Source organism: Canis aureus, chromosome 37, assembly GCF_053574225.1.
Source record: "Canis aureus isolate CA01 chromosome 37, VMU_Caureus_v.1.0, whole genome shotgun sequence".
NCBI lineage: Eukaryota > Metazoa > Chordata > Mammalia > Carnivora > Canidae > Canis > Canis aureus.
Genome location: NC_135647.1, coordinates 23,224,933 through 23,366,272, shown reverse-complemented (window position 1 = coordinate 23,366,272; position 141,340 = coordinate 23,224,933). Strand labels below are relative to the sequence as shown.

The 141,340-nt window shown below is 44.0% G+C and overlaps 4 protein-coding genes across 10 annotated transcripts; 2 read left to right on the top strand and 2 right to left on the bottom strand.

The window, feature by feature from the left end:
• Positions 1 to 53,710: 53,710 nt before the first annotated feature.
• On the top strand, positions 53,711 to 94,061 carry RIPK1 (receptor interacting serine/threonine kinase 1). Of its 4 annotated transcripts, none has more exons than XM_077886229.1 (11): positions 53,711 to 53,814; positions 63,884 to 64,103; positions 64,791 to 64,947; positions 68,607 to 68,744; positions 70,261 to 70,489; positions 72,548 to 72,697; positions 83,034 to 83,110; positions 86,508 to 86,604; positions 87,480 to 88,046; positions 89,241 to 89,384; positions 91,976 to 94,061. In XM_077886229.1, exons 2-11 carry the CDS (start codon positions 63,952 to 63,954, stop codon positions 92,260 to 92,262), a joined length of 1,998 nt encoding a protein of 665 aa, XP_077742355.1. In that variant the 5' UTR covers positions 53,711 to 53,814; positions 63,884 to 63,951; the 3' UTR covers positions 92,263 to 94,061. The 4 variants fall into 4 exon arrangements, with proteins under 4 accessions (XP_077742355.1, XP_077742357.1, XP_077742356.1 ...); XM_077886231.1 differs by having other exon boundaries at positions 53,723 to 53,802; XM_077886230.1 differs by lacking the exon at positions 53,711 to 53,814 and adding an exon at positions 53,947 to 54,101.
• On the bottom strand, positions 90,921 to 97,427 carry LOC144306722 (large ribosomal subunit protein eL39). Of its 2 annotated transcripts, XM_077886238.1 has the most exons (3): positions 97,254 to 97,397; positions 93,066 to 93,162; positions 90,921 to 91,385 (listed from the first exon to the last, which is right to left on the bottom strand). In XM_077886238.1, exon 3 carries the CDS (start codon positions 91,284 to 91,286, stop codon positions 91,131 to 91,133), a length of 156 nt encoding a protein of 51 aa, XP_077742364.1. In that variant the 5' UTR covers positions 91,287 to 91,385; positions 93,066 to 93,162; positions 97,254 to 97,397; the 3' UTR covers positions 90,921 to 91,130. The 2 variants fall into 2 exon arrangements, with proteins under 2 accessions (XP_077742364.1, XP_077742363.1); XM_077886237.1 differs by lacking the exon at positions 93,066 to 93,162 and having other exon boundaries at positions 97,254 to 97,427.
• Positions 97,428 to 97,970: 543 nt separating this feature from the next.
• BPHL (biphenyl hydrolase like) lies at positions 97,971 to 135,029 on the top strand. Of its 3 annotated transcripts, none has more exons than XM_077886235.1 (7): positions 97,971 to 98,180; positions 103,269 to 103,372; positions 106,182 to 106,348; positions 108,612 to 108,765; positions 119,797 to 119,928; positions 123,035 to 123,158; positions 134,584 to 135,029. In XM_077886235.1, exons 1-7 carry the CDS (start codon positions 98,056 to 98,058, stop codon positions 134,669 to 134,671), a joined length of 894 nt encoding a protein of 297 aa, XP_077742361.1. In that variant the 5' UTR covers positions 97,971 to 98,055; the 3' UTR covers positions 134,672 to 135,029. The 3 variants fall into 3 exon arrangements, with proteins under 3 accessions (XP_077742361.1, XP_077742362.1, XP_077742360.1); XM_077886236.1 differs by lacking the exon at positions 97,971 to 98,180 and adding an exon at positions 98,320 to 99,814; XM_077886234.1 differs by lacking the exon at positions 97,971 to 98,180 and adding an exon at positions 102,812 to 102,846.
• A 12-nt stretch (positions 135,030 to 135,041) lies between these two features.
• LOC144306718 (tubulin beta-2A chain) lies at positions 135,042 to 140,095 on the bottom strand. Its single transcript, XM_077886232.1, has 4 exons — positions 139,937 to 140,095; positions 137,429 to 137,537; positions 136,971 to 137,081; positions 135,042 to 136,296 (listed from the first exon to the last, which is right to left on the bottom strand). Exons 1-4 carry the CDS (start codon positions 139,991 to 139,993, stop codon positions 135,236 to 135,238), a joined length of 1,338 nt encoding a protein of 445 aa, XP_077742358.1. The 5' UTR covers positions 139,994 to 140,095; the 3' UTR covers positions 135,042 to 135,235.
• Between the last annotated feature and the right edge of the window lie 1,245 nt (positions 140,096 to 141,340).

Below are 141,340 nucleotides of genomic sequence, written 5' to 3'. Positions count from 1 at the left end.
CTCCCTCAGAGCCACCATCCCTGGATGCTCAGCCTTCAGGGTGTTCCTTCCTAACTCTTTTTTCAACACTGTTTTCTTCTAGTTTTTTGTTTGTTTTGGTTTGGGTTGGGGTTTTTTTTGGAGCCCTCCTCAAACTCCTCTTCACAGCAATCTTCAGATTCTCTTTCTAGGGCATCTTCATCTTCAGATTCCTTTTCAGGGTCACCTTTGGACTATTTTGAAAGCCATTCCCTTCAGGGTCTTTTTTTGAGGCTCCTTTGAGACTGTTCTCATCAGACTTTTGGACCTGCCTTCTTCAGACTCTTTTGGGACCATGTCTTTAGCATCTTTTTCAGAAGCATCTTCAAAATCTCCCCCATTTCCTCATTCTTCAAATATCTTTCCACGTGTAGATTCTTCGCATGTCATGTTAGTTGTAGCTTCTTGAGCTTTCATCCTGGATGTGCTCGGGTGCTCAGGAAATGCCTTACCCGAGAAAGGCTCGACTTTTGGAGCCAAGATGGAAGTTGAACACTGACCACGTCCATTGGCCTTGGGACACTGAAGAAAGATTTCCCTTCTCAGCCATTCCTTCTTTCTTCCTGGGGTCTCCTCATCCTGGCCATCTTAGTCCCAGGCCATGTTGAGACAGGGATTCGATGGCCACCACGCCACCTTCCATCGAAGGTTTGAGTGCACAGATAGCTTCCTCAAGACATCTGGGTGTCTGTCAAAGAGAAGGCGCTTCCTGATTTGCCCAAGCTTTGAACATTCTCCTCCAAGGTTTTCTCTGACCTTGATTAGCACCAGTGGGCCATCCTCAAAATCCATAGGATGAAACACTTCAGTGATGACGACTCCCCCACAAGGACAGTCCAGCTGCATTTATTACAGGGCCAACTCCTGCCTGTGCTGCTTGTGCCTCTTGCTTTCTGATGCCTCCTTAGCTACCTCAGTATGTGATTTCTAGCTTCTAATTTCATCTTCATCCAAAAGCATTATTGCACAATCCAGATTCCCTCTTCAAACAACTGCAGAGCCCATCTGCTGTAACATTTTGTAACATCTTTGTAAAACTTGACCACAAAGTCTGTCTGAGGATCTCATAATCGTGCCAAGATAGGCAGAAGTGGTATAAATGCCTCCACTGTGATGTCTGTAGGCAAACCCGTTGCGTTTGTGTTTGCAGTTCTGTCTTCAACATGAAGCCTCTTTTTTCTCCTCTTTTCAAGATCAGTGGGTTTGAGGGTACTTTCCACAGAGGTTTCTTAGCGTTGCTCGCATCTCTTGTATGTTTGCCATGGAGCCAGATGTGCCATCGTTGAGAGGCCATAATTAGCCTGATACGCTGTGATAAAGTCTCGAGATCTTAGGCCAAACCGCTGTGTCTCCAGGGTGTCAGCCAGCTGCTACCCGAAAGGTAGGATTTCTCCACCAGGATCCTTGGTGCCTCTGTATGGTTCTCCATTCACAATTGCTTATTTGCACATTCCTCATCCGGGTACACTTGACCGTGAACAACACAGGCTTGAACTGCATAGGTCCACTGATACATGAATTTTTTTCCCATAAATACATTGGAAAACGTTTTGGAGATTTACAATTTGCAAAAACTTAACGGGTGAACTGAGTAGCCTAGAAATACTTTAAATTTTAAGAAAAATGTATTATTGTAAGAATACAGTAAATGCATATAGAAAATATGTGTTAATGGACTTTATATGTTATCAGTAAGGCTTCTGGTCAACAGTAGCCATTAATAGTTCAACTTTGCCGGGGTCAGGAGTTGCACACAGACTTTCAGCCACCTGTGGGGGTCATTGGCACCCCTGGCCCTGCATTATTTAGTTGTCCTGGCCTGAGTTTTCTGCCTTGCTGGTTGCAGGCTCTTAGGCAAGCAAGGAGGGCTGGGCTCACTCCCACCTCACCTCAGTGCTGCCAAAGTCCAAGGCCTGGAATCTTTTTTGTATTTTCACTGTGCTTGTCTTTCTATTGTGGCACTATTTCCCCATCAGACTCTGCCTCCAGAATCTCAAAGTTGCTGATCCTTGGACAATTCTACTCGACTGTCCCAGGCATTGATTCAGCACATCATCAACTGAGTTCATGCCCCTTCCCACACCCCCCGTCACCACTGCTTAAGTGACAGGAACATTCCTCTGATGTCGGGCCCCAAGTCTGGGCCTCACCTGGACTACCCACAATCAAGCATCCTGTCTTGCTGATTCCACCTTCTACTTAATGTTTCATTCACCCATTATTTCCATCAGTGATTCCATCATGCTAATCCAGGATACCATGCCTGGATTATTGCAAAACCACCTACGTAGTTTTCACATTTGTCCCTTACAACCCATTTTCTACAAGATGCTTCAAGCGCACTTTAAGTGTGCAGATGTGCATGCACACACACATACGCACAGCTCCTGCCACTCCTGAGGCCTTTTGATCCTTAATGGGCTTGTCCTGGCTTTTGGGAAACAGCTAGAATCCTTGAGCTGGTCTGTGAGGTATGGCATGTGACCCTGTCCCCCATACAGGCTTTCTGGCTACTCTGTGTCTATGTCCCAGCCATACCTGACTTCTCCACCTACCAAGGATCCATCTCTGTCCTAGTACATGGGCCGCTCCCTCCAGCAGGAATGTTCACCCCATCTCGTTACCCATGCCACCTCCCATGTCACTTAAGGAAGCCCCCCACAGTCCCTTGGATGGAGCTGGATGTCCGACCCTATGCCTAGTACTTCTGCAAAAAATACCTCTGTGTGGGGCACCTGGGTGGCTCAGTCAGTTAAGTGTCTGACTCTTGATTTTGGCTCAGGTTGTGATCTCAGAGTGGTGGGATTGAGTCCCATGTTGGCTTTGAGCTGAACGTGGAGCCTGCTTGAGATTCTCTCCCTCTCCCTCTGCCCCCACCCCCAATGTGCATGCAGTCTTTCTATCTCTCTCTCTCAAAAAAATATCTGTGATATTTTGCTTACTTGAGAAACAGGAGGACATTTTCATACACACTTCAAATACTGGATCCATCTGATTGTCTCTGTCACTAGACTACTGGCCCCGTGAGAGCCAGAATGGGACTAGTCTTATGTAAGCTGTGTCAGTGTGGGGCGCCCCCATCCCGAGAGGTGTTCCCTGAGTACTTGTTGGAAAAGTGAGGTCTCCTGCCTGCGTGCACCCGGCCCAGGCCCAGGGCCCCAGGCTGGATCGCAGGCCACAGTCTGGCTCTCAGCAAGACCAGCTGTCCCGTGGTGACTGCATCCCTGCACACACCAGGGGGAGAGAAAGCATGGTCACGTGCCTGGACCTCATTGCTTACCTCCTGGCTTCTCTGAAACAGGCCCCTGGCTCTTGATGGGGGTTGTAGTTTGGTAATGGCAGGCAGCCCCAGGAGAATTTCCCTGGAGAGCTGTCTTCTGTGTCTTCACTGATGCCACTGGGATGCATTCAGGCAGCATGAACTTTGGCTCCTCCTCCCTCACGTCCAGTGGCTGCCGCTGCCACAAGTATGACGGGTGGACAGGGAGCAGCACCAGCCTTTAGAGCCATATTCTGCCTCTGGGTGTGGTTGCTGGACCCCCGAATCCCTTAAGGTGGGAAGCAGATGGGCACTGCAAGGTGTGTGAAGTCACCGACTCTAAATGTCAGAGGGGTGGATTCTCTAACCAGCCAGGGGATGCTGAGTACGCTGCTGACTTTTAACATCTCATTGCTGAAATATTAAAAACATGGCATCCACAGAGCAGCAGGAATTGCTGATAAAAGAAAAAAAAAATGCCAGGAAATGAGCACAATCACATCAATGGCAAGGCAACATTTTTCTTCGGAGCGCGGGGGCCCTATTTTGGATTCAGGAAGTTAGTCCTCTTTAGTCATGAGAGTTGGGTCCCACACCTAGTTTGGGTGGAGGAGACAAACTTGTGTCAGGATATTGGGAGTAGTTCTGGCAGCTGGAGAGTGTGGGAGAGGAAACTAGGCACAGGTCCCAAGAGGAGGATGTGAGCCCCGGGACGGGGATGGAGGAGAGAGAGCTCGAGCAGCTCGGAGGTGGGGAAGACAGCGTGGGGCAGCGCGGCCAGTCCCAGGCAGCCCCCAGCCATCCCCATACCATGTGTGCTCCTGTTGGCTATGCCCCTAAAGGAAAATTCTACTGCAGGCAGGACCGGAGGGCTTGAGATGCTAGGATTGCAACAGGCCGAGAGCACTCTGCCCCTAACCCTATAGGCTCTGCGCTGCCCAGAGTGCCCTGCAGCAAATATCAGGAGCTACAAACACAACCAGAGCTCTGACCAGGAATTTACTGTGAAAGGAAATATATTTGAGAGTGAACTTAATTTTCTCAATTAAATGTTTGCCTTTTTTTTTTTTTAAGCAGTGTTAGTTCTGACAAGGAGTAATGGGCTAACATGTATTGGATGCTTCATATACACCGGGGGCTGATATACATTCTTTATGTGTATTATAAGCTCCTTTAATCCTCATAATGTCCCTATGAGCAACTACCATTGCTGTCTCCACCTCACATATGAGGAAACTGAGGCAAAATTAGATTAAGATACTTGCCCAAAGGTCACAGCTATAGAGAAGCAGAAGTAGGATTTGAACCCAGACCATCTGGTTCCTCTCCGGAAGCAACCTAACCGCCCACGATCAGGGTAATGACGAAGGACACCACGGTCATCCATGGGGCTATTAGGATGGCAGGGGTCTCGAACAGTCACCTTTGCCTTTCCCACCTCTGTTTCTGTTTCTTCTGGCAACACCCTGATTTTCCTCTGGGAATCATGCCCTTTCACCAAGCCACGTGGCCTTGATGGGGATGACATCTCCTCAGTACCTGAGGTGGCACCTGATGGACCTGATCAGTGTTCTGAGCCCCAGACAAGACAAGCCAGGCATTGAGATTACACTCGGGAATTCACTGATTCTACTGGGAAAGAGGACACTTGTCTTGCTTGGACTTGGAGCTGTGACCATGTAAATGGGCCAAGGGCCATGACATAGAGAGCATTGGCCTGCAGGTGAAGCTGACACTTAGGGAGGCTCATCGTCACTGTATAAAGAGCCAGCTTCCCAACGACATCCTGTGAACACCTGGAGCCATCCTCATCCGAAGCTGAAGTTTCTTTCTTCAGTTCTTCAGTCATGCAAGGTAATACATCGCCCCTTTTGCGTACATGGTGTTATCACCACTGCAGTTAGAGCAATCCTAAAGAATCCAACAAGTATCTCCATGAAAACATGAGCTACTCCAGGGAAAACAAAACAGATTCATTTTGGATTCTGGTTACGAGGACACAGGAACATACATAGAGGTATATAAGATTAGAATAAAATATATGCTGATGAACAAGGGAGAAGATGGAGACTCTGCCCTTGTGGGGATCTACAGGAGGCAGCAGATGGCAGTACAGTGCCCTGAGGTCAGTCTCAGTTCTGCGCCTAATTGACTTGACCAAGCTGATCAACTTGGGCCTCAGTTTCCCCATCTTTGAAAAAAAGGGGACTCTGGCTTCCTTAGTTAACCCCGCCTAATGTGAAAGATTCCTGTAGACCCTCGGTCCAGTCATATTGTGATCTTTTTTCCTGAGGTCCCAGAGAATGTCTGAAATACCTCCTGGGATCCCCAGTGGTCTTGGGGCTGATCCAGACTCAGACCAGTTTGTCTGATTTCTGTTCTTTCTCAGTGTTTCTTTCCATAAGCGGGATGGATGCTTTGAAATGTGAATCCATTTGGTCATTTGTTTCATTAAAATGTGTTAAGGACAAAGTTTATCAGGAATCTGGTCCTGTGTCTCTTGAATTCCTGTATCACTGATGGAAGGGCTGTATTTTGTCTGACCCCTCCCAGCAGGAGCTGGCAGTGTGGAGGATTTTAGGGCGATGTCATAAAATTTACAGACGGGTAAACTGAGACTCACAGAGTTGAAGTAACTTGACTGGGTTCCCCCACTACAAGGGCAGAGCTGAGGCTCAAACCAAAGCAGCACTTCTCCGACTTTGGGCTCAGAACCACTCAGGTTAGGGAACTGTGCCCAGGGGGTCGGGGTAGGGGAAGCAGCACTGAACAGATGCCATTTTTAAGAAATGACCCTACAGGCGAGTTCATAGAAAAAGAAAAGTCTGAGCTGAGGCCCCCTGCTCAGTAAGGACCTAACATATTTTTGGGTCAAGGATTCTTTTGGCAAGTATCTGGTTGAGGCTGAAAACGTATCTGGTTGAGGCTGAAAACCCCACTGAGACTTTCGTTTCCTGCTCTGTGTTTGGTAAGATTTCTGAAGGGCCTTCCTGCAGCAGAACTTCTAGAGGCCAGAAAAATCACACCAAACACACTCTGAAATGCATTCCTGAGATCATCGGAGACCAAGGGACGCGTTCAAGTGTATGGCCAGCCCTCTCCGTCCCTCCCCTCCCCCACCAGCCTTGCTCCACCGCAACCAAACCCCAACGAGTGGCTGCCAGCAGAATGACAAGCAAATGCCAAGGCTTAGGCTGCCCCAGGGTCAAATGCTGAGAGCAATACTCTAGCGAGAAGGAGCAAGAGACAGAAGTGGGTCCGTGCAACGTGGGCACTTGGGCTGAGACCTTGCATAAACGGGGCCACTTGTGAGAAGGTGAGTAGAAGATGACATCAGCCCTCGCCGGGAGGCAGGAAGCTAACCCATCTCCCTCTCAGCTCTCCTGTCTTATAGGATTTGGGAGTGGGATTTGGTCTACCCACATTTACTGAGTAGGGGAAATCTGTGTCAATAAAGTGGCCCCAAGTGATGACAACCCTCGGTTCAGGAAGAATTAAACAGCAATTTGGAGAAAAACCATCATGTCATGCTGTCAGGGTTCTCCTCGATTACACTCCGTCCAATAGGAGCCTCCTAAACCTGCCGAACCTAGGAGGAAATAAGCCATCACGGCTGAGAACAAGCAGGAACACCGAGCAAGAGAGTTTATCCCCCGTGAGGTTCAAATATCAGCATTAGGAGATGCATAACGCAGAGTAACAAAGTACAAAGTCTTTAAAGAAGCAGAAATGGAAGCAAACAATATAGAAGAGACATTCAGAAGTGACCAGATAGATTTGTAAAATCAGCGAAGAGGTTAAACGGTAGATTTAGACATAGATGAAGAATGAGTGAACTGAATCAGGGAGCCGAAAGATAGCTGTGGACAAATAAGGAACGAAATGGAAAGGATAAAAGATAGATTCATGAGACACAAAGAACAGAGTAAAAAGCTATATTTTTTTGTTTGTTTTGTTTTTAATTTTTATTTATTCATGATAGGCACACAGTGAGAGAGAGAGGCAGAGACACAGGCAGAGGGAGAAGCAGGCTCCATGCACCGGGAGCCCGACGTGGGATTCGATCCCAGATCTCCAGGATCGCGCCCTGGGCCAAAGGCAGGCTCCAAACCGCTGCGCCACCCAGGGATCCCAAAAGCTATATTTTTAATTGGGTTTCTTGAATGAGAAAATGGGGAAGTATCATAGGTTCAAAATATACAGTATCTGGGAATGTCCCAGAGTTGATGAAAGACATTAGCACCACGGACCTCGTAAGTGCCACATGTCTCAAGCAGGGTAAGTAAAAGAAAAGCTGGACACGGAATAGCATCGTGAAACTGCCCGGCACAAAAGAAAAATGGAAACAACAGATCATCTACAGAGGGACAACGCACCTAACATCTCATTTCCCAACAGCAGCAACGTAAACCAGAAAACAGGGCCTCAGTATCATCAACACATGGCAAACAAAGGTAACTACACATCGAAACCTCTATTTCGATTACTAGAGTAAAATAAAGACATTTCACCAAACCAAAAAAAATACAGTTTGCGTGAACAGACATTCCTTAATGTCTGAGAGTCGCATGGCTCATGAAGGGCAACGACTCCAGACGGAAGGAAGAAGGCTTGGAACACAACAGGAAACGAGGAGCAAGGAAAACAGTAAACTGGGGTGAAGCTAGACAAACAATGACCGTGGTGGATAATAACCATCCAGCCTGACTCACAAGGTTGAGAAGCAGATAGAGCTAAAATGCTTGATGAAAATGACCTATAAAGTAGAGAGTGTAATATAAATTAGAGGAACCAACTTTAGAAAATGTGCTGCGTAAAACCGAGCATTTACACATTTTACTACTCATCAAAAAATAATTAATTATGGCTACCCTCATCAAGGCGCAGACACTTCCTAATCATAAGTTGAGTAGGAGGGGGATCCCCGGGGGGCTCAGCAGTTTGGCACCTGCCTTTGGGGTTTGGCACCCGCCTTCAGCCCAGGGCATGATCCTGGAGACCCAGGATCGAGTCCCACGTTGGGCTCCCTGCATGGAGCCTGGTTCTCCCTCTGCCTGTGTCCCTGCCTCTCTCTGTCTCTCTGTCTCTCATGAATAAATAAATAAAATCTTAAAAAAATAAAAATAAAAAGTAAGTAGGAAAATAACGGTCACAGAATATCACTTAAACCAAGTATAAAAACATGTCACATGGAGGAATTATAATGGAATGTTCAGAATAGTAGCACGAGGGGAAGGGGCGGGCACACAGGTCTTTAAAGGTGTGTTTGTTAAATTAGATGGTAGGTGCTTGCATATTCAATTTACTGTCCTTTGTATTTGTTTATATTTATATGACGTTCCTCTTGCATGCGGTAGCTCCGGCTCACACTCTGGCGTGTGGCTCTAGTTGCGATCCGTCCCGCACAGAGGGCATCTGCTGTTTTCGCCTTCCAGAAGGATGAGGAGCCTCCCGGGCCCTTCCGAAACGCTGGCGTCCGCGGCAGGGCGGCGAGGAGAGGACACGGGCTCCGGCACGGCCCGGGCCTGGTCTCGGCCGCAGCACACCCGGGCATCGGATGGCAGGTGGGCTGTGGCCGAGGCCGCCCGACATGACGCGCCTGGAGAAGAACAGCTCACTGGGTTCTGACGATCAGGCTGGTACTCATCAGGGTTCAGCACACCGCACCAAGTCTCTGTCTTCCCAAGAACAGGGGAAAAAACCCCTCACCCGGAATAACCAAACTATATGATAGTTTATTGAAGTCTGCTTGCTTCATCCTGAGAAGACATGGTTTATTCCACTGTATTTTCTAATTGTAAAATCCAGTGAAAGTGGACTTTGCCAATTACCACTTCAAACAGTGTCTTAACGAATGAATGCATGCATGTGGAATCAAAAAGAGACGGGAATGTTCTAGCCCTGTCTGCTCAGAATGATCTCCGATTTGCTCGGGAGTGAGAAGACCTAGGGGAGGCATATTTCCCCCCAAGATCTCTCCGTAGCCCCAGATTCTTCAAGGATGAGTTAAAACAGATGGAGGGGGCAGCCCGGTGGTGCAGCGGTTTGGCGCCGCCTGCAGCCCGGGGTATGATCCCGGAGACCCGGGATCGAGTCCCACATCGGGCTCCCTGCATGGAGCCTGCTTCTCCCTCTGCCTGGGTCTCTGCCTCTCTCTCTCTCTCTCTGAATGAATAAATGAATAAATCTTAAAATAAAGCAGATGGAGGCTATAAGAAGAGGCTATAAGATCTCCGGTCAGAGATCTAATTGTGGAGCAAGAGAAGATTCAAGAAGCCAATCTGGTGATATTTCAAGTTTATTTTTCCTCTTATTTAATATGTTTAATGTCTCCTAAGATATCACATAAACCGGATCCCTTCAGACTGCAGTGAGTGCTAAGTACCACACATCGACTTAGTAAAGAGTGTCAGGACGTGGTGCCCACACATCTGACTGCTACACCCAGAGCCACGAGGATCACAGACTTTAAATCCCGAGACTCCAGGCTAAATAGGGCGAGAGGGCCCTTTGTGCCCTGTGGTGGCTCAAGGACGTTCTCTGCGTCCCACCCCTGCTCCTTCCATGGGCCAGGCTGTCGGCCAGCTTGGACCTGGCATTGCCGGGCCAAGACTATCAAGGTCACCTGGGTTCACAACAAGTGATCCACCTGACGAGTCCGGCGGCCTGAAGGAAAGTCCTCCGATGATTGTCACAGCTCTTTCTGTTTGTTTTTTATTTAACATGGTTCACACATGGATCGGTGGCCTGAGTGAGTCAGCACTTTCCCAAAGTATCGATTCTAATCACACGGCCTGGCGAGATTCGGAGCGGTGAAGCCGCTGACCCTGTACCGCAGGGTCCTCCTTGTGCACCTGCGCCTGCAGAGAGCGGACGGGCCCCCAGAGGCCCTGGGTCTACACGGAGGCAGAGCGGAGCTCCTGGACCTGACAGTTGGATGCTCTCAAGCACTCGGGTCACGCCTAAGCGGCGGAGACAGCAGGCTGTGCATTTGCTTCCCTCTAGTGGCAGGTCCCGGCGTGAGCCCCGGACGCTGTCCTCTAACCCTGGACGGATGGGTACCTTCCCCCTTCCCTCCTGGTGAAGGTTCCCGGACACCTAGCCCGGAAGGTAAGCTCATTTTGTCATTGGACACTGACCATAACAGTGGCCGATGTTTATAGGATGCTGAGTCTGTGCTGTGCGCCGTGTTACAGACCTTACAGAAGAGTGTCATCCAGTCCTTGGTAGGTACCATGAGTAGGGTCCCTGTAGACAGAGGGAAAGGAGGCGGCCCAGTCACACCCCAGGTCCACTGCCAGAGCACAGGCTCTTCCCGCACTGCAAGGGGAGCCTGAGATCCGTGCAGCCCCTCTCACGTGGTCCCCGCCTGCAAGCAGAGTATCTTGCGTGGCCCACTCCCAGTATCGACCCGTAGGCGGTCAGTGTGAACGCCTAGGTGGAGGCATCTGTGGGCACACAGAAAAGTCTCAGGCAAGTAGATCAATCCAGGAGAGGAGCGTAGCCTTTGCACGGGTCGGAACCATAGCGCTTCAGAACTCAGATCCCGTGCAGGACGGCCAGCAGCTTATTATTCCAGGAATGGAAAAGGGAAGGACCCATTGTGCGCTCTGTCCTGGGCTCTCCCTTGACAGGACCCTTGATCTGGGCAGACGACAGCCCTCACGGAGCCAGTGCCCGGCACGGCGACCAACAGTCTTCCTTGGATGTCACAGAAAGAGGTTTCGCTGGGGGACCTCATCAGTGGGCACGTCGGCCACGGCTCCCCTGGGATCGGAGGAGGGAGACAGCCCGGTTGATGTTGAACCTCTCTGATCTGCTTGTTGAAAGAGGCCGGCTCGAAGGCTGCTGAGTAGTCACCAGCTCCCCTAGATGGAGTAGAGATGAGCTGTGCGGACAGGGTTCCCGGCAAGCCCCAGCGTTCGTTTCTGGCTGACTGGGCTGCAGTTTGGCCAAGTGCGCCTCCTTTGGGGTTGCCATTGCCAGGGCCCCTCGTGCTGGTTCAGCGCGCAGCTGTCCCCAGGGGCTGGTTGGACAGGATGCTTGTGAGAGCTTGTCTTTCGAGCCGCCAGAATGCTGTGGATCTGGCTTCCTTCAGGTTTGTGCTCAGGAATACTTGGGTTAGACGTTCTGTAAAACGAGAATCCCTACGGGTTTTTTTTTTTTTTCCATCTTTTCAAGTTAAACCTCCAATCTACTAAATAAGTTTATTTTATATCCGATAAATGCTTATCAAGCAATTATGTGCAATGCTGGTCCCTTAAATACCTACAGATGGGGAGCACACGGGCCACGTTCTAAATGAATTGCTCACCTGGACGGGGTACACACAGGTGCGCGGGTAACCACCACGTGTGGCGGGGAATGTCCGTTTGCCTCCGTCCCCCAAGGATACAGACCTGCACTTGCCCTCCAGGGTTGTTATGGACACCTCGTGTGGGATGTCACTCTGCCCTTTGATGAGTGCTTGCTTTGCCCCAGGATGAACTAGCCCTCGGTCCATTGACCGCGGAAGGAGCAGCGAAGATGCCCCCCGAGCAGGGCCAGGGAGCCAAGCGCTGCACCCTGGGGTCCCCGCAGAGGCCCTGGCTTTCTCCCTGCAGCTGTGGCTCAGGGCCCCGCCGTGCCCACCTCCGCCTCCCCCACCCCCCAGGCACAGCGCCAGCCCTGGGGGGTCCCTGAGAGCACCTGGGCCCTGGAGCTGCAGGTGTGGGAGACGGTGGGCTGGCTTGCCCTGTTTAGTCTCGGCCTGGGGCTGCTGCCGGTGCCTCCAGGGAGGCCCCCCGAGCGCAGTCGCTGGCTCTTCTCCGACGGGGCCCAAGCAGAGCCTGTTTTCTGCTGTTTGCCAAATGGATCCACGTTCGCAGAGGTGGCAACACAGGCGCTGGACCCCAAGGACGCCCCGGTCGCAGGTATGTGAGCCAGGTGCTTGCATCCTAGAGGGCGGGCATGCGGGATGCTCATACAGAACCTGGGGTGCTCGTACGGGACACCAGGCCCTAGCCCTGCACCTGCTTAGGAAGGAGGTGCGCTGATGCTTCTGAGGCCTGGAGGCCTGGAGTTCGGGGCTGCTCTGCACGGGCAGCGGCTTCCCTCTTGCCCGGTGCCCACCCCCCAACTGCGAATCAGACCTGAGGCGGCTGGCTCACTGGAAAACCTGTGTATCCGGTGCCTTTTGGCCTTTGACTGAAGGGCGTTGGTTTAGCTAACTGGCCCCTAACCATGCTGGAAAGGCGTTGGGGCGTTGGTTGCTTGGAGGCCGTGGCAGGGGACAGCTTCTAGCCAGTTCTTTTCTTTTTCTTTTTCTTTTTTTTTAATTTTTATTTATTTATGATAGTCACACAGAGAGAGAGAGAGAGAGAGAGAGAGGCAGAGACACAGGCAGAGGGAGAAGCAGGCTCCGTGCACCGGGAGCCCGACGTGGGATTCAATCCTGGGTCTCCAGGATCGCGCCCTGGGCCAAAGGCAGGCGCCAAACCGCTGCACCACCCAGGGATCCCTAGCCAGTTCTTTTCTATTCTTGCTTTCTTTTTTATATTTTATTTATTTATTCATTCACTTATTTGAGAGCGAGCGAGCGAGCGAGCGAGGGGAGGGCGGAGGAGGGGGAGAGCGGGAATCCCAAGCAGCCTCCCCCGCTGAGCTCAGAGCCTGCCGCGGGCCCAGTCTCACACCCCGAGATCAGGGCCTGAGCTGAAGCCAAGAGGCCGGGGCCTGGCCCGCTGAGCCCCCCAGGAGCCCCCTCGCAGCTGTTTTCTGACCGACTCTGGGACCGTGTGCGGCCTTTCCCTGGAGCTGAAGGCGCCCAGATGAGCGTGGCCTGCTGCTGCACCAGACGATGGAAGGCAGGGTAGCGGGAGTGCGGGCCCAGAGGCAGGGGACGGAGAGCCTGCCCACTGTGCACTGCCCACCGCCCGGTACTTCGGGCAGTGACATGCCCCCCACTCTGCCCACCGAAGAGGGCTCCGATGGGACTACGGTCAAATAAACCTTCCAGAACAGTTGGCTGAATCGACTTCCGCTTACTGCCTCTCGGCCCCAGTGCCACCTCTAGTATTTGCTGCGTGATGAGCAGAATTCCCTAAGCATTTTCTCCCCCAGAGCAAGTATGATACTAAGCTTGGTTGGTGGAGGCTCGGGGGGGACAGGCCAGGACAGAGGAAGAGGCCCTGGGCCGCGTCCATGGTGCGGCGTCAGGACGCCCAGTGGAGCCTGTGCAGCTGCAGGCGGGACACACTGCCCGCTTGGCCGTGGGCAGGACACCCTGAGCGCAGTCCCTGCAGGCAAAGCACAGCCCCCTTTTGCAGATGCTGCCGCTTGCCTGCACCCCCGGGGAAGTCTCCTGCCCTCTCGGCACCTCCACTTCAGCTCCTGTGGGAACAAAGCAGTGAATTTCTTTGCCACACTTTCTCCAACAGGTCTGAACCCAACCAGTGTCCGCCTTTCTGTGGTTCTTACTGTCTCTCAGCCCAAAGGAAGCTTACAGGGTTGTCTTATATCTTATGTCATAGTTCACAATTATCATAGTTCACAATTCTTTACATTAAATTCCTAATGTGTGCTCTCTATCTCCTAATTTGACCCAGGAGCTACAATTCATAATATGCATAAAGCTTTCACAATAAGTAAGTAACCCAAATGGTAAATAGCTTTCATGAATTATGTATGTTTAATATTTTACAAAATCAAATCTTTCTAAGTCTTCAAAGGCTACTCTTAAAATACCTGGATTCAGGGCGCCTGGGTGGCTCAGTGGTTGAGCATCTGCCTTCAGCTCAGGTCATGATCCCAGAGTCCAGGGATCAAGTTCTGCATTGGGCTCCCCAAAGGGAGCCTGCTTCTCCCTCTGCCTGTGTCTCTGCCTCTCTCTGTGTCTCTCATGAATAAACAAATGAAATCTTAAAAAAAAAAAAAAAAAAAGAAGACAGCTAGAATCAAATCCCTGTGATACAATCTGTGCTTTCATGAAACACACGCTCCACTTATGATTATTTTTAACCATAGAGCTATATCTTCTTTTTCTTTTTTTGAAATCATACCAAGTATATTTTTCCAACCACAATGGTACAAAACTAAAAGAACAAAATAAAGCCGGAAAATCCACAATGTAAATATTTAACATGTAAATAATTAAACAACACAGTACTGCACAAATATTAGGCCAAATAAGAAATCAAACAGCAAATCAAAATATGTGTCAGAACAAGAGGAAAGAAAATACAATATTCTAAAACCTCTGGGATACAGCAAAAGCAGATGTTATAGTGAAATCTATGCTATAAATGCTTTAAGAAGTGTATTAAGAAAAAAAGTTTCAATAAACAACTTAAGATGACACCACAAGGAACTAGAAAAAGAAGAAACTTAACTGAAATTTAGTAGAGGAAGAAAATATCAAAGAAAAATAAATAAATAAAAGAGACCAGAATAAATAATGACCTAACATTGGAAGTGATGACTAGTTTCTCCTAAAACAGAAACAAAATTGGCAATGCTTTAACTACACTAAGAAAAAAAAAAAAAAAGAAGATTCAAAAACCAAAAGGAGAAATGGAAAACAATACAACAGATACCACTAAAATACATTGTGTGATAACAGATTACTAGAGACAATTATATACTAATGATTCAGATCACTTAGGGAAAAAACCCAGATAAATCCTAAAAACACACAAATTGCCAAGATTAAATCATGGATCCTGAATCCAGGAAACGGGAAATCTTCTTAGACCAATAACAAGAATGAAAGTTAAATTAGGAATCAAAAATCACCCAGCACAGAAAAGCCTAAGACTGCATGATTTCATTGGTGAATTCTATCACACTGAAAAAAATAATTACTGACAATCTTTATCAAAATCTTACAAATTAGAGTAGAGGGAACACATTCAAAGTCATTCCATGAGTCCAGTACTACCCTGATACCAAAGCAACATAAAAACAATACAAAATCAAAGATGTCTGATTTGTCTAAGTATTGCTATCCTGACTTACTTTTGACATCCATTTGCATAATAAATGTTTCTCCACCCCCTCATTTTCAATCTGAAATGAGTCTTTTATCATATGGTTTCATTCATATGTGAAAAATAAGAAATAGTGAAAGGGACCATAAGGGAAGGAAGGGAACTGAGTGGGAAAAATTAGAGAGGAAGACAAACCATGAGAGACTCCTAACTCTGGGAAACTAACAAAGGGTTGCAGAAGGGGAGGTGGGGGAAAAAAAAAGGAAGGGGAAGGTTGGGGGCGGGGGGTAACTGGGTGGCAGGCATTAAGGAGGTTGTTATAAGCACCAGCTGGGTGTTATACTATATACTGGCAAACTGAATTTAAATTTAAAAAAAATGAAATGAGTCTTTTGTAGGCTATATTCTATTACTAATTTTTTTCTTTCAGGCAGTAATGGGACAAATTATAAAGAAAATATTCATTACATTCAATACTTTAACTTCATTCTTGAGAATTTGTCCTAAGAAATTATTTTTAAAATCACTAAGTTATAGATTTTTTTTAAATGAAAAGGATAATAAATATGGGTTGTGATGGGGGAGCAGGGCCAGCTGAGGACAAAGCACAACCCCAGGGCAGCACATTGACAAGTCCTTGAAACAGGCAGAGGGACCTTCCTCTACGGACTCAACTGCCTCAAGGTTCATACTTTGCTGAGGACAACAGGCAATCTGAGCCCGACCCCCAGGAACCTGTAAGTCTACATATTATAGAAATTCCTTTAGAAAGTTCCTTTATCTCTACCCCCCAAGATACATGCTGGCGATCATCCCCCAAGCATATGGCCCATGGATACACATCTGAAGGGTCTCATGACTCAGGTTTTATTAGACGGTAATAAGCGACCTTTCCCAACAGTAGCAGCCCCCTCGGGGTCCTGGAAACCTTGCTTCCAAAATTCCTTAGAGAGGACGCTATCCTCACACCCCTCCCTACTCACAGGTATACAGTCAGCTCCCCCTCACAGGCCCGGGGCAGCCACTCTTCCTGCCCACGGGTCTGGTCCCCACACTTTAATAAAACCACCATTTTGCACCAAAGACGTCTCAAGAATCCTTTCTTGGTCATTGGCTCTGGACCTCACCTTTATTCCAAAACTTCATCAGGCTGGATTAAGCAAATTATGTCATATTTGATGTAACATTACATACTTAACAGAAAAACCATGTGTTCTTAGGCACAACCTATACAACCTGGTCATGGAGAGTGTTGCACACAAGAAATCAGTAAACTAGGACTACATAATTGTCAAGAGCTGGGCAGGTTTTAGGATTTTACCCTACTTACAAGCTAACAAGTTAGTCTATTACATCCTGTTTCATGGCTGCTGACAGAAGACATGAGACTTTAGGGCCAGAGACAAAGAGCTTCATTCTTTACTCACACCAAAAGCAGCAGGTAGAGCTTATCATATCCTCTTGTGCTGGTTGCGCAGGCCACCCAAGTCCTGTGAAGGCAATGCAAAGGCCCTCCACGGGTGCCTCCACAACCACAGGGCTGCGATTCAGCAGAGGAACATTAAGCTTCGGGGTTCACTGCTTTTACAGAAAGCAGAAACAAGCTTGCTCTTCCCTGGGGAGAGATGTTAGCTCATCCACTGATGAGCTAACAGCACAGCCCAGGCAGAGAGCACGCAAGCGTTCTCAGCGTACTTGGCAGGAATCTGCAGGGAGCTCAGCACCCTCGATGGATTGCCGTTCCCAACAACAAAGTACAAGCTAAGCATAAGACTTGAAGACCGAAACAAGAGATGAAAAAAAATGATTTTGTTGGTGTCGTAATATTTTCTTTCGGATTGTTCTGCGCTCTTGTCATCTACATATCTACATGTATTCACGTGCAAGCGCTGGGCAGAGAACCCAGTCCAATGGCAGTTTTCAGAAAACTGAGGAAGAGAATTGTCCCCTCCTCCTGCTGTTACCATCTCTGTTTCTTTCCCTTGTCAGAATTTCTCCCTGGCCTTCCCACAAATCATGGGAATGCATAGGGTGATCTTAGGCCCAGCAGCATCACTCATTGGTGAATAATGATCATTCATGTCCTCTTTTTCAATTCTTGTACATTTTTGCCTTTTTTTTTTTTGTACTTAGGGACACCTCTGTATGATAGATGGGCATCCTTATCTTGTTACTAATCTTAATGTGAAAGCTTTTAAGGACTCACTTTTAGTATGATGAATAGTTGTTGAATGTATCAAATATTTGTATTTATATATTGAGATAATCCTGTTTTTAATTTTTATCTGTTGATATAGTAAATTTTAGTGATCGTTTTCCTAATTTTAAACTAGCCTTGCATTCCTGGGAAACTTACTTTGGCCATTATGTATTATCTTTCTTATCTTTTGATGAATTCTGTTCGCTAGTAGTTGGTTTTAAAGTTTTACATTTGGGACGCCTGGGTGGCTTAGCAGTTTGGCGCCTGCCTTTGGCCCGGGGCGTGATCCTGGGGTCCCAGAGTTGGGTCCCACATCGGGTTCCCTTGCATGGAGTCTGCTTTTGCCTCTGCCTATGTCTCTCTCTCTCTCTCTCTGTGGTTCTCATGAATAGAATAAATAAAGTCCTAAAAAAAAAAAAAGACTTTAAAGTTTTACATTTATGTTAATGAATTAGATTAGCCTATGATTTTCTTTCTCCTTCTGTCCGTGTCAGAATTTAATATGAGCTTAATTTCAAAAAAGTGATTTGGGGAGTGAAGCCCCTTCTCTACACTATGCATTAACTTGATTAAGAATGAAATAATTTGTTCCTTGAGTGAAATCATTTACTTGGTAAAACTCTCCAGTAAAACAATATGAACGATATGAAGTCTTGTTTGGTTTTGTGGTTTTGTGGATTAGATAAAATAAGTCCAATCCACCCCATCTCTGCTCCAGTGAGCAATCACAGATAGTCTAGAAACCAATGAAAAAGCAAAAAAATCTCAGCAAATAAATGGAAGATATAAAAAAGAAACAAATGGTATTTTTAAACTGAAAAATACAAGAACCAAAATACTATCTTAGTAGCACAATGGAAAGACAAGAAGAGAAGTCAGTGGCTTTAAGGATAAATCAATAGAAAGTATCCAATCCGAATAACAGAGAAAAAAATGATTTAAAAAGATAAATATAGCCTCAGGAATACAATCTGAGGCACAATAACAAAAGGTTGGTATAATTGGAGTCCAAGAAGAAGAGAATGAGTGTACTGCTAAAAAAATATTTGAAGAAAAAATGACTAAAAACTTCCTCAATTTAGTAAAAGATATAATGCAACTAATTCAAACCCAAACAACATGAACTGCTGTTCATGCCCACATATATCATAATGACACTATTGAAAACTAAAAACAAAACAAAACAAAAATCTTGAAAGAAGCCAAAGGAAAAAAACGTATTAGCTATAGGGGAACAACACTTCAAATGGCTGCAGATTTCTCATCAGAATTCATTTATCTCAGTAATAGATTGAACTACACTCAACAACAGCAGAATACACATTCTTTTCAAGTATACATGGAACATTAACTAAAATAGACCATATCCTGAGTCATAACATGTTTGCAATAATTGAAATCATGCCAAATATATTCTCTGAAGATCATGGAATTAAACCAGATACCCGGGGATCCCTGGGTGGCGCAGCGGTTTAGCGCCTGCCTTTGGCCCAGGGCGCGATCCTGGAGACCTGGGATCGAATCCCACGTCGGGCTCCCGGTGCATGGAGCCTGCTTCTCCCTCTGCCTGTGTCTCTGCCTCTCTCTCTCTCTCTCTCTCTCTCTCTGTGTGTGTGACTATCATAAATAAATAAAAATTAAAAAAAAAATAAACCAGATACCCATAGAAGAAAGATAAAAAGTCACACACTTTTTATCTTGCAAATTATGCAACACATATAAATGATCCACGGGCCAAAGAGGATGTATTGAGAGAAATTAGAAACTATCTTGAACTGAGTGAAAATGAAAATCCAACATACAAAAATGTGTGAGATTCAGCTAAAGCAGTACTTAGAGGGAAATTTTTGCATTCAATTCTTATATTAAACATAAAGAAAAGTCTTGAATCAATAATCTAAACTTCCATCTTAAGAAATAAAAAACAGAAGAGCAAAATATACCCAACAGAGCAGAAGGAAGGAAGTAATAAAGATAGGAGTAGAAATCTATGAAACTGAACTCAGAAAACAATGAAAAAAATCACAACTCAAAGCTGGTCCTTTGAAATGTCAACAAAATTGATAAATCCTAGACGGAGGAAGCAGAAAAGAAGACAAATTATTGATGTAATTATCAAAGGTGATATCATTACAAACCTGTGGATATCAAAAACTAAGAAGCCAATGACATACTGTAAGCATAGCTCTATACACATAAACCTTAGACGAAATGGACCAATTCTTTGAAAATACAAACTACTAAATTTTGCCCAACCTGAATTAGACAACTTGAATAAAACTGAATTTATAATTAAAAGCCTTCTGTAAAAGAAATCTCTAGGCCCATGTGGTTTTACCAGTAAGTTCTACCAAATATTTTTATAATAAAAAATATCAGTTCTACACAATCTCTCCCAGAAAATAGAAGAGGGAGTGCTACCCAACTTATTTTATGAAGCTAGTATTATCACGATAGCAAAAACAAAGACAGTATAAAAAGAAAATCTTAGACCACTATATCTATAGACTACTGTACCACTATATGTTTTTAATATAAATGCAAAAATCCTCAACAAATATTTAGCAACTCATAGAATAAAAAAGACAAGAAACAAGTGTTGCAAGGATGTGGAGAAAAAGGAACCTTCATGCACTGTTGGCAGAAATGTAAATTAGTGCAATCACTGTGGAAAACAGTATGGAGGTTCCTCAAAAGCTTAAAAATAGAAATACCATACAATTTCCTGTAATTCTGCTACTAGGTGTTTAGCCAAAGAAAACAAAAACACTTTGGGCATCTGGCTCAGTCAGTTGAGTGTCTGACTTGATTCCAGCTTAGATCATGGACCTCAGGGTTGTGAAATCGAGTCCTGTGTCAGGCTCTTCACTGAGTGTGGAGTCCACTCAAAATTCTCTCTCTTCCTCTTCCTCTGCAACTCCCCTATTCATGTTGTCTCTGCTCTCTCTCTCTCCCTCTCTCTCCTCTCTCTCTCTCTCAAAAACAAAAGAAAAATGAAAACAAAAATTTGAAGAGGTATGTGCACTCCTATGTGTATTGCAGCATTATTTATGATAGCCAAGATATGGAAGCAATGTAAGTGTCCACCCATAGATAAATGGATAAAGAGTATGTTTTATATATATATTATATATATATATTATATATAATTATATATAATGGAATTTATTCACTTATTATTTATATATATAATGGAATATTACTCAGCCATAAAAAAAGAATGAGATCTTTCCATTTGTGACAACATGGATGGCCTAGAGAGTACTGTACTAAGTGAAATGTCAGACAGAGAAGGACAAATACCGTATGATTTCACTTATATGTGGAATCTAAAAAATGAAACAAATTTTTAAAAAGGCAAAAATAGATTTATAAATACAGGGAACAAACTGATGGTTACCAAAGGGGAGGAGTTGGGATGGGTATGGGCAAAATGGATGAAGGGGAGTGGGAGGTACAGGCTTCCATTTATAGAATGGAAAAGTCATGAGGATGCGAGGTACAGCATAGAGAATGCAGTCAATGGTATTGTAATAGCACTGTACGGTAACAGACGTAACAGACGGGAACTACACTTGTGGTGAGCATATAGCATAACAGTTGTGGAATCACTATGTTGCACACATGAAACTAATGTAACATTGTGTATCAGCTATACTTCAATTTTAAAAAGATAGCAAAAAAGTATTAGGAACTCAGAGCCAGTAAAGTATAAATAACATGACAAAATGGGGTTTATCCTAGGCATGAAATCTGGTTTAATATTTGAAAATCAATGTAATCCATAATACATTAATGAAGAAAAACACGTGATCATATTAACTGATGCAGAATATTTGAAAAAAAGAATATTTGACAAAATTTAATGTCTATTCACAAAAAATTAAACCGTAAACCTTTCAGCAAGCTTATGAAAGAAATGGTTTCAATCTGATAAAGAGCATCTAGAAACCTATAGCTAGAAATAGACTTTTGCCATAAAAGCAGGAATAAGGCAAGGATATCGACTCTTACCACTTCTATTCAATACCAGAAGACCCTGTCAGTGCAATTTATACACATTATAAAGGAAGAAATAAAACTGTTTCTATTTACAGGTTATATGATTGGCTACATAGAAAATTTCAAGGAGTCTACCAAAAACATCCTCTAGGACTAATAAGAGTCTGATAAAGTCACAGGATAAACAAGCAAAGATAAATTATATTTTTATATACTACAAATGTACAATTGTAAACCAAAATTAAAATAAAATTTATGATAGATACAAAAATGGAGTAATCTCACAAACCATGCATACAGTCTCTGTTGCAAACTACAAATGGCTGGTAAAAAAATTAAAATAGTTCTAAATAAATAGAGAAATACACAATATTCATGAGTTAGAAGAATCAATTTTGTAAGGATGTTGATTCTTCCCAAATTTGTACATACACCTAATACAATTCCAATCAAAATCTCAGAAAAAATTTTGTAGATATAGACAAGTTAATTCTAAAATTTCTAGGGAAAGGCAAAGAAGCTAGAATAGTTAAAGCAATTTTGAACAAGCAACAGTTGGACCCATACTATTTCAATTTTAAGACATATTCTAAAGTTACAGTAATAAACAGTGTCGTATAGAGAGGAGTACATACAAGGTCAGTGAAAGGAGAGAGAGAGGAACAGACTCGCACAAGTACCCCTGCGTGATTGTTTTAGCTTTTAAGAATTCATAGACTTTATTTTTTAAAACAGGTTAGATTTCCAGGAAAGCTGAACAGACAGTACAGAGTTTCCATATATTCCATGGACACAATTCCTCTTATTATTATCTTACATTATTATGGTACATTTGTTACAATCAATGAACCAAAACTGGTACGTTATTATTAACTAAAGTTCATAGTTCATTCAGATTATCTTGTGTGGTTTTTTTGTTTGTTTGTTTTTACCTAGTATTCTCTTTTCTATTCCAGGATCCCATCTACAATATCATGTTGCATTTTGTTGTCATGTCTTCTGAGACTCCTCTTATCTGTGATAATTTCTTAGATTCTTATTTTTAATGACCTTGGCAGTTTTGAAAACACTGATACATTGTAGGACGTTCCTCCAATGGGATGTGCATGGTTTTTAAAATCATGATTAGGGGCGTATGGATTAGGGGCGTCAGGTGAGCATCAGACTTCTGGTCTTGGCTCAGGTCATGATCTCAGGGTCATGAGTTCGAGCCCCATGCCAGGCTCCATGCTGCTGGGCATGGAACCTGTTTAAGATTCTCTCTCTCCCCCTTTTCCCCATCTTCCCCCCACTTTCTCTCTCACCCTTTCTCTCAAATAAATAAATAAATAAATAAAATCTTTAAAATGGCGATTAGATTGGAATTATGGGTTTGGAGTAGAAGATCACAGAGGGAAAGTGCCATTTTCATCACATCATATCAAGGACACATAGTATAAATATGACTGTTGATGTTGACCTTGATCAACTGGATTAAGTAGTTGGATTCTATTTCCCCTCTTTTTATGCCGTATTATTTGGAAAGAAGTCACTTCGTGGAGCTCACACTCGGTGGGAGTTATGCCTCCCACTCCATCTACATAATTTATTTGGAAATTTCTGCATAAGACACTTGTCTCTTCTTATTTATTTATTTATTTAGTCACTTATTTGTATCAATGTGGACTGATGGATATTATTTTACACTCTTGGTTATCATCCAATTATGTTATAATCCAATGTATTACTTTTCTCCCTCAAAGTATTCTAGCTCTGGCCATTGGGAATTCTTTTAGAAGCCAAGGTCTAGGGGTGCCTGGGTGGCCCAGTTGGTAAAGTGTCTGCCTTCAGCTCAGGTCATGATCCCAGGGTCCTGGGAGCCTGCTTCTCTTTCTCTCTCTGCCCACCACTCTGCCAACTTGTGCTCTCTCCCTGTCAAATAAATACATAAAATCTTTTGAACAAACAAACCAAGGTCTAGGCATTAGGTATGTTCACTGCTACTGCATAGTGTGATTTCTTTTAGACAGTCAACAGAAGAGCAAAGAAATATATGTGTGGGGACGTCTGGGTGGCTCAGCGGTTGGGCGGCTGCCTTTGGCTCAGGTCGTGATCCTGGAGACCCGGGATCGAGTCCCACATCGGGCTCCCTGCATGGAGCCTGCTTCTCCCTCTGCCTGTGTCTCTGCCTCTCTCTCTCTCTCTCTCTGTCTCTCATGAATAAGTAAATCTTAAAAAAAGGAAATATATGTGTGTATACCCACCACTATATATACATTTACCTATGAATATTTCTCTATGTAGCCATCCATATGCATATCATGTTCTTACTGTCTTCAGTTCTATCCCTGGATTATTCTGGTCTCCTCTTCTTCCACGAAGATTATTCTAATCTCCTCTTCTTCATTATCTATATATTCCCATTTCAATGCCAAGAGACCTGGCTGCCACCACCCACCATCTATTTACTCAATTATTCAATTCTAGTATACATATAGAGCAGTGTCATAATTATTCATTTCTACACCATGAGAATTGACTTTGTTGACTAAAGTATTTGGGGGAAATTCCTTTTGTCTTTAGTCTTCCAGACTTCACTCCTTTCCAAAGTAACTTAGGTCAGCATCTTTTGCTACCCCCTTCAATGAGGTTGTTCCATACGGTTGTAATACAGTTAGGTTTAATTGCCACAGTCTACGTATTTCCGGGGATCTCTAGACCTCCTAAGTTATTATTTTTAAGTTTGCATACATTTAGTTTCATTCTTTGTTGGTAAAGTTTTATAGTCTTTGATAAGTGTATGATGTTATGGATCTACTTTTACAGTACCATAGAGAATGGTTGCACAGTATCAAAATTTCTTTTTTTAAAAATTTAAATTCAATTAGCCAACATATAGTACATCATTAGTTTCAGATAATGTTCAGTAATTTATCAGTTTATCACCCAGTACTCATCACATCACATGCCCTCCCTAATGCCCATCACCCAATTACCCCACCCCACACCACCTCCCTTCCAGCAACCCAACCTGCAGTTTGTTTCCTATAGTTAAGAGTCTTTTATGGTTTTTCTCCCCCTCTGATGACTTCCCGTTCAGTTTTTCCTCCCTTCTCCTATGATCCTCTGCGCTGTTTCCTGTATTCCACATATGAGTGAAACTATATAATCATTGTCTTTCTCTAATTGACTTATTTCACTCAACATAATACCCTCCAGTTCCATCCATGTTGAAGCAAACGGTGGGTATTCATCCTTTCTGATGGCTAATATCCCATTGTATATATGGTCCACATCTCCTTTATCCATTCATCTGTCAAAGGACATCAAGGCTCCTTCCACAGTTTGGCTATCGTGGACATTGCTGCTGTGAACATTGGGGTTCAGGTGCCCTTTTGGATCACTACATTTGTATCTTTGGGGTACATACCCAGTAGAGCAATTGCAGGATCATAAAGCAGCTCTATTTTTAACTTCTTGAGGAACCTCCACACTGTTTTCCAGAGTGGCTGTATCAGCTTGCATTCCCACCAACAATGTAAGAGGGTTTCCCCTTTCCCACATCCTCACCAATATTTGTTGTTTCCTGTCTTCTAATTTTAGCCAGTCTGACTGGTGTGGGGGATCTCATCATGGTTTTGATTTGTATTTCCCTGTAAATCCCTGATCTGTATTTTTTCATGTGTCTGTTGGCCGTGTGTAGATCTTCTTTGGAGAAATGTCTCTTCTTGTCTTCTGCCCATTTCTGATTCCTGAGGCTAGAACAAGTTCAACCGGTAGTACTATGTTGAACAACAGTGTGAGAGTGGGCATCCCTGTTCTGTTCCTGACCTTAGGGGAAAGCTCTCAGTTTTTCCCCACTGACAATGATATTTGCCGTGGGCTTTTCAAAGATGGCTTTTATGATATTGAGATATGTTCCCTCTATCCCTACACTGTGGAGAGTGTAAATCAAGAAAGGATGCTGTATTTTGTCAAATGCTTTTTCTGCATCAATTGAAAGGATCATATGGTTCTTGTCCTTTATTTTATTAATGTGATGTATCATATTGATTGACCTTCAAATGCTGAACCATCCTTGCAGCCCAGGAATAAATCCCACTTGGTTGTGGTGAATAATCCTTTTAATGTACTGATGGATCCTATTGACTAGTATCTTGGTGAAAATTTTGGCATCCATGTTCATCAGGGATATTGGGTAATTCTCCTTTTGGAGGGAGTCTTTGTCAGATTTTGGGATCAAGGTAATGCTGGCCTTATAGAATAAATTTGGAAGTTTTCCTTCCAGTTCTATTTTTTGAAACCACTTCAGAAGCATAGGTATTAGTTCCTCTTTAAAATTTTGGTAGAATTCCCCTGGGAAGCCATCCAGCCCTGGACTCTGCTTCAATTTCCTTACTGCTAATGAGTCTGTTCAGGCTTTGCATTTCTTCCTGTTTCAGTTTTGGTAGTTTATAAGTTTCCAGGAATGCATCCATTTCTTCTAGATTGCCTAATTTGTTGGCATATGGTTGCTCAAAATATGTTCTTAAAATTGTTTGTATTTCCTTCATGTTGGTTGTGATCACTCCTCCTTCATTCATGATTTTTTAATTTGAGTCCTTTCTCTTTTCTTTTTGATAAGTCTGGCTAGGGGTTTATCAATCTTATTCATTGTTTCAAAGAATCAGCTTCTAGTTTCATTGACCTGTTCTCCTGTTTCTATTTCATTGATTTCTGCTCTCATCTTTATTAGTTCTCGGCTTTACTTGCTGTTCTATCTCCAACTCCTTTAGGTGTAAGTTTAGCTTATGTGTTTGAGACTTTTCTAATTTTTTTTGAGAAAGGCTTTATTGCTATGTACTTCCCTCCTTAGGACTGCCTTTGGTGTATCCTAAAGATTTTGAACAGCTGTGTTTTCATTTTCATTTGTTTCCATGATTTTTTAAAATTCTTCTTTGATTTCCTGGTTGACCCACTCATTCTTTAGTAGGATGCTCTTTAACCTCCAAGTGTTTGAGTTCCTTCCAAATTTCCTCTTGTGGTTGAGTTGAAGTTTCAAAGCATTGTGGTCTGAATATATGCAGGGAATAATCCCAATCTTTTGGTACTGATTGAGACCTGATATGTGACCCAGTATGTGGTCTATTTTGAAGAACATTCCATGTGCACACGAGAAGAGTGTGTGTTCTGTTGCTTTAGGATGGAATGCTTTGTATATATCTGTAAAGTTCACCTGGTCCAGTGAGTCATCCAAAGCCCTTATTTCCTTGTTGATCTTCTGCTTAAATGATGTATCCATTGCTACGAGTGGGGTGCTGAAGCCCCTACTATTATTGTATTATTATCAATGTGTTTCTTTAGTTTGGTTATCAACTGATTTATATAATTGGCTGCTCCCTGATATAGTGTCCCTCTTCATCCCTAACTACAGTCTTTGGTTTAAAATCTAATTTATCCCATAACGATCATTGCTACCCCAGCTTTCTTTTGATGTCCATTAGCAAAATAAATCATTCTCCACCCCCTCACTTTCAATCTGGAGTTGTCTCTAGGTCTTAAATGAGTCTCTTGTAAACAGCACATGGATGAGTCTTGCTTTTTTATCCAATATGATACCCTGTGTCTTTTGACTGGAGAATTTAGCCCATTCACGTTCAGAATAACTATTGAAAGATATGAATTTAGTGCCACTGTACCTGTATGGTTCCTGTCTCTGCAGATTGTCTCTGTTTCTTTCTGGTCTATGTTACATTTGGGCTCCCTCTTTGCTTACAGGGTCCCCCTTAATATTTCCTGCAGGGCTGGCTTGGTGGTCACATATTCTTTCAGTTTCTGCCTATCCTGGAAGCTCTTTCTCTCTCCTTCTATTCTGAATGACAGCCTCGTTGGGAAAAGTATCCTTGGCTGCATGTTCTTCTCATTTAGGACCCTGAATATATCGTGCCAGCCCTTTCTGGCCTGTAGGTCTGTGGAGAGGTCTGCTGTTAATCTGATATTTCTCCCTATCTGTTAGGAATCTCTTGTCTCAAGCTACTTTCAGGATTTTCTCTTTATCTCTGAAATTTGCAAGCTTCACTATTATTGTTGGGGTGTTGAACTATTTTTGTTGATTTGGGGAGGGGTCCTCTCTCCCTCTTGGATATGAATGCCTGTTTCCTTCCCCAGATTAAGGAAGTTCTCAGTTATGATTTGCTCAAATCAAACCTCTGGCACTCTCTCTCTCTCTCTCTCTCTCTCTGCACCCTTACGAATTCCAATAATTCAGATTTCTTTTCAAGCCATCACTTATCTCTTGGGGCCAATCCTCATGGGCTATTAGCTGTTTTTTCTCTCTTTTCCTCAGCTTCCTTCCTTTGCATCAAGTTGTCTTCTGTGTCACTTATTCTCTCTCCTGCCTCATTTACCCTAGCTGTTAAAGCATACAGTTTAGACTGCATCTCAGAGTATTTTTAATTTCAGCCTGATTAGATCTCCTTTCTGCACTAAGAAATTCTTTAGCCTTTTATGCTTCTTTGAAGCTGAACTAGTGACTTTATAATAGTTATCCTGAATTCCATCTCTAACATTTTACTTAAATGAGTTTTGCAGTCCTGTGTGCTCTGTAAACTTGGTGTTTGCCTTTGTTTCAGCTGGTCTTCTAGGGGAGGGCCTGCTGCGTTGATTCTCAGGTGTCTTTGCCTGGGTAGAGTAGCACCACCCCTTGCCAGGGGGCTGGGCTCAGTGTGAGCTGCTTCTGGTTGCTCTACGTGGCTTTTGCTCCCTGGAGGCTTTCTGCACCTCCTTAGAGAATAAAAATAAAAATTGCTGTACCCCGATCTCCAGCCCTAGAGCTGAAAGATCATGGTCCTTTCTCTTCAATAAACCCTCAGGGATAAGCAGCCTTCACTTTTGTGTGTGCGCCAAACTCTGCAGACTCTTGCAGAGAGCCAAGAGCCCCCTCCTGGGCTTGGTAACCCTAACCAGTTTCCCCACTCCAAAGCTTGGGAACTCTGCTGGCTCAGGAACCCCCATGTTTCTGTGACCCTGGGGATCCTAGATCACACTGTCCCACATAGGACTCTGCCCCACTTCACCACTGAGCACCTCTCAGGCAGGGACATCTCTCACCAGAGCAGGTTCTGATTTCTGCTCCAAGGCTATATCACTTTCCAGTAGTGGGTTTACAGAGGCTCCACCCCCCCGCCATTTATCCTCTGATATATGTCCCCTCAGATTCACTTCTCCACACCTCCTGCCTTGCAAAAAGTGGTCGCTTTTCTATTTGTAGAATTCCAGCAATTCCTTTCTTACATCTCAGGTTGAATTAATAGGTGTTCAGCATCATTTGATAGTTGTTATCTAGCTAAATTCAGGGGACCAGATAAAACGAGGTCCCCTACTCTTCCACCATCTTTACTTCCTTCCACCACCAAAATCTCTTGCGCTTCACCTCTATTCATTGCTCCTCTTCTACACGCAAACTTCTGGCAACAACTAATTTTTTTTTCTACCACTAATCTTTTTACTGTATCCATAGTTTTGTTTCTTCCAAAATGTCACATAATTGAAATCAAACAATATGTAGCCTTTTTAGACTGGCTTCTTTCATTCAGCAATGTGCATTTAAGTGCCTCATGTCTTTCTGTGGCTTGATAGCTCATTTCTTCTTACTACTGAATAATATTCTATCTCATGAGTATACATATTGAAGAACATCTTGGCTACTTCCAGTTTTTGGTAATTACAAATAGAGCTGCTATAAACATTCACATGCAGGTTGGATATAAGTTTTCAATTCATTTGAGTAAATAAGTTGGAGGATGATGGATGAATCATAGGTAAGACTGTGGTTAGCTTCTTAAGAACCTGCCAAAGATTTCAGTCCTTTACCATTGAGTAAAATTCTAGTGTGAGCTTTTCATAAATGTAGTTTATCATGTTAAGGAAGTTTCTTTCTATTTCTAACTTCTGAGTGCTTTTATCATGAGTTTATGCTGGACCTTGTCAAATACCTTTTTTACATCTATTGATATGATTACATGTTGATTATCCCCACCTTTCATTCTATTAATGTGTTATGTTCTATTCATTGGTCTTTTTATATTGAACTGCTCTTGCATTTCTGGGAAAAATACCACTTGGTCATGATATATAATACTTTTAATATCCTGTTTTGATTAGCTTTACAAATATTCATTGATGATTTCTACATCAATATGCACAATGATATTGTGATCTAGATCACAACTTTTCTTGTGATTTCTTTGTTTGGTTTGGTATTGAGGTAATGCCGGTCTCATAGGATGAGTTTGAAAGTGTTTCCTCTTCCTCTATTTTCTGAAAGAATTTTTTTTAAAGATTTATTTATTTATGATAGACAGAGAGAGAGAGAGAGAGAGAGAGAGAGGCAGAGACACAGGCAGAGGGAGAAGCAGGCTCCATGCCAGGAGCCCGACGTGGGACTCGATCCCGGGACTCCAGGATCACACCCTGGGCCAAAGGCAGGTGCCAAACTGCTGAGCCACCCAGGGATCCCCTAGTTTCTGAAAGCATTTAAGAAAAGTTGGTGGGTTTTTTAAAATCCTTTTTCAGTTTTTTTATTTTCAGTTTTTTTTTTCTTTTTTAAGTTTTTGTTTAACTTCTGATTAGTTAGCACACACTGTAATACTAGTTTGAGGAGTAGAATTCAGTGATTCATCACTTACATACAATACCCAGTGCTCATTACAAGTGTCCTCCTTAATACTCATCATCCATTTAACCCATCCTCCCCCCAACAACTCTGTTTGTTTTCTACATTTAAGAGTCTGTTTTTTTTTTTGCCCCTCCCCACCATTTTCACTTGTTTTATTTCTAAAATTCCACTTGAGTGAAATCATATGGCATTTATCTTTCTGTGACTGACTTATTTCATTTAGCATAATACACTCCAGCTCCATTTGTGTTGTTACAAATGGCAAGATTTCACTCTTTTTTTGTGCCTGAGTAATATTCAAATATATATATATATGGATATATATATATCCATATATATCCATATATCCATCAGTTGATGGGCATTTGGGGTCTTTCCATAATTTGGCTATTGTTGATAATGCTCTATAAACATCGGGGTGTATGTGTCCCTTCAAATCAGTCCTTCGAATAGTGATGCAATTGCCAGCTCATAGGGTAGTACTATTTTTAACTTTTTGAGGAACCTCCATACTGTTTTCCACAGTGGCTGCACCAATTGCATTCTCACCAACGGTGCAAGAGGGTTCCTCTTTTTCCACATCCTTGCCAATACCTGTTATTTCCTGTGTTGTTAATTTTAGCCCTTGACGGGTATAAGATGATAAATCATTGTAGTTTTTATTTGTATTCCCCTGATGATAAGTGATGTTGAGCATCTTTTCATGTGTCTCTCAGCCATCTGTATATCTTCTTCAGAAAAATACCTATTCATGTCTTCCCATTTTTTAACTGGATTATTTCGTTGAGTTTTTTTAAAAAGATTTTATTTACTTATTCATAGAGACAGAGAGAGAGGCAGAGACACAGGCAGAGGGAGAAGCAGGCATCATACAGAGAGCCTGACATGGGACTCGATCCAGGGTCTCCAGGATCACACCCTGGGCTGCAGGCAGCGCTAAACCACTGCACCACCGGGGCTGCCCCTATTTCGTTGAGTTTTGTAAGTTCTTTATATACTTTGGATACTAACACTTACCAGATATGTCATTTACGAATATCTTCTCCTATTCTGTAGGTTGCCTTTTAGTTTCATTGATTGTTTCCTTCACTGTGCAGAAGCTTTTTATCTGAAGAAGCCCTAATAGTTTATTTTTGCTTTTGTTTCCCTTACCTCAGGAAACATATTTAGTAAGAAGTTTCTATGGCCAATATCAAAGAGATTATTGCTTGTGTTCTTTCCTAGGATTTTGATAGTTTCTTGTCTCACATTTAGGTCTTTCATCCACTTTGAATTTATTTGTGAGTATGGTGTAAGAAAGTGGTCCAATTTCATTCTTTGGAATGTTGTCCAGTTTCCCCAACACCATCTAGAAGAGATGGTCTTTTTCCACTGGATATTATTATCTTTTTCTGCTTTGTTGAAGATTAGTTGGCTATATAGTTGTGGGTCCATTTCTGAGTTCTCTATTCTGTTCCATTAATCTATGTGTCTGTTTTTGTGCTAGTACCACACTGTCTTGATGACCACAGCTTTGTAATATAGGCTTCGAGTCTAGAATTACGATGCCTCCAGGTTTTCTTTTCTTTTTCAAGATTGCTTTGGCTATTTGAGGTCTTTTGTGGTTCTATACAAATTTTAATATTGCTTGTTTTAGCTCTATAAAAATGGTGGTATTTTGATAGAGGTTGAATTAAATGTGTAGATTGCTTTGGGTAGCATAGGCATTTTAACAATGTTTGTTAAAAAAAACAAAAACAAAAACAAAAAAACAATGTTTGTTCTTCCAATCTGTGAGCATGGAATGGTTTTCCATTTCTTTGTGTCATCAGTTTTCATTTCTTTCTTTAGTGTTTTATAGTTTTCAAAATACAGATATTTTACCTTTTTGGTTACATTTATTCCTAGATATCTTACAGTTTTTGGTGCAATTATAAATGGTATTGGTATTGATTCCTTGCTTTCTCCTTCTGCTTCTTTATTATTGGTGTATAGAAACGCAACAGATTTTTGTAAACTGATGTTGTATTCTGCGACTTTACTGAATTTTTGTATCAGTTCTAGCAATTTTTTTGGTAGAGTCTTCTGTGTTTTCTAATACAAAGTATGATGCCATCTTCTTTTTGTTTGTTTGTTTGTTTGTTTTTTGATGCCATCTTCAAATAGTGAAAGTTTGACTTCCTCCTTGCTGATTTGTTTTTTTTGTTTTTTTTTTAAAGTTAATTTATTTAAAAAAAAAAAAAGTTAATTTATTTTTTATTGGTATTCAATTTACTAACATACAGAATAACCCCCAGTGCCCGTCACCCATTCACTCCCACCCCCCACCCTCCTCCCCTTCTACCACCCCTAGTTCGTTTCCCAGAGTTAGCAGTCTTTACGTTCTGTCTCCCTTTCTGATATTTCCCACACATTTCTTCCCCCTTCCCTTATATTCCCTTTCACTATTATTTATATTCCCCAAATGAATGAGAACATATAATGTTTGTCCTTCTCCTACTGGCTTACTTCACTCAGCATAATACCCTCCAGTTCCATCCACGTTGAAGCAAATGGTGGGTATTTGTCATTTCTAATAGCTGAGTAATATTCCATTGTATACATAAACCACAGCTTCTTTATCCATTCATCTTTCGTTGGACACCAAGGCTCCTTCCACAGTTTGGCTATCGTGGCCATTGCTGCTATAAACATCGGGGTGCAGGTGTCCCGGCGTTTCATTGCATTTGTATCTTTGGGGTAAATCCCCAACAGTGCAATTGCTGGGTCGTAGGGCAGGTATATTTTTAACTGTTTGAGGAACCTCCACACAGTTTTCCAGAGTGGCTGCACCAGTTCACATTCCCACCAACAGTGTATGAGGGTTCCCTTTTCTCCGCATCCTCTCCAACATTTGTTGTTTCCTGCCTTGTTAATTTTCCCCATTCTCACTGGTGTGAGGTGGTATCTCATTGTGGTTTTGATTTGTATTTCCCGGATGGCAAGTGATGCAGAGCATTTTCTCATGTGCATGTTGGCCATGTCTATGTCTTCCTCTGTGAGATTTCTGTTCATGTCTTTTGCCCATTTCATGATTGGATTGTTTGTTTCTTTGGTGTTGAGTTTAATAAGTTCTTTATAGATCTTGGAAACTAGCCCTTTATCTGATATGTCATTTGCAAATATCTTCTCCCATTCTGTAGGTTGTCTTTGAGTTTTGTTGACTGTATCCTTTGCTGTGCAAAAGCTTCTTATCTTGATGAAGTCCCAATAGTTCATTTTTGCTTTTGTTTCTTTTGCCTTCGTGGATGTATCTTGCAAGAAGTTACCATGGCCGAGTTCAAAAAGGGTGTTGCCTGTGTTCTTCTCTAGGATTTTGATGGAATCTTGTCTCACATTTAGATCTTTCATCCATTTTGAGTTTATCTTTGTGTATGGTGAAAGAGAGTGGTCTAGTTTCATTCTTCTGCATGTGGATGTCCAATTTTCCCAGCACCATTTATTGAAGAGACTGTCTTTCTTCCAATGGATAGTCTTTCCTCCTTTATCGAATATTAGTTGCCCATAAAGTTCAGGGTCCACTTCTGGATTCTCTATTCTGTTCCACTGATCTATGTGTCTGTTTTTGTGCCAGTACCACACTGTCTTGATGACCACAGCTTTGTAGTACAACGTGAAATCTGGCATTGTGATGCCCCCAGATATGGTTTTCTTTTTTAAAATTCCCCTGGCTATTCGGGGTCTTTTCTGATTCCACACAAATCTTAAAATAATTTGTTCTAACTCTCTGAAGAAAGTCCATGGTATTTTGATAGGGATTGCATTAAACGTGTATATTGCCCTGGGTAACATTGACATTTTCACAATATTAATTCTGCCAATCCATGAGCATGGAATATTTTTCCATCTCTTTGTGTCTTCCTCAATTTCTTTCAGAAGTGTTCTATAGTTTTGAGGGTATAGATCCTTTACATCTTTGGTTAGGTTTATTCCTAGGTATCTTATGCTTTTGGGTGCAATTGTAAATGGGATTGACTCCTTAATTTCTCTTTCTTCAGTCTCGTTGTTAGTGTATAGAAATGCCACTGACTTCTGGGCATTGATTTTGTATCCTGCCACGCTACCGAATTGCTGTATGAGTTCTAGCAATCTTGGGGTGGAGACTTTTGGGTTTTCTATGTAGAGTATCATGTCATCGGCGAAGAGGGAGAGTTTGACTTCTTTTTTGCCAATTTGAATGCCTTTAATGTCTTTTTGTTGTCTGATTGCTGAGGCTAGGACTTCCAGTACTATGTTGAACAGCAGTGGTGAGAGTGGACATCCCTGTCTTGTTCCTGATCTTAGGGGAAAGGTCCCAGTGCTTCCCCATTGAGAATGATATTTGCTGTGGGCTTTTCATAGATGGCTTTTAAGATGTCGAGGAATGTTCCCTCTATCCCTACACTCTGAAGAGTTTTGATCAGGAATGGATGCTGTATTTTGTCAAATGCTTTCTCTGCATCCAATGAGAGGATCATATGGTTCTTGGTTTTTCTCTTGCTGATATGATGAATCACATTGATTGTTTTACGGGTGTTGAACCAGCCTTGTGTCCCAGGGATAAATCCCACTTGGTCATGGTGAATAATTTTTTTAATGTACTGTTGGATCCTATTGGCCAGTATCTTGTTGAGAATTTTTGCATCCATGTTCATCAGGGATATTGGTCTGTAATTCTCCTTTTTGGTGGGGTCTTTGTCTGGTTTTGGAATTAAGGTGATGCTGGCCTCATAGAATGAATTTGGAAGGACTCCATCTCTTTCTATCTTTCCAAACAGCTTTAGGAGAATAGGTATGGTTTCTTCTTTAAACGTTTGATAAAATTCCCCTGGGAAGCCATCTGGCCCTGGACTCTTGTGTCTTGGGAGGTTTTTGATGACTGCTTCAATTTCCTCCCTGGTTATTGGCCTGTTCAGGTTTTCTATTTCTTCCTGTTCCAGTTTTGGTAGTTTGTGGTTTTCCAGGAATGTGTCCATTTCTTCTAGATTGCCTAATTTATTGGCGTATAGCTGTTCATAATATGTTTTTAAAATCGTTTGTATTTCCTTGGTGTTGGTAGTGATCTCTCCTTTCTCATTCATGATTTTATTAATTTGAGTCTTCTCTCTCTTCTTTTTAATAAGGCTGGCTAATGGTTTATCTATCTTATTAATTCTTTCAAAGAACCAACTCCTGGTTTTGTTGATCTGTTCCACAGTTCTTCTGGTCTCGATTTCGTTGAGTTCTGCTCGAATCTTTATTAACTCCCTTCTTCTCTTGGGTGTAGGATCTATTTGCTGTTTTTTCTCTAGCTCCTTTATGTGTAAGGTTAGCTTTTGTATTTGAGTTCTTTCCAGTTTTTGAATGGATGCTTGTATTGCCATGTATTTCCCCCTTAGGACTGCTTTTGCTGCATCCCAAAGATTTTGAACGGTTGTATCTTCATTCTCATTAGTTTCCATGAATCTTTTTAATTCTTCCTTAATTTCCTGGTTGACCCTTTTATCTTTTAGCAGGATGGTCCTTAACCTCCACGTGTTTGAGGTCCTTCCAAACTTCTTGTTGTGATTTAGTTCTAATTTCAAGGCATTATGGTCTGAGAATATGCAGGGGACAATCCCAATCTTTTGGTATCGGTTCAGACCCGATTTGTGACCCAATATGTGGTCTATTCTGGAGAAAGTTCCATGTGCGCTTGAGAAGAATGTGTATTCAGTTGAGTTTGGATGTAAAGTTCTGTAGATATCTGTGAAATCCATCTGGTCCAGTGTATCATTTAAAGCTCTCGTTTCTTTGGAGATGTTGTGCTTAGAAGACCTATCAAGTATAGAAAGAGCTAGATTGAAGTCACCAAGTATAAGTGTATTATTATCTAAGTATTTCTTCACTTTGGTTAATAATTGATTGATATATTTGGCAGCTCCCACATTCGGGGCATATATATTGAGGATTGTTAAGTCCTCTTGTTGAATAGATCCTTTAAGTATGATATAGTGTCCCTCTTCATCTCTCACTACAGTCTTTGGGGTAAATTTTAGTTTATCTGATATAAGGATGGCTACCCCTGCTTTCTTTTGAGGACCATTCGAATGGTAAATGGTTCTCCAACCTTTTATTTTCAGGCTGTAGGTGTCCTTCTGTCTAAAATGAGTCTCTTGTAGACAGCAAATAGATGGGTCCTGCTTTTTTATACAGTCTGAAACCCTGCGCCTTTTGATGGGGTCATTAAGCCCGTTCACATTCAGAGTTACTATTGAGAGATATGAGTTTAGTGTCATCATGATATCTATTCAGTCCTTGTTTTTGTGGACTCTTCCACTGAACTTCTTCTTAAAGGGGAATTTTAAGAGTCCCCCTTAAAATTTCTTGCAGAGCTGGTTTGGAGGTCACATATTCTTTTAGTTGCTGCCTGTCTTGGAAGCTCTTTATCTCTCCTTCCATTTTGAATGAGAGCCTTGCTGGATAAAGTATTCTTGGTTGCATGTTCTTCTCGTTTAGGACCCTGAATATATCCTGCCAGCCCTTTCTGGCCTGCCAGGTCTCTGTGGAGAGGTCTGCTGTTACCCTAATACTCCTCCCCATAAAAGTCAGGGATTTCTTGTCTCTTGCTGCTTTAAGGATCTTCTCTTTATCTTTGGAATTTGTAAGCTTCACTATTAAATGTCGAGGTGTTGAACGGTTCTTATTGATTTTAGGGGGGGATCTCTCTATTTCCTGGATCTGAATGCCTGTTTCCCTTCCCAGATTAGGAAAGTTTTCAGCTAGAATTTGTTCAAATACATATTCTGGCCCTCTGTCCCTTTCGGCGCCCTCGGGAACCCCAATTAAATGTAGGTTTTTCTTTCTCAGGCTGTCGTTTATTTCCCTTAATCTATCCTCATGGTCTTTTAATTGTTTGTCTCTTTTTTCCTCAGTTTCCCTCTTTGCTATCAACTTGTCTTCTATGTCATTCACTCGTTCTTCCACCTCGTTAACCCTCGTCGTTAGGACTTCTAGTTTGGATTGCATCTCATTCAATTGATTTTTAATTTCTGCCTGATTAGCTCTAAATTCTGCAGTCATGAAGTCTCTTGAGTCCTTTATACTTTTTTCTAGAGCCATCAGTAGCTGTATAATAGTGCTTCTGAATTGGCTTTCTGACATTGAATTGTAGTCCAGATTTTGTAACTCTGTGGGAGAGAGGACTGTTTCTGATTCTTTCTTTTGAGGTGAGGTTTTCCTTCTAGTCATTTTGCTCAGTGCAGAGTGGCCAAAAGCAAGTTGTATTGGGAAAAAGAGAAAAAGAGAGGAGAGAAAGAAGGAAAGAAAAGAGAAAGAGAAAAAAAAGGGAAGAAAAAAAAAGAAGAAAAAGAGAAAGAAAAAGAAAGGAGAAAAAAAAAGGGGGTGGGGGAAGGAAACAAATCAAAAAGCAAAACAAAACAAAAAAAAAGAACCACCGGGGAGTATCTTCTGATTCTGTGTACTTTAAGTCCCTTGGCTTCTCCTGGAAGTTGTCCGTCTAGCTGGTGTTCTGGGGGAGGGGTCTGTTGTGCTGATTTTCAGGTGTTAGCAGTTGGGGGAGCTGCTGTGCCCCTGCCTGGTGCAGGGCTCGGTGGGGGTTGTTTACCCCGTGAGGCCGCAGGAGGAACAGCCCCAGTGGCGGGGCAGCTCTGGAAACCTGGATTCAGCTCCGGCAGGAACTCCGTCTGCAGGGCCTGGAGGCTCCGGGGCGGGGCCGCTGATCTGCTCAGCTGGGGCAGGAGCGTCCTCGCTGTCCTGGGCCCTCCCGGCCTCTGCCTGTCCCGGGGGAGGCGGGATCCTGGGCTGTGTCCCGGCGCCCTGTGCTCCGGAGCCTGCGCTGTTGGATTCGCGCTCCCCGGCCGGGCAGCCCCCTCCGCGGAGCCGCCGCCCGAGCCCCCACGAGCTGCTCCTGGAACCGCGCAGGCCCCTCCGCACGGAGCCTCTTCCTCTGCCCGAGCCCCTCCGAGCTGCTCCCGGGGCCGCGCAGCCCCCTCCGCGGAGCCGCCGCCCGAACCCCTCCGAGCTGCTCCGGGTCCCGCCGTGCGCGCTGCAGCCCTTAGGGAGCTCGGCGCACTCTCCTGGGCGCGCAGGTGTCTGTTACTGTCCCGGGAGCCCGAGGGCATCCCCGCCCTCCTGGGTCCTGCTCCAACTCCCCGCGAGCCCCTTTCCGCCCGGGAAGGTCGGTGCAGCTCCTGCGTCTCCGGGACGGGGCTCTCCTGTCCTGGGGACACTCGCCCCGGCCTCAGCCCGGCTCCTCGCGGGGCCCCTCCCCCTTGGAGGCCTTTGTTTCTTTACTTCTTTTTCCCCGTCTTCCTACCTTGGTCGAAGCGCGAACTCTTCTCACTGTTGCATTCCAGCTGGTCTCTCTTTAAATCTCAGGCCGAATTCATAGATTTTCAGGATGATTGGAAGGTTTTCTAGGTAATTTGGTGGAGACAGGTGATTTGGAGACCCTACTCCTCCGCCATCTTGCTCCTCCCCCCCTCCTTGCTGATTTGGATGCTTTTTATTTCTTTTTGTTTTCTGATTGCTGAGGTTAGGACTTCTAGTACTATGTTAAATAACAATACTGAGTGGATATCCCAGTTGTGTTCTGGTGTAGAGGAAAAGTTCTCAATTTTTCCCCATTGAGGATGATATTAGCTGTGGGATCTTTTGTATATGGCCTTTATTATATTCAGTATATTCCCTCCATCCCTATTTTGTTGAGGGTTTTTATCACAAATGGATATTGCACTTTGTCAAGTGCTTTTTCTGCTCTAGAGGAGAAGATCTCTAGAGGATCATGTGATCTCTGGTTATGACCCTTTCTTGTTCTTTCCTTTGGGATGAATTTCTCCATATTGGCTTTTTGTCTCGGTCTCTAACTTCTTCTCTGTGTTAGGATAGCGTGTTATGTTTCCTGCTCCTGAGAGGGTTGGCTTTATGAGGAAGAAGTCATACAGTATCCAGGATCTGGTACTTCAAAGAGTGTCCCTGATGTGTGCTGCACACGCTGTGCTGCTGTGTTTTGACTGCTCTGTCCTTCAAGCCAGTATTCTACAGAGGCTCTCCTTGCTTGCAATGGACAGTGTTTGGCCCTTGGGCAGAGTGTGGTGAGTTCTAACTAGGTGTGCTCTGGTCTGCTTGTTAAATGAGACCTGATGCTACTTCCACTAGAACTGACGCCTGGCAGAGTTCTGTGGTAGATAGATGTGGTGCGTGCAGGGGTTTCTGCCTGCCTTCTGGGGAAGAGGCCCACTGTCCCAGGCCTTAGGCACACTTTCCCAAGAAAAGCAGTACCAACATAGTGTAGGGACGTGGGACTTGTTGTAAGCAGGTCAGGCAGCTAGTGTTGGCTCTGTGCTGTTTACTGACATTGGTTTATGCTGAGAGGTGGGGAAGGGAAATGGTGCCAGCCAGGTCCTTTGTCCCCAGAGAGGGAGTTCTGTGCTTGCTGCTCACAGGGAAGCATTCCCAGAAGAGCGAATAGTTTCCCCTTGTACTTCCCAGACATTTTTCAGATCACTGTTTTCATGCTGTCTGTCTTTGGGTTGCTTGTCTGCCTAGAGCAGTGCAGTGCACTTTGGGCTCTATCCCAGCCAAGTCTGCTGACTTTTAAAACTCCAAAATTTAGGGACGTGCTGTGGCAGGGGCCTGCACTTGTCTTTAGGGGAGGGTCAACTATGCTGGGACTGATGCAGGTTTGACCTGGAAGGACAGTTATGCCAGAGGACAGGGCTATGGGATTTGGAGCAAAACAGGCTAAACAGCCAGCGTCCTGCTTAGTTGCACTCAGCAGGTGTCTCTGCACCTATGCTGAGGGGTTGGGAAGGGAAATAAGACCTGCCAACCGTTTCATCTCTGAAGAGATGCCACCTCTCTGCAAATGCCATCTCTCACAGATGTGCTCCAAGAAGAGCAAACAGTCTCTTCCCTTGTGCCTTAGGTATTTCTCAGATGGTACTGTCTGCCCTGGGGTTGCTGTGTGTCTCCTCTCCAGGAGTAGGGCAGCATCCTCAGACAAGCCTGCTGACCTCTAAAACTCCAGTCTTTGAGCCCTTCTGGTTGCAAAAACTCGTGAAAATTAGCCCTCTCATTTACCCAGCCAATGGTTTTGGGCAAGTGTTCTCCTTGTATGTATCCCTCATTGCTCCACTCTCCCTTGCCTTTCTTCACAACTGGTGTTTCCTCCCAACTGCAGCACCCATGATTTGTTTTTCCCCCAAACCACATCTTATTTCCATACTTCCTTCTTTCCTCGATGTGGCCTCTTCTCTCCTAGTTGTGCAATTTTTTCTGTCAGTCCTCAGGTTGATTTCTTGAGTATTTAGAATGATTTGATAGTTATCGTGTTGTGTTTGAGGGATGAAGCAAGCCTAGCATCCTTCTACTACACTGCCATCTTAGCTCCCCCTTATTAATCTTTTTTTTTCTTTTTAGTGCTATTGCATTTATTTCTGCTCTGCTCTATTATTTTGTTCCTTGTACTAACCTTGTTTTTTTTTTTCCTAATTCCTTTAGATATAAGGTAAGACTGTTAGAAATTTTTCTTGTTTCTTAAGGGAAGCCTGTATTGCTATAAATTTCCTCCTTGGAACTGCTTTTGCTTTGTCCCAAAAACTTTGGACCATTGTGCTTTCATTTATGTTTGTCTCTGTTTATTTTTTTGTTTCCACTTTGATTTCTTTTTTTTTTCACTTTGATTTCCTTATTGACCCTTTGGTAGCATGTTCTTTAGCCTCCACATGTTTGTGTGCATTTTTTCCAGGGCTTTTGTTTTGTTTTGTTTTGTTTTTGTGTGTGTGTGATTGATTTCTAGGTTCATACCATTGTGGAAAGAAGAAAGACATGATATGATCTCAATCTACTCAAGTTCATCAAAACTTCTTTTGTGGCCTAATAAGTGATCTATCCTGAAGAATGTTTTATGTGCAGTTGACAAGAATGTGTATTCTGATTTTGGATGGAATGTTCTGTATATATCTGTGAAGTCCATCTGGTATAATGTATCATTCAAAGACACTGTTTTGGGTTGATGGTTACATAAGGTTCAATGTGTAACATCCTAAGTATATAGCACTTTACGTTAAGTTGATGGTTACTTAAGTTTGAATGCAATCTTAAAGACCTTTTATTATCCCCACCTTCAAATTTTATGTATATGTTGTCATATTTTACATCTTTTTATTCATAATCTTCTTACTTCTAATTATGACCTTTTTTCTCACATTAGGAGGTTACTTTAATATTTCTTTATAAGGCCGGTTCAGTGGTGATGAACTCTAACTTTTTTTTTTTAATTTTGATCTGGGAAACTCATTATTTTCCCTTCAATTCTGAATGATAACCCTGCCAGGTAGAACATTACTGGGTGTAGAGTTTTTTTCTTTCAGCATGTTGAGTGTATCTTTCCTCTTCCTTCTGGCCTGCTAAATTTCTGCTGAAAAATCAACTTATAGCTTTATGGTGTTTCCCTTGTATGTAACTATTTGCTTCTCTCTCTTGCTGCTTTTTAAATTCGTCTTCATGTTTAATCTTTCACATTTTAATTATTATGTGTCATAGGGTAGACCTCCTTGGGTTCATCTTGTTTAGAACTCTCTGTGATTCCTGGATCTGAATGTCTGTTTCTTTCCTCAGGTTAGGGAAATTTTTAGTTATTATTTCTCCAAATAAGTTTTCTGACCCTTTCTATTTTATCTTTCTGGGAACTCTATAATGTCAATGTTTGTTCACTTCATGTTGTTCAGGACACCCTTAATCTATCTTCATTTTTAAAGAATTCTACCTTCTATTTTCTTCCTGCTTTTCAGTTTGGGTCCTTCCATTACCATGTCTTCCAGATTGCTGATTCATTCTTCTCCATCTGCTACTCTACTATTGATTCTCTATAGTGTGTTTTTCATTTCAGTTACTGAATTCTTCAACTCTAATTGGTTCTTTTAAAATATTTTCTCTCTGCTAAAATTCTCACTGAATTCTTTCATTCTTCTTTCCAGTCTGAACCTCTTTATGATCATATCTTTAAACTCTTTATCAGACATAGTTCTTATCTCTATTTCATTTAGTTCTTTTACTGAAGTTGTGTCTTGTTCATCCATTTGGAGCATATTCCTCTGTCTCATTTTGCTTGATTTTTTGTTTTTGTTTCTATGAATTAGGTGGAACAGTTATTTCTCATAAACTTCAAGGAATGATCTTGTGTAGAGTTATCCCTAGTGTTGGCTGTGCCTGATTAATTTGCTGGTTGGCTGGATCTGTGGCTAGCATGGGCTAGGGGACCTGGGCTACTTTGTGTTGGAGCTACCTGCTGGGTTGGCCAGAGCTGAAGTGGTGTAGGCCAGGGTGTTTCCAAAGCTCCCCATGCAGAGATTTCAGCTGGCAGGACAGCTGAAGCTGAAGTGAGTGCAAGTGAGGAAGTCTCAAGTCTCTCCATGCAGAGAGGGTGCCTCAAGAGAGCAGCCAAAGTGGGCAAGGTCAGGGTGGTCTTTGGGTTTCTTGCATGTGGACACCCTGTTAGGACAGCTAAAGCTGAAGTAGGCATGGGCTAGGGCAGTCTCTAGGCTCTCTGTACAGAGAATGCCCTGGAAGGACAGCTGAAGCTAAAGTGAGTGCAAGCTGGGGTTCCTGGAGTACTTTGCAAGCAGCACACTGGTCGCATGACTGGAGCTAAGGCAGGACATGGGGCAGGTGGTGCCAGTATCCTTCGCCCATGGGGCAAAGAGTCTTCTTCTTGATTCTGTGCTCACTTAGAAGGTATGAATCTTTGACAGTTCTTATAAGATTGTGTCTAATAATTTCTGTTTTTAAAATGCTGTGTGTGTGTGTGTGTGTGTGTGTGTGTGTACAAAAACCTAGAGCTTTTTACTCTGTCATTTTCCTGTATCATTCCAAACGGAATTCTTGTGCTTGTTTCTTTATAGGTAAGGCTTGCTCTTTCTTTCTCTTCTATTTTCTTTCTTTTCCTTTCTTTCTTCTTTTCTTTTCTTTCTTTTCTTTCTTTTCTTTCTTTTCTTTCTTTTCTTTCTTTTCTTTCTTTTCTTTCTTTTCTTTCTTTTCTTTCTTTTCTTTCTTTCTTTCTTTCTTTCTTTCTTTCTTTCTTTCTTTCTTTCTTTCTTTCTCTTAACATGGACTCCCTTCAAGATTTTCTTTTTGATTTTGGTTTTCCACATGTGAATATAATATATGTACATATATAATTTTTGGTGTTTACTCTGCTTGGAATTATCTAAGCTTCCTGGATATGTGCTTTGGTGTATGCAACTAATTTTGGAGATTTTTCTGTCATTATTATTGCAAATATTTCTTTGATTTTATTCTCTCTTTTCTTTCTGGAGTTCCAATTACATGTTTATTACAACTTTTATAGTTTTTCCGCAGTTCTTTTGTTTTGATTTTATCCTTTTTTCCCCCTCTTTGCATTTCAGTTTGGAAAGTTTCTATTGATATATCTTCAAGCTCACTTTCCTTGGTCATTTTCATTCTACTGATGAGCCCATCAAAGGCATTCTTCATTAGTTAGTGTTTTGACTTCTAACATGTCTCTTTGATTTTTTCATAAAGTTTCCATCTCTCTACTTAATAATATCTGTTCTTGCAAGGTATCTATTTTACCCATTAGATCCTATGGTACATTAAGCATAGTTATTTTAAATTCTCTGAGAATTCCAAAGCATTTTCATATCTGAGTCTGGTTTTGATGTTTGCTTTATCTATCTGAACTGTTTTCATTCTTGACATGTAGCATGCCTTATAAATTTTTGTTGACAGAAGACATATGGACAAGATGTAAATTATGTACAGTATTAAATTATGTTACTATGTCATTAGTAAGAGGTTTTATGTTAATTCTATGAATTGGGCCGTGTTTAATGTTTGCTATACCTGTAGGTTTCAGAGGCTTCAGTTTCCTCTAGTTTCCCTTTCTCTCTTCTCCTCCATTGTTTTTGGATTTCCCTAAGTACTCTATCTCAAATAGAGTTGTTATCTTGCAGGGGTCTCCATTGTAACCCACGTATTATCCTGGAACCCCTTTGATGTGGTGGTAATGTGTAAAAGAGAGGAAGCATCCTATAATTTTATGATTAAATCTCAGGTTTTTTAGTTTTCAGTGGCTTGATTTTCTTTCTCCCATGTAAATAGGATTCTGGTAAAATTTTTTCCTTTGGAGAGCAGTTCTTGGATATGTGAACTCCTTGAGAGTATTTAAAAAATGGTTTCTTTCCTCCTCCTGTTACCAAAAACAGGAGGAAATTCTTGTTTCTTTTTGGTTCTTTACCTGAGAAACTAATGGATTTCCTGGTGGTAAAACTGATGAAAGTATCCCATAAGACTGAGTCTTCGGTAGTTTTTCCACTCTCAAACTAATGCACATTTATCCCCTGGCAATTCACCAAAATCACCATTTAATGATTCTACCAGTTTATCTTTCCAATAGTTTCTGCTCCACATATGCTGATATTGTGATTCTTTGTATTTTTTGCTTGTTTCCACAGATTTCAGTGTAGAGGTTTGTGTTTTCGCCTCAATTCTCTGTTGGGTCTGAAGTTGTTCTTGATTTTCAGGTTGTTCACATTTTTTTCTTACTGCAATGATGGGAGTAGTGACTTCTACACTGTTTACATGTGGAACTGAAACTGGATAAACCAAGTGAATTTTTATTAATGTGCAAAAGCAATTCAGAGGAATCTTTACAACAAATTGTGTTGAACAGTTAGGCATTCAGAGAGAGACAAAGAGATTTGATCTAAATTAAACATCATGCCCTATATAAATATTAACTCAAATAAATCATACCTCTAAATGTAAAACATAACGCTATAAAACTCCTAGATAGAAAATATAGAAAAAGATCTTCATAATCTGGGCTGAGATAAAGAGTTCATAGACTTGATGTTAAAAGCACAATTCATAAAATTTTTAAAGAACAATTTAAGGAGAATTAATAGCTTAACAATATCAATTCTCTGAATTGAGAAACAGGAAACATTCCTTTACTTTGGTATTTTTTCATGTCTCTTGGCAATGTTTTGTAGTTCTTTTTGTAGAGGTCCTACATATTTTTCACTGCATTAATTCCTACTTTTAATGCTATTATAATTTAATTATATTGCTTTTCTAACTTCATCTTCTAATTACTTCTTGCTAGATAACAGAAATATAGCTTATTTTCATATTTATCTTGAATCCACTGACCTTACTAAACTCACTTAATTTTAATAATTTGTTTTGATCTTTTAGAATACTCCACACACATAATTATTTCATCCTAAAATAATGGCATTTTTATTTCTTCCATTCCAGTATTTATATGTCTTAATTCTCTTTTATTTCTGTAATTCACTGACCAGAACTTCCAGCACAATTTTTAAAAGAAGTGATAGTGGACTTCCTTGTGTTGTTCCTGATCTCAAGGAAAAGTGTTTAATACATCATTACTAAGTATGGTGTTATCTGTAGTTTTTTTTTTGTAGATATCTTTATCTGATTAAAGAAGTTCTCTTCTATTCCTAGTTATAAAGGCTTTTATCATGAACAAGTCTTTAATTTTTATTGGTACTTCCTCTGTATCTTTTGAGATTGTATGATATTTTATTCTTCTGTAATGTGGTAAATTACTCTGATTTTTGAATGTTAAAATAACATTGCATTTATGAAATAAAACTGACTTGTTCATAATGTATTAGTCTATTAATATGTCTCTAAATTCAATATGATAATATCCAAATTAGGATTGTTTGCATTGTCCTTGTCAGGTTTAGCTACCATGTTTAGTATTATTAAAAAATTTTGAGAAATTTCCTTTTCTATTCCCTAGAAAAGTTGTGTAGAATTTCCATTATTTCATCTTCAATGATTAGGAAAACTTAGGAGTGAAGTCATTTGGGTGTGGTGCTCTCTTCAATTTTTAAAGATGCATTCAATTTATTTGACAGATATAGAACTATTCTAATGTTCTATTTCTTCTTTGATTAGTTTTGACAAGTTATATTTTTCAAGAAATGTGTCTATTTCATCTACACTGTCAAATTAATGGCATAAGGTAGTCAACAGGAACTCTTTTCTTTTTAATGTTTTAAAATTCTGTATTGATGTCATATTTTTCATTTCTACTATCAGTGAACTAACTCTCTCTCTCTCTCTTTCTCTCTCTCTCTTTCTCACCTGGGTCAATCTTGCTCAGGGGTTAATTTTAGTCTTTACAAAGGATCAACTTTTTCTTGATTTCTTCTTTTGTATGTTTTTTATTTCAATGATTTATTCTCTTAAATGTATTAGAACATTACCATGTTTTCTTTGAGTTTAATTTGCTGTTCTGTTTTTCAGATTTTTGAGATGAAAACTCGATAATTGATTTTCGACCTTTCTTATTTTATAATGCATGCATTTAGAAGCCAAAATACCTCCTCTAAGTACTGGTTTGGCTGCATCACACACACACACACACACACACACACACACAGTGCATATTTTTATTATTCTTTAGTTCAAAACATGCTCTAATTGTTATTTTATTATTTTCTTGGTGCATTAGTTATTTGGAGTTCTGATGCTTAATTTCTGAGTATTTGGGGACTTTATAGTTATCTTGCTGTTATTGATATCTAGTATAATTTTAGTGTAGCCAAAGAACATATTCTATATGACTTCAATCCTTAGAAACTTGTTGAGACTTGCTTTGTTGTGCAGGATATTTTCTGCTTTGGTAAAAGTTTCATGTGCGCTTAAAAGAATGGATATTCTGCAGTTGTCAAATTTAGTTTTCTATATATGTCATTGAGTCTGTTTTGGTTATTCAAATATTTCTATATCTTTTCTGATTCATTTTGTTTGCTTTTTCTATTCATTACTGACAGACATTTTTAAAAATTATTCAACTATCATTGTAGGTCTATTATTTTGGTTCTCATTATCTTTTTGTGTTATTAGGCACATACAAATTTAGAATTGTGATATATTCTTGTGGAATTTACCATTTTATTGTTATGCAACATCTCTTCCTTTAGGTTCTATTCTGCATGGTATTAGAATAGTTATGCCAACTTTTTTCTTTTTTTTAATTTATTTTATTTTATTTTTTTTGCCAACTTTTTTCTAGTTGGTGTTTACACTATATATTTTTTCTTATTATTTTACTTTCAGATTTTTGGCCCATACACATTAAACAATGTGTAGTTGGATTTTGTATTTTTCTTCACATGACACTGTCTTTTAATTGGAGTGTTTAAACTGTGTACACGAAATACAGTTATTGACATAATGGAATTTAAGCCTACCACATTGTTTTTTTTGTCCCATCTGTCTTTATTCCTTTATTTGTCCTTCTTTAGGACTCCTAAAATTTTTATATTATTATATTTCCACTATATTATCTTTTAACTTATGCAGTCTTACATTACTCTTACTGGAATTAAACTATTTAGTTGGGGGTATGTCTTCCAGAAATTAGTATTTTTACCACTTCACAATGTTAAAACCTGAAAACAGTTCACTTCTATTTTCTCAATTCTAACCCTTTTCTACTAGTTATCACATATTTTATTTCCACATATTTAGTTTAAAGCCCACAAGTCATCATTGTTTTAAAAATTCAATATTTATATTTATCCACATGTATTTATCCTTTCCAAAGTGCTTTTTATCCTTCCTGTCATTCTGTGCTCTCTCTGAGATCATTTTCCCTCAGCCTATAGAAATCCCTTCAAAACTTCTTGTAATACAGCTCTCTGGCAATAAATTCTCTAAGCTCTAGTTGTCTGAAATATGTATTTTCTTTCATTTTTGAATGGTATTTTAGCTAGCTACAGAATTTTAGGTTGAAATATGAATATTTTTCCCTACCAGCACATTAAAAGAAGACAATTCACTGGCTTCAATTTCTGCTGAAAAATCAGCCATATGTATTCCTGTTACTCTCTTAAATGTAATATGTCTTTTCTGTCTGGCTGTTTTTAAGATTTTCTTTTTGCTTTTATTTTCAGTGGATTTTTCTATGTCTAGGTGTGGTTTTCTTTGTATTTATCCCGTATGGGTTTATAAAGTTCTTTGAATGTGTTGTTTAATGCTTGACAATTAAATTTGGAAAATTTCTGGTCAATAATTTTTCATGTATTTGTCCTATCCTATTCTCTCTCTCTGGTATTTCAGTAGCATAACTATTTGACATTTTCATCATGTTCCATATATCTCTTGTGCTTTTCCCCCCTCTTTCCATCTATTTTCCCTTCTGTTCTTCACTCTGTATATTTTTTACCGCCTTTTCTTCCACATCCCTAATCCTTTGTTCATATGTGATATTGATCCCATACACTTGATTTCTTAACTTCAAGTATAATATTTTTCAGGTTCTATAATCTCCATTTGGCTTTCTTTTAAACAGCTTTCAGATTTTTGGTGAGACTCATCTTTTCAACAGTGTTGTTTAAAATCTTCATCATAATTATTTTTAAAAATATTGAGAGAGAGAGAGAGAGAGAGAGAGAGAGAATGAACAAGCAGGGGGAGTGGCAGACAAAGGGAGAAGGAGAAGCTGGCTTCCTGATAAGCAGGGAGCCTGATGCAGAACTTGATCCCAGGATCCTGGGATCATGACCAGTTGAAGGCAGATGCTTGAGCTACCCAGACACCTCGTGATAATTATTTTACGTTCCCATCTCATTATTCAGTATCTGAACCACCAGTGATGCCATTTCGTTTTCCTCATGTTGTTTGAAATTTCTATCATTTTTAAGCATGTTTCCTACCTTTTCATTGGATGCCAGATATTATGAAAAAGTGTAGAAGTACAGAAGAGTGTTGTCTACCTTCAAAAAGTGTTGTTTCCTTTGGCAAGCACATAGTTCACCAGCAAGTTATCATGGTCCTGTTTAGGTGGGCTGAAGCTGAGCTTATTAGAGCTGGGTTACTTCAGTTTCGGCCTCATTCTTGAATCATGTTCTTACTTCAAGGGAATTGCTATAGACTGAATTATATGTTCCCCACCCCAAATTCATACATTGAAGGCTTAACTCCCAATCTGATGATATTGAGAGATGGAGACTTTGGGAGGTAATTAGGTTTAGATGAGGTCATGATGATGGATGTTGGGATGTATGTCTTTGTAAGAGACAGCATAGAGCTTGCTTTCTCTCAAGTACACAAAGAAGAGGTCATGCAGACACACAGCAAGGTGGTGGTCACTAATAAGGCAGGAAGGGAGATCTTTACTGGAAACTGACCATCCTGATCTCAGACTTCCAGTCTCCAGAACAGTGAGAAAATAAATATGCATTGTTTTAGCTACCAACTCTATGGTATTTACCTACTCAGTGTATAGCATTCTGAGCAGGCTAAGGCAAGCATGGTCCTGACTCCTAGGGCCTGTCCCTTCTATGAGATATTAATGGAAAGCCTAGGGTGTTTTCTGAGACCCATTCATCTTGGCAGGACTGAACTCTAACCTCTATCTCTCTAGCACTATGAAGCTGCTGAAAATACTGCTCAGCTTTTAGCCTCTGGTCTGCTCTTGCTTGCTGGGTTTCTTGGAGTCTGTCCCTACATATGCATGGTTTAGTCATCAGCCAATCACTGAAGTGTAACATCAATGGAGAATTTGGGGGTCACTTCTTTATAGTTCCCTCCTGAGATTTTGCTCTTCAAGTTTCAAACTCTGACACCCTCAGTGAGACTGCTACTTTCTGCTTAGGTTCTATTATCCTTTGCACAGAATTAGATATAGCCCCAGAGAAAAAGCAAGGAAACTAGCTCCAATGCCTTAAATCATTTTATATATTTTGTCCATTTTTCATTATTGTTTTCAATGGAAGGATTCATTCTGAATTCTATGGAGTCCTATAGAGACCAGAATAAGAAGTTCTTACTCATATTTTAAGATTCAACCTAAAGGGAACTTCCTTTGTGGAGTTTTTCCTGATTCTTTTGCTCTAGAAAATATCATCTCACATGGAACTTTTCCTGGTTTCCATAGAACCTGGTACATATCTCTATCATTGCTCTTACTAGATAACATTTCTATTAACATTTTATGCAACAATTGCCTCTCTAAGGGACTTTCCTATTAATTTCATTGCTTTCTGAAAAATTCCTTTGAAGACTTATCTACATTCACAGTGTCTCAGTTTTCTCCCTATCTCCTCCAAGTTTTCCTTGAATGGACTCCAAACTTGCTTTTGCTCCCACCATACCACTAAATTTACATTATTGTGGTCATTGACAATTTCCATGTTATCAAATCCAATGGTGAATTCTCAGGCCACATCTTACTTATTTGTAGCAACTGTCCCACCTGATCACTGTCTTATGGACGCCACCCTCCTGCCCACCCCTCCCGACCCCCCGCTAGGTTTTCTCCTACTTTCCTAGTGGCTCCACTTCATCTCAACCTCTAAACCTTGTGGAGCCTCATGGCTCATTCCTCAGACCTCTCCTCTTTTCTATCAACATTCCCTCCCATGAAGATCTCACCTCTTAGTTTTAGATACCATCCATGTGTTGATAACATTCTAATTTCTATTTCCTACCTGGACTTCTTCTCTGAGCTCCATACTCATATATCCATCTGCCTAATTGACATCTGCACCTGGGCATTTAATAGACGACTCAAATCTTAACATGCTCAAATAGAGCTCCTGATATTTCCACCAACCTGCTGTTGTCATTAGTTTTTCTCTTCTCAGCAACTCTGTCCTTCCAATTACACTCAGGACAGAAAACTTCTGGTTTCATTTCTCACATGCTGTTTCTGACTTCCAAGCTAATGGTCACTTCCACCTTCATATTTTGTCTAGAATCTGACAACTCCTCAATATCTCCATTGCTATCACTCTCATTCAAGCCATCCTTATCCTGTCAACATTACTGTAATAACCTCCAAACTTGTCTTTCTGCTTTGTTCTTATTCCTTTTATTTTTTTAAGGATTCTATGTATTTATTTGAGAGGGAGCAAGTGAGCAAGTTGGAGGGGCATGGGATAGAGGGAGGAGAGAATCTCAAGCCGACTCTGTGTGCTGAGCATGGAGCCTTCCCCTGGGCTTAATCTCACAACTCTGAGATCATGACCTGAGCTGAAATGAAGAGTCGGACTGAGTGGCTCAGTCAGTTAAGCCTCTGACTCTTGATTTTCGGCCCAGGTGCTGATCTTGGGGTTGTGAGAGCAAGCCCTACCTTGGGTGCCAGGTTCAGTGGGGAGTCTGCTTGAGATTCTCTATCTCCCTCTCCCCTTATCCTTCTCCCCTTGCACACTCTTGCTTTAAAACAGATTTTAAAATCTAAAAAAAAAAAAAAAGTCAGATGCTTAACCAATTGAGCCATCCAGGTTCCCCTGTTCTTATTCCTTTTAGTAGATTTTCAACTCAGCATCCAAAATGATTCCATTATAATTTAGAGCATGCTTTTCTTCTGCACAGAGCCCTTCAATGACTCTGTAAAAGGCAAACTTCTTTAAATCACCTACAGAGCCTCATATAGTCTCTCCTGCTCCCTAACATCTCTGAACTCATCCTCTATTACTACTTTTTATCTTGTTCCTTCTCAGGCATCTCCTTGCCATGCTCGCATCTCCGAGACTTTGTCCTTGCTTTTTCCCCAAAATATCCTCATGGCTTCCTCCCTTCCTTACTTAAATATTACCTTTGCACCTAGCCATTCAATACCATGACCCATTCCCTATTCATACATGCACATCTCCTATCCAACTTTGGTGCTCTTTTTTCTCTTTGCACTTACCACTAACATACTAGTTTCCTCATTCATTCATCTTCCCCACTGGCATGTAAGCTCCAAAAGGGTATTTTTGATTTATTCACAACTGAGCCTTTAGTGTTTGCAAACGGTACTCTGCAAATATTTAACATGAATTTAACACTGAATGAATGCCTTTTTGTAGCACTTGTATCTACCATCAATTATTCTTATATCTAGTATCTGCTTAGCATTTATCAGTCAGAAATGTTTTTTGAGTGAATAGGTTTCCAAATGAAGAGTTTCCAAAACTGAGTGGAAAGAGCAGAATGCTCCTATTTTACCTCCCCTGGTACCCACAAACATGCAGCCTATCCTGCCATCAGTGTCCTGTACCAGCAAGGCAATATTTGTTAATAACCAGTCACCTCACTGACACACTATCATGCAAAGTCCATAGTTCACATCTGGTTTCACTTTCTTTGTTGTACATTTGTGGTTTTGGCAATGTTTGATGTATTCACCATCATAGCACTATACAGAATAGTTTTGTTGCCCTAAAAGCCTGTGCTCCACCTCCCTGTAAACCTGACCCGATTTTTTTTTCTGCCTCCATACCTTTGCCTTCTCCAGAATGTTATATAGTTGAAATCATGTATTATGTAGCTTTTTTTCAGTTTAGCTTTCACTTAGACATTTAAGGTTCCTCCATGCTTTTTCATGGGCTGATAGCTTTTTTCTTTTTTAAAGTGCTGAATAATATTCCATTGTATGGATGGACCAGTGTTTTTGCACATTCACTTACTGAAGAACATCTTGGTTGCCTCCAAGTTTTGGCAATTAGGAACAAATGTGCTATAAACACTCATAAGTCAGATTCTTGTGTAGATATAAGCTTTCAACTTACTTGAGCAAATACCAGGAATGTGGTTTCTGGACCATACGATAATGGTACGATTATTTGCAGCTTCTGAAACCCAACTCTCTTCTGAAGTGGATGTACCAATCTAATCTGCATTCACAACAACGAATGAGAATTCCTGTTCCTCCACATCCTCACCAACACTCATCATCGGTGTTTTAGATTTTAGCCATTCTAATAGGTATTTAGTGGTATCTCATTGCTGTTTCAAACTTGCAACGCCCTAATGACCTATAATGCTGAGCACAGTCTCGTATATTTGCCATCTATATGGTGAGGTGCCTGTTCAGATCTTTTGCCCATTTTGTAATTTGTTCCTTTCCTTATTGGTGAATTTTCAGTATACTGGGGATAACACAGTCCTTTATCAGATGTCATTTGCAAATACTTTCTTCCAGCTTGTGGCTTCTTATTCTCTTGAGGCATACGCTTGACCCTTGAATACAGGGGTTAGGGGCACTAACCCCTCCCCCACAGTTGAAAATCCCCATAGAACTTGTGACTCCCCCAAAACCTCAATAGCCAGCTGTTGACTGACAGTCGCTTCAAGGCATATTCTACATGTCGTGTGCATTCTAACAATAAACTAGAGGAACTGTAAATGTTCAAAAATATGCGGAAGGTACATGGACAGGAGTCTACTGTAGGTGTTGGAAAGAATCCAGGTGTCAGGGGCCCCGCGCCGCTCAAGGCCCGCGGCCAAGCTGTGCGTGGCTGGCTGTCGGGTGGACAGGGCGGCGTTCCCCCGCCGGGCTGGAGCCTCGCAGGTCGCCGCGCTCACGGGCTGCAGGGCACAGACCACACTTGTCCCTCCGCGGGGCGGATCGCCTCGGCCCCGCTTCACAGGTTCGGGGCAGCCGCCGGGCCGGCCGGGCTGGGGCCTCCGCAGGGCTTACCCCGGCCGGGCCGCCTCCCCGGGCGTCGCGGTCTCCGTCACCGGTGCCCTCCGCGGCGCAGCCGAGCCTCGGCGTCCCGGGGGCCAGCTCCGGGCCGCGGCGGGGCGCGGCGGGCGCTCCCCTCCTCCCGGTTCCGGAGGCCGCGGAGGCGGGGCGAGCAGTCCACGCCCTCCCGCCGGCCCCGCGCCCCGCGCACTCGCTCACAGCCGGAGGCGCGGACGCCGGACCAGGCCTCCCGGAGCGCGCTGCCGGCGGCCCCATCCGCAGGTGCAGGTGCAGGTGCGCCCGCCGCCCGCCGCAGGGAGGGAGCCCGGGCCGCGCCGCAGGGCGTGCACCGCCCACGGGGGCCCCGGAGCCGGGCGCGGGGCGCGGAGGGCACGAGGGCGCGGCTCCGACTCCCCGAGCGACCCCGCCGCCAGGCTCGGACGGACGCCCGGAGAGGCCGTGGCGGCCTCGGAGGCGCCCCCGACGCTCCCGCCGCCGCCTCGCTCCGCCCTGACCGGGCCTCGGGGACTCGGCCGCAGAATCGAAAGTAAACGCGCCGAGGCCACGGTTGCCACATCCAGGTTCGCCGGCGACCGACTTCCGGGGGGGCGGGGCCTTCCGCGGGGGCGGGGCTCCGGCGGGGGCGGGGCCGGCGCGCGCCGGAAGTCGGGCGGTGACGGGGCTCCCGGTGGGCGGGGCTCCGGCGGGCGGCCCGGAAGGAGGCGGGGGCGGGGCCCGCCCGGGATGGTGGCGCGGGTCTCGGCGAGGGGGCTCGGCGCGGGCCCGCCCTCGGGCTAGGCGGGCGCGGCGGGACTCCCGGCGGCTCCCCCTCGCCGTCCCCCCAGGGCCGCGGAGGCGAGCGGGCCACCCGGAGGGGCGGCGGGGCGGGGCGGGCGGACCGAGACCCCGCGCGCTGCCGGTGCGCGCTGCGGGGGCGCCGCCCCTCGGGCCTCGTCGCCGGGGTGGGCGCTTCCCTCGCTGACGCCCGGGGATCGAGGCGCAGGGAAGCCCCGCACCGACGGGGGCCTCGTACCTGACCTGCAGTTTGTGAAGGCCGGGTAGGTGCCAGGGCGCGGAGGGAACCTGCGGCGCTGCGGCTCCCGGGAACACGGAAGCTGGAGGCGACGTTGCAGATTCAGGGCGGGTCATTGGACCTCGTGCTAATACAACGAGAATAATGATCGATTATTAGTCTCATAATAACTACTTAGCAGTAACTTTATAATTATTGCTGATAAGATAATGATCAATTGATTTCATGATTACTTATTAGCAATAGTTAGGGAATCATTGCTAACAAAACGAAAATAATGATCAGTTATTAATTTCATAATAATTACTTATTAGCAATGATTTTATAATTATTGCTGATAAAGCAAAATAATGATCAATTATTAATTTTATATAATTAGCAATAATTTTATAACTTGCTAATAAAACAAAATAATAATTTCTTTTATAATAATTACTTATTAGCAATAATTTTATAATTATTGCTGATAAAACAAAATAATGATCAATTATTAATTTTATAATAATTATTAGCAATGATTTTATAATTGTTGCTAATAAAACAAAATAATGATCAATTATTAATTTAATAATTACTTATTAGCAATGATTTTATAATTATTGCTAATAAAAAGATCAGATATTTTATGATAATTATGTATTAGAAATAATTTTATAATTATTGGTAATAAAACAAAAATAATCAATTTTTTTTCAAATATATTTTTTTAAGATATTATTTATTTATTCATGAGAGACAGAGAGAGAGAGAGAGGCAGAGACACAGGCAGAGGGAGAAGCAGGCTCCATGCAGGGAGCCCGACGTGGGACTCAATCCCTGGTCTCTAGGTTCAGGTTCTGGGCTGAAGGCAGGTGCTAAACCGCTTAGCCACCCGGGCTGCCCAATGATTAATTTTTTCCAATGATTAATTATTAATTAATTACTTAATTTTAATTTTCCTCTGAACTATATGGAGCAGCAGAAACATGTTGCCTTTTTTTTTTTTTTTTTTTTAATTTTTTAGTGGGATGTAGGGGCAGAGAAGAGAAAGAATCTTAAGCAGTCGCCACACACCCACGTGGAGGCACTAGGATGCCAGGCTCAATCTCACAACCCTGAGATGATGACCTGAGCTGACCTGGAGAGTCAGGTGCCCACACGACTGAGCTACCCAGGCACACCAATATGTTGCACTTTTAAGAACGTGAATATTAATGACAATTAAAAATTCCTAAGATATCAACTTCCAAAATGGCAAACTCCTATTTGGAGCTTATTAATCTGTAATGTGTTAATACCACCAATATGATCTGGTATTTGGAAATATATACACATAGGTTCCCATGCTTTGACTGGATGTTATATTCTGGCAAAAATGATTGACTGCATTCACCTGTAAAATGCTGATTTTTGAACCACATATTTTGTTACGCTTTAAAAATTTAGTCTGTGCATTCCCCATGTTTCTGACTGTAGCATACTCATTTAATATAGGTGACAAGGCTATAAGATTAGGTCTTTGAATTTTTTTTTTTTAAGATTTTATTTATTTATTCATGAGAGACACACAGAGAGAGTCAGGGACACAGGCAGAGGGAGAAGCAGGCCCCATGCAGGGAGCCCGACGTGGGACTCGATCCCGGGGCCCAGGATCACGCCCTGGGCTGAAGGCGGCACCAAACTGCTGAGCCACCCGGGCTGCCCTGAATGAGTTTTTTTTTTTTTTTTCCTGAATGAGTTTTTAACAAAGGTTATAGTTTGCTGTCCAGAGAAGTTGCATGTATCAGCAAATTGCTCGAGGAAGTTTGAATGAAAAAACAAAGGTTCGGTGCCAGGATCTGCCACTTTAGGTGAATGATTTAATTCCAGATTTTAATTTCCTTATTTCTTTTTTTTTTTTTTAATTATTTCTAAATTGAAATGATAAGAATAAAACTTACTGCCTGGGGTCATAATGTGCTAATGTATATCAAAATACCTGTTTGAACTCTTCCAGTCTATCCTTTGCTCTTCATTTGGTTCTTCCTTACTTAGAGCTCTTATTTGGGGCCAACATTAAGCCATTAATGTTGGCTTAATGTTGAATATAATTCAGAATATAACATCCAGCCAACATTAAACCATTAATATAATAAAGAACCTGAGAGAAGCCCATGTTGGATACTTGGGTAAAATCAGAGTTTCTATTAGCAGAGGAAAGGAGGGCCATGATAGGTAGGCAACTGACGTTTTCTAACTCTTATGTATGGTCATCATTGAAAAATTGACAAAAATAGTTTTCTACCACCAAAAGGTAAGTATGAATATTTTAGAAGTGTTTTTAAAACTTTTTTTATTGAAGTGTAACATAATGTGAAGTGCATGTTTTGTAATTGTACAGCTTTATGAAGTATCATAAAGTGAACATTACCCAGGTTAAGAAATAGAACATTTCCATCCATCGTTCCTGAAGCCTCTTGTTCCTCTCTCTTCTTATTCACTATCTCCTGTCTCCTATCGTGTAGTAACTACTGTCTTGCCTGTTAATATCACAAATTAATTTTGCCTTTGTTTGTGGTATTATTATTGCTATTTCTTTGTATTTCTCCCAGTTTTACTGAGGTATAATTGACAAACAAAATTGACTATCAGTGTGAGTGTTTTGATACATAGACTCATCCTGCCTTAGAAAAAATTTTAGAGGGGATCCTTGGGCGGCTCAGCGGTTTGGCACCTGCCTTTGGCCCAGGGCCTGATCCTAGAGTCCCGGAATCGAGTCCCACATCAGGTTCCCAGCATGGAGCTTGCTTCTCCCTCTGCCTGTGTCTCTGCCTCTCTTTCTCTCTCTGATATACATAAATAAAATCTTTAAAAAAAATTTTTAGAAAGTTATGAAATTTCTTGAAATTTTTACTTAATTTTAGTGGACAAAATTTGCTTTTCTGAGTCCCTGAATTAGTATCCATTTATGAAAAAAACTAAGAAATCCTGTTAAAATGGACACAATTACATTATTAGTTCAAATTAGTTATCATAAGATGATATAAGAGGGCAGTGTGCTTTCATTAATTACCCTGCAATGGCTTTATAATACGGTTTTCTACCTGCCTACATTCAGTATTTTTGTGACTGTTGGGTACTAAACTATTCACAAGACCTTCCTAAGATGCTCAGTGCTTATAAAGTTGAATTGTTCATGGGGGAAAAAAAGAGAAAGTGGTTAAAAACAAAAGAAATCACTGGAAACCATGCAAGAGGTGTATAAGATTAAGTAAGATCAGACTAAACCAGCAAATTGCAAGACTGGAAGGAGAACTGATTTGGGTCAGGAACCAACCTCACAAAGTGCTTGGAATCACCTGGAGGCCTCCTTTCTCCAAGGTCCTTCATCTTGCAAGAGGTGCTACAAATCCTAGTTGGTCCTGGCAAATTTGAGGAGACAAGATCTTGGCTGAAGGAAAGAGAGCAACTAGAACTCCTTAAAAAAGTTGAAATCTTATACTCAAATGGCACACTTCACTGTTAATAACTCCTTCCTGTTTCTTTACTCTATGAGCCTTTTTTAAAGTCGTATACAACAGTAGTCTTGAAAACTGCCAGTTGTATATCAGAATGTGGATGCACCCTAACTTATTCTCTCTTCTGTGTATGTAAATTGTTTTATATGCTTTTGTCATTCTATGTGATGTTGCCAGGACCATCCTTGTAAATAATCTTTTCAGCATCTCTGATTTGATTAAAGAAATACTAAGTGGAGTAATTATTGTCATTAAGAAATACATTTTATTATAAATGTAATTCATGCTTATTGTAGGAAATTTGGAAAATGAAAGTGTACGGAAGAAAATAAAAATCACCCTACTATACAAATATAATCTTTGCTAACATTTTAGTGTCTTTTGTTAGGTCTTTTTTTTCTGTACATATATCTATATGTATATTTAGCCATCTATCTGTAAATATATTTTTATTTTTACTTATTATTTTGAATGGCTATATAAGCTTCCATCTTATGAATGTCCTGTAATTCATTTAACTGTATCGTTTCATTTTGGACAATTAAATAGTCCTTTTAAAAAATAATTACCCATTTAATGATCAATTAGGACATATGGAATCTTCGTGGTTTCTTATATATAATGTCATGTCTTCTGCAAATAGTGACAGCTTTGCTGTTTTCTTTCCAATTTGGGTACCTTTTCTTTTTCTTGCCTAATTGCTATGGCTAGGACTTCCCACATTATGTTGAATACAGGTGGCAAGAGTGGGTGTCCTTGTCCTGTTACTGATCAGTGCCTAGGGCAAAAAATGTCAGGTTTTGCCCTAGGCACTATAGGCAGCACACAAGATAGTTTCTTGCCTCCTATGTAATTAATTAGAAATAATTCTCAAATTACAGCTATCTTAATTATTTCAAGGGAGAAGTAAAGGGTGCTATGAAAATGTCTAATGGGAAGACCTAGGATAGCTTCCTTGAGGAAATGACATTTCATTGAGAACTGAAGGATGAACAGGATGACCCAGGAGAAGATTATGCCCTCAGAGGGTTATAGGGGAGAGTGGAACGAATTACTCTATCTCCCCAATCTTACTATTCTCACAAGGATGGATCAGTAGAGAGCTACTGAGCAGAGGATCCCAGCTGGAGACTGACATTCTCAAAGGCCACTGAAACAGGATAAATTTGGATAAATGTGGGCAGCTGGGCCTGCCATAGCCAGAACCATAAAGCAGGCAACAAATGTGTTTCCTTTGGGAAATGAGGAAATTGAGGTTTGTAAGTTACCCAAGTCATGAGGCTAATAAATTGTAGAGCTAGTGTCCATACTCTCAAGAGAAAGGCCTGTGCTTTTTCCACAGTAATATGGCTCTGCTACCTCTCTTTCAATGCCTGCCTCAATACCATCACCACCCTCTGCTCCTGGTCTTTGGCCCTTTATTTGTGTAGCCTTCCCCACCCCTTGTCTACCCCATACATAGATGTGCTTCTTCCCAGAGGGTGCTTCCTCTTGTTTGGCAATGTCTCATAGTTATAAAAAAGATGGTCCTTAGTGTTGTCTACTGTGCTGATGTGTGAACATTTTTGGGGTGATGTCGTCTGCCCACAACCTTTGTACAAGGTGCAGATGGTAACCTGAGCCAGACTGTCATAGGCCACTACACAACACCACTACATCAAACTAAAAAGCTTCTTTACAGCAAGGGAAAACATCAACAAAATGAAAAGGCAACCTATTGAATGGGAGAAAATGTTTGCAAACCATACATCTGTTAGGAGCTTAATATCCAAAATATATAAAGAACTCATACAACTTCATAGCAAAAAAAAAAAAAAAAAAAAGATTTAACTAAAAAATGAGTAGAAGATCTAAATAGACATTTTTCCAAAGAAGATACATGATGACCAACAGACCCATAAAAATGATGCTCAGCGTCATCAGGGAAATGCAGATCAAAACCACAATGAGATATAATCTCCTACCTATTAGAGCTGCTGTTATCATACAGACAAGATAACAAGTGCTGGCAAGGATGTGGAGAAAGGGGAACCTTTGTACCTGTTGATGAGAATGTGAATTGTTGTAGCCATTATGGAAAACGGTATGAAGCTTCCTCAAAAAATTCTGGGTATTTACTCAAAGAAAACAAAAGCACAATCAAAAAGACATGTACACTCCCATGTTCATAGCAGCATTAATAGCCAAGATATGGAAATAGCTTAACAGTCCATCAATAGATAAATGGAAAAAGAAGATGTGATTTATGTATCTCAAAATGTAATGCTGATTATATTGATGGTATCGATATTGATAATATATCAATATATAATTTCATCTATATATAATATAACTATATATTGATTGATATTCTTCAATATATCAATGTATATTCAGCCATAAAAAATAAGGAAATCTTGCCATTTGTGACAACGTGATTGATCCTTGACGGCATTGTGCTAAGTGAAATGTCAGACAAATGCCATATGATCTCATTTATTTGTAGAATCTTGAAAGAAAGGAAGGAAAAAAAAGAGAAAGCAAGCAAACAAGCTTGCTCATAGATCCAGAGAATGGGGGATGCCAGAAGCAGGGGTTGGGAGAAAGGGTAAAGGTTTTTTTAAAAAAAATTAAAAAAAAAAAAAAAAACCTAAAAGCTCCAAAAGGCAATGTAGTATCCTGGATTGGATCCTAGACCAGAAAAGGGGCATTTGTGTAAAAAAAAAAAAAAAAAAAAAGGGTAAAATCAGAATCAAGTGTGGGGTTTCATTACTAGTAATGTACAAGGTTGGTTTCTTAGTTTCGACATACATACTATTAGAGAGTAGGTGAGAAATATACAGGAAAAAATAAAAATAGAAACATAGAAACAAATTTTTAAAAATCTTAGAGTGATCTTTCATGTGTCTACTGTCAATATTATTTTATTCCACCTGCTTTGTCACATAGTATCTGTCTACCACTGTCTCTCTCCACCAGTCTATCTGCAAAGTAAATTGCAGATGTCAGTACCCTTCCTCCTAAATATTTTCAGCATGTACACCACTAACGAGAGTTCAATATGTTTACAGTTTTCTTTTTTTTTTTTAAGATTTATTTATGATGGACATAGAAAGAGGCAGAGACACAGGCAGAGGGAGAAGCAGGCTCCGTGCTGGGAGCCCGACGCGGGACTTGATCCTGGGACTCCAGGATTGCGCCCTGGGCCAAAGGCAGGCGCTAAACCGCTGAGCCACCCAGGGATCCCCCAGAGTTTTCTTTTGATGCAGGATTTGCCTACATTTGCTGAGTATTGACAAATGCTTATGCCTGTGTATCCCTAACCCCTGCCGAGATGGTAGAGCATTACTACCACCCTAGAACATTACCTAATGCCCCAAACTATTCATTCCTCACCCTGTCCCTGAGCAACCTGTCCCTAGAAAGTACTCCTTTTCCAAGATAGATTACTTTGTTCTAGAACTTAATATATTGGGAGGACTGGGTGGCTCAGCGGTTAAGTGTCTGCCTTTGGCTCAGGGCATGATCCCAGGTCCTGGGACCAAGTTCTGCATCGGGCTCCCCACAGGGAGCCTGCTTCTTCCTCTGCCTGTGTCTCTGCCTCTCTGTGTGTGTCTCTCATGAATAAATAAAATATTTAAAAAGCAAATAGAACTTAATATAGATGGAGTTATACAGTATGTATTCTTTTGTATGAGGCTTCTTCTATTTAGTATGTTTTGTGACTCATCCACATTGTTGTGTTCATTGCTTTTCATTTCTGAGTTGTAATCCATTGTATGAATATACAATCTTTTTTTTTTTTTTTTTTTCATCCAGTGTTGTCTTGATGCATCATCACTTTTTCAAGTTTGGGGTGATGAATAAAGCTGCTCTGAACTTCATACAAATCTTTGGGGACATATGTTTTCATTTCCTTTAGGCTTGGAATTGCTTGGCCCTAGTTTAAGTGTATGTTGCGTTTTTAGAAGAAACCCCTCCACCTTTTATCAGAGTGGTTGTATCACTTTATGCTCCTATTCACGATGTATGAGAATTCCAGTTGTTTCTTATCTTTACCATTATATTTGGTAGAGTCAGCCTTTTAAATTTTGGATATTTTGGTAGGTGTGTAATGGCATCTCATTATGGTCCCCCATGAGTTTTTATTCTTCAGTTTGAGGAAAATGAATGGAAGAAGGAGAAGCAAACCATTCTGTTTTGAGATTACATACACTGTATACCTTGTGTTACTTATGTACAAATTCTCCAAATCCTCATCCTCTTTCCACCTTTATATTCCTTCTAGAGAATGCATTGTTCTTTTTATATTCTTCAAATTGGTTCTTTTATTCATAGTTACTCACAACCTGTTATTTTCGAAGAGTATCCAATAGTTTAATTACCTAAAATTCCTTGGTGCCTTCTACTGCCATTGTATCTGCTGGGTCTGGCTCATGCTGAACTTTTCTCCTTTGTGTTTTGTAATTTTGGAACAGGAGCTAATGTTTTTTTTTTTTTTTTTTTTTTTTTTTTAGGAGCTAATGTTAAGTTAGACTTTACTTGTGGGAATTATATCTGGTCTTTCTTGAGGGTGTTTGTTTGCTTAACCTAAACTTAACTCAGGGATATCATCAGCCTGTAGCCACTTTCTTTTCATTTATTTTTTATTTATTTTTAAATATTTTATTTATTTATTCATGAGACACACAGAGAGAGGCAGAGACACAGGCAGAGGGAGAAGCAGGTCCACGCAGGGATCCTGATGCAGGACTCGATCCTGGGACTCCAGGATCACCCTCTGGGCCGAAGGCAGATGCCCAACCACTGAGCCTCCCAGGCATCCCTAGACACTTTCTTTTTAAAAAGTTCTTAGTTTGGGCCATTTTGGCCATAGAAGTATAAATTCAAAGCCCAAATCTATTTGAAGATGGGCCCAGGTTATGAATTCACTTGGAGGTGCTTTTTATCCCCCACGTCCTATCCAAGACAAGCGATTTCCTCTGCTTGGCAGACTGTTTTTCCCTGTCTGTCCCTTCACTGACAAGTGCCATTTTAAGGGGGGAGTGTCTGTTTCACCCCTCTTTTCTTCCCTTGCCATGATCTCTCCAGTCCCTGGCTGCATTTTAAACCTTGACATTTGGATGTCAAGATTGGCCATGCACATTAGAGGCACTGTCCTAGTTCAGGTGCTATAACAAAATATGGACTGAGGGCTTAAGCAGTTGACATAATTTCTCACAGTTATGGAGGCTGGAAGTTCAATATGAAGGTATCGAAAGATTCAGTGCCTGGTGAGGACGGGCTTCCTGGTTTGCAGATGGCTGTCGTCTTCTCGTATCCTCACATAGTGGAGCGAGGGAGAGAGAAAGGGAGCTATTACAGCTTTTATAAGGACCCTAAGCTCATTCATGAGGCTTCTACTTTCATGACCCAACTACCTCCCAAAGACTGTACCTCCTAATACTGTACCGTGAGGTCAGCTTTAACCAATGAAGCTTGGGGTGAACACTTTCAGTCCATAGCAGCCACCAGTGGGGCCAATGCCTGCTCTTTGTTTTTTAATCCCTGGAATTATTCTCCTTTCTATTGGGCCCACCTATGCATTTGAATGGACATTTGTGGTATGTTATCCCATACACAGAGATCTTTTGGAGCAGGAGGGTTTTACAATTTTTGTAGTCCTCCGTGTTGCCAGAGATGGAAGTTTAAAGGAATAAAACTTGTGGTTTTCTGTAATTCTCGAAAATATGACAAATGGTGCATTTACAAGCTATATCCATCCTCAAAAAGATTAAGGCACACCAAGCACATGGTGGAACTTTACATGTTTTTTGAGTAGTGACTTTCTGCACTGAGATGTCTCCTTGTTTGCGTTTGTGTTTCTGTTGTACAGGGCACAGCTCTGAGGAGGAAAAGGTGGTGCATTTGTGGACATTCTTAGGATTCACAAGGAAACCAACCATGTCCTTGGATGACATTAAGATGAAATCTAGTGACTTTTTGGAGAAGGAGCATCTGGACAGCGGGGGCTTTGGGAAGGTGTCTTTGTGTTTACACAGATCCCATGGACTCGTAATCCTGAAAAAGGTGTACACAGGGCCCAAGCGCACTGAGTGAGTGGGGGCTGGGGCAGGTTTCGGGCTGGGCCATGGGAAGAACTCCTGTGGAGGTGTGGGCAAGCACGGCCGGAGGTTAGAAGGAGACAGACGGCGGGGTGACAGTGTGCAGACTGTGTCAGATAACGCGCTAGCTGGTCATCGTTAGCCCTGAACGGCTCCTGAGGATTCTGAGGCTGGTTAGCAGGAAGCTCAGGGCCAGCTGACAATGGAAGAGGAGGGATGGGGGGGATTAGAGAGAGGGAAGGAACTGAAGGGGCAGGAGGGAGGCAGTGAGAAGAAAGTGGGAGGGGTCCGTGAGATAGACTTGGGTACTTGCTGCAGAGCTCTGCTGGGGACCGGCCTTACATAGAGGGCAAAAAGAGGTAGCCCATTAATTAGAGGTTCCAGAAGCCCCCTGTTGAAAGCAGTCGGTGGACTCGCTAGCAAGAGAGGCCGCGTGGTGTGGGGTGGCGTCTGTGGGGCTGCTTCCCCGGGGGCTCCTCGTTCCTCCCCTGCTGAGGTCTCTTGAGCACTCGCTGCACACCCCCGGGAAGGACCGAGGACCCCTCTGCCCGCCGACGCCAGCACCGGGCCCGGAAGGGGTCGAGACCCGCATGAGCCCGGACAGCAGCGTGGGCTGCGATGGCCGCGTGTCCCGCGTCCTCGGGCCTCAAGGGACACGGGCCACCTTCCGTCCCGCAGGTACAACGAGTCCCTCCTGGAGGAGGGCAGGATGATGCACAGGCTGCGGCACAGGCGGGTGGTGAAGCTCCTGGGTGTCATTCTCGAGGAAGGGAACTACTCCCTGGTGATGGAGTACATGGAGAAGGGCAACCTGATGCACGTTCTCAAGGCGGAGGTAAGTGCACTCCGCAGCCTGCTGTCCCCCCCGGGCCTGGCCGCACCTCCCCCCCACCGCCCCGTGCCCCCCATGGGCCGGTCGCAGCTGCCTTTGGTCAGCTCCCTGCATCCTCGGGGCCGGGGACAGCCCATCTCCCCGGGCCCGTTGGCTGGAAGGCCTCTGCCCCCGGGTCGTGGAAGGACACACCGCAGGTCGCCGTGCGCTCCTGTGATGCTTGCTCTCCGATGCCGCTGGAGTATCTTCCAGCCTAAGTGTTAATGCATTAGCGGCCAGAAGGCTGGGTAAGGAAGGCTTGAAATAAGGACATAGAAACCGATTCTGAAAACCCCCTCCCCTTAGTAAAGCACCTTTTAGCGTCTGTCTAGCTATTAGGGGCGAGGCTTTGTGCTGGTTGCTCCGGAGCCCACAGCAAGTATGACACAGACCCGCCCGCGGCACAGATAAGGAGGAAAACCATGTGGCCTGGTGGCGTTTCCACAGGCATCCTCCCAGCCGTGGGGACACCGAGAACAGGTACGTCCCCCCAGCCATGGGGACACCGAGGACAGGTACGTCCCCCCAGCCGTAGGGACACCGAGGACAGGTACGTCCCCCCAGCCGTGGGGACATGGAGGACAGGTACATCCCCCCAGCCGTGGGGATACCGAGGACAGGTACGTCCCCCAGCCGTGGGGACACCAAGGACAGGTATATCCCCCCAGCCATGGGGACACCGAGGACAGGTACGTCCCCCAGCCGTGGGGACACCGAGGACAGGTATATCCCCCCAGCCATGGGGACACCGAGGACAGGTACATCCCCCCCAGCCGTGGGGACACCGAGGACAGGTACATCCCCCCCAGCCGTGGGGACACCGAGGACAGGTACATCCCCCCAGCTTGGGGACACCGAGGACAGGTACGTCCCCCCAGCCGTGGGGACACTGAGGACAGGTACATCCCCCCAGTCATGGGGACACCGAGGACAGGTACATCCCCCAACCGTGGGGACACCGAGGACAGGTACTCACTTCAGTGTGGGGTAGATAAGGAGGGATTCCAGAAGGACGGTTCCTGAGCCAAAGCCTGAAGGACAGGCGCAGTTAGGGAGCACGTGTTCCTGGCGGGAGGACGGCGAAGGACAGAGAATACAGCAATTTTGGAACACCGTCAAGAACTGGACTTGGCCCGAGCATGGAGGGCGTGTGGGCCTGGTGGGATTGGCTGTCTGCAGGGCAGATACCCCCCTTTCCCCACCTTCTCCCCAGCCCTACAACTGCCCAAGGTTCTGTCCCTTCTTCGATTCCTCGAAGCCCTGGGCAGCTCTCACAGGCACCGGTGGGAAGGCTAAGAGTGTGGCTTATGCACGTTGTGTTGTGGTTGGATGTGATTGCTCTTCTCCCCAAAACCAGGTTAGACCAGCTGCTGCTTGTAGTAGGCGTTGAGGCATCCTGCCAGACGCAGAGATAAGTGGACTAGTTTGGGCTCCAGAAGAATCCAGGAGGATGTCAGGGAAAAGAGCAGAAAGGAAAATGAGAAGGGGATTTTCTTTGCTTACTCCGAATGTTTTCCCAAGTCCAAAGGTGTATACCAAGGAAGGAGGGAAAATCTCCTGCTGTTTTTTGGGTGGTGGCGATCAGGCTGCCAAATCAGCCACATTATGGGTTTTAAATATGGTTTAGAGGGTTGACTTGGACTCTAACTTCCATCATTTAAATTTTTGTCCAGTTTACCAACAACCAACATATAAGTAAATTTTTAGAGAACAGCCCATTTGTAGGGACTGTATGCATGCATGCATGCACACACACACACACGCACACATACAGTTTACGTTTTTCGGTGTTAAGTAAAATTAATGTTTTGGAATTCTCTGTAATAGCATTAATATTTATATAACTAGAATACAATTGTAAGTAAGTGACTTCTGAATTTACAAAGACTTGCTGAAGTATCTGATATGAAATTATCAAGCAGCTATTCACTTCAGCATTGTTTTGTTTTTTGTTTCCTAGTGAACGTGGTATCAGGTCTCGTTTATGTTTTTTTTTTTTTCTTTTTAAGATTTAAATTCAGTTTCCCAACATATAACACTCAGTGCTTATCCCATCAAGTGCCCCCCTCAGTGCCCATCACCCATTCACCCCCACCCCCTGCTCACCTCCCCCTCCACTACCCCCTGTTTGTTTCCCAGAGTTAGGAGTCTCTCATGGTCTGTCTCCCTCTTTTAATTTTTCCCACTCAGTTCCCCTCCTTTCCCCTATAATCCCTTTCACTATTTTTTTCTGTTCCCCAAATGAATGAGACCATAGAATGTTTGTCCTTCTCCAATTGACTTATCACTCAGCATAATCCCCTCCAGTTCCATCCATGTTGAAGGAAATGGTGGGTATTTGTCGTTTCTAATGGCTGAGAAATATTCCATTGTGTACATAGACCACAGCTTCTCTATCCATCATCTTTCGATGGACACCGAGGCTCCTTCCACAGTTTGGCTATCGCGGACTTTGCTGCTATAAACATTGGGGTGCAGGTGTCTTGACATTTCACTGCATCTCTATCTTTGGGGTAAATCCCCAGCAGTGCCACTGCACTTCAGCATTTTTTTAACATCATGTTACCTCATAGGTTCATCTTAAATGTTTGTAATCAGTGTAATCAGCACATTTCTTTCATATTGTCTTTTCTCGTATGATTTCATACACACGTTTCTGTGACATTGTTCGTCTATTTAATATATAGTAGCATATACTAATGGACTGTAAAAAATAATTGGTTTTTTGTTTATTTCTTTATGCCTTCATTCAACAACAATTCTAGGCACCATGCTAGGTAGTAAGTAAGGATGTATATTATAATCATCGCCATCATCATCGTGTTCTGCGCTCAAAGAGCTTAACTTTATAGCATTTTAACATATTTCCATATTAGCGTGGAAGTTTTAGTTTTACAGGACAGAACACAATAGTAATACCCTTAGCACATGGGATGAAATCTTTCTTTAAAAGGAGGCTTCTTTTAAAATGATAGCTGTGCTGCAAAGCATAGTAGAAGGAATCCTGGTGACTACAGATGGTCCCCAACTTATGGTTCGACTTACGAGTTTTTCACTTTACAATGGTCAAAAGCCATGGGCATTCAGTGGAAACCATTCTTTGAATTTTGAATTTGGGTCTCTTCCTGGGCTAATGATATGCATTATAGTCCTCTCTCATGATACTGGGGCAGCAGCCGCTGAGCGGAACCACAGCTCCCGGCCAGCTGTGTGATCACAAGTTAGACAGCCAACATGCTCGCGACCATTCTGTTACACAGCCATTCTGTTTTTCACTTGCTGTTCACTATCAGTCAGTTACTTGAGATATTCAACATTTTATTATAAAATAGGCTTTGTGTTAGATGATTTTGCCCAACTAAGGCTAATGTAAGCGCTCTAAGCAGATTAAAGGTAGGTTGGGCTAAGCTATGGCGTTTGGTAGGTTAGGTGTATTAAACACATTTTCAACTCATAATACTGTCAACTTGTGATGTGTTTATTAGGACATAACACAATTCCATTGTATGTCGAGGAGGATCTGGATATCCACAGGTTCAGACCCCACAACCTTGAATAAAACAGTTGCTTTGGCCTGTTTGACTTACCTTTCCATGTCATAGACTTAATGTCCCTTGTTTTAGGTCAGTATCCCCCTTTCTGTAAAAGGAAGGATAATTATGGAGACCATTGAAGGGATGTGCTACCTCCATGGAGAAGGCGTAATACACAAGGACCTAAAGCCTGAAAACATCCTTGTCGATGATGACTTTCACATTAAGGTAAATCAGAATCTGAAAGTTTCTAGAAGATTGGGGTGGTTTTGTTTTTTTCTTAAAGATTTTGTTTATTTGTGAAAGAGAGAGAGACAGAGACAAAGATAGCAACAGAGATAGCAGCAAAGAGCAGATTCCCGCCCTGAGCAGGGAGCCTGATGCAGGGTTTAACCTGAGATGGTCCTGGGATCATAACCTGAGCCAAAAGGCAGATGCTTAACCGACTAAGCTACTCAGGTGCCCCAGGGGGGTTTTAGTTTTAATTCTCTGCTATAAACCCATTTTTGTATGTGATAAACACTAAAGGAAGACCTCGCTCAGCTTAGAACTGGTGAACGGTGGTGCCAAGGATTCACAAGAAAGATACGGACTCGATGGAGTTCATATTATTTATTTTTTTATTAATGTTATCTACGTTTTTTATCAGTTTTTTTTTTAACTATAATTTATTCCATTGTAGTAAAGGGAACAAGGGGAGGGGATTTTCCTTTTGTTCACCCAAGAGCAGATTTAAGTAGGTGGAACATCACATCTAATTGGTTTTGGCAGCAGGAATCCAAGCACGAGAATCTGAAAGGGGAAGCAGCAATGGTGGGGAGCGCAGGAGCTGCTGACTCAGAGTCCCTCCACTATGAGATTCTGCTTCTAATGCTTCCTTCTAGTCTTGGACAGATTCTTATTCCTATAACTTTAAAAGGAAGTTTCCCTCTTTAACATTAAATCACTTATTTCTTATGTATCTCTTAGGTTAAAATCGGGGGATTTTAGATCACCACATGATCTACCCAAATGCTTGGATTCCTAGAGGCAAAAGTGAAACTGTTCCCTCTGATTTCTTCTTAACTGTATTGTTCTATCCTTCCCTGTTCTATCATTGCCCTGCCACCTCTCTCTTTGTTCTGTGTCTGACCTTTGTATTTTTCTTTTGGTTTCCTTGTTGGTTTTTCTCCTTCTTCCTATCCCATCTTCTCTCAGGTTCAGGCTACCAACTCAAAACAAGTAGCACAGCAGTCTGTATCCTCAGGACTTTGGAGTTCTTAGAATCTCGCATCCATGGGCTTCGGGACACCATTTGGGAAAACTGAAGGTGCGGTATCTAGTCCCCATGTGCTATACACATCTGCTGAGAAGACCCCTTTTCTTCCTAGCCCCAGAAATAGTTGAAAAAAAAGTATGCAGAGTAAATGAGGAATTAGAATAAACACGTTCTGCTGTAGTTCATGTCAGAAATGACTTCTGCTTTTCTTTTCCCTCCCCTTCCCCTAGCAAATTACATGGTTTTATTGCATAAGAATTCAAATACCAGAATTTCACATGGACACATCTTAGGGACATTTTCCAGATAGCTGAGGAGACAAAGTTTCTATGAACTTGTTCAGAAGTAGCTGTTTTAAATCTATCTAGTGGAAATTTCTGGAAATTCACTATACCTTGCATCTATTAGTTAAGCCCAACATTTAAAGACAAGTCTAATTTGCCTCTGGCTCTCATAGAACAATCACGTTGATTTGATCTCTTGCAGATAGCTGATCTTGGCGTTGCTTCCTTTAAGACGTGGAGTAAACTGACTAAAGAGGAAATTAATGAGCAGAGGAAATTGAATAGTGTCTCTAAGAAAAATGGTGGAACCCTCTGCTATATGGCCCCAGAGCATCTGAATGACATCAACGCCAAGCCCTCGGAGAAGTCAGATGTGTACAGCTTTGGCATAGTACTTTGGGCGATATTTGCTAATAAGGAGCCATATGAAAGTAAGACATTTATAGAGGAGTGGGATCTGGCTATTAATCAAAACTGCTGAGTGAAATATTGGCCTTCAATGAAGGCAGTTAGGATTTCCAACTGTTTGTTGTTTTAAGGTCTTTCTTACCCACGAGACCACAAGCTACACGAGGGCTAGGACCATATCTGATTTATTCAGCACTATTTCCCCAGTATTCATCTCACAGTGCCTGGAACACAGTAGGTGTGCAGTACCATTATGTTGAATGCATGAGTAATCTCGGTTTAGGAATCAGGGATCACAGGACACATAGGAGCCATGATGATGTGTCTGTATTTGGGAGGTGCTGTAAAATTCCAGGATTCTTCCTGGACAGGAAAACTTACTTCCTTCTGCTTATGAGGCATATACTTCATACTTTGATTCATTATTCACTTGCTCTTTCACTTGAGAATTTTCTTTTTAGTACTTACTAGGGGTACTTTAATCAGAATTAAGAATAAAAAGATGAGAACAGATACATGGAGATACAAGATACAAGAATAAAAAGATGAGAACAGGGCAGCCCGGGTGGCTCAGCGGTTTAGCACCACCTTTGGCCCAGGGCCTGATCCTGGAGACCTGGGATCGAGTCCCACATGGGGCTCCTTGCGTGGAGCCTGCTTCTCCCTCTGCCTGTGTCTCTCTCTCTCTCTTTCTCTCTCTCTGTGTGTCTCGAATGAATGAATAAATAAATAAAATCTTTTTTTTTTTAAAAAAAAAGATGAGAACAGATACATGTTCATGGAGGAGAATGGATACAAAAGTATATATATACATATATATATACACACATCTTCAGTTTGTTAAATGTCTAAATTAATGGACATTTTCCATTTCTATTTTCTTGGGTGATTATCAGCTCCCCCAGTTTAATGATCGATCACCCATTGCCAGGGCCTCTCAAATCTCTTATCTCTATCCCTGGCCTGGATATCCATTTATCTGTTAGATCCATTACACATGCCAGAGGATCCCCAAAGCAACATCCCCCCAAATAAATTCATCTTCTACATGTGCTCCTTGTAGTCCACTCAGCTTTGCTCATGTTCAGAAAATGGCATCAGCATCCACTTACCAGTTGCCCAACCAGAAACTGTAGGCATTCCGGTCTCAGCTTTGTCCATTCAAAACCTATGAATTCAAGGTATATATATGATTCAAGATCCATCTTGAATCCCCCCACTTCTGTCCCCACCAGACTCTCTAGTTCAGACCATCCGTATTTCTACTGAGGGCTGCTCATTTCCCCATTCACCCTGCAGCCAGGCTGGTCATCCTAATAGACAAGTATGACCATCTCATTCATCTATTTATAATCTTTCCAAGGCTCCCTGGGCCTCCAGTATAGAGTTCAAATTCTTCAGCATGGAATACAAGGCCCTCTCTGGCTTTTCCATCTTTCTCTAGCCTTATTCCTTACCTCTCTTTCTTTAGTCAATATGCCCAGTTATTGAGAACTACGCATAATTTCTAGGATACATCACGATTTTGGAGACTTCCAAGCTATTCATATCCTGCCCCCCTATCCTGGAATCCTGTTCTCTGAGTCCTCCTTCCTGATTTATCGATAAATCCTTCTAGTTTTTTTTTTTTGATGCAGCAAAGCCTTCTCTGACCTTCTCATCATGGTTGTGTTAGCAGAAACCTTTGTACTTAATTTTTGAATAACCGTTACCAATCTGTATTTTAAGTCCCTCTCAATAAACTTAGTTCTTTACGGGTAAAAGCTGTTCCATGTTCGCCTTTGTATTAAAGTCTGGAGTCTGCCATTGTTTTTATTTGTATATTCTATTCTACCAGGAGGCCACTTTGTTGTGAATTCTTTCTTTCTTCTGCAGAGGTTAAAATGTCGTTTGATCATCTGGGCAGTAGAATATGTCAGTGCCTTGTCAGAGGGTCCTTCTGCCCCTAACAGATGAGGCGCCCGTCCTAAAAGCATACCCTAGGTAGAGGAGATCAGCAGGATTGTCCAAGTTCTGCTGCCTTCCTGCCTAAGACACGCAGGACCTGAGGAAAAAATCAACGTAAATTCTTTGCCTTATAGATGCTATCTGTGAACAGCAGCTGATACTGTGCATTAAATCTGGGAACAGGCCAGATGTGGAGGACATCATTGAGTACTGCCCAGAGGAGATTATCAGCATCATGAAGCAATGCTGGGAGGCAAAACCCGAAATTCGCCCAACATTTGCTGGTAAGAGCATCTTCTGTGACTGTGTACATTGCCAGTGAGGTGACTTTCCTGGTAAGATGTTGTCAGGAAGTTGAAGTGTTCAGAAACCTGAGTTCTACTTGTGATTTCAAATAGACTTTCTAGATTTCACACATTTTGTTCGATGAAAAGATACCATCCCTCTTAAAAGTGTGAAGTTATATGAGGCCCTCTTCTTTCTTTTTTCTTTCTTTCTTTTTTTTTTTTTTCTGCATAATTAACTTTTTAAAAATTGTGTTAAGGGCAGCCCTGGTGGCTCAGCGGTTTAGCGCTACCTTCAGTCCAAGGCATGATCCTGGAGACCCAGGATCAAGTCCCACGTCTGGCTCCCTGCATGGAGCCTGCTTCTCTGCCTGTATCTCTGCCTCTCTTTCTCTCTTTGTGTGTCTCTCATGAATAAATAAAAAAAATCTTTAAAAATAAATAAATAAAAATTGTGTTAAAATATGCATAATGCATCAGTTACCATTTTAACCTTATTTAAGTGTACAGTTCAGCGGCGTTGAGTACGTTCACAGTGTTGTGCATCCAGCACCACCAGCCATCTCTAAAACCTCTTCATCTTCCCAAACTGAAACTTCGTATCCATTAAAACGCACCAACTCCCCATCCCCCTTCCCCCAGCCCTGGCAGCCACCCTTCTGACTTTTCATCCCTATGAATTTATTCTATTATTTCTATCATTACATCAATAGGCACGATTCTAGGCACCTCGTGGAGTCATACAGTTTTTGTCTTTTCGTGCCTGGCTTGTTTCACTCAGGATAATGTCTAGGGTTGCTCTGTGCTGTGGTGTGTGTCAGAAGTTCCTTCCTTTTTTTTTTTTTTTGTAAGATTTTATTCATTTATTCATGACAGAGAGAGAGGCAGAAACACAGGCAGAGGGAGAGAGAAGGGGTGTGTGTGTGTGTGTGTGTGTGTGTATGTATACACACACGCCGCATTTTCTTTATTCATTCATCTGTTGATGGATACTTTGGTAGCTTCCACTGGTCCTTTTTTATTAGCATCTTTTATTTCTTCTCCTTCCCCTTGGGATGCAGACTTCTTTGGAAATGTATATTGTCATTTAGATTAGGCCTGTAGGGCAGCCCGGGTGGCTCAGCCGTTTAGCGCAGCCTTCGGCCCAGGGTGTGATCCTGGAGACCTGGGATCAAGTCCCACGTCGGGCTCCCTGCATGGAGCCTGCTTCTCCCTCTGCTTGTGTCTGTGCCTCTCTCTCTCTCTCTCTCTGTCTCTCATGAATAAATAAATAAAATCTTTAAAAAAATTAGGCCTTTAATAGAGGGCGAGGAAAGGGGACATGAATGTTTGTCACATCCTTGCATGTCTTCCCATTCCACTAGGTTACCTAGGACCTTGCTAAGATTCTAGAGGCAGAGGAAAGAAAATCAGGTAAGCAAGAAATAAATAGTAGGAAGTCACTTAGGAGCCTATTTCTGCCATGAGAAAACAGAATAAAGCCCCACCCACCACTAGAACCAAGGATTAGAAGGGTACTTTGATTTACTTGCTTGTTTTCCTATTTTCCTAGTCAGCCTGAATCCTCTCCTGACCTGGTCTCTTCTTTTCTTTCATGCCTTTTTCACTTTTTTAAAATTAAAGTTCCTATTTTGAGATAATTGTAGATGTACCTGTGGTTGTAAGAAAAACAGGGGCACCTGGCTGGCTCAGTCAATAGAGTATGCAACTCTTGATCTCGGGGGTTGTAAGTTCGAGCCCCAGGCTGGATGTACAGGTTACTAAAAAATCTTTCTAAAAAAAATAGGGAAAAGAAAAGAAATAACACAGAAATATCCCATATACCTTTTACCTAGTTTACCCCAGTGATAGCATCTGGCCAAACTACAGTATGGTTTTACAACTAGGATGTTGACCTTGATACAGTCAGATGCAGGTCATCTCCATCACCAGAAGGGTGCCTTATGTTGCCTTCTTGTACCCACACCCACTTTCCTCCCCAACGCCACCCTCCTCCTTCACCTCTGTTGATCACTAATCTGTTCTCCGTTTCTGTCATTTTTTGTCACTTCACAAATACTACATAAGTAGAATCATAGGGACCCCTGGGTGGCTCAGCAGTTGAACATCTGCCTTTGGCTCAGGGCATGATCCCGGAGTCCTGGGAACGAGTCCCACATCAGGCTCCCCACATGGAGCCTGCTTCTCCCTCTGCCTGTGTCTCTGCCTCTCTCTCTCTGTGTCTCTCATGAATAAATAAATAAAATCTTAAAAAAAAATAGAATCATAAAATACTTTTTGGGAATGCTTTGGGTTTGGCTTTTTGCCATTCAGCATGATTCATCCAGGCTATTGTGTATACCAACGATTTGTTCTTTTTATTGCTGAGTAGTATTCCATGGTGTGGATGTACCACAGTTTGTTTATTCTTTCCTCAAAAGAAATATGGTTCGTTCTCCATTTTTGGCTATTATAACTAACACTACTGTAAGTATTCATGTGACAGGTTTTTGTGTGAATACGTCTTTATTTCTCTAGAATAAATAACCAGGAGTGAGATAGCTAGGTTATACAGTAGTTTCATGGTTGTTTTTTTGTGGATTTTTTTGCCACTGTTTTCCAGAGTGGTTGTACCATTTTATGTTCTCGCTAGCAATGTGAACCACCAGTGATCCAGTTTCTCTGCATCTTTGTTAGCATTTGTAGTGTTGTCACCATGTCATTTTAGCCGTTCTGATAGGTAGGTAGTGATACCTCACTGTGGTTTTAATTTGTATTTCTCTAATGACTAATGATATTGAATATATCCTTTTTTATGCTTATTTGCTATCTGTCGATTTTGGTGAAATGTTGCTTTAGGTCTTTTGCCTGTTTTCTAATTAGATTGCTTGTTTTTTTTGCTGTTGAATTATGAATGTTCTTTATATCGTCTATGTAGTATTCCTTCATTGGATTTGTAGTTTGCAAATATTTTCTCCAAAACATAGTGGGTTTTTTTTAATCCTCTTAAGCAGCATCTTTCACAGAGTAAAAGTTTTTGATGAATTCTAGATTATGAATTTTTCCTTTTATGGATTGTACTTTTGTTGTCAAGCCTAAGAACACTGCCGGGGTTGGATTTCAAAGATTTTCTATATGTTCTGTTCTAAAATTCTTACAATTTTACATTTAAGTCTATTTTAAGTATTTTTTTTTTCTATAACTGTCAAGGAAAATTTTTGATTGCTAACCAAAGAACAATAGCACAAAACTAAATATTTGATTCTTTCTTGCAAGTCATTCAATTTATATTTTGTTGGAAAAGTACCACAATCTATTTTGAGTAAATTTTTGTATAAGGTATGTGGTTTAGATTGAAGTTCATATTTTGCCTATGCATATCCACTTGTTCCAGTACCATTTGTTGAAAGTCTGTCTTTCCTCCATTGAATAGCTTTTTCTTCTTTGGCAGAAATCAGTTGGGGATATTTGTATGGGTTTATTTCTGGGTTCTCTATTCTGGTCCATTGAGCTGTGCATCTAGCCCTCTGCCAATACCTACAGTGATATGTCTTACTGAGTAGGCTGATTCCTTCCATTTTTTCCTTTATTTAAAAAATTATTTTAGCTAGTCTCGTTCCTTTGTCTTTCCATATAAAATTTAGAAAAATCTTGTCTATATCTACCAAATAAAAAATCTTACCTGGATTTTGATAGAAATTGTGTAAATCGGTATATCTATTTGGGGAGAATTGATATCTTTACAATACTGAGTATTCTAATCCATGAACACAATGTGTCTCTTCATTTGTTTGTATCTTTGCTTTATCAGTGTTGTATAGTTTTCAGCATACAAGTCCTATATATTTCTTTTTGAGCAACTGTAAATAGTTTGTATTTTAAATTTGGTGTCCATTTGTTTATTGCTAGAATATGAAATACAGTTGATTTTTTTGTATGTTAATCTTGTATCTTATTACCTTATTGAACTCACTTATTAGTTCTAGAAGTATTTTAGGAGATCTTTTTTAGATTTTCATGTCATCTCCAAATAGGGACAGTTTTATTTCTTCCTTTCTGATCTGTATGACATTTATTTCCTTTTTTTACTTTATCACATTGGCTAGAATTTCTAGCATTATCTTAAATAAGAACAGTGAGAACAGACACCCTCACCTTTTCTCAATATTAGGGGAAAGCATTCAGACTTTCACTATGAAGTATGTTAGCTGTAGGTATTTTGTAGATACTCTTTATCACTGAATGAAGTTCACCATACTTATCCTTATTTTTCTGAGAATTTCTCTTGAATGGGCTTTGAATTTTGTCAAATGTTTTTTCTGCAGTGATTGATATGATCATGTGATTTCCCTTCTTTTCACTGTTAATATGGTGAATTGCATTGATTAATTTTTGAATACCAAACTAGCCTTGCATCCCAGGAATAAAATAATAATAAAACCTATTTGGTAATGGTGTATAATTCTTTTTATATGTTGTTAAATTCCATTTGCTAATATTTTGTTAAGACTTTTGCAAGTATATTCACTAGGATATTGGTCTATGGCTTTTTGCTTTTGTATTATCTGTGTCTGGTTTTGATATCAGGATCAATATTGGCTTCATAAAATAGAGGAGTTTTCCCTCCTATTTTTTGGAGGAGAATGCATGTAATTGATGTTAATTATTTAAAAGGTTTTTAGAATTTTCTCAAGAAACCATCTTGGCCTGGAAATTTCTTTTTTGGGAGTTTTTAAATTGTGAAATTGATTTCTTTAATATTATAGGAGCTATCAAGATAATCTGTATATCAGAGTAGTCTGTTTTATATCAGAGTAATATATGAAATCGTTTATTAGTTCTGGTTGTGGTAGTTTGTATTTTTTGAGGAAATGATGTATTTCATTTAAGTTGTCACATTTATATGTGTAAAGTTGTTTGTAGTACCTCTTATTATTGTTTAGCTATCTGCAGTGTTTGTATTAATGTCCTTTGTTTCATTCCTGATACTGGTTATTTATGTCTTCTGTTTTCCTTTGTTAGTAGTCTTCCTAGAGGTTTATCAATTTATTGATGTTTTTCAAATAACCAGCTTTTTGTTTCATTGATGTTCTCTATTTTTTTTTATGTTTTTCATTTCATAGATTCCTGTTCATTTCCTTTCTTCTACTTTTTGTTTTCTTTGTTCTTCTTTTTTTAAGTTCTTGAGGTGGGAATTTAGATTATTGATTTGGATTTGAGACCTTATCTGTTTTCTAATGTGTATGTAATGCCATAAATTTCCTTCTCAGCACTGCTTTAGTTATGTCCCACAGATTTTGATAGATTGTTTTTTATTCTCATTTACTTAATTGCATTTTTAAGTTTTCTTTGAGATTTTCTCTTTGATCTATGCATTATTTAGAAGCATGTTGTTTAGTTTCCAGGAGTTTGGAGTTTTCCTGCTTTCTTTCTGTTATTGGTTTCTGGCTTGGTTTCATTGTAGTAAGAGAACACATTCTGTATGTTTAACTTCTGTCAAATTTATTGAGGTTGGTTTTATGGCTCAGGATATGGTGTATTTTGGGATATGTTCTGTGGACACTTAGGAATGGATTATTCTGCTCTTGTTGGGTAGAGTGTTGCGTAAATCTCAATTAGATCTGTAGATAATGTTGAATTCTTTTATGTCTTGGCTGATTTTCTGTCTAGTTCTTTCAGTTGTTGAGAAAGAGATGTTCAAGTCTCCCACTGTGATTGTGGATTTGTCTATTTCTGCTTTTAGTTTTATCTTTTGCTTTATAGATTTTACATCTCTTGTTTGGTGCGTATATATTTAGGATTGCTGTCTTGATGGATTGATCCTTTTATCATTAGGTAAATATCCCTTTTTGTCTCCAGTAATCTGCTCTGAAGTTTATTTTATTGAATATTAAGATAGGCACCTTCTTTCTTTTTATCAATGTTTATATGATTTATCTTTCCCCATCTTTTTACTTTAAAATGCCTAAAATCATTATGTGTGAAGTGAGTTTCTTGTGGCGGTATATACTTGGGTCATGTTTCCTTAATCTGTTTTGCCAATATGCGTCTTTTGATTTGTGTTTAGACCATATTAATTTAGTGTAATTTTTGATATGTGGTGGAGCTCACGTTTGCCATTTTATTTTGTTTTTTTGTTTACTCTTTCCGTTTTTTATTTCTCCATTTTCTTTTTGCTTCCTTCCTGTTCTTTTTTGAACATTTTTAGAATCCCATTTAAATTTATTGATAGTCTTTCTTTCTTTCTTTCTTTCTTTCTTTCTTTCTTTCTTTCTTTCTTTCTTCTTTCTCTTTTCTTTTTTCTTTCTTTCTTTCTTTCTTTCTTTCTTTCTTTTCTTTCTTTCTTTCTTTCTTTCTTCTTTCTCTTTCTTTTTTTTAATAGAGAGTACACACATGCAAGAGCAGAGGAGGAGCACAGCAAGAGAGGCAGGCTTCATGTCCCAGTGCAGAGCTCAATATAGGGCTTGATCTTATAACTCTGAGATCATGATCTGAGCTGAAATGAAGAATTGGATACTTAACCAACTGAGTTACCCAGGCCCCTGAATTAATTGATAGTATCTTTGAGGATAGTTTGTCCAGTGGATGCTCTAGGTTTTATTTTATTTGTACACAATTTATCACAGCATACTGATGTTATTGTATCAGTTTGAGTGAAGTAGAAAAACTTTACTTTGTTTACTTCCCTTTACTTTCCTTTGTGTATAATTGCCTTAAATATTTCCTCTACATGTATTTAGAATACATTGACATTGTTACAGTTTTGCTTCACCTGTCATAGTTTAGAAAACTTTTCAAAAGGAGAAAGAAAGCCTATTTATTTTTATATATATATACATATATATATTTAAGATTTTATTTATTTATTCATGAGACACACACAGAGAGAGAGAGAGAGAGAGGCAGAGACACAGGCAGAGGGAGAAGCAGGCTCCCTGCAGGGAGCCCCATGTGGGACTAGATTCGGGGCCTCCAGGATCACAATCTGGGCCAAAGGTGGCGCTAAACCGCTGAGCCACCCGCACCCCTTTAGCTTTATTTTTGATTACTGTGTTGTGGGGTGTTTTTTGTGAAACTACTTCTGATACCAAATGTGTCACAACTAGATGTCCTAGAATTCAATTAAATTCTGACACTAACTACCTGGAGTTATTGTCAGACTCCACAGGTTTAAGGGCTTAGCTCTGCTGTAAAATTGTTCCCACTTTAGACACCAGATGGAGTTTTGGGAGTTTTTAAATTGTGAAATTTAAAGATGGAGATGGAGATAGGGTGCCCAGGCTGCTTACACTTCTGGCCCACCAAATACAAATTTGAAGGATCTCATAATACGCTGTTAAGGTTCAGTAATACAGTGGAACAACTCATAGAACTCAGGAAACTATTTTATTTATGTTTACTGGTTTATTATAAAGGACAACTCTGGAGGAGCCAAAGGAAGAGATTCATTAAGTAAGTTATTGGTGGGAGCGATGTGCCACAGAGCTCTCATACCCTCTCTGGACATGCTACTTTTCCAACAATTTACTCATTTAATGTATTCACTAACCTGGAAGCTCCCCAAACCCCATTGTTTAGAGGTTTTCGTGGAAGCTTCATTAGGTAATCTGGGGATTGAACTCAATCTCTAGTCTCCCTCCTCTCTCTGGAGGTCAGGGAGTGGTACTGAAATCTCCAACCCTGTAATCATAGCTAGGTCTTTCTGGTGACCATCCCTCATCCTGAAGCTATTTATCTTCTCCTCCTCATCCCTCTAGCCTGGAGCTATTTCATTAACATTACAAAAGATATTTTTATTGCTTAGGAGAGATCCCAGGGATCTGGGGAGCTCCCTGTCTTGAACTAAGTGAAGCTGGGGAAGAGAACAAATATTTATTTTTCAATTATAGCACATGGATTCTTTCTTCCTTCCTGATGTTCCAAGGTATCTTCTTTTATCAATTCTTGCTTGTTAAGGAACTTCCTTTAGCCATTCTCTTAGGGTGCCTCTGCTAGGAACAGATTATCATAATTTTCTTCATTTGAGAATGTCTTGGTCATACCTTCATTTGTAAAAGATATTTTTTGCTGGGTGTAGGATTCTGGGTTGACAATTCTTTTCTTTCAAGACTTAATAAATACTGTACCACTTACTCTGGCCTCCATGGTTTCAGTTAAGAAATTCTTTTTTTTTTTTTTTAACATATAGGTAAGGCATTTTCTCTGGCTGTTTTCACTTTTTATCTTTCAGAGGTTTATTATTTGTCTTGGTATGAATTTGGGTTTATTCTATTTGAGTTTTGTTTTGATTTTTGAATCTGTAGGTGTATGTCCCTTGCCACATTTGAGAAGCTTTCAGCCATTATCTCTTTGAGTACTTTTTTCATCCATGCTCTCTTTTTCCTCTCTGAGACTGAGATAACAGAAATAGTAGATCTTTTGTTGTTATAGTTTCACTTGTCCCTGAGTCTCTACTCTTTTTTTTTTTTTAAAGGTTTTATTTATTTAATCGAGAGGGGGGAGGGGCAGAGACACAGGCAGAGGGAGAAGCAGGCTCCATGCAGGGAGCCCGATGTGGGACTCCATCCCGGGTCTCCAGGATCATGCCCCGGGCTGTAGGCGGCGCTAAACCTCTGAGCCACCTGGGCTGCCCTCTACACATTTTTTTTGTTTATTTTCTCTCTCTTGATCAGATTGGGTTATTTCTATCATTCTATCTTTAAGTCTACTGACTTTCCTATGTCTCCTTTATTCTGCTGTTGAACTCATCTACTTTGGTTTATTATATTTTTCAGTTCAAAAATTTTATTGAACTTTCTTTTTTATCTTATGTTTCTTTGTTGAGGCTTTCTGTTTTCTCATTTGTTCTAAGCTTGTTTGTAATTGCTTATTGAAGCATTTGTATCATGGCTGTTTAAAAATCTTTAAACAGCTAGTTCTAATATCTCTGGTATCAATTATCTTTTTTCTTTCAGTTTTAAATCTTCCAGTTCTTAGTCTGGTGAGTGATTTTTCTCTTGAAACTTGCACATTTTTTTACAATGCTAGGAGTTTTGGGGTATTCTTCAATCCTTCTACATTAGCTGGCCTTTTTTTGACATGGATTTGGCAGTGGAAGAGTAGCTGCCACCTTGTTCATGACAGGTAGAGGGGAGTCTAGGACACCTGAGAAGGGGGGGGCGTTCCTTGTTTGTCCTGGTCAGGGTGGAAGTTCCAGTGAAGTCCATGGACACTGCAATGGAGGCGAAAGTTCTGACTCCCACTAGGCTTCTGACACTTCTCCGTTGGAATGGGTAGGAGCACCTTATTATTGCAAAGTAAGAGTGCAAGTCTAGTCTACCTTCATAGTCCATTGAAACCACAGAGTAGAGAGGCTCATTACCATCTGGCAGGAAGGAAGGCACAGCAGTGGTTCTTCCCATGCCCCTAGCACCCACATGGAGGCCACATGTTCAGGAATGGACCAGGAGGAGGAAAGGACTTCCTATTGGCCCTCTCTGACATCACCGTGCTGGGGGTGTTGAAGTACCCTGTTCCTGTCTCTTGAGGTTGGAAATCTTAGCTCCCTACTTGGCCTTTGCTGGTAAGGTTGGGGGTGGAGCCACAGTGTTTTCTGTGATGTTTGGCTGGAGAGTGGTTATTGACTAAAAGTCTTTTGTCTTGCTAGGCTACCCTTTGCTTAGTCCTTTGGCTAGAAAAAGCAGACTTTTGTTAGGATTTTGTTGTTGTTGTTCGGTTGCCAGCTTCCTTAAGTGCAAGTCTGGGATCTAAGAGGCAAAAAGAAATCCTAGTGAACTCATCGCCATGTCTCCTCAGATCCCAGAGTCCCTAGTTTGTCTGCCTTTGTCTTTCCTCCTTTCATGCTCTTTTTATGTTTGTTTTATGTGTGATTTTATAGGGGTTCTTGTGCTTAGAGGGAGAAATAAGGAAAGGTATGTCTACTCCATCTTCTTGAAAGTGGAAGTTGCCTTTTTCTTTTAAGGCTAGCAGCTTTGAACTCTTTATATCAAATCCCTATTCTGAGTGTTCTAGCCTATAATAATTTTGATACCAGAGAGACCAAAACAAGGAGTTGTCCATCCCTATTCAGTTGGAGATTAATTCATAATAAATTGGGCTTTGTGCTGCAGTTGGAGAAACATGCTATTAGGCAATGATCTCTTGGTTTCCAGTGTTGCCTTGTCCCTTCGTCTGTCTACTTAGTTATTAGTCTTATTAGTCTCTTCATATAAGTCAGTGATTTGGCATTAAAATTTTTATTTTACTGCTTTGTCCACAGATTAAGGTAAGTAATTAAAAAATAATAGATTACTGGTTATTTAAATTTTAGTTTAGAAAATACCTAAGAAATTTAAAGTACTATTTTTTTTTTACATAGGCATTGAAGAAAAATTTAGGCCTTTTTATGAAGATCAATTAGAAGAAAATGTAGAAGAAGATGTGACAAGTTTAAAAGTAGGTAACATAGCAGGTACTCAAAACATTAACATATCAAAGCATATGTATTACCAGTTTTGAAAACCAAAGCAATATAATTTGTTACTAAGATTTGAGGTAAGCTAGCTTGGTAACCACATGAAACAAAATTAGCAATTCTATACAGATAACCATCAAGTTGGCACACTGGACCCATTCCTCCATCAAAACTAATGAAATGAGAGAAATTATATATATAGCAATGTGGAAACAAAAGCACAACCTCACTGGAGTAGAACGGAAAGTACCATAGGAGGATCAGTCATTTTGAGGAATTCTTGGAAGCCAACAGAATTTTATTTCCTAAGACCTATAACAGAAAAAGAAAATGCTAACCCAAAACATAATGCTGAAGGAGTACTGGAGGAACAAGTCTATGTCCATTTGTAGAAGAAACAGCATAGTCAGCTGGGGCATTGGTGTAAGACTGTCACTTGGGAACCATGCTTGTGCCAGTTACAAAAGTTGGCTCCTCCCTCTGAGTCCCTTGTGCTGTGCAACACATGGGAGCAGCATCTTCCTCAACCTGAAACAGTGAATTTGGTCTGGGGACTAGAAGTATATCAAAGGTTATTACCAGCCAAGTAGCCAAGACAAACAAAGACCTTCCCTACACACACACTTAGGAAACAAGCTGCTGGCACAAGTACAGCAACATGCTGCTAGATTCATGAGGGGAAGAACTACAGTCAATAAAACAGGCAGGCATATGGAGATTTCAAAATGAAGATAAAAACCGGAGAGGCGAGAATTACCAGACTTCTGAGGGATACCTATACTATAAAAGGAAAGGTATCCAATGGAAACCATGCTTGGGCATCAAAAGAACGTCAGGAAAGAGAGTCACTAGGGATAAGTCACAATAATCAGAAATATTTCATAACTATAAAAAGTTCAACTCACCAGGAAGATAATAACAGCTTTAAATATGTGCATGCCCTTAATAACATGGTCTCAATATCAAAACCAAACTTGATAAAACTCAAAGGAGCAAAAGACAAATTCAGAATCATAGTTGGAGATTTTAATATACAAATTTCTCTTTAACTGACAGAACAAATAGACAAAAAAAATCAGTAAGGATATAGAAAATTTGAAGAACATGATTAACATTTGACTGAATGGAAATATAGAAAACACTGCATTTAATAACTACAATAGGCTTTTCAAGCACATACAGACATACTTTAAAATTGACTGTGTCCTGGGAAATAAAACAGTTCTCAACCAATTTTAAAAGGATTATAATCATATTAAGAATTTTCTCTGATTACATTTCAGTTATGCTAGAAATTAATCTTAAAATTTAAAACTCTCATGTGGTTAGTAAAGAAATATATTTTTAAATAGCCTGTGGATTAAAAAGGAATCACAATGGAATTTAGAAAAATTTTGAACTGAAGACTAACAAAAGCACTACATATTAAAACAAAATGCAAATGTGACTAAGAAAAAAACTTAAAGGAAATACCAAAATGTTAATTTTGTCCTTGGAGTGAAGGCAGAATGTGTAGGTTTTAAATATAATTCTGTACATTTTCTATATTTTCAATAAGAGTGGTATCACTTTTATAGCAAAAAAGAGTTTCTTTTTCCTTTTTTTTTATTTTGGTAAAATACACATAACATAAAATTTACCATCTTACCTTTTCTTTTTTTAAAAAGATTTATTTATTTTAGAGAGAGAGCGTACATGCATATGTGCATGGGGGAAGGGGGGAAAGGGGGAGAGAGAGAGAGAGTCTTAAGCCGACTCCAGGCTGACTGCAGAGCCTGACACAGGGCTCCATCTCATGACCCAGAGATCACGACCTGAGCCAATACCAGGAGTCTTATGCTTAAGCAACTGCACCCCTCAGCTGCCCCACCATCTTACTCATCTTTCAGTGTAGAATTCAGTAGCATTAAGTACACTCACAGTGCTGTACAAACATCACTTAGTGTCCATTTCCATTTTTAAATATTCCAGACAGAAACTCTGTGCCCATTAAACAACTGTTCCCCATTCCTCTTCCCAGTTCCTGGTAACGTGTAATTCCACTTTCTATGAATTTGCCTCTTTAGGTACCTTGCAGACGTGGGGATCAAACAATATTCATTTTCTTGTGTCTGCCATATTTCACTCAGCATAATGTTTTATAGGTTCATCCATGTTAACATGTTTTAAGAGCTTCGTTCCTTTTTAAGGCTGAGTAATTCTCCATTTTCTGTGTATATCACAGTTTGATTATTAATTCAACTGTGATGGATACTGAGTTGTTTCCACCTTTTATCTATGAACATTGATGTACAATTTTTTTTGAGCTCCTCCTTTCAATTCTTTTGGGTATATACACGAGTGGAATTGCTACATTGTATGATGATACTATGTTAAATTTTGAGGAACCATCAAATTGTTTTCCATAAGGGTCCTACCATTTTACATTTCTGGGTTCCAATTTCTCTACATTCTCACCAGCATTTTTCATTCTCAGGGTTTTGTTTGTTTTGTTTTTTAAATGATAGCCATCTAGAGTGTGAAGTCGTGTGAAGTCATGTATAACTCATGGTGGTTTTAAAGGATATTTTCCCAATGATGTTGAGCACTTTTTCATGTACCATTTGTATATTTTCTTTAGAGAAATGGCCCTTTGGCCATTTTTGAATTGAGTTGTTTGTGCCTTATCGTTGAATTATGCAAATTCTTTATATAATCTGGATAGTCATCTCTTATCAGAGATATGATTTGCCAGTATTTTTTTCCTATTCTCTGGGTTATCTTTTCACTCTCTTAATAGTGTCCTTTGATGCACAGAGGCTTTAATTTAGATGTACTCAAATTTATTTATTTTTATTTTGTTACCTGTGTTATTGGTGTCATGTCTAAGAAATTACTATCAAATTGAATGTCGTGAATCTTTCCCCCTATGTTTTCTTCTAATGTTTATATGGTTTGAGCACTTAAGCTTCAGTGTTTGGGTCCATGTGAGTTAATTTTTGTATATAATAAAAGTAAGGGTCCAACTTCATTCTTTTAGGTTTGTATCCAGTGTTCCCCCATTGCATGGTTTGGCACCCTTGTTGAAAATCAGTTCGCCATATAAGGGTTTATTTCTGGGTTCTCTATCTTTCATTGGTCTATGCCTGTCCTTAGAGCAATACCACACTGTTTTGATTACTGTAATCTTGTAGTGAGTTTTGAAATCAAGAAGTGTGAACCCTCCAAATTTATTCTTCTTTTTCAGGATTGTTTTGGCTATTTGGGGAAAAAAGATTTATTCCTTGTAAGAGCTATATGAAATCTCTACCTTTTGAAAAGATTTCATTTTTCTATAATAATTTTTTGGAACTATTTTCTACTGTTTACTAAAGTGTACATTTATGCTGTCAATTATAGAAAGAGTATCCAGACCCAGCCCAAAATTCAGTTGTGAAGAGAATGCAGTCTCTCCAGATTGACTGTGTAGCAACACCTCCAAGCAGGTCAAATTCAGGTAACATACTATGATTGAAAATAACGTATTCAGTTGTTTGTTCGTGCATGCACTCTGTTCTCAAAAATACTCTTCATGAACATATAAGAAACAGAAGAAGCTATAAAATTTAACTCTTGCCTTAAAGGAATCTATAATATATTTAGAATGAAGATAACATATATTTGAAATAGTAAGTAACAGGGTGTTCACTAAAATCATAAAACATCCTGAACATAAGAGGCCTAACATATATCTGATAGGGAGAGTGTAAGGGCTCAGGATAAAGAGGGGACATATGTGGAAGCAAGGTCCTTGAGGTCAGGGATGATATCCAGAGAATTAGCAGAGAGGTTGGTCTTGGATTCAAGGAGGGATACTTTTTTCATTTTCACAAAAGGAAAAACAGAGTATAGGATATTGAAGCCACTTACTAGCTATCTGTTCTAGGGCAAATTAACCTCTTGTAAACCTCATCCCTCAAATCATAATATAATTGCTCCTATTCTTACAGGGCTTTTAGAGAATAAAAGAATCCATGGAGAGTGCTTAGCACCAAGCTGCTCCGGGTCTTATTTTCCAGCCCTGCACCACACCAAGGACACAGCCACCTTCTCTACTAAAGACCAGTCCCTTTCTCCCTTGGTCATTCCTGTGACACTCATGTTGCCATTGCCTGTTAACATTTCTCTAGTGCTCCCTCACCACCCTGCAGGGGCTTCCACAAATTACTTACATATTTGTAGGAAGAGGACCATCAAGTCAATGCTTTTTTTATTTGCTTGCAAAGGTTTCAGTATGTTATTCTGAGACACAGATGTGTGGCGGTGCCCAGGTTTTATTTTATTTCTTGTTGCTGTCTGAAACTCTTTCCAATGTTGATCATTTCTCCTCAGCCCCAGAACAGCCCAGTTCGCTGCACAGTTCCCAGGGACTGGGGATAGGTCCCGTGGAAGAGTCCTGGTTTGCTCCCTCCCTGGAGAACCAGCAGGATGAGAACCAGCTCAGCTTGCAGAGTAAACTCCAGGAGGAAGCCAACTACCATCTTTATGGCAGCCGCATGGACAGGCAGACGAAACCACTCAGACAGAGTGTGGCTTATAATAGAGAGGAGGAAAGGAGACGAAGGGTCTCCCATGACCCTTTTGCACAGCAGAGACCTTATGAAAACATTCAGAACCCAGGAGTAAAAGGCCTTCCTTATTCTATTGCAACCAGTCCTGGTAATGCAGTACACCAGCCAAAGGGGCTAACCAGCCAACCCCCAGTAAGGTACTGGAACAATGAATTGTACAGTCCATTCAATTTTAGAACAAGACCACTGGCTCTGGGAACAACAGGTTCAAGAGTCTGGTATCAGCCAAATCCAAGCCATATCCCAAGCGTGAATAAAACTCCAGTGCCGGAGACCAACCTACTGGGGAACACGCCCACCATTCCATTCAGCTCCTTCCCATCAAGAGGTAAACAGTTCTTTTTAGCTATAATCTTTTTTAAATGTTTCTGAAAATAAAGCAGCTATTAGCTCTGATGTAGACTCTAAGGTTACAAGGGTGAGTTGTTTATAGTCTTCAGCTGCCACATGCCGTTTGCAGCCATGGACTAGTCTCCATCAGAGCACTTGGCTTTGGTTTGAGTAGGATTCATCGCAGCTACCCACAGGTGTTGGGTTACAGGTCCTTGTAACCAGTGGGTATCTTCTGCTTTAATCTGCATCACAGTGGTCCCATTATACCCAATCGCTGATGGGTTTGTGTTCTTTTACTTGCTTGCTGTTTTCTGAAGGTAAGAAAGAAGTCTTGGATATTTTAATTCTTATCTTATATCGGCCAAAGACTGCATTGGTGAGGAAACCATAGTGTTGGGCTACCATCACCACCATTTATCTCTGGAACTCTTTTCATCTTCCCAAACTGACACTCTGTACTCATCAGACACTAACTCCCCATTCCCCTACCCCCAGCCCCTGGCAACCACCATTCTTTCTGTCTCTATGAATTTGACTGCTATAGGGTACTTGATATATGTGGAATCATACAGTCTTTGTCCTTTTGTGACTGGCTTATTTCACTGAACACAATGTCCTCAAGGTTTGCCAATATTGTAGCATGTGTCAGGATTTCCTTCCTTTTTTTAAGGCTGAATAATATTCCATTGTCCGTACATAACACATTTTGTGTATCTGTTCATCTGTTGGTGGACCCTGAGTGACTTCCACGTTTTGGATGTTGTGGATAATGCTGCTGTAAACATGGCTATATAAATATCTGTTTGGGGCCTTGCTTTCAGTTCCTTTGAGTAAATACCCATAAATGGAATTGCTACATCTTAGAGTAAGTCTATTTTTAATTTTTGAGGGATCTCCATATCATTTATCACACCATTTTGTATTACCGCCAGCAGCACACCTTGGTTCCAGTTCATCCACATCCTTGCCAACACTGTTACTTTTTTTTTTTTTTTTTTTTAATAGTAGCCATTTTGGTGGATGTAAGGTTAGTTCAGCTACATTTTGAAGAGGAAAATTTCAAAGACTGTCATAGGATAAATAATTTAACTTCTATATCTAGAATAAAGCCCTGTCCTTTTACCATGTTGTATTTATTTCTCTTGCTTTCAACCTAGATTTACTTACCTGTGTGTTTCACTCTATTCAGATGAGTCTGTAAAATGTACCATATACAACAGTTCTGGCATTCAGGTTGGAGAGCATAATTATATGGAGGTTGGTGGAATGAGTTCAGCCCTGCTCGACATGAACATGAAAGAAGAGCCAGCTTATAAGTACCAAGATATCTTTGGTAAGATGCCCTTTAAGGACACATTTTCTAGCAGCCTTGAACTTTATTGCTTAGAGGGATATAGTGGAATCCTGAAATTTCTCTGATTTATTCTCCCTGACAGTTGACCCATGTTTTCTCTGTAAAATATCTCTGTAACTTCGATATAATCCGTTGTGATTTATTAATGCTTAATATGGGGATAATTACAATATCTAACTCATGGATTTGTTGTGAAAATTATCATCAATATGTATAAAGAGTGTAGAACACTGCCTGGCATGTAGTTAAGATCTGTGAAAGTACTGAACATATCATCAATATCACTATTCAGACCTAGGAGAGGTATCTCCCTCAGGTCTTCATCAAAAGTGATTCTGAAAAAATAGAAGACTATGCCCTCAACAGCACCCCTGTAATAAAAACAAGAGAGCTTTCTCTTATGGGGTTTTAACTGTGCAGGCTCAAAACATTAATCCCAAAACACAACCTGGGAATCATAGTCATGAGGCCAAATCAATGGGATTTAAGAGCCCAGCTTTATGTTTAACTCTAGGATTGGCAAAATGTTTCTATCAAGGGCCAGATAGAAATTATTTTAGGCTTCACTGGCCCTGAGATCTCTGTTGCAACTACCTGACATTGTAGTGCAATAGCAGCCACAGACAAGATGTACATGAATGGACATGGCTGTGTTCCAATAAAACTTCACTTAACAAAACGAGGCAGCAGGCCAGATTTGACCCACAGGCCACAGTTTGCCAATCCCTGGCCTAATCCATTTGAAAAATAGTCTTTAACATTTTTAGAGAGGAGGTTCCTAACTTTTGGGGTGACAAAAATACCTTGGAGGATCTGATGAAACCCAGGGTCCCTCTCCCAGAGGAACTCACAAAACTAGGCTAATATCTTGGAAGGTTTTTGGACTGCTGATGTCCTTTGGTGATAACAGAAGCTGCATTGTGGGGAGCTAAGGAGAGGATGGGAGTTGAGGGGGGGGCAGAAATGAGATGTCTTTTTCCTTATATTCAGCTTATTGAGGTAGGTTGAAGATCAAGGAAAATGTGTGTGGTGGTGATGGTAGTTTTATACTTTAGTTTCCTTTTGTTATTTTTTTTTTTAAAAAGATTTTATTTGGGATCCCTGGGTGGCTCAGCGGTTTAGCGCCTGCCTTCAGCCCAGGGTGTGATCCTGGAGTATCGGGATCGAGTCTCACGTCGGACTCCCTGCATGGGGCCTGCTTCTCCCTCTGCCTGTGTCTCTGCCTCTCTTTCTGTCTCTCTCATGAATAAATAAAATCTTTAGGAAAAAAAAAAAAGATTTTATTTGAGAGAGAGCACCTGAGCAGGGGGAGGGGCAGACATGCAGTCTCCCCGTCAAGACCTGAGCCAAAGGCAGATGCTTAGCAGAGCCACACAGGCGTCCCCTAGCCGTACTTTAAATACTTGGATGTCAAGGGCCATTTCTATCACTGCAGAAAGTTCTATCAGACAGTGCTATGTGAGATCTGACAGGAGGGGGATTTCAGTACTTCACAAATCAGAACACAACAGCAGCTCAGCTGAAAGGTGTCGCATTTATTACTGAACCAGCCTACTGGTATAGAGGCATAGGAACAGACAAGAACGTTTCCTTAATAAGACATGTCTATTGGCCAGGTAGGAAGGGTGTTTCCATATTGACAGGATAGGAACATGTGATCTCCATGCAGCTTAAATATGTGTGCCAATTATATTTGCTATTTCATGATGTGCGATGGATGCTTCCTCATAGACCCAGCTTGGTTCTTCTCCAGTGCCTCCTCTTGGAGTTGTACCTGATTTTATTACCAGTTTTCATCCGAATCCACTGGGGAATGGGACGATTCTGCTTTTGTTTCTTGGCCAGGAATCGCTTGATTCTGAAAGTCTTGTGAGAAGACATGGCGGTAACAGTCAACCACACGCAACCAGGATAGCGGCTCCTTTTGTTATTTTTATGAAGGCCAGAGAGGAAGGAACCAGTTAGAAAGGGAGGCTGTGGCTGTAAGAGAAGAGAAGACGGCACTTAGAGGAGAGTTGAGTCCCAAAATAGACCTGGAAAAGTAGATACCTCATTCTTTAAAAGACAAGGGAAGGCATTATAATTGCAGGAGTTCACACTTGATGGCCTCAGTTTCCCTAAGTAAGAGGAAAGTAGACCATTGGGTGCAGGGGATGAGGAGTTGAATGACCCTGATTCTGGCCAGGTATGTAGATGATGCCAAAAGGAACAAAAATAGTATTTTCCCTCTTTGTATCAGGAAGGTCTGAAATTAACCAGGGCCATTGGCTAAGGTCATAGAGGACAGCCTAGAAGCCAAGCAGAGCTTGTATTCCCAAAGCCACCAGCTGTGGCTCAGAGATGCATCTGCTAGGAGGTAGAGGTTCTCTGCTGTATTCATATACACACTGCACATGGGCTTCCAGACATGTAAAGGATCCCCTAAGGAATGAGTCCACAACTATGTAATGAAGTTTTTTTTGTTGTTGTTGTTTTTTTACCGTCTCCTGATACTGTCTCTACAGGTTTTTAAAACTAGAATGTTCAAATGAGTTATAGTTTGATGCCTTCTTATCTTTTCTGTTTGGCAGATAATGTCACTAGTCTGACTGATAAACATCTGGACCCAGTCAGGGAAAATCTGGGAAAGCAATGGAAAAACTGTGCCCGCAAACTGGGCTTCACTGAACCTCAGATTGATGAAATTGACCACGACTATGAGCGAGATGGACTCAAAGAAAAGGTTTACCAGATGCTCCAAAAGTGGCTGATGAGGGAAGGCAATAAAGGGGCCACGGTTGGAAAGCTGGCCTATGCGCTCTACCAGTGCTCAAGAATAGACCTTTTGAACTATTTGATACACATCAGCCAGAACTAACTCGAGAAGGGGCTTGGGCAGCATGGGGTATTCTCCTCGCCTAGTGAGTAAGTCACCCACTGAAAGCGCGCTGCCTCTGATCCTTCAGAATTCTTCCCTCACTAATACAGGTTCTGGGTCTGCATAAAAATCTCCTGCATTCCGTAGGTGGAGAATGGGAAAGAAGCCTACAGCAAACCGCCTACTAACCAGGAAGACCTATTAATGTCTGAGGCCAAGTCCAAAAAGAAGCCTAACTGGGTTTTGAAGGGGAGAGAGATATTTGAGGAAGATCATTTTCTTTCAGTTCGTTCCTCAGCGTTCACTGATGCCATTCATTTAACTTACTGGAGTTTTGCTAGAGTAAGAAAAAAATTCAGAGGACATAAACTAAGTCAACTTTCTTATTTTACGCTCTCTTCACGAGTACAGTGAAATTTTAAGTTCTCTTCAAATAGGGGTTTTTTTTTTTTTTTGTATTCTAACCATGGTTTGCTCTGAAACTATAATGTCTGTTAACTTCAGTATCAAATGTTGTGTCAGTCACTACAGGCTTCAAGAATTACATGCAGTCTCCACTCCAAAAAAATTAACTAACTGGAGGAATTTTAAGGAATACTAAGATGGAAAAAAAAAATAGAGAACAAAAATACTAGAATTTTCCAGGCAGTTGTTACAAGGAATTGTTACTAACTGTGGTGATGACAGAAATTCTTGATGAAGTTTTTAAGTTCTTTCCTAGCATTCTGATACTTTATGTACTTTCCCAACCTCTGTGCCCTGCAGAGGGAGCATGGATGCAGGGAATTTTGAGCTCTTCACACCTGGCTGTGACTGGAGCCTCAGGACTGGTCACTACTGAGCAGCTTCCTCAGGTTACCCCAGGATACTGTAGAAGTATTTTCGTTTTTTTTCTGTGAGCTATAACGTAAAAAAAAAAAAAAAAAAAAAAAAAAAAAAAGAACGCTTCAAAGGTTGATAATTGTGCTTCTAACACTCGACCTCTCAAAGCCCACCTGAAACTTGAATGTGTGAAAGGAACCTGAGGACTAGAAGACTGAGGCGGGCAGGCCATCCAGTTATCACTGCCTGCACTCGGCTAACCCGAGAGCGTGTCATTGTGCTCAGCCTGTCCAGGAGGGAGGGAGTGCAGGATGCAGTCTGGTGACTCTGGATATCAGAACAGATTCTAGGGTCTGGTGGGCTGAGAACAATATTGGCGGTTCCGATTCTAAAATCCCCTACCACAGCTGATATACACACACACCTGAAGTGTTGGGACTGGAAAACAATTTCTCAACTTCTGTACCTACTGGCATCTTGGGCCAGGTTATTCTTTGTTGTGGGGGCTGTCCCGTGCAGGGTAAGATCTGGCCATGTGAAAGCATCCTCTACCTACTAGATGCCAATGGTGGCATCCCCTTCTTCCCTCTTCCTGCTCCCCAGCTGTGACAAGCTGAAATGTTTGGAGACATTGCCAGATGTTCCCTGGAAGGACAGAGCTGCCCCAGTCGAGAAGAGCACTGCTACAAAGGAATGAACCCCAGTCTCTTATCCACACACATATCCAGGTCCACTTAGTTTCCATATAACATAGCATTAGACTACACAGACCAGAAGAAAAGTTGGATGGGGAAAGAGTCCCAGGCTTTGCTAGAGAGGAATGGATGGATGATTGCTTTTCTAAACGTACCCCTTGTACCTCTTTCCTAACAATGTTTAAATTTTCTAATTCCAAAGAAATTGATCAATGTTAAAGCCAAAAATGAAAGGTATTTTTAATGGACTTTTCAAAATAAAACTTTGTACCTCAAATATAAGCAATTGAAATGATGTGTTTATATAAATGAGACCGTTTGGGCTTCTTCACTGAGGTTGGCATTTCCTATACGTACTGCCCTTTTCACCCTCCTGCCTTTAGCAGGCAAGAGGAAGCTGATGGTAAAAAGAGAAGCTTCTGGACAGCTTTCTGGCTCTCAGGATGAAAACACGCTGCTTGAGAGCCTGCAGCCCATCTGTCCTTAGACATGGTTCCAAAGTCTTTCCTTCAGCCCCTATTCTCTAAAAACTGGGCTGAAAAGAGTCAAATTTGTATCTGAAGAGTTTCAATACAAGAGAATCAATTGGGCAGAAAATTGAGAGGACACAGACTATAATGAGAAAGATGATTATCCATATTTGGTTCCAAAAAAGATACTCAGACCGTTAAGGTTTCTTCTGGTAAAGAACACCCACTTCCAACCCTCACAGCCTTGTGAAATCAGCAATTTTCCACTTGTTGCTGTGGTTACAATATTTGTTTGGGGTCCATCGTATGAAGTTAGATCTTCAAAAATAGTTTGTTCTTTCTCCGAAAAAAATTTTTTTTAAGATTTTATTTATGAGAGACACAGAGAGGCAGAGACACAGGCAGAGGGAGAAGCAGGCTCCATGCAGGGAGGCGGACGTGGGACTCGATCCCGGGTCTCCAGGATCATGCCCTAGGCTGAAGGAGGGGGCTAAACCGCTGAGCCACCCGCGCTGCCCTGAAAATGTTAAGTAGTATTTTGATGTACATTTTAAGGTATGTTTTTTATAAAGGCTTTCTTTTTATAATAAAACTTGGTGTTTCCTAAGACAGACGACTTAACAATTGCAGATAAAAACGTTTTGCATCAGAAACAGGCTGTGACCTAACAATGGAAAAAAGCTCAACCTGATTTTATGGTGAAAGCTCCCTTGCCAGAACGTACACTGATAGATGATACTTTTGATTTCTTTCTATAAGAGGGTAACCATGTCAACAAGATCAATTCTTTTAGTCACATCTGTTGTAGGATAAAAATTTCTAACTGCCAAAACAATGTAATACAACATCGTGGTTTAAATTTTAAATTTAACTCATCAGGTGTTACTGTTATAGAACTAAGAAGTGAAAGACTGATGATTTTTACTCATTGCAATCAGCAGGGTTACTGTGCAATTTCACTGCAAAGGACTGAGGTCAAGAAAACCAAACCAAACCAAACCAAACAAAGCAGAGGGCAGACTGGGTGGCTCAGCAGTTTAGCGGTGCGTTCATTCAGTTCAGTGCCTGATCCTGGGGTCCTGGGATCCAGTCCCACGTCGGGCTCCCTGCATGGAGCCTGCTTCTCCCTCTGCCTGTGTCCCTGCCTCTCTGTGTGTCTATGAATAAATAAAATTTACAAAGCAGGACACTAGGTGTCTATGTGGCCAAGATTTTAGAAGGATCTGATTACAAAGAAATCCTTGAAGGCCTAACACTAACTCCGTAACAACCCAAGTACAGGATGCGAAACCAAGTAGGCATAACTTCCCCTCGGCTCCTCTTTTGCTGTGTACCAAGAGCCTGCTTCCTAACCTCTCTTAGCCTCCATTCTCTCTTCTATAAATAGGCAGTAAGGCTGACCCGAGGATCAAAATAATGCACCATAAGGTGCCTGGCACAAAGTTATTTTTAAAGCTGTGCAACAGTGTTACACAGTAAGGACTAGTTCTCAAGTGTGCATTTAATACATTGTGACACCAATCACCTAGAGCCCCACAAGTGCTACGGTTTAACATGTTAAAATTGTACAATTATTTTTACTTTCGTGATCTCTGACAAGAAATCCCAAAACAGCGGCTCAGGGAAAAAAAAAAAAAAAGAAAGAAAGGAAATGTTGATCTACCAAAGGTTTCTGAAAGTCAGATGACAGTAGTCAGCTGAAATGTATTTCTCTTTCCTTCTATGCGGGGAAAATTGATGTGACACATTTATGTTGAAGGAATATTTTTGCATAATCCATTTTTAGGCCAGTCTTAGTTAAAAAAAAAAAAAAAAAAAAGCTCAAATGGCCAGTGAGAACACTACAGGTATCAGAACTTTCCATGGCTGTTAACACTGAAAAGTATTATGTATGTAAGACCATTACAACAGGAGGGATTCGGGCAGCCGGGTGGCTCAGCGGTTAGCGCTGCCTTCAGCCCAGGGCCTGATCCTGGAGATCTGGGATCGAGTCCCGCGTCGGGCTCCGTGCATGGAGCCTGCTTCTCTGCCGCTCTGTGTGTCTCGTGAATAAATAAATAAAATCTTTAAAAAAGGGGGGGGGATTCAAGGAGGAGAAACAATGCAATATGCAAGGAAGCTGTTGCCATCCTGAATAATTCTAGCCGGGGCTAAACGGTGGCCATGGACCTGCCAGTTCTTTGCAGTCAAGGCAGAGTGGTGGCCAGAATTACAGGAGTGTTTTTTGTTTTTTCCTCCACTGAAGTGTCCAGTGCAGGTAATGCTTATAACCTTTAAAAAGCTTGAATTCTATGATCTAAATAAGCTGAGATTCGGAGACGCCCGGGGGGCGGGGGGGGGGGACGCCCGGGGGGCGGGGGGGGGGGCTCAGCGGTGGAGCATCTGCCTTGGCCCAGGGCGTGACCCGGGGGTCCTGGAATCGAGTCCCGCGTCGGGCCCCCGCGGGGAGCTGCTGGTCCCTCTGCCTGCGCCTCTGATGAGCGAATACATAAAACCTTCAAAACCCGTCTTCTGATACAACACAAACAAGGCTTAGTTCGCTGGCATCCAGCGGCCCCGCATCGCGCACCGCGTCCGCCTCCGTAACGGAAGCTCGGGCCCACCGGGCGCCGCCCGCCCCGCCCGCCCCGCCCTCGCGGCCCCCGGTGCACCTGTTCCACCCGTTCCACGTGCCTTCCCGGGCGCCTCGCACCGGACGCGGCACCTGCCCCGCACGGCTCGTGCTCACTTGGCCTCAGCCTCCGTCCTGCGCGTCGCAGCCCCATCCTGGCTACGGGACGCGCCGTGCCCCCGGCGCAGACGCCTCCCCCTCCCCCTCCCCTACCCCCACGGGCGTCCGGCCCGAGGCCTCTACCCCCCCCGCGGCCCCGCCCCGCCCCGCCCCGCCGCCGACGCCCCCGGGAGGCCGCGAAGCGCGGGTGGCGCGGCGAAGGGCGGGCCCGCACACTGACGTGCTCCTCGAGCGCCAGGGCCGCCCCGCGGGACGACGACGTGCGGGCAGTACCGTGGGACCCGAGCTCCGCTCCCGCCGAGGGTCAGAGACAGCGCGGCGGGCAGTGCGGCCGACCGGCCCCGCCGACCAGGCCCGACGGGACACGTTACTCCGGCCGGCGGCGGAGCGGGTCCTGGCGCATGCGTGTTCCCCGGCCGCCTGGCGGAGCGAGTCGTGGCGCATGCGTGTTCCCCGGCCGCCCGGCGGAGGGAGTCGTGGCGCATGCGTGTTTCCCGGCCGTCCGGCGGAGGGAGTCGTGGCGCATGCGTGTTCCCCGGCCGCCTGGCGGAGCGAGTCGTGGCGCATGCGTGTTCCCCGGCCGCCCGGCGGAGGGAGTCATGGCGCATGCGTGTTTCCCGGCCGTCCGGCGGAGGGAGTCGTGGCGCATGCGTGTTCCCCGGCCGCCTGGCGGAGCGAGTCGTGGCGCATGCGTGTTCCCCGGCCGCCCGGCGGAGGGAGTCATGGCGCATGCGTGTTTCCCGGCCGTCTGGCGGAGGGAGTCGTGGCGCCTGCGTGTTCCCCAGACGCCCGGCGGAGCGGGTCCTCAGCGCATGCAGGTTCTCCGGCCGTCCGGCGGGGCGGGTCCGCGGCGCATGCGTGTTCTTCGGCTGTCCGGCGAAGCGGGTCCTCGGCGCATGCGCGTTCCCCAGACGCCCCCCGGAGCGGGCCCTCGGCGCATGCGTGTTCCCCGCCGCCCGGCGGAGCGGGTTCTCCGCGCCTGCGTGTTCCTAGCGCCTCCTCCTAGCGGGCCCGGAGCGCGGTGTGGGGCGGGGCGCAGGTGTGTTCTCCCGGGGCGCTCCTTGGAGCGCGGCGCATGCACACGCCGAGGCCGATGGCTGCGGTGCTGGACCGCCGGGCGTCGCGGCAGCTGCGGATGATCCTGTCGGCGCTGAAGGCCGGGAGCCGGGTGCCGCGTGCCGGGCCGGCGGCCGCATTCGGGTAATGGTGCGCCCCGCCCCCGGGAGCCCGCGCGGCCAGGTGCGCGTCGAGAGGGGCGCGGGGGCCGGGGGGGGCGTGGCCCGGGGGCCGTGACCTGGGCGCAGGAGCCGGCTCCGGGTCTGACTCGACCCCCGGGGGCTGGGGGTGGGGGGACCCTCCGCACCTGCGGGGCGCCAGGCTCGCGGCCGTGCGCCGCCCTCTCCTTTCCTGCTGGTTTTGGACTTCGATGCTCCAAAGAGCCCCCTGCAGAAGCTGGGGAACCTCTAGGTCCTTGGTCTGACTCCGGTTCGCTGCAGCTGGAGGAGACAAGAGTCTGCCTTTTCAGGCCCCCCATCCCCCACCGCCACGTCCACTTTGAGATAAGACGACTAGAGTAGCCTGGGACCCGCTGCCCGAAATGCGGGCGCCCCTGGGTCTGGAGAGAGAGAAATCCAGCGGAAAACGCGGTGCGGGCGGCGCGAAGCCTGCGCATCCGCGCACACCTGTGCCGGGCCACGCGGACCTACCTGGGCGGCGAATGCAGCTAGCCCGTTGACGGATCGGTTGCATTTATCACCAGCAAAAGTCCAGCGCTACCTGGGGAGAACCTGAAGTTCTCATTTGAGACATCTCGTTTGAAATTTCTCGTTTGAAAATGTAATTGCGAAAGAGGAGGGGAAATCTACTCAGCTTTATGTTGTGACTGATCAGGTCTTGAGTTTTCATGTCGAAGTTCTTTATTATTTTAGAGCTTCTAGGTTTTCAGGGATCGTTTAAGGCAGATGGTGGGGGGAAAAATGCATCATTGTTCACGGCTGTATAAAGCAACATTGAAAAATGACAGTTTTTCCAGTTTCCTGTTTGCAGAAAGAGATTGAAATAAGGTTACTATGTACCAGTACGCAAGTCTAAGATAAGTTATTTAATGGTTGCAGGAAGGCTCTGTCCATTCAGTGTAAATCATTCTTCCTGAAATATCTCTGAAAAACCGGTTCTCCTGGATTTTGAAACTGCCGTCTTATAAATGCAGTTGCAAGTTGATATTATATGTAATATCAGAGAAAGCCAGCGGTGCTGCTGGTTGATCCTGAAATGAGGCTGCAGCCCAGCGTAAGTAGGAGAAAGCACTCCCTAAAAACGTTTGTTTTGGAGCCTCAGGACCCAAACCACACTTTATGAGTTGTGTTCCATAAGCTTTGGTTAAGTCTGCGGTTTGGAACTCTTGACTCTTATTTCGTAATCTGTAAACTGGTTTGTTCCAGGACCAGGTAAAAATAAATAAATAATAACTAAAAGCCTTTTCTGCCTGCAGTTGTATGTTGAGTACAGTTACAGTATTAATAATTTATAGAACCTAACAACCTGCCAGAAGAAAAACGTTTTCTGAGTTCAACCTCGGGGTGCTGTGCTTGAGAATCAGAGAGACCCTTCCTTCTTGCCCTGGCACCTGCTTCCACCTTCTTCCTGTCTGGCCGTCAGGGTGAGGGAGGGCCCCAGGGCCAGAGCCCCATTGGAGAGACTTTGTTCAGCCTCGATAACAGCCGTGGCCTCCAGGAAGCTGTACAAAGGGGAACCAGGTTATTGAACCTCTTTGAACCTAGAGCCTTGTAGAATTGTTCTGCAGATTTGAGACCATAAATAGCAAAACAAATGAGGTAAGTAAGCTCTTAATGTTATTCATTATTGGGATCCCTGGGTGGTGCAGCGGTTTAGCGCCTGCCTTTGGCCCAGGGCACGATCCTGGAGACTCGGGATCAAATCCCACGTCGGACTCCCGGTGCATGGAGCCTGCTTCTCCCTCTGCCTGTGTCTCTGCCTCTCTCTCTCTCTCTGTGACTATCATAAATAAATAAAAAATTAAAGAATATGTTATTCATTATTCAGCTTATAATAAAACTAAACGATAGTTTATTTTCCCAAGCTGTTAGATTCTTGCCTTCTGCCACAGGGGAGGGAAACTTCCCTTCCTTGAAGGGAACAAACAGTTCAATCAGGACGTTATTGTCCTTGTATTGCTTATGACATCCTTTCCTTTCACTAACTTCCTTATCCGGCTTCCCAGCAAAAGAGGGACTGGAAGTAAGGCACAGGCCTTCTGGGTGAGCATGCCTTCTTAATAGAGAGGAAGGACTTTTTTTTTTTACCCCTTCTAAAGAAATTAATTCAGGACAGTAGTTCTCAACTTTGGTTGCCTCCTGGAATCTCTCGGAGAATTTAAAAAATACAGATGTCTGTGTCCCACTCCAGAGATTTTGCAGCCTAGGCATCTGGATTTTTTTTTTTTTTTTTAAGATTTATTTAAAACGACTGCCCCAGTCGTTGAGTCTCCGAGGATTGTCCTAGGCAGATGTAGTTTTAACTCTCCACAGGTGATTCTGACGAGCACACCTGCTTTAAGAACATGTGAGTTAGAGAAGTAAAGTGATTATAAGCAGGGAGAAAGTGGCAGTAAAGACAGATTGACATCCCAAAGGAAAGAGTCATTTTTGGTCTTTAAATTACCTGAAGATTTCTCTCTTTTCCTGTGTGAGAGGTTGGGAAATCTGGCATCTTGATTGGGGTTCAAGTAATATGCACGTTTCAGGGCTACTGAAATCCTGGTCTCTCTGCAGCCTGATTTTCTTTTCAACAGACAAACAAAATGAGGCCTGAACTAGTGTCTAAGAGCCGCTTGCTAAGCTGGAGAAAAAATTACTCATTTTTGTGATCTTCTGCTAATGTGAAAATAAATCATTCAATGACTTTTTCTTAATAAAAATTTTTTCATGTGTTTGATTTGTTTTGATTTACTTTTGTTCATAAGTACTTGTCTGTCCTTTTTCCCCAACCTGGAGATTGGTAAAAGATTTTCGGCCTCCCACCTCCATTTACCCCAGGTGGGAGGCCGATGTGACAGCAGCAGGTACCTCTGGTGTGGTGACACAGAGGACGTTGATGACAAGGCACCAGGGACATTTTCTTTCCCCTTAGCCTAGCTGCAAACCCCTCCTCCCTTCCTGGCATTTGTCTGGAAACCTTTGCCACCCTCTGCTCCATACTCCTGCCAGGCCAAACATTGGCTTGTCCCCACATATGTCCCTTGCTCCCTGGCCTTTGATCATGCATGCTATTTTTCCTTCTAGAAACACCGTCCCCACCACATTATTTTTCTTCAAAATTTTATTCCTCTTTGGAAGTTCAGTCCAAATGCTACTTTTTCATTCATCTCCATGTAAGGCCATGCCTTTGCTCCCTGAAGGGTGGCAGACAGAGTCAGCAACACCCAACCACAAAAACCCAGTGTTAGACATTGAGAAAGATGCTGTGGGAGTGGAGTTCCTCTTGTACATAATCTCCTTGCTGCACAAGATGATTCTTGCAGGCGTGTCCCTTGAATGCTGCAAGAAAGGGAGCCCCTCAGAAATCTTCAGGGCACGAGGTGTAATAAAGGTACATTATTACTAGCATGAGCCGAGTAAATGCTGGTCATCTCTAGTTATGGCGTGGCCTCATTCCTGCATGGTGAACATGAGAACTGCTAGTAACCACTTCTAGCCATGCCCCCTTGTGCTCCTGGCCTCAGCCATAACCTGCCCCCCCCCCCCCCCCCGGTTTGCAGAGCGAATCTCTTGTCTCTTTGTCTTTTCTCCTACCAGGTTGTGGGCAAAATTAAATGCGTCAATAAATGTTTGCAGAAAAGAATCTTTATTACTAGTGTATTATTTGCTTTTATCTGTATCCCAGAGTCCCCTTACCAGTATGAATGACTGAAGAATAGGATGTAGATAAGTAACTTGGTAGTGTCAGTATGACACCACCCTTGCTCAGGGGCTTTATTATTGCTCCTCATGATTTCTATAGATAATGAGCTTATGGTTATGTCAGGCTTTATTACCACCCAGTTGTCATTTTTGCAAAAATTGTATTAAGACTTGATGCCCCTGCCTTCAGCATTCGTTCTCATTTGAAAATGGTGATGGGAAGAAACCAAAAGAGGAAAGAGGACCTCATTTTTTTAAAAAATGCTTCATTTCAATAACCATTTTGAGTAATTTCAGAGAGATTGATGGGATTGATGGTATGTAAAGAGAAAGAGGCAGCAGTTCATTTAAATTCCTTAACACTCTACTGGGAGAAGAGGAGCGCCTCCTTCCAGTCAGTACCTGTCCTGGCATATCAAAATGTCCCTTCCGTGTGTCACCAAGCCACCTAGGAAATTGGCAGGGAGGCTGTTAGAGCCTGATGCAGGAGCCTTGTGTACGCTCTACAGCTATAAAGCCCTGCAGAGTCCTCCTGGAGCTTCTGGAAGAGCAGCAGAGAGGTTCATCAGCAGTACCCTTGGTAATGGTACATGCATCAGTCAGAACAGGCCCCGGCTGAAGGCTGTCTCCTGTGCCAACATCTCCAGTTAGATACTGTCATGGGAGGTGTTGGGCCAAGGAGGGTCAGCGGCACAGGGTGGGCTCACGAGGTGGAAGCTTATGGACCTGCCTGTTTAACAATCAACACCAATATCTCCACATGTTAAGAAATGGGCTGGCCCTATGAGTACAGACCAGCATTCCTGCCGTGAGCCCTTCTGTGGCTGGCCAGAGAACATGAGAAGCCATATGCCTGAAGGACTACCTAGGGACCAAGGCCTTCTCTGCAGACTTCTGAGACCAGCCTCACCCTTACAAACACTGCCGATGCAGCTGAAGGTCCCCAGGTAGCCCCCCTACATGTGCTATGGGCCTGACAAATGACTCCAGGGTCTGTGCCATGGTTGCTCACCCTTATGTGTACTTGTATGAAGTTCTTGCACCCTGTACCTTGGTACCACTAGCTTTCAGCTCACCGGGCATATGCCCTTGGGACTGTTTGGTCATTGATTTTAGCAACTCTCAGTACTTTAGTAGGGTAAGCCCTGGGCTGGCGCTCTAGGATACTGACACATGAAGACACACTTCAGATCTACAATCTAGTCAGGTTCCCTTTTAGGTTTAGAAAACAAGCGCAAGTCAAGGTAATCCAAGAAGCCTGAGGAGGTTATTGGAGCTGACCCAGGTATATAAAGAGCAGTTTGGTCATACTGTGTTTGTACGTACGGCTCAGTAATTTTTCTTTGGGGATGGGATTTTTCTCTTTCAGCTCCTCGGTAACCTCTACCAAAGTGGCTGTGAATGGTGTCCATTTGCATTATCAGCAGACTGGAGAGGGAGAGCATGCAGTCCTGCTGCTTCCTGGAATGTTGGGTCTGGAAGTTTTTGACACAATTTGCATGCTGTGTAGTCTGTGATGCATTCACGTTATTAGATGCCAAGTATTGATTATTAGTTTTAGTGCTTCGCTGAATGCTTTAATATTTGCTACAAATTTAAGTGATTCAGAAAAGAAAGATTACTGTCTACTAGCTGTATTCTTTATTCCTTTAAGTTCCCAGTTGTTTTTTTTTTTCTTATGCAGTTATGCTGTGGAGTTGCCTACAATTTGGGATGATGACAGGGATCAAGGAAAGGGGTGTGGGAAGAAGGGATAGATGAAGGAGATGAGCTAGTGACCATCCCAGTGTTCCTGGAATTGAGGGGTTCCAGGATGCAAGACTTCCAGTGCTAAAAAATGGATTGATTACCCTGTCATGATGGATTATATGTTCAGTTAAAATAAGAGCTAAGAACAAGACTTAGTTTAAAGCCCTTTTGGAAGTCAAAATTAGATTGGCATGAATGGAGCATAGTAAAGCCAACTGGATCCCAATCTCATCTTGCACATAAGTAATTTACATGTAGACAGTGCAGGGGGATCCAGTGATCCCAGGACACTTGAGTTTGGTTTTAAGGGTTTTAGTATTGTTTTAATTTGTACTTTAGTATAATTTAGTATATTTTAATTTATACTTTTTAATAATCCCAATACCTTATGATTTCTTTTCTTCTAAAAGTAAAATGCTGGGCAGCCCGGGTGGCTCAGCGGTTTAGCGCTACCTTCAGCCCAGGGCCTGATCCTGGAGTCCTGAGATCGAGTCCCGCCTCGGGCTCCCTGCATGGAGCCTGCTTCTCCCTCTGCCTGTGTCTCTGCCTCTCTCTCTCTCTCTCATGAATAAATAAATAAAATCTTAAAAAAATAAAAATAAAAGTAAAATGCTAAAATCTTCAATTACTTGGTGGTCCCACTTGACAGCCACAGCTAATTGTGGTTCCATTGTAGGTATGGAAGCATCTTTGTCTAGATAGTATTTATTTTTTATTTTTTTTTTAAAGATTTATTATTTACTCATGAGAGAGAAAGAGAGAGAGGCAGAGACGTAGGCAGAAGGAGAAGCAGGCTCCCTGAGGGAGCTCCATGCGGAACTTGGGACTCGATCCCCAACCCTGGCATCACACCCTGAGCTGAAGGCAGACACTCGACCGCTGAGCCACCCAGGTGTCCCTAAATAGTATTTAGTATCTTTTTCTTCCTCTTAAACTATTGTAATGAAGGAGGACATTTACTCTAGGGACTGGTGTAGATCTAAAGGTATCTGTAAAAGCAATGAACAAGTTACTGGCTTAGATTTCCATTTTTCCAGTATTGTGATTGTTATCCAGGTATAAAACACTTTTGGCAATTTAATTTTTGTTTATGTAAAACATTAACCCATTTTTTATTAAAAACTCAAAACCACAGTGAGATTCTCCTAATCCCCTGTTCCTAGCACCCAGTACCCGTTCCCGTAGGCAACCAGTGTTGATGTGTCTCCTTCTCAGGTATCATGTACTGGTAACTATTCTTTAAAATAATTTTTTTAAAGGATTTCATTTTCTTGGCACTGGTATTCAAATGTATACTTGTGTGCCAGAAAGCTAGTGTCTCATCATTTCTGAAATTGATCTTGACTTAGACTGTTCTCTTTTCGCGTCTTCTCACCTCCTGCCCCTCTTTCAAAGTGGTTCCCATGTGGAACTTTCTCCAGGGATCATCAGAGAATCTTCGTGTGTCAGAGCAGTAGACACCAGCTTGAAATCCATTTATATTTTTGCCTTTGGTTTTCCAAACGTTGAGAAAGGTAGATGTTCCCAGGAAGAATGGTGGTCCTTGATGATGTTAAATGATCCTGTGCCCTCTTAAAAGACATTTTCTAATAAGAGCTAGCCTATCAAGCAGGATGTTTAGCATCCGAGTGTGGCCTGAGCTACAAGCCTGTAGAAGCTAAGCCGACTTTAAAAATGAAATGCTAAAAAAAAATAAAAAATAAAAAATAAAAATAAATAAAATAAAAATTAAATGCTGACTTGCCCCTGGACTGGGCTTCTTGAGAGTCTGGCCTTCCACACCACACACAGTGGGTGTGTGCACGCAGTGTCCCTGACCTCATGGGCAGGCTGGGAACTGCTGACAGGCTTCTACTCCTTTACCTATGCTGCTTTTTTCTTTTTTTTTTTTTGAATGAAACAAGCGAATTTGACTTCTCTCCACATACTCCCCTCCCCCTCATTTAAGTGTTTTAGTTTCCTGGTGTTTACTTACCACCAGAAAATTAAATCTTCAGGGCTCTTCATGTTAGCTTAGTAAAAAAAACACCTGGGAATTTAGAATTCTACTTTGAATAACTTGGGCCAAATTTCATAAATTTGTTGACCGATACAATATCGAGATCACTCTCACTTGCAACAGTCGTTTTTTTAAAAAGAAAGAAAAATGACCCAGAAACCTATCATATCAGAAGTCAGTTTGTATGCAGTTGCATAAATTCCTTTTTTTTTTTTTTTTTTTCAAGGAAGATTGACTGGAAAAGTATCAAAAGTGCTGAAATATTACAGGACCTAATGAATCAGGGCCTCTGTCCTCAAAGTAGCCACTAGGAGGAGACAAAAGGCAGGTCTGAACTCCACCAGGAAAGGAAGTCAGCCTCCCAGTAAATGAATTTTACCATCACGAGGCTACTTTGCTGAATGCATTCTGCTGCCTAACTTTGAGTAGAAACTAGTTACTTTGTTTTAAGATTGTAGTTGTTTCTGATTTTACTGTAATGTGCTTGAAATAATGAAATCATTCACCTGAGGGTAACCAAGTGGCTGTTTTTAGGAAGTGGAAAGACTGATTTTGGACCCCAGATTAAGAACCTGAATAAGAAGCTCTTCACGGTGGTTGCCTGGGATCCTCGAGGATATGGACATTCCAGACCCCCAGATCGAGATTTCCCAATGGATTTTTTGGAAAGGGATGCAAAAGATGCTGTTGATTTGATGAAGGTGGGTCTCTTAGGGAGGAGCCCAGAGGAGGGAAGATGGCTGAGCCTGTCTTCATCTATTTTGTTTTGGGTTTTTTTTTTTATTTATTTCTATAAGGGTAATACCATGTGATTCCTACAGAAAATTCAGGAAGTTCAAATAGCTATGAATTAGGAAGTAGAAATATTCCATAATCCAACTACTTAGAGATACTGCTGTTATGACTTTGAGAATCTGGCTTTCCAGCCAACCTTTTCTTTTTTTTTTTTTTTTTTTTTTTTCCAATTTAGTTAACATATAGTGTATTCTTAGTTTCAGGGGTAGAATTTAGTGATTTACCCGTTGCATACAACACCCAGTGCTCATTACATCAAGTGCCCTCCTTTTTTTTTTTTTTTTTTAATTTTTATTTATTTATGTTAGTCACAGAGAGAGAGAGAGAGAGAGGCAGAGACATAGGCAGAGGGAGAAGCAGGCTCCATGCACCTGGAGCCCGATGTGGGATTCGATCCCGGGTCTCCAGGATCGCGCCCTGGGCCAAAGGCAGGCGCCAAACTGCTTCAAGTGCCCTCCTTAATGCCCAGTCACCCTGTCCCCCACCCTCCTCTCCTCCAATGACCCTCAGTTTGTTTCCTAGAGTTAAGCATCTCTTATGGTTTGCCTTCATGCTTTCACCTTATTTTATTTTTCCTTCCCTTCCCCTATATTCATGTTTTGTTTCTTAAATTCCACGAGTCATATCATATGATATTTGTCTTTCTCTGACTGATTTATTTAGCATAATACTTTCTAGTTTCATCCCTCATTATAAATGGCAAGATTTCATTCTTTTAGATAGATATTCTGTTGTATGTATATATCACATCCTCTTTACCCATTCATCTGTTAACAGACATCTGGGCTCCTTCCATAGTTTGGCTATTGTGGACATTGCTCCTGTAGACATTGGGGTGCAGGTGCCCCTTCGAATCACTATGTTTGTATCTTTTGGATAAACACTCACTAGTGCAATTGCTGGGTCATAGGGTAGCTCTATTTTTAACTTTTTGAGGAACCTCCACACTGTGTTCCAGAAGGGCCGCACCAGCTTGCATTCCCAACCAACAGCGTAAGAGGGTTCCCTTCTGGCCAATCTTATTACATATATAAATACACAGTTTTGTACTGATGGCATCATACTTATACGTAATGTTTTTTCCAACTTACTGTTCTTTGAACAACTTGTCAAGGAGATCCTTCCATGTTAATAAAGAATAAGTCTATGTAAGTCTTATAATAGTCACATAATATTCCACTGTAGGGATGCACTGTCTTATTTCACCTCTCTCCAATGGTGGACAAATAATCAAAAATTGTAAGTTGCTTTTCTTGTTATTATAAACAGCAGTGCAGCGAATGTTGTTTTGTCCATGGACATTTTATAAACAATGTTGGTGTGGACACCCCTGGACCTGTCTCCCGGTGCACATGTGCAGGTGTTCCATACATATTTAGGGGATGATGCTGGGTCACAGAAGATGCAAATGTTCCTTTTACAAGATAGTGCCAGTTATTACCCATCTACTTTTAGGAATATATAGTCCCATCAGTATCTTGGACTGATAATTGTTTAAACTTTATTTTCCAAGTCATCCTATTTTTACTTCTAGGCAGCATCTCTCCAATGAAATCTTTGTTCAGTTTCCCTGTCAAACACATTTTCAGAGCCTGGTTGATTTAAGGACTAATATAACCTCCCTGTGACTCCCTCGTTCTCCAGCCTCCTTCAGCCTGTTCTTCCCACAGTTGCAGTCAGTGGTTTTATCAGATGCAGTGACTTCATTTCACCCAGTAAATATCAAGTTTCCCTCTCTAATCTACATTACTATTCTCAAAGCCTTTGCTCAGGCGTGGGCGTGCATGCACATGTTACTTGTCATTTCCAAGGACAGCTGATCTCCAGTGTTTCCAGAAATTCTGTCCAACCAGAAGATGTAGTTCCCTCATTGATTCAAAATAACACCATGTACATTAAGTTTTTTTAAAAAAAATTCAATAGTATAAACATATACTGTATTATTAGTTTCAGAGGTACTTAGGACCTTACGATACTTATATTCACACCAAAACTAATGAAGAAAAACCATTTACGTCATCAAATGGTGGACTCTAGATTTTTCTTTAATTACCAACTGCTGCCCCAAGCCCCACAGGTGTATTGATTGTGACAGTTGTCCATTATCGGATTCTTCTAGCAGAGAGGACCAGCTGTGCTAATAAGCATTTCACTCTATTTCTCTTGCAGACGCTGAACTTTAAGAAGGTGTCTCTGCTGGGGTGGAGTGATGGTGGAATTACAGCACTCATTGCAGCTGCAAAATACCCATTGTACATCAACAAGATGGTGATCTGGGGAGCTAATGCCTACGTGACTGATGAAGATGAGAAGATTTATCAAGGTAGGTTTCTTTTTTTTTTATTTTTTAATTTATTTATGATAGTCACACAGAGAGAGAGAGGCAGAGACATAGGCAGAGGGAGAAGCAGGTTCCATGCACTGGGAGCCCGACGTGGGATTTGATCCCGGGTCTCCAGGATCGCACCCTGGGCCAAAGGCAGGCGCTAAACCGCTGCGCCACCCAGGGTTCCCTCAAGGTAGGTTTCATGAATCAGAGAGATCAGGACAAGTGGCACCTTTGCCCTCCCTTCTCAGGTCTCACTTAGGTAGGTATTGACAAGTCTTGGCGCATATGCTTCCTCAGGTCTCAGCCCTGAGGTCATGAGTTCTCAGAAAAGTCGTACCGTGTAAGCAGTTTGTGTCCCAACGCTTTCTATTTGCAGAAGCAACACCTTCATGACTCAGGAAATAGTCCTAGAAAATCCGTGTTCCCATTTCCTACTACTGATAGTGAACCTCGGGGAGGGAGGGCTTGGCCGAAAGTGTTATTCATAACCTCATTTAAAACTATGGGAGTGTAAAAAGGAACATTGTATTCAAACATGGAACCTTATATTTTGATAAAGAAATTTTGTTCAATTTTCATGAGGTTATCCTTCAAGCTTATCTTTGACATTCTTAGAGGCGGATCAGGCACCTGCAAACTGCAGCCTGTGCACCAGGTCCAGCGTGTCTGTTTTTGTAAGTCCAGACACTGATGGAGAAGAGTAGCATCATTAGAGCCTAGAGCTGAAGCGGGGGCGTCCCCTCCATCCCCATTTCCTCCCCTGCGCCCACAGTGGCTTGGCTGCCTACATGGTGGTGACTGCTGGCAGCTCCCAGGCACCCAGCTGTGCAATTGCATTCAGCCGCTTGGGACTCGCTTAGCCTCCAGCATGCTGGCCAACCTGAAACAACTTGGCTTTCGGGAGGAAAGAAGGACGCATCGGGATCTAGGAGTGTCGGGGACAGAAACCAACGCTGTCCTCAGCTGCCCGCCACTACCATCGGCTGGCCAGGCCCACCAGGACCTCTTCAGTCTGGTGGCTTTTTTTTTAGATTTGATTTATTTATTCATAAGAGACACAGAGAGAGAGAGAGAGAGAGAGAGAGAGGCAGAGACGCAGGCAGAGAGAGAAGCAGGCTCCCTGCAGGGAGCCCGATGCAGGAGTCGATCCCAGGACCCCGGGATCACTCCCTGGACCGAAGGCGGTCGCTCAACCGCCGAACCACCCGGGCATCCTGACAAGTCTAGTTTTATTCAGCTGTTCTGCAAATCCACTGGTTTCAGTAAGCCCCTAAATGGCTGTGTTCTGTTGTAGAATCTTCGTTCTTTACACTGTTTGGAAAAGGACTATGAGCCTCTTAAATGATGAGTCTGATGCAGTCACCCATCCTGATCGGTACTCCTGCCTGTCCTTGTATTCCTCCAGGGTTCAGAGGAAAGAAAACACTGAACTGAATGAAAATGCATATGACAGAGCCTGCCTTCTCTGTCTGATATTTCCAGTGTCTCGGTCATGGGGGCGGGGGGTGGTTCAGCATTTGCTGGCTGTCTTTTTCCCTTGGGAATGGGTCAGATTTGCCTGTCTGGAGGTTGTGGAGCTTTTTCATTTATTTGTTTGTTTTGTGTGTTGGTTAATTTGGGACTGTTTTCATTGTACTATGTTGTGAGACGCCATCTCTTGTTAAAACTCTGAGGAATGGTGATTTTTTTTTTTTTCTTTTCTTGGCATGCAGCCACCCTGGTTAGGTTCATTGCAAATTCTACTTAGACTTCTGTGGGTTGTAGTTCCATCATAGGGCAGTTCTCAAAAGCCTGTGCTACGCTTCTTTGTATCTGCCCCGCACAAACCCTGCTTGGGCTATGCTGGGACGTAGGTGGTGGATTCTATGGTATTCCGGTTCTTGAAGCTTATGCCCAGTGCTTTTGCCTTTTTTTTTTTTTTTTTTTTTTTTTGCATCTTCCTCATATATGGAGAGCTCTGGGGTGATCCCAGGACTTGAATTGTCTCATCAGTCCGTACGCAGAATTAGGGACCCCCTTCAAAGCTCCTGTGACAAGAAAGGCAGGTTTCCATGCTTTCCTCCCCTGTTGCACAGTTCTGTGCAACCGGAGTCATCTTTAGGGCAAAGCAGCAAGAGAAAAGAGATTTTGCCTCCAGTTGTCAGATACAAGGGGCCCCCTTCTCTGGTACCTTTGGTCAGAGAGCTAGCCTGCTCTTGGGGTTGTAGGTGCCTGCCTGCCGTGCCCCTTCCCAACATGGACTAGGGTAAGAAGAGAGAGAGAGACAGTCTCCGTCATGCGGGGGAGCATGTCCTGGTCCTCCGGCCAACCCTGGGGGTCTTCTCCTGAAGTTTCTCCCTTCAGCGCCCCCCCCCCCATGCACGCGTGCGACTCACGCCACCCCCACCGCATGCTTCAGAGTTGGGACTCCGAGGAAGAAAGGGGAGGTCAGAAGCTCACCCCCTTTCCGGGCCACTGTTCAAGGTTTGAGTCTGCTGAGCCTGCCGCTCTGGCCGTGGCAGGTAGGTGGTCCTTGTTCTGTCTGGAGTTTAGCTTCCACCAGGGAGAGGGGCTCGCGCCAGCTTCGCCCGCACCAGGCCCGAGGGCCAGTGGGTGATCACTTGAGCAGAGGTCCCGCGGCTTCTGCTCTGACGGGGGGCGATGCTGGCACCCCTAGTTAGCTCAGCAGCTGTCCAGCGGGACCCCTCCTGAGTCCCGGAGCTGGCTTTCTCTCTTCCCGCCGGGCGGGCACCTGCGTCCAGGTAGCCTGTGAGTCAAAACGGGCGCGTCTGCGCTGGACTCCTTACCTGACGACTCTTCCCCACCCCAGCCTGCGTGGGAGCACCGGCTACCTGGTCCTGCCGGGGGAGGGGGGGGGGTCCCCACCTCCTCTCATTCAGCCTCTGAAGGTGACCCCCCTCTTCCTGCCCGCGCCCTGGGCCCCGAGGGCACCTCGTCCTCTTGCTGAGGCCAAAACCTGGTCCTTTGATTCTGCTCCGTCAAGCCCTCGGGTCAGGACCTCGGGGCACCTGGGCCGGGAGGCCGTTGAGCCAGCTGCTGCCCTGGCCCCCGCCTTCCTGTGCGGCTCCCACGCTGAACAGCTGCCACTCCCGGACAGGTGCTTCCTTGGCGCCCCTCTGCCCTGCCTCTGCTCGCCCGAGCGGCTCCCCTCAGCCACTCCTCACCGAGCACGGCTTCAGCCCCCATTCCAGGAAGGGGAGGGGGCCCTAAGCCCTGGGACCTGGGGGATGCTTGTGCCTGTTTGGCGCCAGGACACTTTACACAGCACTTCACGGCGGCCGCTTGTCCTGGGCAGTGCCGCCCTGTCACGCATTCCCCGCAGCCCCTGCTGGGTGCGCTTGCCATGTCCAGTGACGCTGGCTTCCCTTCTTTACGCAGACAAACCCCAAGGATCTCTCTCTTAACCTCACACCCTGGGGTTACTGTGTGCTGTGTGTGGGCTCCCCCTCTCTTTCCCAGGCACCGTTCCTACTGCCTCGTGCCCCCTCCCGTAGCTTGTGTCAAGGTGGCTTCGGACCCTCCAGGCCTGTGAAAGCAGCGCCTCGGTGCTCCCAAGCCCCCCGGAGGCTTTACTGCCCTTTGGCTCCTTGGCCATCCTGCAGCATTTGAAAATACACACGAGGTGGGGCGCCTGGGTGGCTCGGTTGAGTAAGGTCTGCCCTGGGCTCAGGTCGTGATCCCGGGGTCCTGGGATGGAGCCCTGCTTCGGCTCCCTCCTCAGCGGGGAGTCTTCTTCTCCCTCTCCCTCTGCCCCTCCCCACTACCCGTGCTCTCTCTCTGAAATGAATAAATCAAATGTTTAAAAAGAAAACACTCACATGACCGCATCCCCCTTTGTGAAGCTGTCCCTACCTTGAAGTTCCTGCCACTGCGTCCACGGCTTCCCCTTCTCTCTGCTTACTCTCCCTGACACCGCCCCACTCTGTGCTGCTGGCCCTGGGACACCGGGCTCCCCCAGCCGCCATCCTTAGCTCTCACTCCTTCTTGTTCTTACACCCAAGGAGCTTCCCTCATCGCTTGGCGTCGTCAGACTCCCAAATTCCAGATATTACACTTCGAGGTCCGTTTTCTCACCTAGTTGCCCCACGGGCTCCCTTCATTCAGTGTGTGTAGAGTCGAACTCATAATCTTTCCTCTGCACCTGTTCTTCCTGCTACGTTTCTCAACCTTGATAAGTGACGCTCAGTGGAATATACTTTCTTCCAGAAAAGCATATTGCATGATTTATTGAGTGCCTCCTATGAGCTAACACCGTTAACGTAGCTATTTATTACTCAGCTCGGGGCTGAGGAGGCGAAGAAACCTGGGGTGACGGCGCAGCCGGGAGGTGGGCCAGTAAGGCCTCTGCAGCTTAGCCTCTGCGGTGCAGCGATCCAGCCCTCCCCGTTCTCCCCGCCGTCTGCTGCGCTGTCTGGGATCCATCTCACCGTTTCCGTTCCTCCCGCCAGGCCCCGGGTCCAGGCTGCCCCATCTGTCTCCACTTAGATGGACCGGCACTTTCCACCCCGTCCCGCCTTTACCTCCTTTCAGTCTCCTTTCCAAACTGCTTGGATAGTCATTTGCTAAGATACGTCTTACTTGAAAACCCTCCAAGGTCTCGCATGGCTTTCCAGATAAACAGAATTCAGACTCCTCTGCTTTGCTTCCAAAGTTTGAGCGAGCCAGGACCACCTCCCCTACCCCCTCAACACCCTGCTGCTTTCCTGTGTCCCTCTGCTGCCGCTTGGTCTCCTCTACCCCCGCACGCCCATCTTTTTCTTTCGCCACCTGAAAGTTCTAGTAATAGGTGGCACGGCTCCCGTATTTGCTTGCCGGCTTCTGTTCTCGCACACTTAAATCTAGCAGTGCCTCCTCCAGGAAGCCCCCCACCACTACCACTCCCTCCCTTTGCCCCTCTGAGCTTACTGACCCTCCTCTGTCCTCCCCCGGCCTCTCCTACAACATTTACCCCATTCTTCTAAGAGGTATCTTACAACTGGGCTAGATGGTAAGCCCGTGGGAGCAGAGACTGTATCTTATTCAAGTTTGTACCTGCTGTGACTAATACTCAACAAGCTTCAAATAATGCTTACTGGATTAATTCACTAATTAATGGAGAGTGAATGAGTTTTCTGGTGCTTAGCACAAATTATATGCTCAGAAAAAGAAATGTATCAGTCTGGAGGGGGGAATATAAATTATATCCCTTTCGAATCAGCAAATAGTTTGATTCAAATAGTTATTTTAGGAACTTAACTGTGAAACATAATTGCTACTTATTTTTTGGTGGAAGTCATGCTTTGGGGTAAAGCTGACTTCCTCTTGAAAAAAAGTTAACACAAGTAAGTATATAGATACGTAGAATATTTTTGAGTGCTTATAATATGCCGTGTGCCGTGGTTAGCACATTTCATATCTAACTTATTTACTGTTTATCTCAGTGTTATTATAATTCTCATATTTCAGATGAAGAAACTAGCAGAGAGATTAAGGAACTTGCTCAGGGTCGCTGAGCTAGCAGGTGCAGGTGCTGGCATTCAGACCCAGCCATTATGACCTCTGAGCCTGCGGGCCTTACCCACAGTGCCTGCTGTGAACATCCGGCTTGCTCCAGCTACAGCTGGATTTTTCTGCCCCTCGAGATTTAGATAATATTTCCTGTGAGAGTCAAAAGCTTTGCTCCGAATTTCACATACTAATAGATACCTCTCATTCCAAATGCCTGCTTTTACTGAGTTAATTCACTTTCAGAAATCTCTCGCTCGGTGCCTGGGTCGCTTAATCTGTTAAGTGTCTGCCTTCAGCTCAGGTCATGATCTCAGGTCCTAGGATGGAGCCCCGAGGTAGGCTCGGTGCTCAGTGGGGAGCCTGCTTCTCCCTCCCCCTCTTTTCCCACTCCTCCCCACTTGTGCTCTCTGCTCTCTCTCAAATAGATAAATAAAATCTTAAAAAAAAAAAAAAATCTTCCACTATCCCAAGAAGAGGAATTTACATTTTAGGCAGAAAAATGTCTTCATATTGAACAGTAGCCAACTTGGATCTTAAAAAGTCTTGGCTTTCCTGTCACAGGGAATTTTTTTAAATAAAAATACATATGATTTTATAAAATATATAAGTTTAAGGGGCACCTGGGTGGCTCAATGGTGGAGTGTCTGCCTTCAGCTCAGGGCGTGATCCTGAGGCCCTGGGATCGAGTCCTGAATCGGGCTCCCCTCAGGGAATCTTCTTCTCCCTCTTCCTGTCTCTGCCTCTTTCTGTGTGTCTTATTGGTAAATAAATAAAGTCTTTTAAAAATAATAATAAATATATATAAATTCAAAATGTTATATTTATATTACATATTAATTACTTAATAATATAATTATATATATTGCATATATAAACTAAACATTTGTATTATATCTAGTGTATCTTACAAATTGTGTATCTTACAAATATATGTTAATTATGAATAATGTATATTTATGCTATATATTATATAAGGTATATATTTAAAGTTTATTTTGCAATTTGTTATATAATATTATTTTGTAATTGAATTTTATTTAATTGTATAATACTTGATACATATAATGTAACACATGTGACACTGAATTACGGGCACCCATGAGCCTACCATGGAACCTAAGATTGATCACTGCTTATACCTTTGCTGTATCCGCGTGCTTCCTCCCCAGTGTACCCCTACCTCTGGGCTGAGTCCTACCATCATCCCTGTGCCTTTTTGAAAACACTTCTGTCACATGTTTCTATTCCTAAACAATATGTAATTTAGTTTCATTATTTTCTTTGAGCTATGCAAAGTGACTTCATACTATAGATCTTCTTCTCTGAGTCACTTTTTTTAGTGAACATTGAATTTCTAAGATTCGTTCATGCTCTTGCTGTATCATATTCCATAGGACAAATGTATTTTATGTCCTTCTCTTTTATCGATGATCTATTTCACTCTTGCCGTGAACATTCATGTACCTAGATGTCTTCAGGGCCTATGAGTAACAGTGTTGGTCTGGAGTGTAGGCCCAGACGTGAAATTTGCTGAATACTGTGTTATGCAAATACACCACGTTACAAGTGACCCATTGTTTTCCAACTAAATAAATTTGCATTTCCACCTCCAGCGTATTAGATTCCTCAATTTATATTCTCAACAGAAACTTGCAATCACCAGACTTCTTAATCCTAGCCAGTCAAATGGATGTGAAATGGTATCTTACTGGGAGACTTAATTGCATTTTCCTCCTACTGATAAGATTGAGAATCTCTTTTGCGAATTTATGCACCACTGAGGTTTCCTCTGTATTGTACCTATTCATGTCCTTATATATCTTTTTGTAGATTTAAAACTTTTATGTAATATTTGATACGTACAAAATGATACATTTAACAGGCCTACCTGGTGACACCCAGGAGACTAGAACACCTCCCATTATTATTACAGTGCTACTGATTGGCAGGGTTTTGTTGATAATCTGATTATTTTCCCCTTGCTGGTTAGGAATCGTGTTAGTAGTTGTGCTGCACAGCATATGGCTTGTCCTTTTGCTTCCTTTACAGACAGAACTAACGTAAGCGTAAAAAAAAAAAAAAGTTACAGTGTTTTGCTTTCTTGCGAGCTTGGTGAGTTTTGTGCGTTTCTACATTTACGGACCCATTTGTCACTTTCTGTACTCTCGCCTTTCCTTCTTTCATCTCAGATACTCCTGAGCTCACTTCTCCTTCTCAAGTTGTTTTTTAGAAGTTCCTTAAGGGCAGCTCTGTGAGTAGTGAGCTCAGTTTTTACCTCAAAATGTCTTTATCCCACACTCCTTGAAAGATCATTTGGCTAAGTACAGACACGTAAATGGCAAATTATTTTCTCTGCCATTTCGCCGTCTCCTGCGTCGCTTGTCTGCTGGCGAGAAGTTTTGCGGGCGTAGCTTTCGCTCTGAGTGATGGGTCTCACCGCTGGCTGTCTTTCAGGGTCTTTTTCTTCTTTTTTGATTTGTTGCTGTTTTACTGTTGTGTGTCTTTTTTTTTTTAATTTTTATTTATTTATGATAGTCACACAGAGAGAGAGAGAGAGAGAGGCAGAGACACAGGCAGAGGGAGAAGCAGGCTCCATGCACCAGGAGCCCGACGTGGGATTCAATCCTGGGTCTCCAGGATCGCGCCCTGGGCCAAAGGCAGGCGCTAAACCGCTGCGCCACCCAGGGATCCCCTGTTGTGTGTTTAGATGCGAATTCCTTTTTAGTTAATCCAGTTCGAGTTACATTCGATTTTTGTCTGTGGACTCTTACCTTTTTTTTTTTTTTTTTTTTGGACTCTTATCTTTGATCAGGTCTGCAAACCATCCTTGCCCGTGTCCTTCCCAAATGGCTTCTCCTCTGCTCTCCTCCTTCCGGGACTGATTGGACTTTGTGGGCCTGGTCTTACCATCTTCCCTGTGTCTTGCCCATCTTCCTGTCTCTCTGTGCCCTGGTCTGCATCATTTCTTAAGCTTTCTCTTCCAATGTTCTAGCTTTTTCATTAGCTGTATAAAGATTCGGATTGTTTTCTGACCTGTCATTAGTACTCTTAACCTGAAAACACGTAAGCAAAAAGGACCATGTAGACAAATTGATGATGCTTTCCTTCAGATGGGATTTACATTACTTATGCTACTGTCGGGAACCACGGAATTAATACCAAATTGGGGCCATCTTAATCTCCAGTCAGTCTAGGAATCCCAGATTCAGCCCTACCCACCCAACCCCAGCTAGTAGTCGCGTTTCTCCCAAAAGCAACCCTGCCTTTTGAGTAGTCTTACCATTCTTTTTTCTGTTTTTAGGTTCTCTTCATTCTCACACACACACATGCATATCCTTGCTGTATCACATTCCGTAGGGCAAATGTATTTTATTCCCTTCTCTTTTATCAATGGTCTGTTTTTCATTAATGGCAGTGGCAGTTTCCGTTAATTGCTGCAACTCCAACAATGCAACAAAAAAAAATGTTTTTTATGAAAGATCTAGTTGTAGGGACACCTGGGTGGTTCAGTCGGTTAAGTGCCTGACTCTTGATCTCAGCTTAGGCGTAGGTCTCAGGTCGTGAGTTCAAGCCCTGCATTGAGCTCTACACTGGGCATGGAGCCTACTCAATAAATAAATAAATAAATAAATAAATAAATAAATAAATAAATAAATAAATAATAAAATAATAAAATAAAATAAAATAAAATAAAATCTAGTCATTTCACTGCAAGGACACCTTGCAGAGGATGTGGTCTGCAGTAGAGCCCAAAGTAGAAATATCTATGGGAGGGACGCCTGGGTGGATCAGCCATTGAGCATCTGCTTTCAGCTCAGGTCATGATCCTGGAGATCTGGGATCAAGTCCCACATTGGGCTCCCCGCAGGGAGCCTGCTTCTCCCTCTGCCTCTCCCTCTGCATCTCTCATGAATAAATAAATAAAATCTTAAAAAAAAAAAAAAAGAACTATCTATGGGAGATTTCTTTACTGGCCATCTTTATGACATCTTGCTCCTCTCTCCTTTCCCCTCTTCCAACTCTCCTGTTTCTTCTTCCCAGATCTCGTCCCCACCCTCCTAATTTCCAGAGTTCTCTGTCCCCTCTGTGAGGTCCTTTTGTTCCTGTGCAGAGCAGGTCAGCTCTCTGGGCTTACCTCTGCAGATATGAACTGATCTGGGGTCATCTGTAACAGCATCTACCTTCCTTAGAAGGCAGTTGCAGTTGTACATGACAATTTTCCTTCCACTCTGTTATCTGTACTCACTGAGTACATACAAGGTGCCTGCCAAAGGGCCTGGCACCACCGAGAGTGCTGTGGTGGGGTTATTGTTCAGTAGTTCACATCATTAGTAATGTGTTGTCTTTGCGGTGTACTGTGTAGGGAAGCACTGCGTTAAAAGCTGTCTGTAAGCAATATGTAATATGCTCAGAAGCCTTAGAGTTATCAGTGTGTTTAAATAAATACAGAAAAGAGGGGATCCCTGGGTGGCTCAGCAGTTTGGCGCCTGCCTTTGGCCCAGGGCGTGATCCTGGGGTCCCGGGATCGAGTCCTGCATTGGGCTCCTTGTGTGGAGCCTGCTTCTCTGTCTGCCTGTGTCTCTGCCTCTCTCTCTCTCTCTCTCTCATGAATAAATGAATAAAATCTTTAAAAAAATTAAAACATAAAGAAATACAGAAAAGAATGAGTAATTAAATTTGTTCATGCATTTTAAAAGGAATTTTTAGCTACTATTTCTTTTCCTAAAGAATGAATCATCTGTAATAAGGTTTTGAATTCGTAGTTAGCCTTTTACACCCATATTTCTTCAGTAGCAGAAACCAGAATGAATAATTTTTCTCTTTTTCAATGGACATGAATATAATTCAGAAAAAACCTTCTCTTTTATAAATCATGTCAGTCTTACTACTCAGGTAACTCTAATTGCAGAAATATCATCTTATATCTTACGACTTTAACAGAAAGCATTGAATGCAGATCTAATTTCATTCAGTTAGTAAAAGTTTATTTTGTGCCAGGCACTGGTTTGGGTTCTGGGGATAAATGGGCAATCAAACAAAGCCAAGTTCCTTTCATCTTAGTGGGGAGACCATCTGCCAGGGGCACAGAAAATGCTGATAGATGTTAAGCAGAGTAGATGAAGGGAGAGTACTCTCGGAGGGGTGCGGCCTCAGTGACCTGGATAAAGTGAGGAGTAAGCCACGTGAAACCAGGGGCAGGAGGTGGGGTGGGCTGGGGTGGGGTGGGTTTGGGGGGCTTCCAGGCAGACAGCAGCAAACACCGTGGCTCCAGAGTAGAGTATGTTTGCAATACCTAAAGATAAACCTTACTTATCATTAGACTAAACCTGTTCTTTTTTTTTTTTTTTTTCTTTTAGAGTTTATATATTTGAGAGAGTGTGAGCAAGTGAGAGAAGGAGCTGGGGGAGGAGCAGAGGGGGAGGGAGGGGTAGGCTCCCTGCTGAGCACGAAGCCCAACACAGGACTCCAGGATCATGACCTGAGCCACCCAGGTGCCCCTAGACTAAACCTGTTCTTGTCAATTCGTCTATTTTTCAGGTATCCGAGATGTTTCTAAATGGAGTGAGAAAACAAGAAAACCTCTCGAAACCTTATATGGCTATGACTACTTTGCCAAGACCTGTGAGAAGTGGGTGGATGGCATGCAACAATTTAAACATCTTCCAGATGGTAGGTTATATGAACTGTTTAGCTCTTCCTTTGCTGATTAGAGACGCTGCTTGCATTCCTCCCTTGGTGTTCCAGAATTCCTGGTGATGAATGCATTCACCCATTGTCCTTTTACACTGATGTGCGGACAGAGGATGCTAGTGATTGTATACCATACATGCTCTTGTAGAATAAATCCACCTTAAACTAGATGATGTGTATCAGGGTTCACATTAAGTCTTTAATAGCAAACTGTTCTTTCTTTCCTTCTAATCCTTTGTGCGTATGATGACAAGTAATTCTCCAGAAGCCTCAAATAGTGTTTGTCTTTTTCTAATTCTGGAGTTGGATAATCAGAAAACAAACAAGCTGCCACGTATACCATATTTTTTTTTCTTTTTCACATATAGACGCATTACATCCTCTGTCACTGGGCCAAAAAAAAAGCAGGCCTGTCCGTCCTGACCTTCAGCTCCACCAGAATTAGCCTGAGGAGAACTGTTCAGTGTATTTCCCCACCTTCAGAATTTAGTTATGTGACTGTAGCTCCCCGTCTTTATCTGAAAAATTAACATGATTTCCAGTAACAGGAAGAACTGACATCCTAAAGAGAAATTTTGAATTAAAGTTGTTTTTAAATAGCTATTTACATTTATAATCATTCTCCTATTTTAATTGCTAAAAGAATAGAGTAGCTAAGATCTAATCTGGGAGCATGTTGATGACAACATGGCTGCAGCTGCAGGACCAATTTGATCCATTAGGTAATCATTTCCAGAGTGAGTCACACCTATCAAAACTTTCACAATGAAAAGGACATTTGGAAATGTTACTTTTTTGGTTCAGGTTCAAAACAGCAAATATATCCTGTTCAGATGCTGTACCCAGCCACAGAAATAGGCCGTGGCAAATGTGTCTCCCTCAGCTCTTAAAACAAAAATGCCATAAAAAAATGTCTAAGACGGTTCTCCTTTAAAGAAGACAGATTTTTGAAATGTGGACTTTTTATGCTTTCCTGACTGAAGGGGTAGGAAGACCCAAAGGTAGAAGCAGAATTGAATTAGCAGGCTCAAAAATATGCCCTGTGTTTGTCAAAATTTAAACCTTCCATCCTAAGGAAAGACACTGTCGAGAGCATGAAAAGACAAGCCACAGACTGGGAGGAAGGAAATATTTGCAAAGGAAATACTTGCTAAAGCAGGTGATCCAGATGTACAAGACTCTTCACATCTCTTGTTAGTAAAACAAACAACCTGATTAAAAGATGAGCCAAATAACAAGATCCCAGTACTCACCTGTTAGAATGGCCAAAGCAGGATTTTGAGGGCCGTGAAAATACTCTGTGATCCCATAATTAAGGTTCCATGTCATTATACACTTGCCCAAACCCACAGAACGTGCAACACCAAGAGTGAAGCCCAATGTAAACTCCGGACTCCAGGTGACGATGACGTGTCAGTGCAGGTTTATCAGTTATAAAAACATCCCACTCTGGTGGGGAATATTGATAGCGGGGGAGGCAGTGCACGTGCACAGAGGAAATCCCTGAACCCTCCACTTTTGAAAAACCTAAATTTTTTAAAAAACAAATATAGTTAAAAAAAAAAAAGGAAAAAATGTCAAAATATAGAAGAACTAGCAGTGCATAAATAATCTTACAGCAAGACTGTTAACAAACTAATTTTCTTAAAGAATTTATTTATTTATTAATGAGGGACACAGAGCGAGGCAGAGACACAGGCAGAGGGAGAAGCAGGCTCCATGTAGGAGCCCGATGCAGGACTCGATTCCAGGACCCCAGGATCACGCCCTGGGCTGGAGGCAGACGCTTAACCTCTGAGCCACCCAGGGGTCCCTGTTAATAAACTGCTTATCTCCCCTCAACACTCATAATCTGACAGGAGCCCCCTTTTTTTCCCATAATTGTGCACTCAAGTTTGTGGGTGCTCAGTTTCACCTCGGGGCTAACTGCATGGATTTGGAGCCAGACAGGCCCGAGTGTGAAGTGTGGCCTTGCTACTTTGCTACTTGGTCGCTCTCAGAACGACGGGCAGACTTCACAACCTCTCTAAGCTGCCGCTCCCTCCCTGTGAACCCAAGAGGCGAATCACCACCCTGCAAGTGCTGTGAGGACTAAGAGGGTTCTGATCTGCATTAGCAGGTGTGTGTCACCCCAGAGACCAGAGAGGACAGCTTCTGAGACCTAGAGAAGTACTTCCCTAGCCAACCTGTCCCCTTCTCATTGAGCAGGCCGTGACCCCCATACTGAGGAGACCAGCCGGGTACCCAGGCAGCACCGCAGCAGGCTGGTCTGGGCAGCACCCCAGCTTTCTCAGGTTCCCAGCGACCCCAGCAGAGGCGGGGGAGGAAGGAGCTTGCTTTACGGAGTACCTGCCCACTGCCCAGAACTGTAGCTGTGACACTTCCTTTTGGCCTCACGGCCACCCCAGAGAACTGTAACTGTCCCCTGTTTGACCAGAGAGGAGGCTGAAACTCATCACCGAAGAGCCACCAAGATTCCCCAGGCAGGAAAGAGCAGGACAGGACCGGAGCCAGGTTGTCCCACCTCGGACTTAGAAGCGCTGTGACAGGAGGAGATGAGGGCCTCACCATCTCCAGAGTATGTCAGGAATGTCACGGAGGCAGGAGGGATGAAGGGCGGCCTACTTGGCACGTGTAACTTAAAACTTCGCAGTGAGGTGTAGAAGCCCTAAGGGCTAGCTGGGACCCCAGGGAACACTAAAGACCTTATTTCAAGGGAAATGCTTTTGAGGTGCCAAGCATCTACCATCAAGTTGCAAAATGGGGACTGCTATTCATGGTATACAGAGTTGTGGGTTTTTTTGTTGTTGTTTATTTTCCTTTTTTGCATGAATTCCACATATAGTCAGGCAAAGCTGCTTGTTTACCAGGAGAGCTTTCCAAGAAGAAAAAAAAAAACCTGAGAAACAGAAAAGGAGGCCCACTGATTGGGAGAGCTAGAAGACCCCTCAAGGCCCATCCAGCGCAAACCGCCTCTTTAGGGACAGGGGCACGGAGGTCCAGGGGGAGGCAGGACACCACGCCTCTGACTCACCTGGCGCCATGGCCACCCTGAAACAGTTTCTCCGTGCTGTTTGTCTTGCAGGGAATATCTGCAGGCACCTGCTGCCCCTGGTTCAGTGCCCCACCTTAATCGTGCACGGGGAGAAGGATCCTCTGGTCCCCCGTCCCCACGTCGACTTCATACACAAACACGTGAAAGGGTCGCGGTAAGTGCAGTCCCTGCCAGTCTCTGCTCCGGCGCACCCCCCAGAGCTGAGGATGTCCCTGAAGGAGCTATTGAAAGGAAATGTTGGGGGTGGAGGGGTTTTTTCTTTAAGATTTTATTTATGTATTTGAGAGAGAGTAAGAGAGCACGAGCAAGGAGCAGGCCCATCAAAGGGAGAGGGAGGGAACCCCATAAGGGCTCAGTCCCCGGACCCTGAGATCATGACCTGAGCCGGAGGCAGATGCTGAAGCCACTGATCCGCCCAGGCGCTCCGGGGTTGGGGGTTTTTAAAGCCTTAGCCCTCCCACCCCCCACACCCTCCCAGTAAACAGTACTGACATGTTTAGGATTCCCAGGGAAACCCAGAGCACGGGGAGCCCTGACTTATGGGTAAACGGGAACCAGAAGGAAAGGAATTCTTAGACAGACCTCTTACGGCTGCCGTTGCCGCGAGAGCAAATGTGTTAATAGGTGCTGAGTTCTGTACCACTGCACACAGCTTAGATTTACAGCAAGCAGTGTTAACTAAAACGGTTTTATATAATTTGGGGATTTTCAGATGAGTTTATTGTTATAAAAGTACCATCTACCCAGGAAAGAAAATTTGTGAAATCAGAACAAGAAAACGAATTGCCCGCTGCTTGTCACTCATTTAAATATCTCTGCTGTTAGCATTATTAATGTGTGTTCCTCCTTTCTAGTATTTTAAAAACATAGATATAATTATATTCTGTATTCAACTCTGAATCCTGCTTTTTTCCCCACTTTGAATTCTGCTGTAAACTTCTCATGTTATTTCAGCCTTAAATATGTACACATCAGATGGGAAGCCTGTTATTCAGAATCACAAAATACCAACGTATACCAAGCCGTGTTGGTGGCTCGGTCGATGAAACAGGAGATATATGTTACTTGTTCTTCGCATTCTTGTTTCTGCCAAGCAGCCTTGGGCATCGAAGCAGCTTATTATACATGTCAGCAGAAATTCTCTTCTTCAATTCCGTACATTTTTGTATGGAACAGAAACTTAATTTTTAAATACTTCGGCTGACGCAGAAGCCAGGTTTTGCTGGTACTTCTATCAAGATGAAAATTTGAAGTTGAATAAATTTAGTGTTTCCTTTCCATGCCATGGGTGCATACCATGGAGGAGAAAGTGAGCTGTGACAGGGGGGATAGTGACCTGATTTTATTTACTTTTTTTTTTTTAACAAACATACTGGGAAATAAGCATCTAAGTGAGTCTCGACCCCTTCAGAGACTATGTATTAATCCCAGAGATGCTGTCATTATTCTGGACATCTTTGGGATTCTATGGAATTCTTTTGAAATTGGCTTTATTAATGACTTCAGAAAATCCTCCCTCCTTCCCTCTCTCCCTCCTTCCCCCTTTCCCTTCCTCTCTGCCTCCCTCCTTTGCTCCTTTCCCCCGATGAGCTGATTTCTGATGCCCACCTTGAGCCGGCACTGCCTGGCATGGTTAGTGCTGGTCCCTGTCCTGAGCACTCACACAATCCAGCAAGGAGAACAGACTCAGAAACGGTTCCACGGGGGCTCCCGGGTGGCTCAGTCAGTGAAGCACCTGCCTTCGGCTCAGGTCATGATCCTGGGGTCCTGGGATCGAGCCCCGTGTTGGGCTTCCCACTTAGCGGGGAGTCTGCTTCTCCCTCTGCCTCTCCCTCCTGCTCCTGCTCTCTCTCTCTCTCTCTCTCTGTCTCTCAAATAAATAAAATCCTAAAAAAAAAGAAACAGTTCCACTACTTTTTAAATTATTATTAATTTCTTTTAATTCCAGTATAGTTAACATACAGCGTTATATTAGTTTCAGGTGCACAGTATAGTGACTCAACAATTCTGTATGTTAACTTGGGGCTCATCCTGATAAGTGTCCTCTTAATCCCCATCACCTATTTCACCCATCCCTCCACCCACCTCCCCTCAGTTTGTTCCCTGTAGTTAAGAGTCTGTTTCTTGGTTTGTCTCTCTTTTTTTTCTTTTAATTATATGTTTCCTAAATTCCACATATGAGTGAAATCATATCGTATTTATCTTTCTCTGACTGACTTCTTTCACTGACCATTATACTCTCCGGCTCCATCCATGTCATTAAAATGGCAAGATTCCATCCTTTTTATGGCTGATATTCCATTGTGTATATATACGACCTCGTCTCTATCTATTCATCTATCAAGGGACACTTGGGCTATTACCGTAATGGGACTATTATAAATAGTGCTGCTATAAACATAGGGGTGCATGTATCCCTTTGAATTAGTGTTTTTATATTCTTTGGGGTAAATACCCAGTAGTGTGATTACTGGATTGTAGGGTAGCTCCATTTTTAACCTTTTTTGAGCAAGCTCCATGCTGTTTCCTAGAGCGCCTGCACCAGTTTGCATTCCCACCATCAGGGTAAGAGGGTTTCTCTTTCTCTGCATCCTCATCAATGCCTTTTGTTGCCTGTGTTGTCAGTTTTAGCCTTTCTGACAGGTGTGAGCTGATACCTCCTTGTAGTTCCGACTTGTATTTCCCTGAGGATGAGTGATGTTGAACATCTTTTCGTGTGTCTGTTGGCCATCTGGATGTCTTCTGTGGAAAAATGTCTACTCATGTCTTCTGCCTATTTTTTAATTGGTTTATTTGCTTCTTGGATGCTGAGTTTATAAATTCTTTACGTAGTTTGGATACTAGCCCTTTATCAGATACATCATTTGCAAATATCTTCTCTCATTCAAGAAGCTTCTTATTTTGATGAAGTCCCAATAGTTTATTCTTGCTTTTGTTTCTCTTGCCTCAGGAGACATGTCCAATGTCAGAGAAGTTACTGCCTGTGCTTTCTTCTAGGAGTTTTATGGTTTCAGGTCTCACATGTAGGTCCTTAATCCATATTGAGTTTATCTTTGTGTATGGTGTAAGCCATCCACTACTTCTTCTTTTTTTTTTTTTTTTAAGATTTTATTTGTTTATTTATTTGAGATAGAGAGCATGAGTAGAGGGAGGGGCAGAGAGAGAGGGAGAAGCAAACTCTCAGCTGAGCAGGGAGCCCGATGCGGGGCTCGATCCCAGGACCCTGTGATCATGACCTAAGCTGAAGGCAGACACTTAACCGACTGAGCCACCGAGGGGCTCCAGCCATCCATTGCTTCTTAATCATACTATTCCATGATAAATTTCAACACATTTCTTGGAGAACTTTTAAATGTGAAGGACATGCTTTTTATTCTACAATAAAATATGATTATTATAAGCCTGTATGATTTTTAGATCTATATAGTATTTTATATTTTAAAAGGCATTTTACATACAATACGTAATTATGCTTCACAACAAACTTGTGAAAAAAAATGTTGTCCCCATTTAGATGAGAAAGTGAAGATTGAAAGATCTTAAGTAATCTCCCAAGGTTGCATAGATAGCAAATGACAAATCCTAGATTTTTTTTTTCCCTCCTAATATAGCACTTTTCCCCCCACAGTACATCTGCCTCTCATAAACATACTCTTACTTTAATATGATGGTAAGATGCCTGGATTATATACTTGCCGACCTGGTTAATTGTCCTCTGGCTTCAGAAATGACAGGTTTTTGCACGCTAATGCCCATGATAAATGCAGTGTATTCTCTTAGAGAGCCAGGTTCAATAAAAGTCAGTCTGCAAGGAAGTTTAATTTAGGAATTCTGTTCCAAACCCATCTCCTAGCAACAGAATACATCAATATGGGAAAAAAATATTCCCTTCCCATTCAGATGTTAATTATTTCAGTAGACTATTTTATGGAAGATCATTTTCTTTTTTTATTTTTATTTATTTATTTATTTATTTATTTATTTGAGAGAGAGAGAGAGAGAGAGAGAGAGAGCAAGTGAGCACACGAGCAGGGGAGAGAGACGGAGGGAGAGGGAGAAGCAAACTCCCCTCCTGAGCGGGGAGTCCGAGGCAGGGCTGGATCCCAGGATCCCAGGATCATGACCTGAGACAAAGGCTGATGCTTAACCAGCTGAACCACCCAGGTGCCCCAGAAGATAATTCTCTTAGAGCAGATATTCCTTGGAATGAATGAGTGGAAGGTGAAGTGTTATTGGCAGTGATGATCTTAAACTGGCTTGCGTTTTACACCTGCTGCCTTCCTCTGCTAAAAGAGTTCTTTTTGTGGGGCCTGAACCCACCTAGAGCACAGGTGGTTTATTTCGGACCCCAGAAAAGGAAGGTGGATTCATTGAGCACCAAAGTCCTGAGATTTGGCACTGCAGGCCATGTGGCAACAGGAAAGCAAGGTTGAGTGGCAAGTTTGCAGTGAACTCGGTATTTTATTACCTTGCCAGGTACGTGTATAATTAACTGTAAGGATACAGTTTATCCCTTCAAAGATTATACCAACAAATAGATACCACGTATGAAACTAATGCCTTTTTGTCCTCAGAAGGAGGCCAAATGAAGGCTCAGGTGGTTTAGCAGGCCTGTTTGCTGTGTGTGTTAATTTGTCTCTCTTTTTCTCTTTGTGAGGAACAATGGTAGTGAAGAGGCCTTAAATATCATTCCAGTTCAGCGTTTTTAAAGACTTTGTTTTTAGGTAGCTGAACCCTTCCTCCTAACAGACTCTGATGCAGAAGTCCAAGACATAATACATAACATAAAAGCTACTCTGATTCTAGCAGTGATGGGGAGTGCACCTTGTCCTGCCCCAACCCCTATGCGTCCCCTGCTCATCCAGCCCTCCCCTCTAGACTGCGAAGCCCTGACGCTGCTCACGGCCTCCTTGGGTAGCCGGCTGCTTCTTGGGCATCACTCTTCAAGGCCAGCCCCACACGCTTTCAGAGGGTTTGCACCGAGGAGAGGTTGGCAGCCTTTGGGGTTGCGGTAGACCAGCCTCAGGAGGCAGTGGGGCTGAGCCAGCTCAGAAGAGGATGTGACTTCACAGCTGGTGAAGCCACCTGTGTTCTCCCTCTGTGAGTACTGGTCAGCTAGCACCACTGTAACACGTACCACATGCTGGGTGGCTTAAACAGTAGAAATGCATCCCCTCATGGTCCTGGAGGCTCGGAATCTGAGATCAAGGTATCGCTGGGTTATTTCTTCTGAGGCTCCTTTCCTTGACTTATAGATGGCTTTTCTCTCTGTGTCCTCGCATGGTCTCTCCTCTCTGTGCCCTAATCTCCTCTTATAAGGACACCAGTCACATGGGATTAGGTCCCACCCATATGATCTCCTTAAAGATAATCTATCTTAAAGATAATCGCCTCCTTAAAGATCTTCTATCCAAATATGGTCTCACTCTGAATTGCTAGGCGTTAGGACTTCAACATACAGATTCCTGGGACATGAATTCAGTGCACAAGCATATGTTTCTATGGAGGTGCTCAGATCTCAGGAATGAGAGGACCAGCAGAGACCAGGATCCAGGTTTCAGACCCGGCTGCAGATGACCAGCACCTTGCCTGGAATCCCTCTCCACAGCCCTCCTCTCCACCCTCTCCCATTGCCTGGCCACGTGTACTCATCTCTCAGGTAGCAACTCAGATGTAGCCTCCTCTTCCAGTTACTCATCTTTTTGAGACCACATGGTCCTTTTGAATAGCTGTGAGCATATGAATTTAATTTTCCTCCTGTTGAGCATCTCAGCACCGGTTCCAGGATGTGGTCTGGTACATTTTAAAGTGCTTAGTACGCTTTGAAAGAAAGAGAACATGAGAGGCACACAGGGGCCATTGACTGGTGACTCAGTCCCAAAAAGTGTGGTGCAGAGTCCAACTGCATGTTCCGGGGCCGAGGCCAGAGAGCCAGATCAGGTGGGAAAGAATGAGGGGCAAAGTCCATGTGTGCAAAGAGTTGGCACCAAGGGTCCAATGTGAACTGGAGGGGAGAGGTGGGAGGTGGAATCTTGCCGAGAGAGCAGAATTGGTATGCTGGGATCCTGAGCAGCGCTCCGCAGTGGGTAAGAGCACTGGCAGGGACCCCATTAAACCCGCCTTTGAGTGCTGGCTCTGGCACTGTGTGCCCGTAAGCAGTGCGCATATATTTCTGTTCCTCTCTTTCCTTGTAGGTAAGATGGGGATGATAGCCATCATTTCAAAATATTTTTTGAGGAATTAGGAAGTATTTGTACATTTAAGATCTAGTAAGAGCTCAGTACACAGTAGCTGCCACTTCTGTGGCTGGAATGGTGGTGTAGACGCAGGTGACCAGGGTCCCAGGAGACAGCTGGGGTGTAGCTTGACAGCAGGTCAGGGGCAAGCTGCCCTCTGACCTGACTTTCAGACCATTGTCAGTGTAGGCTTATGGGCGTCTCAGGATTCTCCAGAGACATAGAACCAGTAGGTTACACTCAACAGACACGCACACACGGAGGCTGGTTGACTTTATGGAATAAGAAATTGGCGCACGCAACTATGAAGGCTGAGAAGCCTGAGACCTTCAGTGGACAAGCTAGAGACCCAAGACAGCTGAAGGTAGGCCTGAGAGCCCAGAATAGCCAGTGTTTCCGTTTGAGCCCAAAGGTAAGAAAAAGCTCATGTCCCAGTTTGAAGGCCGTCAGGCAGGAGGAATGCCTTCTTACCTGGGGAAGGGTTGGGCCTTCACCTGATTGGATGTGGCCCACCTATATCGGGGAGGACAATCTGCTTCACTGAATTGTAATGATTTAAATGTTACTCTCATCCAGAAAACACCCTCACAGAAATGCCCAGAACAATGTTTGGCCAAATATCTGGGCATCCATGGCTCAGTCACGTATACACACAAAACCAACCACACAACAGGGAGGGCACAGGTACCAGCTACTCTGCACGGAGGTCCTGGCCTGTGGTAGGTTATGGGAGGGTGTGCCGGCAGGCTGGCAGTGAGGGGACACGCGATGAGACTGTCTAGGCAGTGGGCCACATGCCACAGGTTCTCTGACTCATGGGAGGGAAGAAGGACTTCCCTCTGCAACTTCTGGGCTCTTCAAGTCGGGTCACCAGAGGTTAGATGGCCTCAGGCCTCCAGTGCAGCCCAGGAGGAGCTGAAATGAGTCGACCCTGGTGACAGAGGCTCCTGCTGACGACAGGATTGTCTTCAGCTTAGTGGTAGAGTGAGGCAGGTTACTGGGGGCAGGTGGACCCTGCAGGAGGGGTAGCCACCGTGGCTCCCACTTCGAGGCCACTCCAGCCTGGGGACAGCGGGGGGAAATCTGCGCCCCCCCCCCCCCCATCCTGACTACCCCGGACGACGTTTTGTCTGCCTCTCCACATCCCAGAACTTCTAGTTCCTCATCTCTAGCTGCTTGCTGCTGTGCTTGAAGGGAAAGCAAGTCAGCTCAAGACCCCGCTTACAGTCCAGGTACCGGTGAACACCAGACAGGATTGGCCTCGTCCTTACAGAGCTGAGTCCTTTCTATTTCAGAGGGAGTGAGGTCTCATCCTTTCTAGAGAAACTTTACCTATGACATTTTGTAAACTCTCTCTCAAGGATCTTCACTTGGAACGGATTGTGTTAGCCAAATGTAAATGCGTCATGCTCCCAAGTCAGAGCATTGATCATCGAAGCTGTACACAGAACCATAGCGAGGACTTTTGCATATTGTACAGTGCAACCCAGAGTAAGGAAAGAACAGGAAACATCTATTGCTCACTGCGTTCCCAAAGTTCCCGTACGACGCACCTTATATGCATCATCTCATTTTGTCTTTGGAATAATCCTGTCGGGTAGACGCTGTTACTTGTCCCCCTGGAAAAGTGTGGCTTAGGGAGACGAAGTAACTTGCCAGCATTGATGCCATGTTGATTAGACTGGACGCGTCCTGCCCCCGTAGAGGCCATGCCTTGAACCCTGTGGTATCACCTCCAGTTACATTCAGCTGTGACTCAAAGCTCTCAGTCCGGTCAGAGGGCTCCAAGGCTGGCTTCTCCACAGTCTGATAGACCCTGGCAGCCCAGATGGGGTCTGCTCCTGGCTGTGGCATTACCAGAAGAGCACCCTCTGAGGCAGTTTGATTTCTTTCTTTTTTAAAAGATTATATTTATTTATTTGACAGGGAGAGAAAGAGCATGAATAGGGGAAGTGGCAGAGGGAGAGGGAGAAGCAGGGAGCCCGGTGCAGGACTCGATCCCAAGACCCCCGGATCCCAGGATCATGACCTGAGCCAAAGGCAGTCGCTTAACCAATTGAGCCACCCAGGCGCCGTTTGATTTCTTTCTAAGGCTTGAGTCATGGTTGCATTTGAGAGAAGGAACTTCTCAGAAATCTTCTTCCCTTTCCCAAACATCATCCAGGAAAGAGCCTGCTGGAGAGGATGCAGGCTTGGAGGCCATCTCCCACCCCATTTCACCAGCTTAAAGGGGATTGTGGCCTACCCATTATTACCCTTTTCTTAGATGGGCTTTCTGAAAGAGGCAGAGAATAAAAAATTACTCTTTTTTTGAGAGGGAGTGCAAGTTGGGGGGCAGGTGGGGCAGAGGGAGATGGAGAGAGAGAATCCGAAGCAGGTTTCATGCCCAGGGTGAAGCCCTGCAGGCACCTCAGTCTCAACCCTGAGATCACAACCTGAGCCAAAATCAAGATTTGGATGCTTGACTGACCGAGCCACCCAGGTGCCCCGAGAATAAATAACCCAAAGGGGATGTTGTTGGCAACCCGGCCTGGGTGGCCTTGGAGGGAATGCCTGAGAGTGGCAAGTCCTCCCTGGTAGCCACATGGCTGTCCGGTTTCATAGTGGAGGAGATCCAGGCACAAAGAACCAGCAGCCTTTTTTGGTTTAAAAAAAAGAAAAAAAAAAAAAAAAACAGGTGCACCTGGGTGGCTCATTTGGTTAAGCATCTGCCTTTGGTTTGGGTCATGATCTCAGGGTCCTGGGATCTAGCCCACATCAGGCTCCCTGCTCAGGGGACATCTGTTTCTACCTCTGCCCCTCCCCTGCTCGTGCTCCCTCTCCCTCTCTCAAATACATAAAATATTAAAAATTAAAAAACAAAACAGACATAACTAGCAACCTTATATACAGTTAGAGTTTTGTCATATCCAAAGCTACAGCACATTGCTCGTGACCTGCTCCAGTCTGTAGCTCTCACGGCTTGATCTGCAAGCCGTTGAAGGTTAGACTGAGGCAAGGAGGGAGAGGTAGTATGATGGGGCCAGCATGTTTGTCCTTGGCCGCCTCATCTGTAAGGAGCATCCTAGAAGGATTGTTCCCAAGCAGAAGTAAAGTGACCGCTGAATGTACACAGTGGGACCAGACACATTCTAGCTTCTCAGAAGATCTAGAGTCAAAGCTCTTTTTTTTTGAAGGTGCCAAATGCAGGCAGGAACCTCTCCTGGGAAAGAGCAGTTTGCATTTATTCCCTCGGAGGCCCCTCCATTTCCAGTTGTACCATGAGTCTGATGGTGGGGGACTTGCTACTCATTTTCCTGGAAAATGTGATTGTTTGAAAACCACCCTCCATGAAGCATGTGATTAGTTCCTTTTGTTACTTGGGCAAGAATCTACATCAGCAGTACACTGCCGCATTGCCCTGAGAGCTATATATTTATGCTTGTCTGGGGGATTCTTTCCAAAGAGGAACACATGATAGGTTTTAAGTGTAGTGAATGCTGTGTCAGACCTAAAGGATGAGGATATAGTAAGAACCTTATAATGACCCCTAAACCGTATCAAGGAGAAGAGCAATTTTATTTTTAGCCCCATCCATCCATCCATCTCCATTCCAGGCAGTTCTGAGGTTAAATGCCTGAAAACAGGCCTCGCATATTGTTAACGAAGAGGACCTAGTTTTTATTTCCCTAAGACTCAGAGATTCCCGTAGGAATAGTGCAGGTACACTGAGGCTAAAAAGAAATGAGGCACAGCTGGTATCTCTCCTTCATTGTTGGGAATCTGAGCAAATTGTAGAAACAGGGTAGGGCATGTGATAGCCAGCTTGGTTACCCAAAAAGTGGACTTCCAGCTTGGGTAGGTCAGGGTCCCTCTGCTTCAGAGTTCAGCCTAGCACACATGAGGAGATGCAGCTTAGCGTAGACATGTCCTTCTATGACTTTTCGATATCCTTGGCAGTTGGTTATTTTCTGCCTTCTACAACTGGAGGCCCTGAGCATCCCTGCAGACCCTGCTCCTTGTGTAGGGCAACTGGGATCCTGTCTTTGGGGCTGGTGCTGCTGATCCTTTTTTCTCTGAACAGCATTAGAATTGAATTTGGAGGGTTCTGGCTATTATTAATGGCATTACAAGCTTTCCCAAGGGCCTCAGAAAGATGGCAACAATATATCCTTCTTTCAAGTGGATTAAGATGTGTATCTAGGTACTTCTAGCCCACACCCCACGTGGTTGAGCTGCGGGGGCACTGACATTGTCCAAGGACAGCTATTCCCCAGTTCCTGCTCCCCACAAATCCTCCCTAGTGCTCGCTGAAGTTCATAGAGCTCTCAACCCCCAGTTGTTGAAAGGTCAGAGAATTAGTGTAATAACTGGCATTTTGCCCCAATAGGATCCTTTTAATGTCCAATTGTTATTATAGACACAACAGCCTGAACTTGTGCTTATATCCTAGCTTTAAAACTTACTATTTTTCTGTACTTTCACAGCCAAAAAAAAAAAAGCCAATAAATAGAACTCAGGGAAAATTGCCTGTATTAAAGAAATTGCAAACCAGCCACACTTGACCAAAAGCTTATGGAAGAAGTCTTATGAGGAGCACAGTGAGGTTTGCCACAAGACATGTTGTGACAGCTGCAGAACAAAGGGTTGTTGAGGCTGGCTCCAGCTGCCCTCACCATCCCAGGGAACACTTACTTGCCTTTTGTCTGATGGCATGTATTCAGACTTACTCAGTCCTCCAAAAATGACAGGGTGATTTTGAACCTTAAATGACAAGCCGCTAGGGCCTGTGTTTTCTGATTTGGGCTTTCACTCTAGGATATCCCAGGAAGCTCCCCTATTCCAATCCAGTGGAGTCTGGACATCTCATATTTTTCTTGCCTTTCAAACCTTCTCTCTTAAAAATCAACCTTATTAAAGAGTTTTTCCCCCCTTTAGGTAATGAAAAAAGTTTATGATTAACGGCTCAGGTCCTGATCCCCGGATCTGGGATCGAGTCCCACATCGGAGCTCCTTGTGTGGAGCCTGCTTCTCCCTCTGCCTCTCTCTCTCTCTGTGTCTCTCGTGAATAAATAAAACCTAAAAAAAAAATAAAGTTAAACCATTTGTTACATGATACAGTTCCAAATTCCAAATACAATGTGTGTGCTCTGTTAAGTCAACCCCCAGGTTGGTTGTAAACTCCCCACGCAGCTTTCACCCTTATGTCTATATTCGGGAAAAGTTTATATTACATTTCCTCCCCAATAGGCATCATGAAAAAACGGACGGGGGCAGTTTTTCACTTCAGATTTTCATGAAATGCTAGAAAGGGTAAGTGTTTTAAATGGTATGCCATTAATCATAAGCTTTTTTTCTTTTCAGGTTGCATCTGATGCCAGAAGGCAAGCACAACCTCCATCTGCGCTTTGCAGATGAATTCAATAAGTTAGTAGAAGACTTCCTACAGTAAAAATGCCCGAGAACCGCAGGAACCTGATGATGCCTTACTGTGGAATCACCTGTTGGTGAGCCTCTTGCTGTCATTCCTCAGCTCACCTGCTTTCCCATACTTTCTACTCCTCCCTGCAAACTGCTCCCAAATAGAAATAATGACATTAAAACATCCTCTAGGGGTACCTGGTGGCTCAGTGATTGAGCATCTGCCTTTGGCTCAGGTCCTGATCCCGCAGTCTGGGGAATCGAGTCCCGCATTGGGCTTCCCACAGGGAGCCTGCTTCTTCCTCTGCCTCTCTGTGCCTCTCATGAATAAATAAATATAATGTTAAAAAATAAATAAAAGAATAAAAATTGCCTGAAATGAAACTGAAGAGACCACAACGTTTTGGACACATGCTTTTTTATTAGTATAGATATCTTAGACAATACTGTAGTTTTTAGGAGTTCCACATTATTACACCAACAGTGAATTTCTGACAGAGGCAAAACGGAGCACCATAGTATACAAATAGAAAGACCATGCTTGATTGAGGACAACAGAAGGTCACTAAAGATGCACAATTTATTTGAGAAGTTCTTAGGCCTCGTCCTCGCCCTCCTCCTCCTCGAACTCCCCCTGTTCGTCGGCCGTGGCGTCCTGGTACTGCTGGTACTCGGACACCAGGTCGTTCATGTTGCTCTCGGCCTCGGTGAACTCCATCTCGTCCATGCCCTCGCCCGTGTACCAGTGCAGGAAGGCCTTGCGCCGGAACATGGCCGTGAACTGCTCCGAGATGCGCTTGAACAGCTCCTGGATGGCCGTGCTGTTGCCGATGAAGGTGGCCGACATCTTCAGGCCGCGCGGCGGGATGTCGCACACGGCCGTCTTGACGTTGTTGGGGATCCACTCGACGAAGTAGCTGCTGTTCTTGTTCTGCACGTTGAGCATCTGCTCGTCCACCTCCTTCATGGACATGCGGCCGCGGAAGATAGCGGCCACCGTCAGGTAGCGGCCGTGGCGCGGGTCGCACGCGGCCATCATGTTCTTGGAGTCGAACATCTGCTGGGTGAGCTCGGGCACCGTGAGCGCGCGGTACTGCTGGCTGCCGCGGCTGGTGAGCGGGGCGAAGCCGGGCATGAAGAAGTGCAGGCGCGGGAAGGGCACCATGTTCACGGCCAGCTTGCGCAGGTCGGCGTTGAGCTGGCCCGGGAAGCGCAGGCAGGTGGTGACGCCGCTCATGGTGGCCGACACCAGGTGGTTGAGGTCGCCGTAGGTGGGGGTGGTCAGCTTCAGGGTGCGGAAGCAGATGTCGTACAGGGCCTCGTTGTCGATGGAATAGGTCTCATCGGTGTTCTCCACCAGCTGGTGCACCGACAGGGTGGCGTTGTAGGGCTCCACCACCGTGTCCGACACCTTGGGCGAGGGCATGACGCTGAAGGTGTTCATGATGCGGTCGGGGTACTCCTCGCGGATCTTGCTGATGAGCAGCGTGCCCATGCCCGAGCCCGTGCCGCCGCCCAGCGAGTGCGTCAGCTGGAAGCCCTGCAGGCAGTCGCAGCTCTCCGACTCCTTCCTCACCACGTCCAGCACCGAGTCTACCAGCTCGGCGCCCTCCGTGTAGTGGCCCTTGGCCCAGTTGTTCCCGGCACCGCTCTGGCCTGCCAGGGGGAAAGGAGAATATTAGACACTAAAACATTAGGAATTCTGAATTGTCATTGGACTGCAGACTAATCTGCAGACTTGCCGGTTCTGCTCTTATATATACCCTTTTTTACCCATGGAAAATTTTCTACATATCAATGATCCTCAAAACCACTGGAGATCATAATGAGATAAAAGCAAGTTTAGTTTATATGGAATTATTAACTTATCAGGAAGGTGGTTTAATAGGAGCTCTGTACAAGTGTTCACAGCAGATGAAATAAACAGGCAGGAGCAAGGGCACAGTATGATCCGAAGAGAAGATGGGCCCTAAGCAGCTGCCTCCACTTCTGGGCATAACCTGTGCCCCTGGCCTTTGGCTTCCTGAAGTGGCTGCCCGCTGGCCCTGGGCTGCGATGCTACCAGAAGCCCACCGACTCCTGTGGGGACGCTGGTCCCGCTCTGTGTTCTTGACCCGTCCCAGGCCGCTGCGCGCTGGGAGGGCTCTAGAGGCCGCCTTGGGCCCACACTGTCCCCGGAGCTGCCCGGAGAGGGGCCGGGGGCTCAGGCCGGGACCCAGGCCTCTGTGGACCCCCAGTCTTCACCTGGCAGGCGACGCTAAGAATCGGGACTTGCCCGGCATTGAGGAAGGAGACTCCTGGAGCCCGTTGCCCTGACCGTGACTACGTACCGAACACGAAGTTGTCGGGCCTGAAGATCTGGCCAAAGGGCCCGGACCGGACCGAGTCCATGGTGCCCGGCTCCAGATCCACCAGGATGGCCCGAGGCACGTATTTGTTACCTGCGGGGAACAGAGCCGGACTTAGACAGGCGGGGGGCACAGGGATCACAGCCCGGGCTGTGCTCCATGCGCCTCTCACAGCAGCATCATTAGAGAAAATTCTAGCACCAGAAACAAAAGGCAGCGAACAGAGCTGTCTCTCTGCCTTAGAAGAGGAGCCAGCGGCGGCTGCTTAGTCATGGCCAACATGCAGGAGTCAGGGGGGCTTCGCCAGTCATTTTTAGCAGCTGACACTTTAAATGCATGCAAACAGCCTCTCTGTGCCGGGGCCACCGGCTGTCCCTAGGACACTGCGTCTGCCCCAGCGTGCAAAGCAGGGGGACTGGGCAGAAAGCATGGCTCATCACCTGCAGCTTCATTGTAGTACACGTTGATTCTCTCCAGCTGCAAGTCGCTGTCTCCATGGTAACTGCCGGTGGGGTCGATCCCGTGCTCGTCACTGATGACCTCCCAAAACTGGGGAAAGACACACAGGTCAGGGAGGGGGCTGGCACCCTGGATGCCAGTGAGGAGGGCGGCCCCTGGGTCCCCTCCCTGTCCTTGGAGCAGGGGCCCCGTGGGGGCGGGGGGGGGGGGGGGCCTAGAGCTGCACCCGTGTGCTGCGGGGGCTGCCGCAGGGGGGCTCGTCGGGGCGCAGGGCGGCGGCCCCTCCCCCAGGCTGCCAGGGGCACTGCCCCGGGAGGGGGGGCGCGGCGGAGGCCCCGGCAGGGAGAGCCCCGGATGCTGGGGAGGTGGGCGCCCCCGGCAGGGCTGAAGGTCACAGCCACCCCTGATGGGCAGGGAGGCCTGCGGAGACCCCGCCCCGCCACTGCCTCGGGGATGCGTGCTCCTGCTCGGGGTGCAAACCCCACCCAGCCCTGCAGGCAGCAGCCGGGACCTCGGACAGCAGCGGGCGGGTCGCCCTGTCCCCGCGGGGGCCGGTGGGGAGGGGTGGGGGAGAGGAGAAGGGTAGCGGTGAGGACGGAGCGGGGGAAAGGGCAGGGGCCGGAAGAGCGGCAGCCCTACAGAGTAGGGGGGGAGGGGGGAGAAGAGGGAGGGAAGAAGGGAGGAGGATGGGGAGAGGAGAGTGGGAGCGGCAGCCCTGCGGGGGTCGGTGGCTGGAGCCGGGCGCTGGGAGGGCGCAGCTCCGTGTGAATGTGCAGCGGGGGGGGGGGGGGGGGGGGGATGAAGGAGAGGCGGGGGGAGGCGGGGGAAGAGGCGGGGGGTGCGGAGGGGAGCGCCGGGCCCTCGGAGAGCCGCGGCCTCACCACCCCCGCCCCGCCCCCCCCGCCGCGGTCCGAGCCAGGGCCCCGCACCTGCCACCAGCCCACAGGCGGCGGCCCGCGACAGTGGGGCTCGGCGTCCGCGGCGCCCCTGTAGGCACCGAGCATCCTGGTCTTTGTAACCTAAAAAGAAGTCCCTCTAGCTCGCCACCCCAATGACACTGCATTTTTTCATTCAAACTATAGAGGGACATACACAATCGAATTAAGCTGCGCTCCAGGCCACTGGCAGCGCGGCGGCTCGCCCACCCCAGCGCCCGGGCAGCGGCCGGGAGTCCTAAGGGCCCGTGAGCGTGAGCCCCACTGCGGCTCCGCGGGCCCGGGCAGGTCGGGGCGCTCCCCGCCGCGCTCACAGGCGCCACCGGGGCCCACGGCCGCCCACACCTGGCCCCGGCCCGCCCCCGCCCCCGCCCGCACCCTGGGGCCCGCCGCCCCTCCCCCTCCCCTGCCGGGATCCGCACCCTGAGGTCCTGGCGCCCCTCCCCCTCCCCTGCAGGGATCCGCACCCCGAGGTCCCGCCGCTCCTCCCCCTCCCCTGCCGGGTCCGCACCCTGAGGTCCTGGCGCCCCTCCCCCTCCCCTGCCGGGTCCGCACCCTGAGGTCCTGGCGCCCCTCCCCCTCCCCTGCAGAGATCCGCACCCTGAGGTCCCGCCGCTCCTCCCCCTCCCCTGCCGGGTCCGCACCCTGAGGTCCTGGCGCCCCTCCCCCTCCGCTGCAGGGGTCCGCACCCTGAGGTCCTGCCGGCCCCTCCCCCTCCTCCGCTCCGATCCGCACCCTGAGGTCCCGCCGCCACCTCCCCGTCCCCGCCCGGGTCTGCACCCTGAGGTCCCGCCGCCCCCTCCCCTTCCTCTGCGGGGTCCGCACCCTGAGGTCCCGCCGCCCCTCCCCCTCCCCTGCCGGGGTTCGCACCCTGAGGTCCCGCCACCCTCTCCCCCTCCTCTGCCGGGTCCGCATCCCTCGGAGCCCGCCGCCCCCGCCGGGTCCGCACCCTGAGGTCCCGCCGCTCCTCCCCCTCCCCTGCCGGGTCCGCACCCTAGGTCCCGCCGCTCCTCCCCCTCCCCTGCCGGGTCCGCACCCTGAGGTCCTGCCGGCCCCTCCCCCTCCTCCACTCGGATCCGCACCCTGAGGTCCCGCCGCCCCTCCCCCTCCCCTGCCGGGGTCCGCACCCTGAGGTCCAGCCACCCTCTCCCCCGCCCCCGCCGGGGTCCGCATCCCTCGGAGCCCGCCGCCCGCTCCCCGCCCCCGCCGGGTCCGCACCCTGAGGTCCTGGCGCCCCTCCCCCTCCCCTGCCGGGTCCGCACCCTGAGGTCCTGGCGCCCCTCCCCCTCCCCTGCCGGGTCCGCACCCTGAGGTCCCGCCGCTCCTCCCCCTCCCCTGCCGGGTCCGCACCCTGAGGTCCTGCCGGCCCCTCCCCCTCCTCCACTCGGATCCGCACCCTGAGGTCCCGCCGCCCCTCCCCCTCCCCTGCCGGGGTTCGCACCCTGAGGTCCCGCCACCCTCTCCCCCGCCCCCGCCGGGGTCCGCATCCCTCGGAGCCCGCCGCCCGCTCCCCGCCCCCGCCGGGTCCGCACCCTGGGCCCCGGGCGCGCCCACCTTGGCGCCGATCTGGTTGCCGCACTGGCCGGCCTGGATGTGCACGATCTCACGCATGGTGCGGGCTGCAGGCGGGCGGAGGCGCGGCCCGGGGAGCAGAGCGCGGCGCAGCCGGCGGAGTCCGCAGCAGAGAGCAGTCGCCGCCCCCCGCCCCGCCCTTTATAGCGCGGGAGGCGCCCCCGCCGGGCCCGCGGTGACGTAATGGGGCGGGGCGGGGGGCGGGGCGGCGGGGACTGCGGCACCGCGAGGGGGAGCCGGGGCGCGGTGCGAGGTGCGCGGCGCGGGGCTGGCCGGGCGCGGGGCTCGGCTGCCGGCGCCCCCTCCCGTGGCTCCGGGCGCCCGAGGCGGGCTGGGGGCGCGGGTCCCAGACGGGGGAGGGGCCTCGGCGGGGTGCGGGGCTCCTGCCTGCGCGGGGCCTGGAGCAGGTGCGGATCCGCAGCCAGGGTGCGGGACGGACTAGGGGGAGGGGCTCCGGGGACCGCAGGTGCCACCGCGTCGGGAAGACGGTGGGTGTGCGAGGGGCTGCGCTGGCCCCGCGCATCCCCTGGGCTCTTGGGCCCTGGTAAGGGCCGTGCAGCTGCGGCGAGTTCTGCGCGGGGCCTGCGTGCCACGGAGGATGCCAGGGGCCTCAGCCCCGGATCCCGAGCCCTCCACGCGCTGTGTCACCTAATCCCCGCGGCCTCCTTCCAGGGCCGCGCAGCCCCGTTCAAAGGCCACCACGCGCGACTCCTGAACGCTTGAGATGTGCCCTAGGCGCTGTGCGTGTAAGTCAGTCACTGCATTTCATGGACTCAGTAAGTTAAGCGACTTACTAATTTTGCATATTGATAACACATCAAAATACTATTTTGGATATAGGTTTTAATTCATTTTTTTTTCTTTTACCTTCTTAAATGACTACTACAAGGGCAGCCCGGGTGGCTCAGCAGTTTAGTGCCACCTTCCACCCAGGGCGTGATCCTGGAGACCCTGGATGGAGACCCCGGTCGGGCTCCCTGCATGGAGCCTGTTTCTCCCTCTGCCTGGGTCTCTGCCTCTCTCTCTCTGTGTGTCTCTCATGAATAAATAAATAGAATATTTTTTTTAATGACTACTACACTAGTAGCGACTACTGGAAAATTTTGTTACCTGAGTGACTCACATTGTATTTCCAGTGAACAGCCCTGCTCTAGAGTAGACGTAATTACTGTCCCAATTTCGGCGAAGGAGCCTCAAAGAGCTGAGTAGCTACAAAGCCAGTAAGTGAAGGCACCTCGAGTCCTTCCACAAAGACAAAGCCCAGGTGAGTTTTAAAGGCTTGGTCAGGGTGAGGTAACATCCAGTCTTGATTGTTCTCAACGATGATCCTGAGCGTTGGGCCAGGTGAGCAGGGACCTGGGGACGGTTTCTGTTTCCCTGCACATA

Coding starts and splice junctions, on each gene's coding strand:
- RIPK1 (XM_077886229.1), top strand. CDS start 63,952: ATGTCCTTGGATGACATTAAGATGAAATCTAGTGACTTTTTGGAGAAG. Junction 68,745..70,260: donor ATGATGACTTTCACATTAAG/GTAAATCAGAAT, acceptor GATCTCTTGCAG/ATAGCTGATCTTGGCGTTGC. Junction 72,698..83,033: donor AATTCGCCCAACATTTGCTG/GTAAGAGCATCT, acceptor TTTTTTACATAG/GCATTGAAGAAAAATTTAGG.
- LOC144306722 (XM_077886237.1), bottom strand. CDS start 97,424: ATGCGCCACGACTCGCTCCGCCAGGCGGCCGGGGAACACGCATGCGCC. Junction 91,386..97,253: donor AGCGGAGCTCGGGTCCCACG/GTACTGCCCGCA, acceptor CTTCTCTTACAG/CCACAGCCTCCCTTTCTAAC.
- BPHL (XM_077886235.1), top strand. CDS start 98,056: ATGCACACGCCGAGGCCGATGGCTGCGGTGCTGGACCGCCGGGCGTCG. Junction 98,181..103,268: donor GGGCCGGCGGCCGCATTCGG/GTAATGGTGCGC, acceptor TTTCTCTTTCAG/CTCCTCGGTAACCTCTACCA. Junction 103,373..106,181: donor GCTGCTTCCTGGAATGTTGG/GTCTGGAAGTTT, acceptor GGCTGTTTTTAG/GAAGTGGAAAGACTGATTTT.
- LOC144306718 (XM_077886232.1), bottom strand. CDS start 139,993: ATGCGTGAGATCGTGCACATCCAGGCCGGCCAGTGCGGCAACCAGATC. Junction 137,538..139,936: donor GCAACCAGATCGGCGCCAAG/GTGGGCGCGCCC, acceptor GTCTTTCCCCAG/TTTTGGGAGGTCATCAGTGA. Junction 137,082..137,428: donor GTACTACAATGAAGCTGCAG/GTGATGAGCCAT, acceptor TGTTCCCCGCAG/GTAACAAATACGTGCCTCGG.